The 144,179-nt window shown below is 38.2% G+C and overlaps 2 protein-coding genes across 6 annotated transcripts in view; one reads left to right on the top strand and one right to left on the bottom strand.

Moving 5' to 3' along the window:
• Positions 1–38,802, top strand: part of Snx14 (sorting nexin 14) — a 97,621-nt gene extending 58,819 nt beyond the window's left edge. For all 4 annotated transcript variants that reach the window (XM_027928106.3, XM_027928107.3, XM_027928108.3 and 1 more), the window contains 12 exons: positions 4,012–4,213; positions 7,576–7,659; positions 9,051–9,151; positions 10,854–10,965; positions 23,847–23,887; positions 24,021–24,140; positions 27,665–27,788; positions 28,064–28,228; positions 28,399–28,494; positions 36,703–36,794; positions 37,578–37,634; positions 38,572–38,802. In XM_027928106.3, coding sequence (XP_027783907.2) covers positions 4,012–4,213; positions 7,576–7,659; positions 9,051–9,151; positions 10,854–10,965; positions 23,847–23,887; positions 24,021–24,140; positions 27,665–27,788; positions 28,064–28,228; positions 28,399–28,494; positions 36,703–36,794; positions 37,578–37,634; positions 38,572–38,610 — 1,233 coding nt within the window. In that variant the 3' untranslated portion in view covers positions 38,611–38,802. The remainder of the gene's footprint in view (positions 1–4,011; positions 4,214–7,575; positions 7,660–9,050; positions 9,152–10,853; positions 10,966–23,846; positions 23,888–24,020; positions 24,141–27,664; positions 27,789–28,063; positions 28,229–28,398; positions 28,495–36,702; positions 36,795–37,577; positions 37,635–38,571) is intronic.
• Positions 38,803–47,294: 8,492 nt separating this feature from the next.
• Nt5e (5'-nucleotidase ecto) lies at positions 47,295–92,676 on the bottom strand. Of its 2 annotated transcripts, XM_027928280.3 has the most exons (9): positions 92,270–92,675; positions 72,884–73,106; positions 70,469–70,657; positions 55,687–55,884; positions 54,879–55,033; positions 53,260–53,365; positions 52,309–52,458; positions 50,799–50,999; positions 47,295–49,222 (listed from the first exon to the last, which is right to left on the bottom strand). In XM_027928280.3, the coding sequence occupies exons 1-9, from the start codon at positions 92,606–92,608 to the stop codon at positions 49,059–49,061; spliced, it is 1,725 nt and encodes a 574-aa protein (XP_027784081.1). In that variant the 5' UTR covers positions 92,609–92,675; the 3' UTR covers positions 47,295–49,058. The 2 variants fall into 2 exon arrangements, with proteins under 2 accessions (XP_027784081.1, XP_071469328.1); XM_071613227.1 differs by lacking the exons at positions 47,295–49,222; positions 50,799–50,999 and adding an exon at positions 51,009–51,962 and having other exon boundaries at positions 92,270–92,676.
• Between the last annotated feature and the right edge of the window lie 51,503 nt (positions 92,677–144,179).

A 144,179-nucleotide genomic window follows, 5' to 3' on the forward strand; every position in this document is an offset into this window, starting at 1 on the left:
CTTCTGTTAACATTTTGGTGATTTTCTTTTCTAAAAAATACCTACCTACCTACCTACCTTCCTACCCCTGTAGACTCGACTAACATATACCTATAACATATAAAGCATATATCTATAGAACCACACACACACACACACACACACACACCACACACATCTTGTAATCCTGCTTTATCCCCACTAATATTATGACAAAAGGATTTCCGTATGTTATTGTGAACTTTCAAAACAATTTTGTGGAAGTTGTACTTTTTATTCTTTGCCCTCCCAATTGCTTGAAATACAAGATATGATTTTGCTTTAGAAACAAATGTTGAATGTCTTCTCTGATATAAGGGGGGTGACTCAAAATGGGATAGGGAGGAAGAACATGAGAAGAAGATTACCACTAAATAGGGAAGAGAGGTGGGAGGGAAAAGGAGGGAGAAGGGGAATTGCACGGAAGATGGAAGGAGACCCTCATCGTTATACAGAATACATGTATGATGTTGTGAGGAGAGAAAAAAAAAAAGTGTGTCACATTAGATTGGGTAGAGAGATGTGATGGGAGGGGAGGGGAGGGGAAGGGGGAATAGGAAGGGCAGCAGAATAAAATAGACATTATTATTGCTGTATGTATATAGGTGAATGTATGACCAATGTGATTCTGCAACCTGTACAATCAGAAAAATGAGAAATTATACCCCATTTGATTCAAATGTACGAATTGTCAAGATCATTGTACTGTCATGTGTAATTAATAAAAAAAAAAAAGAAATAGTATATCTTTAAAAAACAGTGAATTTGTTATGTTTTGTAGTGATCTAAGGAAGAAGGAAAGTTTTGTTTTGTTTGGTACTGGGGATTGAACTCAGGGGCACTTGACCACTGAACCACATCCCCAGCCCACTTTGAATTTTATTTAGAGACAGGGTCTCACTTAGTTGCTTAGCACCTCGCTTTTTCTGAGGCTGTTTTTGAACTCATGATCCTCCTGCCTCAGCCTCCTGAGCCACTGGGATTACAGGCATGCGCCAACATGCCTGGCTGGAAAGTTTTGATTGGAAGTATAGTAATAACAGAAAATAGGAGAAGCAAACAAATTAGTCTCTAATACCATCAAAAGAAAACACGGGGGTGGAAGGAAGCTTACACAGATGGATATAGTGACGTTCAGGGTTTAGAAGACACTGTGGTAGTTTGAAGCTATGGGGCTTTGAGGAATTCTCTTTTCTTGTTTAGGAAGTAGAGAGGAAAGGGAAGTTGCCAGTCTTCCTGCCAGAGATAAAGTGGTTTGTGGTTTGTGATTTGAAATTGGGACCTGGGAGACATTATCTTTTAGAACTTGATGATCTGATCACTTGGCATTAATGCCTATCTGCTATTTGATCTTGGGCAAGTTGTGTAATTTTATTCTAATTTATTTCCTCATGTGTAAAAGGGAATAATTCTGTCTGTCTTATATAGGGGTATTGTGAGGAGAACCAAGCAAGTAATATATATGAAATACTGAGAATGGTGTCTTGCACATAGTAAGCACTGTTAAATACTATATAATATTATAATACTATCAATTCTCATAATTATATAGATGTTAATTATGGATTAAGTCATGTATATACTGGCCTGGGAACCACAGCTCAGTGTATAAGATTTTATCTTCCTGAAGATACATTTCTGTCCAATTTCAGAACTGATTTACAGATAAACTACTAGAAGTTAATATGCTCATTAATTAGTTGGTAGTTATGTTCAAAGAGGAAAAGATAAGGAATGTTAACATTTAAGGAAGTAGGGGGATGTCACCTAGCGTTTCATCTCTGCCTTCTTTATTCCCTGTCCTTTTAGTAGAGAGGATCTATTTGTAAACAAAAGTACTTGGTCTCCTTTTATTAACATTTTGGTTACAGAATACTTATTTCTATTGATTGATTCACTGATATATACTGGGGATTAACCCAGTGGTGCTCCACCACTAAGCTGCATTTTTATATTTTATTTTAAGAAAGTGTCTTGCTAAGGTGCCCAGGCTAGCCTTGAACTTGTGATCCTCCTGCCTCAGCCTCCTAAGTAATTGGAATTACAAGCAGGCCCCACCACACTTGGCTAATTATTTACTTTTAAATAAGATTAAGAGAAGTCTTGAAAATTCACAGAAATATTGCCCAAGGATTTTTCACTGGACTGTGTTGGTATAAACACCATTTAAATGTTAAAAGGAAATTGTAAAGCTTTGTCCTTTGTCATTCATTAATATTTGTATATTGATAAGAATTTTGCTTCCCCATCTTTTTTAGATTGATTTTGAGGAACGTTTTTTTTTTTTCATTTAAGAATATCCCATTTTTGGCTTTAATAAGTTTGTTAAACTTCTTATCATTCTGTGATCTTTTTTACCCTCTTTATTCAGATGCCAGGTTCATTAACAAACAAACAAAAAAAAGAATAACCATGCAAAATGTTCCTTTGAGCTCAGCTTCCAAGCAGGGAGGATGGGGGGCAGACATTTCCCTCACACATACTCTGTTTTTCTTTCAATATTATGAGAATATTATGAGGAAATTACCTTGTCCCCCAAAAGTCCTACCATTGGGTGTGGTGGCACATATCTGTAATCCCAGTGACTCAGGAGACTGAGGCAGAGTATCACAAGTTCAAGGCCCACCTCAGCAATTTACTGAGGTCTTAAGCAATTTAGCGAGACCCTTTCTCAAAAAGTAGAAGGGTCTGGGGATGTGGCTCAGTAATAAAGTATCCTCGGGTTTGATCTCCAATAAACTCCCCGACTCCACCAAAAAAAGAGTGTAATAGTTTTATTTGGTAATAGTAATAGTTTTATTAGGAATTTTTGAAAGACAGTTTAGTACAAGAACAGAAAAAAGAGAAGGGACTTTGTGAGGAAGGAAATAATTTTCTTAGAAGAGAGTAGGGTGTCAGGTATAGAAAGAAAGAATGAAAAGTGAAGGTGATATGCTAGAATTCTGGAAATAAAATTTTCCTTATTCCTAGTTTTCTCTGACTAGGTTGTTCAGAATTCTCTTAAGTACTACAACCTTTGATTTGGTGCCTTAAAAGGAGTGTGTTTAAGATGAATGTATTTTATCTGTAATAGTTTGCTCACTTAAACATGAGTAAAAGATTTCAAGGTAAACAGACTTATCATTTGTCAGATTCAAAGGGTCTCTTCCAAGTTAAAGAATTAGACAAGGTTTCTTTCCTTCTTTCTGTATGTGTATTTCTAGAACATGTGGTTTTCTTCTTTAAAAATAATTGCTATTTTAATTTTAGATATTCAAAAATATTATTTTAAACAGTTATACTATTAAAAGTTTAAAAATGAGATGAAAAACAATCAGTTTTATAGAGGTGTGTCCTTGCAGACCTTTTAATCTGATTATTTGTTACTTAATGATGCAGAGAATATATTTTTGCTTGTGCCCTTTCCACTGTTTTTTAACAAAAATATTTCAAGTAAATATTGTCATTAGAATACTCAGGAATAGGATTACTGTTTAGAACTGTTTTGTAGTTTTTTATGGAGACATCATTAAAACGCTTTCCAGGAGGGCGATGCTGTTATGCTTATAACCAGAAGTATTTCACATTTCCAATTCATCTGTAGTTTATCTGCGCTGTCTCCATCAGTTGCTATTTATAGAATTTTACATTTTAAGTGAAAAATACCAGTACATTAAATTTTTATTTCTTATCACCAGGGTTGAGCACTTTTTTACCCTCTTTACTCAGATGCTTTTTACATTTGTGTATTATTAGTATTTTCCCATAATCTCTGAAATGTCTATTCATTTTCTATAATATTTCATTAAAGGCAGTGTAACCAGACATGGAGTTGATGCTAATAACTTTTAACTTTTATTTTTACTTTTTCAGTAGAAAATTCTTTGTCACCTAATTTCCCAAGTATTACAATGTATCAATTTGTTATGGGCCTATTACTTTATAGTTATATCTAATATGCTGTGTAGTTCTAAAGGTAGTGGAAATATTAAATTCATGGTGATTTTTTTCCAGATTGAAGAGGGTATTGTTGTAATGGAAGATGATTCTCCAGTAGAAGCTGTGAGCACACCTAATACTCCCCGAAATCTTGCGGCTTGGAAAATTAGCATTCCATATGTAGACTTTTTTGAGGATCCCTCCTCTGAAAGGAAGGAGAAAAAGGAGAGAATTCCTGTGTTTTGTATTGATGTTGAAAGAAATGATAGAAGAGCAGGTAGGAAGGTTTATGAATACATTTCTTAAAGACATCTTTATCAGGTGTGAGAAACATTTCACAATATATGATAATTGAATATCGGGGCTGGGATTGTAGCTCAGTGGTAGAGCACTTGCTTAGTATGTGTGAGGCACTGGGTTTAATCCTCAGCACTACATAAAAATAAATAAAGAAAGATATTATATCCACCAATAACTAAAACAAATTTTAAAAAATAATTGAATATAATCACATATTTAAAAGATTACTGTCCAGAACAGAAACTTGAATGAAAGCTTAGTATTTCTTAGGTTATTAGGTTAATTAATTAATTCAACCAACATTGTTGAGTAGATCCTTTAGAGATACCTCACAATCCATCAGGGCATTTTATGGGATATTCCTTTAATGGTTTTGTTGCCATCATTAATTATTATTTATTTGTTTTAAAAATATTTTTTAGTTGTTGATGGACCTTTATTTTATTTGCTTATTCATATGTGGTGCTGGGAATCAAACCTACTGTCTCACATGTATGATGCAAACGCGCTACAACTCCAGGCCCCATCATTAGTTATTATACATATTTAATTGTTGTTAATGCATTCAAAACTGGATTAGTTATTATAACAGTTTAATTGAAAGAGCATTTCCCTTCCCCCATTGTTATGGGCTAATTAGAATCAATAACAATACAATCAAAACAGCTTAACAAATTGTCCTCATGTTTTTTGTTTTGGTTGTTTCATGTGTGGACTACAATAGAGACAGGGATTAAACAGCATCCATGGCAGGATAAACAGTACTCTGGCAGGGCAGTTAGTGTAAGAAAAAGCACAATCAAAGTCCTACATGTGTTGGAAATGATACACAGAAAAATAATGTTATCCTCAAGTGGAAGAAACTATCTGTGAGGAAGGAAGGGGGAAAAGGTGATAATGTTTGGAAATGTTTTTTAGAGTAGTAACTAAGTGGTAGTGTAAAGGTTAGTGCAAATTATTTCCTTTATTTATTTTTCAAAAAGCATTATGTTTTCTGATTTTTCTCAGAAACTAGTCCTACTTCAAGTACATAAGGCATAGGAATAGGGAAGAAGATTGCCCAGAGCAGTTAGCTGTGGTTTCTCCTGTTCTAACTGTGTACTAGACACGTCTTGTTCTATCCAGGTCTGAGGGTGCTTTATGATTGTGTTTCAGTAGCTCTGCAGCTTGCTAGTTGCTGCTCTCTTGACATATTAATAGTATATAGCCAAACCATTATCTATCCCAGTCTGATTTCAATTTTAAACTTAGTATTGTTTGGGAATATACTTTTGTTTTTGCCTGTTGGACAACCATCTTTAATTTTGGTGCTTTATTTTATTATTTTTAATAGAGTATTATAGTTATACATAATAGTTTGATTTATTTTGACAAATTCATGTATGCATGGAATTTGATTTTAATCCTTTCTTCCCTTCCTTTCCTTTCCCTGTCCTCCTCCCCCTATTCTCTTTACTCTATTGATCTTCCTTGTGCATGTTTATTTATTTATATTTGATTGGTACTTTCTACATATACAAAAAAGTGAAATTTCCCATGGCACATTTACATATGTATTTAACATGATTTTGTTAAATTCATTCCCTTTGTTCTCCCCTTCCTTCTTGATTTCCTTTTTCTATTCCACTGATTTTCCCCTGTATACTTATGATATTTGATAATCTCTTCTCCACCATCTTTTTTATTTTGTTCTAGCTTCTACATGGAAGAGAAAACATTGGTTGGTGATTTATTTTAAAAGGTCTAGCTTAAAAATTGAAACATGAAATTCAAACTAAAAGAATTTTTAATCTTATATTCTAAAGATAATTTTTGTCTGCACTGTAGAATTCTACTATTAATGTAATCTGCTCTTAGAAAACCATGGCTTGTAAGGGAGAAAAAAAGGATGTTGTTTACCACATGAACTTTATATGTGTAGTAAAATAGCATTGTTAGAATTTTAAAGACCAAAACTAAATGTACATAGATGTTTTAAGACCACTGTTAAAGACGAAAACCAGGATTTGCTTTATAGGTTGTGGCTAAATCAGATTTTTTTTTTTTTTAATGGAAATATTGTTTGGAGTTACTCTGCTTTTGGCTGATTTGATCCGTTGCATTCTCAGATGTGTGCTAGAATGACATAAGCTGCTGTTAACCATAGTAGTTAACATTTTGGGGATTGCTGATTTTGTGCTATGTATGTACAAAAGTGCTTTATATAGGTTATTTTTTTATATGATAGGCACAATTATTCTACATCTAAGCAAACTAAGGTACAGTGAGATTAAGTTATTAAAGGCCACATAGTAAATGGGGGACTGGATAAGAATATGTAATGTGACCTGCCCCCACCCCCCACTTTTTTGTACCAGGGATTAAACCAAGGGGTGCTTAGCCACTGAACCACATCCGCAGCCCTTTTTATTTTTAATTTGGAAACTGGATCTCGCCAAGATACTTAGGGCCTTGCAGCATTGCTGAGGTTGGCTTTGAAGTTGTGATACTTGTGCCTTAGCTTCCCAAGCCACCGGGATTACAGGAGTGTGCCCCTATGCCCAACATGGCTCTTTATTTAAACAATTACTTTGTGCCAGTTTGGTTGTCACTGGCCACATTTGACAATTAAAATTAAATTATGTTAAGTTTTTTGTCCCTTAGTTGCACTAGCTGCATGAACAATTGCTCAGTGGCAACAGTATTTAGTGCAGATATATAAAATGTCTACATAATTGCAATGTCCTGTTGGGTAGTGCTGCTCTATATTACATTATTAGGTCAGGACAATTTGGTAAATTTTGATAATTTTGAGAGACCCTAGATTGATACAAAATGAAATACATAGTTTTATGACATTTTAAAAATAATAATTACATGCCAGGCACAGTGGTGAACACCTGTAATCCCAGCGGCTTGGGAAGCTTGAGGCAGGAGGATCACGAGTTCAAAGCCAGCCTCAGCAATGATGAGGTATTAGGCAACTCAGTGAGACTCTATCTCTAAATAAAATACAAAATAGATCTGGGGATGTGGCTCAGTGGTTGAGTGCCCCTGAATTCAATCCTCAGTACACCCCCGAATAATAATTGCATAATTTTTTAAAGTTTCTACCAGCTCTGTGATTCTATTGTAGAAAAAGTATATTTGTTTGAAATAACTGCATAGATAAAATTTATCAGTATCTTCTAGGTTCTTGTGCAATTAAAATACAGGATTAAATATATTAATACAGTGCACAAGATAATAAATTATTAAGACCATGAAATAATGTCTTATGCTTTTAATGTTTTAAATTCTGCATCCTTTTAGTAGTAGGTTATAATATTATTTTTAATTTGGTATGTATTCATTTTACAGTTGGGCATGAGCCTGAACATTGGTCTGTCTACAGAAGATACCTTGAATTCTATGTACTTGAATCAAAGCTAACAGAATTTCATGGTTGGTTGATCTTTTTTTATGTAAAACTTTATAGCATTAGCTTTCTTAAAAGCTGTTGTACCAGATTATTTTTTCAAATTTATTTTAAGCAGTGATGCCAAAGAAACAGTAACAGTTGTATACACTTTTATTGGCAATAGGAATATACTGTTTTTATCTTTTTTTTGTTTATTTACATTTTTTTGCAATGCACATTGACTACATTTTTAATAACAAAATTAAATTTTAAAAAAGATTATTGTTATTCATACTTTAGGATAGATCCTCTATCCAGTATTTTTCTTTTGTTTCTCTTGATGTAGCAGAGAATTTCAGAGTTACTTTCCTTTTTACTACCATCTTCCTAGTAAACATATTTGCTATGAATTCTGGGAAATGTTCTGATTTATCTCTTAAATTTAGATGAGGAAACAAAGTTTATATATATATATTTTCCCCCCTTTTATGGTTAGATCAGTTGGAAAAGGCAACAAGCATTTTTCCTTTTTGGCCTTACTCTTACCTATTTATTTCAGTTAATATTAGGATATATTTAAGAATATTTCAATATTTCATTTTGTACATGGCTTGGTGAGTTTGTGTTCTTAAACTTTTTTTTTTATTTTAGAAAAGCTTTGGGAAGTGTGCCTTGATATATATCCTAATTCAGATTGGTTCTGAATTGAGAAGGGCAAGGGACCTTTTTTTAATCCTCCTAGAGGAACAAAGCCCATGGTTAGGTGATTATCATAGGAATATAAAGAATACAAAGTCCCACCCCATAGTTTTTGCGCAGATTTTGAGTTTGTTCCTGTCTTAAAATGGCTTTCTGTTTTCTCTCATTCTTGTCTATTCTTTCTCTGAGAACTTTTCTTTTTTGTTTAAGACTGTGAGAAGGTCATTAATCTCTGTACTTTAAGCTCCTGAATCATTCAAAACTGGCTGGATTCCCAACATAATTGTTACTTTTCGTTACTTAAATTTCTGAAGTTGTCTCTATTTAAGAAAGCACATCCATGGCTTTTAAATTTTGTTTTTAAGCTTATGTAACATTGGCAAAATGCCCCCAGTTTGTTTTTCCCCACGAGAGAGATTTCTTTTGTGAGATTTTGTCTACTAGAATTCTACCAATTTCCAAATAATCTCATGGTTACTTTTACCAGTATAGACTAAAAATTCATTGTCAATGAAAAGTGGTGGTTACTAGAAAGTGATATTCAAATATCCATAGACTCAAGTTCTTTGGTCTGGACTTCTCACTTGAAATTTTCTGATTTTGTGAAGATTATTTAAAAGACAGTGTCACACCTCTGCAAGGCAATGTTGTGAATCTAAATTTGCCCTAGTAAACTTTTTAAATTTTTTAAATAATAGTAGAACAGAATAAGAACTTTAATATGTACAAATTTCAGGCACATTTCCTGATGCCCAGCTTCCTTCCAAGAGGATCATTGGCCCCAAAAATTATGAATTCTTAAAGTCAAAGAGAGAAGAGTTTCAGGAATATCTCCAGGTATAGCACCAACTGTATTATTCAACTTAAGACATTGCTAATCATAACATTCTCTAATTGTCTCTTTTTTCCTTGTACATACATGTTTTGTTCAACAAATACCTGTCCATGTAAAGTTAAAAAATTCCTTTATTTAAAAATTTTTTCCATGTGGATTTTAAAATGAATTTTTGCCAAGAGTATATACTTTTTTTTTAATTGATTTTTTTAAATGAATGACCAATTAAATACCAGATATTTTCTTCAAGAGGACAAATCTTAAGTTTTAAACTAATTAAAACATGGTATGGAAAGTTTAAAAATAGAAAGAAAAAATTTTGTTTTAAAAGAGTAAGTGCATTCTAAGAATACTGAGTAGTTTTTTTTATTATATATTCTGTTTGAGTTTGTGTGTAGTGCTTTCTGAATTTTGTAATCTTCCTTGCCATTTTATTCCTTAGTCCCTTTGTTTTTGCAGCTTATACATGTTTATTCAATTTCCTCTGCCATTCACTACTTGAGTCCCTTTTTTCTTGTGTGTATATATTGTATGGCAGTGTACTTGGGATATTATTTTAGTGGGTGGTATGGTTAGCTTAAAAGTTTTTGATTTTGAGATATCTGGTTCTCCAAAATTAATTGTCATATTTCTTTGATCCAGATCGTAAAACCAATTTTTATTGGTTTAAAAAAGGTGTCTGTTATATGGGCATGGGATATCATTTATCATTTTTCTTAAGTACTAGATTAGTTAAATTGTCTTACCTTCTAACTAAAAGAAAATATTTTTAAGTAAAAAGTTTTCAATGGTATATTATCTTCATTTTATTTCTCGTATTTTAACTTCTTTCAACTCAAAGTATTTTCTGTATAATTTTTTGGTTGTGTTAATAGTGAAATATAAAATAGCTATTAATTGTTGCAAGGATGTTTGGATACAGCAGAATGTGTTTTTCCATTATTTGAACCATTTAAGTGCCTCATTCTAGAAGAAATATTTTCTGGTAAAAAGATCTGAGGTAAAGAGTTTGCTGTATTGGTATTTTGTTTATGTAGATTTCTGCTCATGAAGTTTTGTAGCTGTTTTATAGTTGCAAAACTGAATATTAGGTAAGACTGGGTTATTTCTGGCTTTAGAAAGTCAGTTTATCTTGATAGAAAATAATGCTGCAAGAACATACTACATATTTCCAAGTTTTTTTTTTTTTTTTTAACATTTCCACATATAGTTTTCTTGAAAACCCTTTATGCTGACTTCTTTTAATTACCAAGGAAGTTGTGTGAAATTGTAGCATTCACTGTATAGTTGAGAATCTGAGAAATAATATTAACTAATATTTAATCTTACTTCTTGTGTATCAGATACTGTGTTACATACTTTATGTAACAAGAATATAAAGTAAGTCATCTTGTTATTCCCATTTTACAATTAAGGAAGCTTGACTCTTGGACAACATCATAGGAACTTTTCTAGGGTCATCTAGATAGCAAATAGAAGAGTCTGTTATGTTTCTGACAATAGGGCTGAGATCTTATCTACTCTGCTATACTATTCCCTCTATAAATAGTTATTTTGTTACTATTTGAATATAAAATTGCTTTTAGTGATTTTAAAGTTGTTTTTTGTATTTTAAAAATCATTTCAATACACCTTTGATGCCCTTCTAGATTTCTCATCTGGTCTTTTCCTTTTTTTCTTTTTTGTTCATTTTGCTTATTTAAGAAACTTTTGCAGCATCCGGAACTGAGCAATAGTCAACTTCTGGCAGACTTTCTCTCCCCTAATGGTGGGGAAACACAATTTCTCGATAAGATACTACCAGATGTAAATCTTGGTAAGTCAGTTGAAAGAAACATAAACTGCAAAGAAAAGAATCAATATTTTTAGACTAATAGAAAAGAATCAATATTTTTAGATTAATTTTGCAAATTACTTTATATGGTATGACCTGTGAATTTCATTGTCTTTAATTTTGTAGTTAGAGGTGAATTTCTGATTAGGACTTTAATCTGTCCGTTTTGTTAGTTAGTATTGAAACAGTCTTTTTTTCTAACTATATGTTTCATCACAAAAAATTTTTATTAGCCAATGTATTTTTGCCTTTGTTTTCTAAGTTTAAATGAAGTCATATGCTGTATAACAATGTTTTACTCAGTGATAAGGCTGCACATATGATGTTGGTCCTGTAAGATGATATTGTCTAGTGACTTTATAGCTGTCTTAGTTTGTGGAAGTGCACTCTGAGATGTTCAACAACAACAAATCACCTACCAACACATTTCTCAGAATGCACCTGTTTTGTTAAGTGACACATGACTTTATGAAAAGTTGAGATGCTACTTTCAGCGTATATGAATGTGTCTTTAGTATATTTTCGGTGAATGGCTGTGGTATTTGAAACTTTTCATGAAATATCTTGAAAAAGACAATCTCTTGACATTTTACATAGTTTAAGACTTGGTGGCTTTTTCCTTTATCTTTTAAATTTTATCATGTCTTTCCTTATTATGTATTTTAAAGCATTATTAATATTCCTTAAAGCCTAATTTTCTGTGAGTAACTTGTAGTAGTAATTCAGATAAGTGTTGTATAAGTAAGTTAAATTTATTAATCTTAATGAATTCTAGCAAGTCTTATTATACAGAACTTCTATCCATTAATTTTTTTAAATTTATTTATTCTAATTTGTTATATATGACAGCAGAATGCGTTTCCATTCATAATACACATATAGAACACAATTTTTCATGTCTCTGTACACAAAGTAGAGTCACACCATTCATGTCTTCATTCATGTATTTGGGGGGTAATGATGTCCATTTCATTCTACCGTCTTTCCTACTCCTGTGCCCCCTCCTTTCCCTTCCCTCCCCTCTGCTCTATCTAAAGTTCCTCCATTCCTCCCATATTCCCCATCCCCATCCCCATTATGGATCAGCATCCTCATATCAGATAAAACGTTTGACATTTGTTTTTTTGGGATTGGCTTACTTCATTTAGCATTATATTCTCCAACTCCATCCATTTACCTGCGAATGCCATGATTTTATTCTCTTTTAATGCTGAGTAATATTCCATTGTGTATATACCATATTTTATTTATTATTTTATATGATTTAGATTAGCTCCACAGTTTAGCTATTATGAATTGTGCTGCTATAAACATTGATGTTGCTACGTCCCTGTAGTATGCTGTTTTTAAGTTCTTTGGGTATAAACTGAGGAGTGGGATAGCTGGGTCAAATGGTGGTTCCATTCCCAGTTTTCCAAGGAGTCTTCATACTGCTTTCCATATTGGCTGCACCAATTTGCAGTCCCACCAGCAATGTATGAGTGTGCCTTTCTCCCCACATCCTCACCAACACTTATTGTTGTTTGTATTCTTAATAGTTGCCATTCTGACTGGAGTGAGAGAAAATCTTAGAGTAGTTTTGATTTGCATTTCTCTAATTGCTAAAGATATTGAACATTTTTTCATATATTTGTTGATTGATTGTATATCCTGAGACATGTCTGTTCAGTTCCTTGGCCCATTTATTGATTGGGTTATTTGGGGGTTTTTTGGTGTTAAGATTTTTGAATTCTTTTTATATCCTAGAGATTAGTGCTCTATCTGATGTGCGTGTGGTAAAAATTTGTTCCCATTCTGTGTGCTCTCTATTCATCTCACTGATTGTTTCCTTTGCTGAAAAGAAGCTTTAAATCCATCCCATTTATTGATTCTTTATTTTTTGTACTATAGGAGACTATAAGGAAGTCAGGGCCTAATCCAACATGATAAAGATTTGGTCCTACTTTTTCCTCTGTTAGGCTCAGGGTCTCTGGTTTAATTCTAGGTCCTTGATCTACTTTGTTGGAACATGAAGTGTTTTGAACATGAAGGGGTATTGTATTTTGTCATATGCTTCTTCTGCATTTGAGTTTTGTGCATGGTGAAAGATAGGGGTTTAATTTCATTTTGTTGCATATGGATTTCCAGGTTTCCCAGCACCATTTGTTGACGAGGCTATCCTTTCTCCAGTATATGTTTTTGGCACCTTTGTCTAATATGAGATAACTGTATTTATATGGGTTTGTCTGTGTCCTCTAATCTGTACCAGTGGTCTACCAGTCTATTTTGGTGCCCATACCATGCTGTTTTTGGTACTGTTGCTCTGTAGTATAGTTTAAGGTTTGGTACAGTGATGACAGCTACTTCACTCTTCTTGCTAAGGATTGCTTTAGCTATTCTGGGTCTCTTATTTTTTCCGATGAATTTCATGAGTGCTTTTTCTATTTCTATGAGGAATGAGGATTTTGATTGGAATTGCATTAGATTTGTATAGTGCTTTTTGTAGTATGGTCATTTTGACAATATTAATTCTGCCTATCCAAGAACAAGAGCAATCTTTCCATCTTCTAAGGTCTTGTTTAATTTATTTCTTCAGTGTTCTGTAATTTTCATTGTAGAGGTCTTTCACCTCTTTCGTTAAATTGATTTCCAAGGTGTTTTTGTTTGTTTGTTTAATTTGAGATTCTTGTAAATGACTTAGTTTTCCTAGTTTCTATTTCAAAGGATTTGTCACTGATGTACAGAAATACCTTTGAATTTATAGGTGTTGATTTTTGTATCCTGTTACTTTGCCAAATTCATTTGTTAGTTCTAGAAATTTTCTGGTGGAATTTTTTGGATCTTCTAGATATAGAATCATATTGTTAGCAAATAGTGATAATTTGAATTCTCCCTTTCCTTTCTGTATCTCTTTAATTTCTTTTGTCTGTCTAATTGCTCTGGCTGGAGTTTCAAGAACTATGTTAAATAGAAGTGGTGAGAGAGGGCATCCGTGTCTTGTTCCAGTTTGTAGAGGGAATATTTTCAGTTTTTCTCCATTTAGAATGATGTTGGTCTGGGGCTTAGCATAGATAGCTTTTACAATGTTGAGATATGTTTCTGTTATCCCTAATTTTTCTAGTGTTTTGAACATGAAAATGTGCTGTATTTTGTCAAATGTTTTTTCTGCATCTATTGAAATGATCATATGATTCTTTAGGTCTGTTGATGTGATGAAATATTTATTGAATATTGTTGAACCAACCTTGCATCCCTGAGATGAATCCCACTTGATCATGCTGCAATATCTTTTTGATATGTTTTTGTATTCAGTTTGCCAGAATTATTGAGAATTTTTGCATCTATGTTTATTTAGAGGTATTGGTCTGAAGTTTTCTCTCTTTGATGTGTCTTTGTCTGGTTTTGGAATCAGGGTGATATTGGCCTCATCGAATGAGTTTGGAAGTTTTCCCTCTTTTTCTATTTCTTGAAATATTTTGAGAAGTATTGGTATTAGTTCTTCTTGGAAGGTTTTGTAGAACTCAGCTGTTTAAATCCATCCGGTCCTTGGCTTTTCTTGGTTGGCAGGCTTCTGATGGCATCTTCTGTTTCATTGCCTGAAATTGATCTATTTATCTTGTGTATATCATTCTGATCAGTGAGGGCAAATCATATGACTCTAGAAATTTGTTGGTGCCTTCAGTATTTTGTATTTTATTGGAGTACAAATTTTCAAAATGATTTCTAATTATCTTCTATATTTCTGTAGTGTCTATCATGATATTTCCTTTTTCATCACATATTTTAGTAACTTGAGCTTTCTTTCTCCTCTTCGTTAGCATCACTTAGGGTTTATCAGTTTTATTTATTTTTTCGAAGAACCAACTTTTTGTTCTGTCAGTTTTTTAAATTATTTCTTTTTTTTTCAATTTGTTATTTCAGTTATTTCCTGTCTTCTACTTTTGGTGTTAATTTTTTCTTCCTTTTCTTGGGCTTTGAGATGTAATGTTAGGTTATTTATATTTTGACTTTTTCTTCTTCTTAAGGAATGAACTTCATGCAATGAACTTTCCTCTTAGTACTGCATTTATAGTGTCCCAGAGATTTCGATATGTTGTATCAGTGTTTTCATTTATCTCTAAGAATTTTTTAATCATCTCTTTGATGTCTTTTGCAACCCATTGTTCATTCAATAGTATATTTAGTCTCCACTTGTTGGAGTAGCTTCTCTTTTTAATTTTATCATTGATTTCTAATTTCATTCTATTATGAGCTGATAGAATGCAGGGTAGTATCTCTATTTTTTTTTTTTTTTTTTTTTTTTGTATTTGCTAAGAGTTGCTTTGTGACATAATATGTGGTCTATTTTAGAAAAGGATCCATATGCTGCTGAGAAGAAAGTGTATTCACTCATTGATGGATGAAATATTCTATATGTTAAGTCTAAGTTATTGATTATGTTATTGATTTCTATAGTTTCTTTGTTCAGCTTTTTTTTTTTAAATAACTTTATTCCATTTATTCATTTGTATGTGGTGCTGAGGCTCGAACTCAGGGCCTCATATGTGCTAGGCAAGCGCTCTACTGCTGAGCTATCACCCCAGTCCCTCTTTGTTCAGCTTTTGTTTGGATATTTACTAAGTGGTGAAAGAAGTCTGTGATAGTCACCCAGAATTATTGTGTTGTGATCTATTGGACTACTGAACTTGAAAAGAGTTTGTTTGGTTTGATGAACATAGATGCTCCATTGTTTGGGGGATATATATTTATAAATGTTATAGCTTTTTATGTATGGTTCCATTAAGCAGTATCAAATGTCTTTCTTTATCCCTTTTATTAACTTTGGTTGAAGTCTGCTTTATTTGATATGAGGATGGAAACCCCTGCTTGTTTCTGCAGTCCATGTGAGTGGTATGTTTTTTCCCAATCTTTCACCTTCAGTCTGTGGACACCTTTTCCTATGAGATGAGTCTCTTGAATGCAGCATATTGTTGGGTTCTTTTAAAAAAAAAAAAAAAATCCAGTCTGCCAGTCTGTATCTTTTGATTGGTGAGTTTAGGCCATTAACATTCAAGGTTATTATTGAGACATGATTTGTATTCCCCGTCATATTTTTTTTTTATTTTTGGTAATTAACTTGACTTTGTTTCTCCTTTGGTTAGTATTTCCTTTAATTTAATACCTCCCTTTGCTGATTTTCATCCTTGTTTTTCATTTCCTTTTCTTGGAATATTTTGCCGAGGATGTTCTTTAGTGCAGACTTTCTAATTGTAAGTTCTTTTAAGTTTTGTTTATCATGGAAGGTTTTTATTTCACCATCAAATCTAAAGCTTAATTTTGCAGGACATAAGCTTCTTAGTTGGCATCCATTTTCTTTTAGAGCTTGGTATACGTTGTACCAGGATCTTCTAGCTTTCAGGGTCTGGGTTCAAAAATCTGCAGCTATCCTAATTGGTTTCCCACTATATGTAATCTGATTCCTTTCTTTTGTGTCTTTTAAAATTCTATTCTTGTTCTGTATGCTAGGCATTTCATTATAATGTGCCTTGGTGTGGATCTGTTGTAGTTTTGTACATTTGGTGCCTTGTAAGCCTTTTGTATTTGATTTTCCAATTTATTCTTTATGTTTGGAAATTTTCTGATATTATTTCATTGACTAGATTATTCATTCCTTTGGTTTAGAACTCTATGCATTTCTCTATCCCAATAATTTTTAAATATGGTCTTTTTATGTTATCCCATAATTCTTGAATACTCTGCTCATAGTTTCTTACCATCTTCTCTGTGTGGTCAACATTCTTTTCAAGATTATATATTTTGTCTTCATTGTCTGAGGTTCTGTCTTGCAAGTGATCTAATCTGTTGGTGATGCTTTCTATTGAGCTTTTAATTTGGTTTCTTATTTATTTCATTTCTTATTTATTTCATTTCCAGAAACTTTATCTCCTTATTGAAGTAATCTTTTGCTTTCTGTATTTGCTTATGTAACTCTTTATCGAAATGATCTTTTGTTGCCTTTACTCACTCTCTTATATCATCCTTTAATTCACAGAACATTTTAATTATGTACTTCTTGAATTCCTTCTCTGTAATTTCTTCTGTTGGCTGGCCATGGATTCTAATAATGTAGTATCTTGTTTTGTTGGGGGCACTTTCTTCCCTTGTTTTTTCATGTTGTTCGTGTGTCTGCCTTTCTAGCACTGCAGATCCGAGTTTTTACTGTATAGGCTTATGGTGTCCCTGTAGGATTCCAATACCTCTCCTTTAAGGGGGAAGACAATGTGAACAGATTACAAAACAAATAATATACAGCCTTAAACCAAATAGCTGCTATTAAGATGTTTACAGTTTTGTCACAATATACAGAATTGGCAAGTTCAGTTATTATCTCCAGTATAAACAGTAAGTTTGCAAAAGGGTCTACAGTTTCTGATGGTGGACAAAGAACTGGGTGTGAGGTGTAGAGATGTTGAGGGGACAGGAGGTGAGGATATAGAATTACTAGATCTTAGAAAGTATGAAAGAGGAATCTAAAGTAGTTGGTTAGTAGGCAGGAGAAGAGAGAGAAAGTGATTTTGAGTAGACAGGTAACTGGGAAAGACAGAGTACAAAAACATAAATATTAAGAAAAGTAAAAAATGTAAAAATAGGATATACAACACCACTGTAATATACTATTCAGACATCCCAGTTCTTAGTAGCCTAATTCATGAAAAGTGCTTCATTTCACAAATGTTGGGGATGTGAGGCCAGGAGAAAAGAGAGAGAATAAATAAATATATTAAAAATCTCGAAGAAAGATACAAGGATTGTTTTTGTTGGGGATCAGTATCTTTCCAGCTTCCTTTCTCATCCAATAGGTGGGGTTGTCTCTTGTTTGCTGGTATTTCCACACTCAGGATGGTGAAGGTTATTAGGGTGGAAGGGTTAGTTCAAGGATTTCCTTTGGGGCATGCTCCAGTGATGTGGGTACCTGGTCTTACCTCCTTATATCCTCTGTAGACCTTGCAATTCCTGGTCTCCAATTTAGTCACTAAACTGTATCTCACTCATCCCCTCCCTTTCTACTTCCCAATCAGGAATCTTTTTCTCAGGAGGTCTTGTGGGCTACGCTCTGGGGGCTGTGGACCTTTCAGGGAGAGCCGTTTTATCTTGGGCGGTTCTGGACTGGGTTTTGTGAACTGGGCAGCATAGCTACAGGCACTATGCCTGGTTAGCGGCTGCCAGGAGAGCAGGGAGTTGGGGACTTTTGGTACCTTGATATTGCTTCTAAACTCCAGCTGGTGTTCCAAGCTGGGAGTTTCCCCAACTAAAGATGGTGACAAATGTGTCTCAAGATGGAGGCAGCTGCTTTCAGTGATGGGATGTCTGGTGGGGTGAGGTCAGGCTATGATCTTGATTAGTGTGTTCAGAGTTCAGATCCAGCTCTGTGGCGTGTAGTATTGTGGCGTGCAGCTAACTCCGGACCCAGTGCATTGTCCTGAGGTGCAGGCTACCATGAGTTGAGGAGTGTTGCTGTGGTTGCAGTGTCCCAAGATGGAGGTGACTGGAGGACTACCTACTATGGTAGATGGGAGTACACATGGGAATGGCGGCAGGAATTCCTGCGCGTGGGCAGTGGCTGAGTGTCCTGCATGGGAGCAGTGGCTGGGATTCCTACTGGGGTAGGCAGCCAGGAGTCCTGTGCAGGTGCCAATAATGGTGGTCCTATTCAGGCACTCAGAGGACCTGTGTGTCTATTCATGTTTTTTTCTGTGTGTGTGTGCGTGTGTGTGTGTGTGTGGTGCTAGGGATCAAATCCAGGGCCTTGTGTGTGCGTGGCAAGCGTACTATCAAGTGAGCTATATCCCCAGCCTCTCTATACATTAATTTTATTTAAAGTTTAATTAGTCATTGACTAGATAACTCTGACATGAAAGGTACATAAGGAATCATCTATGTGGAAACATTGCTGTTTTGAATTTCAGATTTCAAATTTGCTTTGAGTTTTCATTAATAACTTAGGAAGACAATTTAAAGGATGAATACAATATTGACTCTTAGTTTCAAAATAATTTTTTAAATTTAATTTTATTTTTTTACACAAATGGAGCACAACTTTTCATTTCTCTAGAGTCTCACCATTCATGCAATCATACCCATTCATAGGGTAATAATGTTCATCTCATTTCAAAGTAACTTTTTTATTAGCAAAATTATTTTACAGTCTGTAGATTATTTTATTCCTAATTGCACTATTTTAAAGGAAATTGAAGATGTGTCAGAAAGCTTACATTTGTTGTATTTTTAAAAATATGTTTTTTTGGGGTGAGGGTGGTGCTGGGGCTGTGGCTCAGTGGAAGAGCGCTTGCCTAGCATGTGCGAGGCGCTGGGTTTGATCCTCAGTACCACATAAAAATAAATAAAATAAAGGCATGTGTTCAACAACAACTAAAAAAATATATTTTTTAAAATTATATGGTTTTTTTTAATGGCAGATCTAAAATTTATAATCAAAGCCTAGTCTGCTAAAGGGATATTATTATGACTGTTGAGATTGAAATTAGTGTTTTCTGAAGATAATGTTTCAGAAAAAAATTTTTTATGTATTTAATATTTGAGCATTTAATTGCAGCTATCATATTTGGTAAATTATTATTTTTGTCTAAATAGCAAAAAGGTCAACAGAAATCCATATATTTTATCTTTTTCTGACTATTAATATGTTATATGTGTTATAAATGTACACTCAAAAAATACAAATATATAAAAAAATTGAGCTGGGAATGTAGCTCATTGGTAGAGTATTTGCCTAGTATGCATGATGCTCTAGGTTTGATCCCCAGCACTGAAAAAAAAAAAAAAATTCCAAATGGAGTCTGACTTTTAGTTATACTTTTCTAATAGCTACTCAGACATCGCCTCATAATCTCCTATTCCCTTTTCAGAACCAAAACCTAATACTATTATTGGTACTGCAGTCATCTTAGACATGCTTGAAACTTAGTGTTACCGTGGATTGTCTCCCTTATGCTATTACTGTACACCTAGTTAGTTCCCCGTTTCTATCAGTTTTAACTCTTAAGTTTTTACTAAGTTCATGTCTTTCTCCTTATTCTTTATTCCATTTACTTAAATAGGTTTTTATCATTTCTTATTTGGACTGTATGTTTCCTGACCAGTCTTCTGGATTTTTGTCCTCTTTCTGCAAAGATCTTTATATATGACAACCAAATTAATCTTCCTAACTATAGCAATGATTATATCTAAAAACCTTTGGTTGTTCTCTCTTTGGTTACCATAGGTAATCATAATTCCTTAATCTTTAAGCTTCTGAAAAATCACTATATGACTTGATAACTAATATATCTTGCTAGTTTTGTTTCATAATATTTCTTTTCACATTTTAATGAAATTGAAACCCTTATATTCTTGTACTCCAGTGCCTGTTTTTACCATTTTTTTTCCTCCTTAAATACTTTCCCATTATATCTGTGTTTACATTTAACTCATCTTTGGTGAGCCACCTGAATGACTGGAACAGCTGGCTCTGCCTAAGGAATCAGGAAAGCCTTTCTTGGGTAATATTTTTTGTCTGAATCTTGAAAGATTAGTAGAAATCACTAGGAGGAGATTGTTGGAGGCACTGGCATACACAAGAGGCATGGAAGAGGGAGTCAAATGGAAATGTGTGGAGGTTCTAGAAAGTGTGGTACATATAAGAGAGTGAGGCTAAATTTGTAATGGTAAGGAATTTGAACTTGATCCTATTAGCAGGAAAGAAGAGACACTGGTAGACTTTAAACAGTCGTTATGCAGTCAGATTTAGGTTTCAGAATTATATATATTTGGCAGCAATTTAGAGGAGGTTGTTAGAATTAGCATCGGGGAATAAATCTAATAGATATGTATAAGACCATTCATTCTCAATCAAAATCAGACATGATTGTGTGTGTGTGTGCGTGCGTGTGTGTGTGTGTGTGTGTGTGTGTGTATGTGTATACACCTTGAGAAGCTTACTATAATTTCTGTGAACAAGAATAGGACACATGCTAACATACTTTAGATAAATCAGTTTGGAGAACTGTTATTTGTCTTGATTTATAATATCGTATTAATCAGTAGACCCATGGAACAGAACAGAGAGCCCCATGACAAATCTATACATCTGTGAACTCCTGATTTGTGATCGAGATTCTTCAGAATGGGAAAGAATGGATTTTTTAAAGAAATGCTTCTGGGGCACTGACTATACATTTGAACAGGGGAAAACAAAACCACCCAAATCAAACAAAAGCAAAAATTTAGGTGAAATAAAGTTCTACATGGACACCTGTAAAGATTTTAGACGGATATAAAGGAGAATAAATAGCTGTATGACCTTAAAGTAACAAAAGATTATTTTAATGCTGTCTCTTATTTACTCAAAATGCAAAAATAGTTTTTTGTATTTTTTAATAAAAATACTTTTAAGGAAAGGAGGTTATCATTAGTAATCTGAGTATCAGTTTTGCACTGAGATGACAGAATGAGCACATAGTTTACAAAACAAAATAAAGCAAAAACCAGGATATAAACTGTTCACATTCACAAACCAGATTTATTTATTTGTCTATTTATTTTGGTACCAGGATTTAACCCAGGGGTATTTAACCTCTGAGTTGTATCCCAGCCTTTTTATTTTGAGACAGGGTTTTACTCAGTTGCTGAGGACCTCCCTGAGTTCATGAGGCTGGCCTCAAACTTGAAGTTCTCCTGCCTCAGTCCTACCAGTTGTGGGGATTATAGGTGTGCACCACCATGCCCAGCCACAAAACAAATTTCTTAAGGCACTAACCAAGAAAAGAAAATATCAAATAATATTAACTTCATTAAAAACAAGAATATTTGTTCACAAAGATGACAAGGAGATGAAAAGACAGTTACAGAATGGAAAAATTTATTTTTACCACGTAAAACCAACAAAGAACTTGGGTCTAGAATATGTAAAGAGTTTACACAATACATTAAGAAGACATTGCAGTAGAAAAATGGAAGGAAGAAAGGGGGCTTCACCAAAGGTGGAATTTATATAGCAAATACATTTATATGGAAAGGTATGTTATTTCATTAATAACCAAGAAAGTGCAAATTAAAACCATATTGAGATAGCAACATGTTGATCTAAATTTAAAAATATCTAATAATACCAAGTGCCAAGTGTTGGTGCAGATATGAAGTAACAGGACCTCTTAGTAGAAATATAAATTGGAAAGCTTGGAAAAATAGTTTGTTATAAAAACTGAGTGGTGTGGCTGGGATATAGCTCAGGTGGTAGAGTGCTTGCCTCACATGCACAAGGCCCTGGGTTCATCCCCAGCACCACACACACACACAAAAGAAAAAAAACAAACACACACACACACAAAACCCTGAATGCTCCAGTAATTTCTGTGTGAGATATTTACTCCAGAGACTCTTGTATCCATGCTTAAAATGTTCATAGCAGTATTGTTTGTAGTAATCCAAACTAGAAACAGCATAAACGTTCATCAGCAGTAGAATAAATAGATGAACTGTGGTAGGTTTATAACATTGAATACCTATAGCTTGAAGCTACTTGCAGCAAAGTGGATAAATTAAAAACATAACATTGAATAAAAGAAGCAGGGCACAAAAGAATAAATACAGCATGATTGCTGTTATGTAAAGTTCAAACTGGACTGAACTATTGTAAGCTGTATGTTTGAATAAAACTGTTAAAATGAGATAAAAGCAATATTTCTTAATATATTCTATATAATGTAATTTTAATTATGTATATGGAACTAAATTATGAATTAAATACTACAAGTCAGTGCTTGGCTTCCATCTAATCCCTTTAAAATTAACACATTTAGTTGATCCAAACTATCTGGTATGTGTGATCTTATCAGGGGAAATTGTGTGGACATTTTATGTTATAATAGTTATTAATATGATGTTTAGAAAATAGAATTGAGTAAGACTTGATTACTGATTAGGTTTCACTGAAAGTGAAAAAAATGAACAAAGATTATCCAAGTTTCTATTTGAACAACTGGATGAATACTGTTATTTATTGACATAGGGGATAATTAAATGGTGTTTTGGATGTACCGAGTTTATAGAATCCAGTTGAAGAAGTTTTATAAGACAGGAAAGGCTAGGAGACAGGCAAGTATAAAAGATATAAATTTTACTTGATATCATATTGAGTAAATTATTCGACTTAATAATAATATGTACAAGAAGGAAACATGTAGAATAAAACCTATAATTTAAGAAATTTGGAAACAGTCTATGAGGTTTTTTAAGGGGTAGGTTTCTACATTTTTTAAAATTATAACTACTGCCTGCTGTTGCCATGCCTACTTTTTTCTAAATTGAGCTGAAGAAGTAATTTGGCAAACAGAATTTGAGTTGAAATTCTTAATCTGACTTTCTTAATCTGAAAATTTAGATTATGAGCTATTCAAATAGTTTAAATGTAGCGAATCTTAAAACTTTTTTGGCTTTTGACTAGCTTTTATATGTCTTTATAGATCATTATATATTAATTGTTTAAAATCTTTTGAAAAAACCTTTTTTATGGAAATTTCCAAATATACACAAAAGTTAATTGTATAATGAACTCTTCACTCTACTTCAGCAGTTATCAACACTGGGCTTGTTCTATCTCTTCTGTCACCTCCCACTTCACTTAGATTATTTTTAAGTAAATTCCAAGTGTATCTGTACATAGTTCAGAATACCATATTTATTATAAATTTTTGTTGAATCTGAAATGGTCAATCATAAATACTCTTTACAGTTTTACTTTTTTCTTGACTATTTGCTATTTGAAATTACTTAATGAAATATTCATTTAAGCAGTTGTAAAGTGTATTATGCCTTCATAAAATTTAATGCTTTACTTTTAATTACAGGGAAAATTATAAAGTCTGTTCCTGGAAAGCTGATGAAAGAGGTGAATAACTGATTTCTATGTATTTATAATATGATAGGCATAAACACATGTAAACATTAATGAATTTTAATGGTTTATTTGATACTAAAAATCATAATCTTTTCAATTTTCTGACAATGATCTGTCACCACAGAAAGGTCAGCATTTGGAACCTTTCATCTTGAATTTCATTAATTCTTGTGAATCTCCAAAACCTAAACCAAGTAGACCCGAACTGACCATTCTCAGCCCTACATCAGAAAACAACAAGAAGGTATTGTGTGTTGTGTTAAAGAACTGTTTAATCGTGTCGCCAAGTCCATAATTGATGCGGGAGGGGACTATACAGGAGTGTGGCTACACAGAAGGATGATCATGGGGTTGTTACTTTACTAGCCTTAGTTCTTTTATCAATTTTGAAAATTCTTAGCTATTATCTCCATAGATATTGCCTTTTCCATAAGAGTCCCTCTCTATTTCCTTTTGGAACACTGATTTAATTCTCATTCTATTTTCCATGTCTTTTAATTTCTTTCTCTCATATTTTCTGTCTCCCTTGTTTCCATGACTTTCTGGTTTATCTATATTTTCTGATCAGTCTCCAGCTATGTGTGTTCAGTGATGTCTGATACACTGTTTAAAACTATCCAAACTTAAAAAAAATTGTTATTATTATGCTTTTATGCTTTTTTTTTTTAATAATGAAAAAAATTTCCCCCAAGTCTACTATCTTTCTTTTTTCTTTTTTTGGAATTGAACATAGGAGCGCTCTACCACTGATCCATATCCCAGCCATTATATTTTTTTATTTCTTTTGGTGCCAGGGATTGAAAACCCAGGGGCACTCAACTGATGAGCCACATCCCCAGCTCTATTTTGTATTTTATTTAGAGACAGGGTCTCATTGAGTTGCTTAGCACCTCACTGTTGCTGAGGCTGGCTTTGAATTTACAGTCCTCCTTTCTCAGCCTCCCAAGCCTCTGGGAATACAGACATGTGCCACCATGCCTGGTCCATTTTATTTTTTATTTTGAGATAGGCTGTCACTAAGGTGGGCCTCAAACTTGAGATCCTCCTGCCTCAGCCTCCTGAGTAGCTGGGATTATAGAGGTATACCATCTCACTTGGATTCTACTATCTTTTAAAATAATGGTTTACTCTTATCTGCAGATAATTTCAGGCAAAACAGGAATTGGATCTAATCTCCTGCATTTTAAAACTCTGCTTAGTTTTAAAGGTTCTTGAGTAATAAGTGCATACATAGCACAGGACCACAGGGTGGGGAAGACCAGAGAAGGTAAACCTATTTAGTGACCTGGAAAATATATTGGCTAAAGACTTTTGGCCCATGTTAAGTTCATTTGTGGAGTTTGCTTTGTCTGTGTCAATGTACATTTTGCTTTCTTTAGTTGTTCCTTTGTATCTATCTTTATGGAACATAAAAACTGTACTAAACATCATTATAAAGTAAGTTTTCAGACCTACTGTATTATTACTGTTTTCTAATGAAGATGTTCAAGAGGAGAAATTTAGTTATAAGCCTTAGTATTTTCCTCCCCTTTCCTTAAGCATTGTAAGTGGCTCTCAGAGTAAGTCTGATTTCCTTAGTATTAGCTCTGTCTCCAAGAGACAGACACAAGTGCAGTTCATCTTAGTAGTATTTGTCTTCTGTCTCACAATTATTATGAATATACACTGATGTTAAAACCTTAAATTGCTCAAAAAGATAAAATAGAATCTTACGAAATCATTTTTTTTAGGTGACCTTCACTATATATGCAAAGTGGTGGAATATTAAAGATTAATGGTTAGGATTACAGAGATCTAATGGTTAGGATTACAGAGGACTACTCAGGGGAAATGCAAGGAAATAGGATTTATACTGGAGTGTGAATTTTAGTGCACTCAGGATATATCTGCATAACAGTTTTTTGAAAGTTTTGTCAAACTTGGAATTTACTTTGCCTGGTGGCTTGTAAATGGACCCAAACTTTAGGTAAAGGAATTTGGTACTGTGTAACAAATCATCATCTGGTATTTATACTCTTTGACCTCATGGCTCAAATGCTACTGATATGTCAAAAGAAAATTTTAATACAAGAGCCTTTAGTGTGTGAAGATGTTTATTAAAGTATTATTTATAGAAATTGGAAAATACATGAAAGTCTAACATTGCAGAAATGATTAATTATTTTGAGGAATTCAGGGAATATTTTGTAGCAGATAAATTAATACTGTGCGCAAAATAAAGCACCATAAATACACTTGAGGGGCTGTGGCTGTGGCTCACGCGCGAGACCCTGGGTTCGATCCTCAGCACCATATAAAAATAAATAAGTGAAATGAAGGTATTATGTCCAACTACAACTAAAAAATTTAAAAAAAAGACATTTGATATGGTACTAAATGAAAAAAAAATAGGAAATACAGTTTTTGAACCCCATTGATTACAACTGTATACATATAGGCTAGAAGGAAATATATAAAAGTTGTGGCATTAACTGAAGTGGTTTTTTTCCTCTTTTCCAGACTTACTATACTATTACTTTGTAATGTGTGTGTGTATATATATATATATACATATATATATATATATATAAATGTGTGTGAGTGTGTGTGTGTGTGTGTGTGTGTGTGTATGTATGACTGGGTGTGTATATGTTTACATATATTACTGTTTTCTAATTAAAAATTTTAAAAGTAGAAGAGTAAGGGGACTGAATCAGCAGGGTGAGCCTTTTCACATTTCTTGAGTTGGGGAAATATGTCTTAAGCTTAAGCTTCTGGGTTAAGAATATCTGACACAAAAGCCAATAGATCTCTATTCTCATAAAACTTTTCTTGGAAGCTTTTTGAAAATTCCATCTTCAGATAAAACTGAATATACTTTCCTCTACAGGCTCCTATACTATATTTCTCTTATATTCCCTGTTTTATGCTTCATTTATTTCTATTAAATGTTAAATTTTGGATCTATCTTTGAATTCCTAGTTCTTTGCAAGCTATCTAGTATGTAGAAAGTACATAATAAGTGTTTATTGAATAAATGTATGAATGACTAAATGCTTTTGTTAAAATTAGTTACCTCAGGTATATTGGATTATTATTATTGATAATGGACTTTTTGTATGTTTGGGGAGTAAGTAGGGCTGAGACTTAGTTTTATTTCATCATTTTTACTATTAGTATTTCTCCATATGTTGCTTTTTTTTTCACTGATTAGAAATTTCTTGGCAATGGATATTATTGTCTAAATAAACTTTGCTTAAAGCTAAATTTTCATTTCTACCCATTAATAAAAAATGATTTATAATTTTAAATCATACTATTATTAAAATTAACTATCAGTAATATATTTACTCATCTTTTTCCCTATAATTTTTATTGGTGCATTATAGTTGTACATTATAATGAGATTTGTTATTCCATATTCATACATGCACATAATACTCATATAACAATACAATTTAGCCAGTAACACTCCCCAACATGTTTCTCCTCTCTCCCCATACACATCTTTATTAGTTACTTGATTCCTTTTGATATATAAAGACAAAGGAGTTTTTTTGTTTTTATAGTTAGTGAATTATCTTTTGTGTCTCAAGTGCATGTAGAGTTTTATGTAATATTTTGGAAGGAATTTGTTTTTTGTTTTTATATTGGGCATAAATCTATCTGATATTATTTTGATTGGAAAAGGTTTAAATACCTTTGTTCTGTGTTACTTTAGCCTTAGTGATTATCATCAATAAATGTAATAAACTGAATCTCTCTTTATTATTTCAACTTTTTCTTTAGCTTTTCAATGATCTGTTTAAGAATAATGCAAACCGTGCCGAGAATACAGAAAGAAAGCAAAATCAGAATTATTTTATGGAGATGATGACTGTAGAAGGAGTGTATGATTACCTGATGTATGTAGGTAAGATCTAAGTGGTTTATGTTAAAACCATTTTCATTCATCTGTCTTGTTTTGTGATGTAAATTAATGCTTTTGAATAATGACCCCCGTTTTAACTTACATTTTTATTGAAAATACTTTTATGCAAATTCAGTGTAATTAATCTTGGCCATATTAAAGCTACTAGTGTTTACAAATAAAATAGTGATCATTGTTATTTGTATTTTCCATATTTAACAAAGTTCAGAATATCCATTTCTCTTGAACAACAAGATATTTCAATTGATTTTTCTCAGGACGGGTGGTTTTCCAAGTTCCTGACTGGCTTCATCATCTCTTAATGGGAACTCGAATCCTCTTTAAAAACACTCTGGAAGTGTATACTGATTACTATCTTCAGTGTAAACTAGAACAACTATTTCAGGAACACCGTTTAGTTTCACTCATAACACTTTTCAGAGGTTTGTATTTTATCATGTCTTTATTTTATGTTTGTTTGCTTGATGATTTTATTTGGATCTGAAAGAGTAAGAGGTCTTGTTTTTCTTTGATTTGTTGGCATTTCTATGAGGAAATGCTTTGTGTATAAATAGGTAAAAATTTCAGAAATATTTGTTTCTACTCTTTTTAGATGCTATATTCTGTGAAAACACTGAACCTCGCTCTCTCCAAGATAAGCAAAAAGGAGCAAAACAGACTTTTGAAGAAATGATGAATTACATTCCAGGTGTAATATTTAAGTAACTTAATTTCACACAGATTAGTACTCCTTTGAGGTCACCATGTATGGTAATTATTGAAGCTAACTTTTACTGTGAGTTTTTCTTTTAGAAATAGAAGGATCAATTAAAATTAACTCACTAAATGCAATGTTTTTCTGGTGATACTACTAAGAACTTTAAGACAAGGCTATTCCTACTCCTACAATATAGGCAGATTTTTTCAACAATAACTTACTGAACCGATCAAAGTGGTACATCGTGTGACTATTGGAGTCCAGCTGTACACTAATACAATGAGAAAAGCTGTAATAGTGTACATGACTAAAGGATCAGAATTCATTCATTCATTCCAAATTTACTGAGCACCTTCCATGTTCCAGGCACAATGCAGAGTACAAAAGATATAAAAAATGTACTTGAAGCTGGGTGGTGTGGTGTACACCTATAATCCCAGCAACTTGGGAGGTTGAGGCAGGAGGATCTTGTTCAAATCTAGCCTCAGCAACTTAGCAAGGCCTCAAGCAATTTAGTGAGACCGTCTCAAAATAAAACATAATAAGGGTTGGGGATATGGCTCAGTGGTTAAGTGCCCTTGGGTTCAATCCCTGGTACCAAAAAAAAAAAAAAGAAGAAGTACTTGAAAAGCTCAGTCTAGTAGGGAGATATTTAGGTAAAACACACAGGTAGGCACATTGAAGTTACAGAGGTATCACTAAGCAGGAAGATGGTCACCTCTCTTGTAAAGTTGGTAGATTTGGACTACTAAATAAATGAAGGAGAAAAGGGAGGAAGGGAGGCATGGAAGAAGGAAAGAAATATTTCAAGCAGTAATGACTGAGAATTTCCCAAAATTAATGTGTAATACCAAACCTTAGAATAAAGAAGTTCAGGAAAATACTACGTAGGATAAATACCAGAAACAAACAAACAAAATCAACACATTGGTTCATCATTTCTAAACTATAAAAAAATCACAGGATGAAAAAAGTCCTGACTCTCACATAGGGCCAAATGATAGTTTAGGGGTGGAAGACCTTCTGGGAATTGGACAAAAGGTGTGGAAAAAGCCTGTCCTAACAAACTCACATACCATGCTATATCTAGTTTCAGAGTGGGTCCCAGACACACCCTTGGCAGCTCCACCAGGACCTGAGGGAACACACACACACAAAAATAAGTCCTGAGTGAAGCCACAGAGATAAAAACACCTTACCTATAGAGAAGCAAATTTGAGTTTTCTTCAGAAACCACACAAACAAGGAGGGTGTAGTGTGAAATATTTAAAATGTTAAAAAATCAACCTATATGATGATTACACTACTAATAAAAATTATATATAATTATAATGCACCAATAAAAATAAAAAAGGAAATTATTCTAAAAAAGGCTCAGGAGTAACTAAATTAATTTCAGATAGAGCAAATTTATCATTGATAAGAAAGGTATTACATAATGATAAAGGGGTTAGTTTTCATACATAACATGTATGTACCTAACAACAGAGCATCAAACTGTAAAGCAAAAACTGATAGAATTATAGGAAGATACAGATGAATCCATTACTACAGTTAGTGACTTAAATACTCCTCCATCAAAAGTATGCATACACAGCCAGCAGAAAATCAGGATGGTGATGTTGAGTTCAACTAGTTGATGGGGATGGGGATATCCATCAACTGGATATTATCTTTTGACTGCTTCATTTAAGAATAGTAGCCAGGCATGGGGCACATGCCTGTAATTCCAGCGATTTGGGAGGCTGGGACAGGAAGATCACAAGTTGAAAGCCAGCCTCGGCAACTTATGAGCCTCCAGGCAACTTAGTGAGATCCTGTATCAAAAAATAAAAAGGGTTGGGATGTAGCTTAGTGGTTAAGCACTCCTGGGTTCAAGCCCCAGTACCAAAAAATGAATTGTAGAATAAATATTCTTCTCAAGTGTACTTTGAATAGTCATTAAGATAGATTACATTCTGAGGCATAAAACATACCTTAACAAAGAGAAAAGAATGGAAATTTTATGATGTCTGTCCATAGGCCACAATGGAATTAAATATAAATCAGTAACAGAAAGATAGCTGGAAAGTCCCAAAGTACCTAGAGATTAAGCCACACATGTTCTAGAAAACATAATAAATACTTTATACCAAATGAAAAAAAACACGGTGTATCAAAATTTTGTCAGATGACGCAAAAGTGCTGCATGTATATATTAGAAAAGAAGAAAGATCTAAATTTAATCATCCAAGTTTCTACCTTAGGATGCCAGAAGAGCACATTAAATCTAAGATAAGCAGAAGAAAAGAAATAATAAAAATTAGAGCACAAATTAAGAACATTGAAAGCAGGAAATCAGTAGAGAAAATTAATGAAACCAAAAGCTGGTTCTTTGAAAAAAATCAATAAAATTGATAAGCCTCTAGGCAGACTAAGAAAAAAAGAAAAGATATTAATTAGAAATGAAAGAAAGGATATCACTACAGATCCCATGGACATGAAAGGATAATAAAGGAATACTCTGAACAGCTCTGTACCCACAAATTTGATAATCCAGGGGAATGGAATAATACATTGAAAGACACCATATGCCAAAGAGCATAAGAAAAAACAGATAATCTGAATAAGTCTATATCTATTACAGAAATTTTCAGTAATCAATGAAATTTAAAACTGAAAGTACAGATCCACATGGGTTCACTCATGCATTCTATGAGAGAATTAAAGAAGAAATTGTATAAATTTTCTATAATGTTTAGTGAAAGAAACAGGAAAATTTTTCAGCTCATTCTATGAAGTAAACATATTACAGACCAATATCACTAATGAACATAGATGCAAAAATTCAATAAAATATTAGCAAATCAAATTCAAGAGTGTATTAAAATAACTACACCATGATGAAGTGAGATTTATCCCAAATATTTAAGACTTTCAACATTTGAAAATTGTTAATGTACTGGATATGGTGGTGCATGTGTGTAATCCCAATGACTCAGGATGCTGAGGCAGAAGGATTGCAAGTTTGAGGTCAGCCTCAGCAAATTAGCAAGGTCCCAAGCAACTAATTGAGACCCTGTCTCAAAATTAAAAATTAAAAGGACTTGGGGATGTAGCTTAGTGGTAAAGTGCTTCTGGGTTCAATCCCTAGTACAAAAAAAAAAGTCATTAATATAAATTATATAATTAATGGGCTAAAGAAGAACTACTTGCTGCTATCAGTAGATGCAGACAAAGTATTTGACAAAATCCAGCACCCATACATGATAAAAAACTCTCAGTAAACTAGGAATAGGGTGAACTTCCTTAACTTGATAAAGAATAGCTACAAAAAAAAAAAAACCCTACAGTTAACATCATACATAATAGTACAAAACATCAAAGATTTCTTGCTAAGACCAGGAATAAAGCAAAGATGTCCCCTCTTACCCCTGCTTTCCAACATCATTCTGGAAATCTTTGCTAATATAAAAAGAAAAGGAAGTTTGTGAAAGAAGAAACAAACTGCCAGTGTTCCCAGATGACATCATTTGTGAAGAAAATCTGAAAGAGTTGCCAAAAACCTTAATGGAGCTAATGACTAATCACAGCAGGGTTGCAGCATATAAAGTTAGTACATGAAAGTCAATCACTTTCCTGTATACCAGCAATGAACCAGTACAATTTGAAATTTAAAATAATTCCATTTACTTAGTAATCCCCCAAAACGAAATATTTAGGTATATATCTAATATATACATACAAGATCTATATCAGGAAAACTATAAAACTCTGATGAAACCAAGAATTTAAATACATGGAGAGATTTTTCATGTTAGGGTAGGAAGACTCAATATTGTGAACACATTAGTTCTTCTCCACTTGACCTTTAGATTAATTCTAGTAAAAACCCAGCAAGTTGTATTATTTTTAAAGTTTATATGAAGAGCAAAAGACCCAGAATGGCCAATTACGTTGACAGAGAAGAACAGAGGGTCGATATTACTTTACTTTAAGACATTCTATAAAGTGTAGTAATAAAGGTAGTGTTGTATTCTTGAAAGAATAGACAAATAGATCAATGAAACCAAATAGAGAGCCTAGAAATAAACCCACATAAAAATAATGTGAACTGATATTTGACAAAGGAGAAGAATACAATGGAGAAAAGATGGTTTTTACAACAAATGATGCTAGAACAACTGGGCATCCACATGCAAAATAAAACAACTAAAAAGAAAAACACAGACCAAATGTCCCTCACAAAAATTAACTCATGGTCAACACTCCAACATATAGGCCTATATAGAACCCCTAAAACTCAGAAAATAATGTCAAGAATTAATATGTGGGTGGCATCAAATTAAAAAGCTTCTGTACAGTAAAGGAAACAATTAAGAATGTGAAGAGAGAATTTAAAGAATGTGAGAAAATCTTTGGGTAGCTACTTTTATGACAGAGGATTAATATCTAGTATATATAAAGAACTCAAGAAAATGCCCCAAACACACACACACACACACAGAAAAACCCAACTAATAAATGGGCAAATGAACTAAACAAACACTTCTCAAAACAAGAAATACAGATGTCCAAAAACATATGAAAAAAAGTTCAACATCTCTAAATAGGGAAATGCAAATCAAAACTACACTGATATTTTTTCTCATTCCTATCAGAATGGCAGCTATCAAGAGTACAAACAATAATAAATACTGGAAAGGATGTGGAGAAAAAGGGACACTTACATTGTTGGTGGGATTGTAAATTAGTGCAATCACTATAGAATTCAGTATGGAGATTCTTCAAAAGACTAGGAATGAAACCACCATCTGACCCAGCTATTCCACTCCTTGGTATTTATCCTAATATTACTTTACTTTAAGACATTCTATAAAGTGTAGTAATAAAGGTAGTGTTTACCTTTATTCATTGTGCTATAGTGATACATGTATACCCATGTTTATAGCAGCACAATTCACAGTAGCCAAACTGGAACCAACCCAGGTGACCGTCAATGGATGAATAGATAAGAAAATGTGGTATATATACTCAATGGAGTTTTATTCAATTATAGAGAAAATGATACATCATTTGCAGGAAAATGGATAGAACCTGAGAACATTATGTCAAGTGAAATAATCCAAATGCAGAAGGTCAAGGGTCATATGTTTTCTCTCAAATGTGGGAGCTGTAGAGCAAGGTGGGGGGGGGTGGTTATTAGTAGAAGAAAGGGACCAAGGGGAGGGGGAAGGAGAGGGAGAAGGGAGATACTAGGGAATGATATTGTCCAAATTATATTGTATGAATGTGTGAATATGTAACAATAAATTCTACCATTATGTACAACTATAATACACCAATAAAAATATGGAAAGAAAGTAATCTATTATAGACTTAACTATAAAAATCAAAACTATTGACACTCATTGAAGATGAGAGGAGAAAAAAGGTAGATGACCTTGGGTTTGCAGATAACTTTTTAGTGGCAACACCAAAGGCATGAACCATGAATGAAAGAAACAATAAGCTACGTTGAAATAAAAAATTTTGCTCTGTGAAAAACTCTGTCAAGAGTTTATGAATAGACGTGCCACAGAGTGGGAGAAAATATTTGTCAAATATGAACTGTTACTCTCTCTATATATATATATCTCCTAAAACTCAGTAATAGGAACACAACCTGATTAAAAATTTGGCCAGATAATTTAACAGGTATCTCAACAAAGAAGATACACAAATGATTCATAGGTATATGAAAAGATGCTACATATTATATGTCATCAGCCAAATGCAGATTAAAACAACAATGAAATACCAGTACACACCTATTAAATTGCCCCAAATCCAGAACATTGACAACAATAAATGCTATTGAGAATATGGAGCAACAGGAATTCTCATTTATTGCTGGTGGGAATGCAAAATGGTATAAGACATTGTTGGAAGACAGTTTGGTAGTTTTGTTTCGATTCAGAAATTGTGTACCTCAGTGAGTTGAAAATTCTGTCCACACAAAAACCTGCACATAAATATTTATAACAATTTTATAAACAATTTGCGAAATTTAGAAGCAACAAAGATGTCCTTCAGTAAGTGAATGGATAAATAAACTGTGGTACATTCAGATAATGGAATATTATTCAGTGCTACAAAGAAATGAGTTATTAAGCTATGAAAAAACCTGGAGGAACCTAAATGCCTATCACTAAGTGAAAGAAGCCAATCTGAAAAGCTATATGCTATATGATTCCAACTATACAGCAATCTGCAAAAGGCAAAACTAAGGAGATAGTAAGAAGATAATGGTGGAGGGGAGGGGTGAATATGTACAATGTAGGTAATTATTAAGGCAATGGAACTACTCTGTATAATACTATAGTGGGGTTTATGTCATTATACATTTGTCTAAACTCATAGCATGTACAACACCAAAAGTAAATCCTGATGTGAATTATGAACTGTGGATGATAATGATTTGTCTGTATAGGTTCATTGATGGTGACAAATGTATCACTCTTTGGATGTTGATAAAGAGGGAGACAATGCATGTGTGGGAGCAGGAGGTATAGAGGATGTCCCTGTACCTTCAACTCAGTTTTGCTGTGAAACCAAAACTTCTAAAAAGTAAAGTCTATTAGAAAAGGGATGGGGAAGGAGAAAGTGAAGCCTTGGAATGGAACCTTAGAGAATTTTCAACATTGAAAAATTAGTCTTGGAATAGTTCTGCTGCTCCTTGTGAAGATCATTATGGGGTCTAAATGTAAAAGTGAATGTAAACTGGTTTAGAATAAGTAAATGAGATAATTTCTTACCTTTTTGATGTAATACAGTGACCTTTAGCCTTTATGCTTCTGGTAGTCTCAGTTTTGGTATTTAGGAAAGTGGAATGACAGTGAATATACTAATTTGTTGTTTGCTGAGGTACAGATTTAAATCACATCTACTTTATGAGTCTGTTTGGGAAAGAGTGACTTAGTTCATGAGTAAGCATGCCTTTTTGTCATCGTCTTTTACTCATCTCTTACTTAGTGACACCTGAAAGGTCTAATGGGGCCTCTTATATTTATCTTTTAGCTTCATGCATATTAATTGGGAAATTCTGTGTAGTATTGGTGAAGTTGAGGATTAACAAGAGATTCATATTGGGCCATTTATCTTCAAAATGTCAAGAATGTATTATATTCATTGTAAATTGAATTTGAACCTTTCTTTGCCTCTTAAGGTTTGATTTACCTCTTAAAACTGAGCGTAAATTGAGAGTTTCCCACCAAGAGTTTAGTTGCTATGTGGTAGAAGGGCAAATATTTGACCACCTTGTTTACCTAACAGTAATTTTCTTTTTCTCTTTGGGGAAAACATTCAGTGGATATTTTAAGAAGCAGTGACTCTTTTTGATAACAGCAATGATATGAGTAGTATATGACAGCAATCCATCCAGACACAAATCTGAACTTATTGTGCCATAAAATTAGTATGTAAACATTTGTAGCATTCCCCAAAATGATTGGTCTGTAAGATGGTCAATAGTAATATATGACAATGTACAGAAATAAGTTGGTCATATTTGATGATAAAAGTCTACCTTAAAAATTAAATTAGTCTGGGTATGGTGTTGCATGCCTGTAATCCAGGCACTTGGGACTCTGAGAAAGGAGGATCAAAAAGTTCAAGGCCAGCCTGAACTTGACCCTATCTCAAAATTAAATATTAAAAATGGCTGAGGGTATGTTTTAGTGGTAAAATGCTCCTAGTTTAATCCACAGTACTGAAAAAAAAATCTTTTTGATCTGATATTAAGAACACTGAAAATATATAGAACATAGAAGGCATCCTCTCCACTGTGTAAAAGTGGGCTTTTACTTCACTTAGGTTTAATCCTCACAAACATTCTTCTGTACACATACAGAAATACAAACACCATTTTAGAATTTAAATTTCTTGCTTTACCCTAGTGGGATAATACAACATACATTTTCCAGCTCCTCCTGTGATATTCCTCAGAGCTTGTAGTATGCTTTGTGCATTGGCAGTCTCCAAAGTGAGATGCAGGATACTGCATTTCTCAATTTGATCATAAAACTTTTTTCACGAGTCTCTTGCAGAAACACTGGTTTGGGAAATAGGATTTGTACTCTTTTCACAATATCTGGGGGAAAAGGGTAGGGATTCTGCTTTAGGATGAAGTTAATGATGAGTTGCTTATAAAATTGTTTTATATGTGACTTTCTTGTTTAGATCTGATAGTCAAGTGTATTGGTGAAGAAACCAAGTATGAGAGCATCAGGCTTCTGTTTGATGGTTTACAGCAGCCAGTACTCAACAAACAGGTAAAAGTCATTAAAGCCAGTTGAAAAGTGTTGGTTAGGTTTGCTGACTGACCCAATAGGGTGTCTGCTATATGATTAACTGTGTGACATTATACTAAATCAAGGCAATGTAATTTAATTATTCAGATAGAAAAGTAGTTTTTTGTTTGTTTTATGGATATTGGAGATTGAACTCAGGGGCACTTGACCACTTAGCCACATCCCCAGCATATTTTTAGTATTTTATTTAGAGACAGGGTCTCACTGAGTTGCTTAGTGCTTCACTTTTGCTGAGGCTGGCTTTGAACTCCCAGTCCTCCTGCCTCAGCCTCTCAAGCCACTGGGATTACAGGCATGCCCTATTGTGACTGGCAGAAAAGTGTTTTATTTGTATTAATCCTTCTTTGATGATTACCTTTTTTTTCCCTTGGTGACATAAATTTAAAATGTATATTCATTGTAGAAAATATGAAATACATAGAAAATTCATGAAATAAAAAATTTAAAATTAGTAATTCTAAAATTAGAGTCACATAGAGTAACCACACTTAACATTTTATGTGTGTAGTCTAATATATTTTATGGAGGTCTTCATACACTTACAGTTTAATGTTCCGTTTGTTTATTTAAAATTGACATAAATTTTTTAAAAAAATATTTAACATAAAAATGGGTCAGGCATAGTAATAAAACATTCACATTCAAATGTATACCTACCATGCATTTTAAGAATGGAACATTATTAGTACAGTCTAAGCTTTTGTGCCTGTTTTACATTGTCAATCCTATTTTTTTGTGCTTTAGCTTACTTATGTTTTATTGGACATTGTGATACAGGAACTGTTTCCAGAGCTCAATAAGGTAATTGAAAGCTATAATGTTATTTGTTATTCTCTTAATGGTGTATTCACATTTATTTTAGTTTGGGACACAAAAGTTATGGAAACCCTCATGACTGTGACATTTAAAAATTGAACAACCTCAAAAAAATGGCTCTTTATAGTTTCTTTATTCAACATGCCCAAGAATGGAGTGAATATGAGGTGACAGGGACTGAATAGCCAGACTACATCCCTTCTTAATTACAAGCAGAAAAGGGACCTTTTATGGTCTTCTCAAAGGAAGATGTGAGTTTAAGTCTTAGCATTAGAATCCATTCTAATGCTTCATCCAAGCTCTTTAAATTGTCATCTGCACATTTTATGCTGTGCAAGTTAAAGACTTAAATATTTTTTGAAGCAGTTGCATCTACAAAACCAAGAGCAAAAATGAATTGGAATTAGAGTGTGGTAATTTATTATTATATTTAGTCTTGAGTATTTCAATCTTAGAACAAAGGTTTAAGCCATTATTTTCTACTATTTTTTGACTACACCCTTTGGGTGAAAAGGTTATTATTTAAGGTGAGGATATTGTAATGAAATGTTACTTTTGTAGAGTAGGCAAAATGAAATTTGGACTATTTATTAATTATAAGCTTTCAAATTATAATAATATTAAATGTATTTTTAAAAAAAGAACAGCAATTATGAGCATTTTATGTTTGATTGCATTAGAATCACTACGAGGAAGCCATCACCTCTGAGATTTTGTCATGTTTGTTGCCACTTTCTCCTAAGACATAGATTTTTTGTGCTGCATATTTCAGCAGATTTCTTTTGGTTTTCTGTGTATGTGTGTTTTAGGTTAGAATTTTAATATACTGTTAGACAGTTGTTTAATTTAATGCATTGTTAGGAAATTCACAAATAAACCCTATCCTTTTGTGTTCTATTAAATGGACTTATTTTTACTGTAGGTACAAAAGGAAGTTACCTCCATGACGTCCTGGATGTAAATATTTGTATTTGGTGTAGAATATCCAGTTAAAATTTCTCCTATGCTAGTATAATAGCAATGTGCTTTTTGCTTTTACTTTTGTATATTTTTGTATATATCATGTACTTCAGTGTCTGAAATTTTGATTATTTTTTGTTTTAATAAAGACTAACACAGACTTAATAATGATTAAAAGTGATTGGTTTTCATAGCTTTTCATTTTGTGTCTGTTATCTAAATTTTTTAGAACAAGTCACTTACTGCCTTCCCTGTCCCTCCCCCTGCTGGGAATTGAACTCAAAGCCTTGCTCATGCTAGGGGAGCACTCTACCGACTGTGCTACATCTGCAGCCTCACTTATCATTTTTTAAGAGATAATTCATAATCTCTTTAGGGCAAATAGCAAAAACTGATAATCTTTTGTGTTGTATCACTTTGAAAATAATTATGTTTAGTTTGGAGAAACAGTTAAGATATGACTAGTTTCTAATTTATAGTGTTAATACATTTTAGTAGATTTGTTTTTTTTTTCTTCTCTCTGCCCCATATTCCACATAGTTAACTAAGTGTCTGTAAATAAAACTCCTGTATGAGTTTTTCATAACACAGAAGTTCTTCATGTTCTTGCTGGGTGACTGGCAAGTGATGGCCTTATATACTTGCAGCTGTTTGTGATTTTCCCCTGAAGTGTATGTTAACTATCTTCTAAAAGTTGTTGTATGATTTAGGCAAGTAGGTTTTAGGTTTATGTTGTTTATTATCACTTCAAAAGAAAAATATAAAATTAACTGTATTTCTTGAGCAAAGTTAGTCTAAAAGGTTATTCAATTTTATTTATTTATTTTTAATTCCAATTTGTTATATATGACAGCAGAATGCATTACAGATCATATTACACATATAGAGCACAATTTTTCATATTTCTGATTGTATACAATGTATAGTCACACCATTCGTGTATTCATACATATACTTAGGGTAATGATATCCATCTCATTCCACCATCTTTTCTAACCCCATGCCCCCTCCCTTCCCCTTCCACCCCTCTGCCCTATCTAGAGTTCATCTAACCTCCCTTGCTCCCCCTCCCAACCCCACTATGAATCAGCCTCCTTATATCAGAGAAAACATTCAGCATTTGGACTTTTTGGATTGGCTAACTTCACTTAGCATTATATTCTCCAACTCCATCTATTTACCTGCAAATGCCATGATTTAATTCTCTTTTATTGCTGAGTAATATTCCATTGTGTATATATATCACATTTTTTTAATCCATTCATTTACTGAAGGGCATCTAGGTTGGTTCCACAGTTTAGCTATTGTGAATTGTGCTGTAGTAAACATTGATGTGGCTGTGTCCCTCTAGTATGCTGTATGGGTATAGACCAAGAAAAAGCAGTCATGAAATTCATCTGGAAAAATTAAGAGACCCAAAATAGCTAAGGCAATGCTTAGCAAGAAGAGTGAAGCAGGTGACATCACTGTAGCAGACCTTAAACTATACTACAGAGCAATAGTAACAAAAACAGCATGGTATTGGCACCAAAATAGACTGGTAGACCAATGGGGACAGAATAGAGGACACAGAGACTAACCCACATAATTATAGTTATCTTATATTAGACAAAGGTGCCAAAAACATACATTGGAGAAAAGATAGCCTCTTCAACAAATCTTGCTGGGAAAACTGGAAATCCATAAGCAAAAAAATGAAATTAAACCCCTGTCTCTCACCATACACAAAACTCAACTCAAAATGGGTCAAAGACCTTGGAAATAAACCAGACACCCTGCGTCTAATAGAAGAAAAAGTAGGCCCAAATCTCCAGCATATAGTATTAGGCTCCTCCTTCCTTAAGAGATTATTTTAAAAGATGCAGTGTTTAGAATTCTATTTGGAATTCCTTGCCATGTTAATACTTTCTTTTCTTGAAACAAAGTTGTCAAGGTTGAATATTTTGCATGAGCTTCAATCATTTATTAGACACAAAATTGCATAATATGGGAACTCTTAATATAATTGGGAAATGGAAACATTTAGTTATACTATTTATTTTTTTCTTCTAAGGTTTCAAAAAATGCTTATGAGGTGCTATGAATATTTGGAAAGTTTTCTAATAGTTCTATTATCTTTGTAAATATTTGAAAATTTAAAAATATGTACAAGTTTTTTAGTGCTTTCTTAGTGCTTTAATATCAAGCTTAAGTTCTTACTAGTTTCTCAGGCACAGGAGAAAAATTAATCAGGCTAACTTCACATTTAGAGCATCACCCTTTATACCTTTTTTTTTTTTTTTAACTCAAATTACTTCCTGAAAGGTTCTTATCTCCAAATACAGTCACTTTTGGATTAAGATTTTACTGTATGAATTTGGGGAAGACATAGTTCAGTTCATAGCTCTATTTAAAGAAAATATGATGCATAAAAGTCTGTTTATACAAAATTAATAAATCACTCACATTAAAAAAGGGGAAAGGAGCTAAAATGCATTCCCTGTTATCTGCCAGGCTTTTAATATACAGTATCACATTGTCATGCTAACTGTGAAAGTGTTACTCCTATTTTGTAGGTGAGAATATTGGGGCCAGAGAGAACTGTGAAGATAACATTCAAACTTAGATTCCTCTAGTCTTCATGTTTCTTCCTGTTGCACTATTAAGAAACTTTGGTTTCCAAAACTAATTATTCTCTGGGTCCCTTTAATTGCAGAGAATCCCTGAGCAGGTTAGAAGTGTGCATCAACCAGGACTGGAAACAAGTTTTAAGAACTCTTCACAAGTGGAGAAGAGATAACCAAATTGTTTTATATGGATTTAATTTTTTAAAAAGTGGTACTGAAAAAATTAGTGACAATAAAATTTCAATTTTAAGGAAATGTGTTTTAGATAGCTTTCTGCAGGTCATCAGAGCCATTTTAATAGTACAAAATTAAAAACAATTTTAGCTAAAGGATTTTATTTATGTTACTTAAAATCATCTCGTTTACCTCCCCTTCTTCCTCATTCTCTACATATACCTGTGCCCAGAGAAACTTTATGACATTTTCTTCTAGTTTGGGATAGGTTAGTTTCTTGATTGCAAGTGACATATCTTGCTTTTAAAAAAAAGAAAGGGGGAAAAAAAGTACAAACTACAGAAAAAAGCAGTAATGGAGTTGGCTTCAGTATGACTTACTCAGCACTTAAATAGTATAGTATCAGGTTTCCCTGAGGACATATGCCTAGTACTTGTTTCAGCTTTGTTTTGTTGGCTGTCATTCATATGCCTTCATGTGGGAAGGACAGTTACACACAGTGGTAGAATCACACAATGATACACAGGGGGGAAAAAGAGTTTGTGTCTCTCTGCATTTATAAACATATAAAAGCTTGTTGAAGGATTCTTACTGTCTTGACAGGTCACCTGCCTATCCTTGGGCCAATAACTTGGACCAAGAGGACTGAACACTATAATCCTTAGGGCTTGGTCAGATTGTAATTAGTCAATCTGCCAGAACTATGTGGGCTAGGAGAGGCATAGTATCTCCTAAAGTAAGAGTGGGACTCTTCCCAGAGTGAGGGGAGAGAGTGGAGACTATTCATTTTTTCTTCCAAGGTTTCAAAAAATACTTGTGAGGTGCTATGCATTTTTGGAAAGTTTTCTAATAGTTCTCTTATCTTTTAAAATATTTGAAAATTAAAAATATGTACAAGTTTCATAGTGGTTTCTTAGTGCTTTAATATAGACAAATAGTCGCGTGGATTTGTACTTGGGGAGAATATTAATTTAGTTATCTGTCTCTTCTACTCAGTTGTGAACACTCTTAAGTGAAGGGATGTGTCTTATTCATCCTTGTATCTTCTGTTTATGGCTTAGCAGTACCTGGCAAAAGAAAGTGATAGACACAATAAGACTGTCTTGGGGATGTTAGCTAAGGGAAAATGTACAAGAAGATATTAGGAGGCAGGGGTGTGGTCTGTAATGGAGGTCTCTCACCTTTTGTATAGCTATTACCAAAATGAAAGAAATGAAGAGACCATGGCACTCACCTCTAGCCATGGTCCTGAACCATTCTACACGTAAGGTGATCAGTCAGTTCACCCTGGGATACCACTCACTCACCTTGTGATACCACTCGCTCGTGCTTGTCCTTCCAGATACCAAAACCAGAGGAATAAAGATGCATATCAGGAAAATAAGAGAGCAGCAGAAATGGATGATGGGAGAGAGAAAGGAAAAGGGACTCTTATGTATAACCACTGAGAAATTATGAGGGGGCTTAAAGACTGGTTGGAGGTTTGACTTATTTGTTTTACAGTGTAAAACATCATGTTTTATACTATTAATATATACATTTTAAAATTTATAATTAAAATAAAAGTATGTTTTTATTTTATTTTACTTTTTTGGGGGGTACCAGGGATTGAATTCAGGGGCACTCTACCACTGAGCCACATCCCCAGCACTATTTTATATTTTATTTAGAGACAATGTCTCAGTTGCTTAGTGCCTCGCATTTGCTGAGGCTGGCTTTGAACTTGCAATCCTCCTGCCTCCACCTCCATTTGCTGGAATTACAGGCTTGTGCCATTGCACCTGGCCAAAAGTATATTTTTAGATAGAACAAGAAAAAGTGTACGATACGTCAAGCTCATTTCAAAACAATAGAGTACATGAAAGTGAGGGAAAAAAATTAAACACTTAAAAATGTCTAAAAAATAAAAGGTGGGTATTGATCATTTTTGTTTGTTTGTTTTTTAACTCTATTTAATAATGCAAGGAAGGCAAGTGTAAAAGAGATGTGGCTGTGTGGACCCTGACAAATATAAATTAGGTTAGGGTGGTCAGGGAAGCTGAACCTTAGGAGGGAATGGCATTTCTAAAGCAATGGAGTTTGTCAAATTACACTAAGTGCTCATTGGTACTCTTTGTCTTCATTTTCTGTATTAGAAGTTGAAAATATGCATATAGTCTTAATAATGATCTTTCACAAATGTGTATTCATGTCATTTTTACAGTGTATTAATACTTCTAATAAGCATTTTTCTCCCTCAAGTAGGTACGCCTGGCATTAAGCTTATGGCTAGTACCTGATGGACGTTAGCAGTTGTTTCAGCTTTAATATTGACTCATATCTTGATTTATTTCAAACTGGGTGACAATATATTACAGGTGATAAAATTTAAGTATGGAAGTGTCTGTGTGATTCATTTTTCTATCCAAGAAATTATTTTCTAACATATTTAAAATGTGAATATTATTGGCTTCCACATGAGCTCTGTAACACCAGCCTCACTTACCTGCATTGTTATGGGCTTACCTTAATGGGACAGGGAGGCGTAGAGTTAAGTGTTGATAAGCTATTCAAGAAAGCAGTGGCCTGTATTCTCCATGCTGCAGTTCCAGAGAAACAGTGACAGGTTACATTGCTAGTTCCTTCATTATGACTTTATTCTACAATAATGCCTGGGATCTCAGATTTTTTAACCTCATGTTTTCAGTTTTATCCAGAGATAGATTTTCAATGAGGAATAACATAAGGCTAGATGAAGAAAAGTTGAGCAGAGTAATAATATTATCTGTGTTGTAGAAGAGCAGGAATGAGTATAAATATTGCTTTATTATGACACAAAAGTTGCAATCGTGCAATCAAAATTTAACAGTGTGATGTTATGTGAGGTTTTTCAGGAACATTATTTGTATTTATGCTAATATGTAGATAATGATATTTAAAAATTTTTTTAGTTGTAGTTGAACACAATACCTTCATTTTATTTATTTATTTTTATGTGGTGCTGAGGATTGAACCCAGCACCTTGCATGTGCTAGGCAAGCACTTTATCATTGAGCCACAATTCCAACCCCAAGATTACAGTTTTATCAGTAAAATAAAATGTTTATTATTCTTCAAATTATTAAGTTTATTTACTTAATCTGTATGGCTTAGGTTTTAGAAATCCAATTAAAAACAAGCTCAATTAAATTTTTTATTTTTATTACAAAATAATAATTTAAATATCCTAGAGGATAATTTTATTACTCAAACACAAATTATAGTTATTTTTCTTTTAACCAGGAAAAAAAAGGCATTTTTGGCATTCATGAAAATCTGGATGTCACATATATGAATATTTACATAGTTGGGGAGAAAGTTAAGAACTCAATAGTGTTTTCAAGGCAGAAGTTAATGTTTTTTGTTTTTATATCATTTTATACATATTTTTGTACATGAAAATTCTTAGAGTATTCACAGGGGGCATTTCACCTTTTTTTTTTTTTTTTTTTTGGTGATTGAACTTGGGAGCACTTAACCACTGAGTCACATCCCCAGCTCTTTTTTGTATTTTATTTAGAGACAGGGTGTCACTGAGTTGCTTAGGGCCTTGCTAAGTTGCTGAGGCTGGCTTTGATCCTCCTGCCTCAGCCTCCCGAGCCGCTGGGATTATAGGCGTGCGCTACCATGCCTGACCCAAGTTCACATTCCAATTTTGATTGTCTAGAATTAGAACAGCAGAAGCCCATGGTACTTGGAAGAGGGGCTGTTAGTTTCCACTATGGAAGCTAAAAGGCCAGAGTTAATTTGTCAGGTGTCTATCCTTATGAAAGGCATCCTGGGCCTGAATCAGGTTCAACTAGATTAAATGTTTCCATCTGGATGGAAACAAGATAGCAAGGCACAAGGGCAGTCAAGGCCCCTCCTAGGTGTTCCTGCATTGGAGGTGAGCCCTGCAGCACTGTAACCTTGGTCCAGGACTTTCAGTGCAGGGGTGTGTGTATACCAGGACCACACCTGTGCCAGGATTTTAGCTATAACTCACTTCCTTTCTTGTTGGCCATTTTTTAGGCTGGCTGTCTATGCTTTTTGACGATTTTTGAAAACTAGCTAATATCCTGTCTCTGCTTACAGAGATTTGTGTTTGTTTTTGCATCTACCTGTCCTAATGAATAATAATTTTCATTGTTGTTTGCTGTTTTCAGTATGCCAGGCATCTTTGTCACAGGTGAATTCGTTGTTTACATGCCCTAGCTAACTTATTTGTTAACTGAATGTTTTTTTTGTGAATTGTTTAGGTTCTTAGATTCTCAGAAACATGACTCACTAGATATTTGAATTCCTCCAGTTTGTTATTAAAGTTGAAAGCTCCTCTTCTTGACTGCATTAAATAAGAAATCTAGTTCCTTTTGGTTTTGCCGGAGTGGAGCCAAAGGAACCTAAAATGTATCCTGTTTTGCCAGTACACACACAAAAATTAAATATAACCTTTCATTTGCAAAATATTTAGGACATAGAATCCGTTGGTTGGTTCAGGAGTGTTGCAGCTGATCATTCTGGAGAGGATTATGGATTGAGTTGTGTTTATCCAAATGATGTGGAAAGTTCTGTGTCAGGAGTTCAGTCTAACCCCAGCTACTGTGAATGTAACCTTAATTGGAAATAGGTTTATGCAGATAATGAAGATGAAATCATTAGAGTGGGCCCTCATCCAGTCTGACTGATGACCTTATAAAAAGAGGAAGTTTGGACAGAGACAGACATGAGGGAGGAGGATTTAAAGACATGGAGACAATAGGATCTATAAACCAAGGGTTCTTGGGACTTCCAGATGCTGAGGGAGAGCCATGGAACAGATTCTGTCTGAGAGCTCTCAGGAGGAACCAACACCGCCAACTTGATCTCAGACTTCTAGGCTCCAGAAATGTGAGAGAAACTATTTGTCATTTAAACCATCCAGTTGTGGTCCTTTGTTGTAGCAGCCCAGGAAAATAATACTAATAAAGGAACATTTTCCTAATTTGGGCCAATAGATATGGTTGCTTGCCAAGCCATACATCCATCAAAAGTCATACTCTCCGAAGGAGCAACTTTTTCTAATTTAACAATCTAAACTTCCTTCTGAGACACCCACCTTACTTTTTTGTGGCAAACTGCTGTGAAAGTTTTTTATCTGCTGTCAGAATGTTTGCATCACCACAAGATTCACTATTACTAATAACATTGTGGCATTAGGTGGTTGGGCCTTTGGGAGGTGGGATAAATACCCACAAAAAGGACCCTGGAGTTGGCTTGCCTCTTCTATTATGTGAGAACACTGTGAGTGAGTGCCATCTGTAAGCAGTAAATGAGCCCCTCACCAGACACCAAATCTGCCAGCACCTTGATCTTGGACTTCCCTGCCTCTAGAACTGTGAGAAATAAATTTCTGTTGTTGTTAAACTATCCATTCTATGGTATTTGTTATAGCAGTGCAAACAGATTCAGATAGCTACCAAATGTTTGTTTTTTAATTTTTATTAACTCTAAGTTGTTTTAATATGGCTGATAGAGGTGTTAACAAAGTCAGTCTACTGCATTACTGGAATTTTTGAGAAAGATTCTTAGGCATATGACCAGTTCATATAAGTTAACTAAAATCTACACCACTAGCTCAGACATTTTATTTTTAGGAAATCATGTACAGGCCTCAAAACCATTTCTTTATTAGATTCTGTAAACAAAACCAGAAAACAGTAGTCTTCCTTTAAAAATTACTTTTCTCTCTTAGAAATGGCATGCATTTTTCTTCTCATTTTTGGAGTGGAAGCGGGGAAAGAAGGGTTATCAGATGGCGAAGAGCTTATGATAAGAAAAATGATACCAGTGAAAAATTGTCAAGAGTTTTTCTTCAATCTGTTGTCTTGGGTTACAGGTATCTGAGAAGAAATAACCACCAAAGACAAAGGAGCATATTTCAATTTTATTGTTTGGAATCTACAATTACAAAGTGGTCCAAGGTCATTTCTCATACCCCACTGCACAATACATATACACATATTTAGAAAACTTACAAAAATGTTCTTTACAAAAATGTGCTCTAAGACTTATTGTAGTTTACTGGCCAAGCATAAAAAATATACCCCAAATGCACCTTTCTCTATTTTTTTTTTGTACATTCTTATTGATATTTATTGATTTATAGCTAATCTTATATGCATAGAACTAAGGGCATTATTTTACTGCAACAACCTTTATAAAAAGGTTATAAAGTTTAAAAGTACTTAATATTTGTAAACACCGAGAAACAAACATACTCCCTCTCCAAATGTCCAGCTGTCCTGTGCTCGCTATTTTTAAGGTGAAGGTTCCCATTGCTTGTTGAATTAATGATGCCATGCTAAGCAGGCTCACCTGCCCACTACCACCTTAAGGAAGTATTTGTTCTTTCATCAGTATGGGTATTTGCTGAGCATCCAGTCTGGGGCCCCCTAACTGCAGATGTTCTCATATCTGGACTTGAGAGTGACTTACAGTGATTGTTTATTTTTTGAGGCAGAGTGACTTCAAATATCTTGTGTACACAATTTTTAAAATCAGTTGTCTTCCAGAACTCTGGATTTTCCATAATGTGTGTAGTGTGACTACAGTAAGTACAGTGCTGGTATCTTGGGGAGGGACAGGTGCAGGTTTAGAATTAGTTTATTTTACAAAGTTCTCTTCTCATGACACTCATGTTAAGAAGAAAGAAGGAAAGAGCACAGAGGCAGAGCTGATGGAATCTCATAAAATTAATAACAGCCAATACTGTTTGTCAAGCACCATGCTGATCCTCTCTGGCAAATACTTATCTAACATCTAAACGCCCTTTATAAAGCTCTTTCTTTTCTGTAATCTAAGTCAGTCTTGGCATCCTGTTCTTTCCTCCCCTTTATCTCCTGTCCCTTGACTGCCTTTTGAAACCTCTGGTCTTTCCCATTACCTGCTTCACAGTTTGTTTGCTGACTCATCAAAAGTACATAGTGATGAGACAGAGAGTGCTATCCTGTGTTTACTCATTGAACTTGCTACTACAGCAGGAGGCAAAATGGGCTTGGGCTGGGGCCAGTTGAGACCAGAAGTAAAGACTTCTCATCCATGAACTTGGGGCCATTGATAGTCAGAAAGAGGAGACTATTGAGTATCAGACTGTACAGCAACTTGAAATAGCATTGGATTTTAGGGCAAAAGACGTAGGTCCGGTCTTGAATGTGTCCCTTAGCCTCCATCAAGTCAACCCTTTTCTGAACTTCTGTTTCCTCATGTGTCAAATGGGGAAAACCCCCCAAAGAAAGTAATGGGTATTAAATGAGACGATGTATTTAAAACTTCCTTATAACTATGTAAACATAAGTTGTTGGATGGATTAGAAATGGATATAAAGGAAAAAATAATTTTTATGGGTTTATGGGTTTAAAGTTCTATAGTTTAAATTTTTATTAATATTTGGATATGTAACTAAATATGGTTAGGTTTTTCCTGATAAAGCCCTATTTATTTTCTTTCTCTATCTGTTCACTAAGTTGCTGATCCTGAGTGATGATATCAGTCTCTTGTGTTCACAATGCTCTAAGCTTCAGCTTCTAGGAGCCCACAGGTAGGTCTGTGCTATCACAAAGCCAGGTCCTAAGAGGCAGGTCTGAAAATCTCTCAGAAAAAAAGTTTCACATTAATGGCAAGGAGATTTTTTTGACTATTGGTATAAAACAAGGATCACTGCCAAAAATGAAAGAAATATTAAAGAAGAACTTCCATGGCAATGACTTCCTGCAGAAAACTTGATCCGACCTTCAACTGCTGGATAAATTACTTTCATTTTTAAGATGTATTCAGAAACCACGTTGATATCTTGGTCACCTGGAAAAATACATATTTTTTTTATCTGTAGAGAAAGTAATTACCAATTTACAGAGAAAAGGGATATAAAAATATATTTCTTTAAAGCCCTTTGTAATTATAAAAGGGAAGTTAATTCCAGCAATAATATGTCGTAGAAAAGAACACTGATGATTATAAATGCAAAGGATTTGGTGTTGATGTTCCAGATGTGAAATGTGCCTGTTGGTCAATGTTGGGTAACTGGGAGAAGTAGAGCTATCTCAGATCTAAGATGTCTCAAGAGAGATCATGACATATCCTTTGAACAAAGGGCATTAGGGAACTGGGTCAAGAGCAAATAGTTGAGAAATAAAAGTGGTTTCCTTTTGCTTGCCTACTCAAAATTATTTTCACAGAATTGATGGGATGGTGGAGGTTTCATTTCCAAAAGAGGGAAGAAATAATAAAGAAATACTACTTTATAGCTATAACATACCCATGGAAACCCAAATTTATCTAGAAATGAGCACTCCCAAACATAAAGAACTCTCTGAGTGGTTCTCACCCCTGGGTCATTACATTACAATTGCTGGAAATTGTAATTTAACCTAGTTAAATTTGAATCTCTTAAGAGCTGGGTCTAGGGCATTGGTATTTAATTTAAAATGCTCCTCAAGCTATTCTAATGTGTAGAAAACCCTTAGGAGCCAGAGCTTCCTGGCCTTCTGTAATTCTTCCAACAGCCATCAGTGTGGAGCCCAGTGATGCACAGCCACCATCCTCTTTGTGTCATGTGAGGCTTTTAAGCCTGCCTTTCAATCTTCTATCAAGGAACAGATAGAAGGGGACACACCTTTTCTCCCACAAAGGCTGCCTCCTTTGGCCTGCCTCTGCTTTTACCCTCCATTTCCTACTCTCCTCAGAATAAACAACTAAAATGGCAAGCCCACCATAGTAAAGCTAAGGAGAAACCTGGGTGAACTTCCCAGAGAGGTAAAGAAGCTGTATGTGTGTCATGAGTGTGCTGCTCTCTGCCCTAGGAAAAGGAAGGGGAAATGTGTTTTATGTCAGTGGACTTCAGGAACGTGGGATGGCTCTCAACTGGATTTCCAAGAATGGGGTTGGTGTATAAAGATACTCAATGAGAAAAATATCATCTAACATCAGGTATGGGTTGTTCTTATAATTTCCTTTAATCCACTGTGCTGAAGAGAGGGACTTACCCATCCTCTCCTACTTGACCTGTTCACAGTGAAAGCTAATTAAAGAAAGAAAATTTAGATTATTTAATATGATGGTCTTCTATGTCAAATCTAAAGTTCCAGAGATGTGATTTTTCTATAAATGTAAGACTTATTTATATTTCACACTTTAAATAGTGGCTTAGAGGTAGTTAAAAGTTTTAAGCATTTCTGTTTTAAAAGTAGGTTTTCCCTGGGTTTGGATGGATATGTTTGCCTTCCTCGATGCAGTGATGCTGTTTTCCAACAAACAAAGCAAACCAAGAGGGAGTCAGCAACATAGCAAAGCACCACAAGTAGCTCCCCTTCCCAGCCCAGTTCTGTAGTTCCTGAGTACCTCTGGGATAAGGAGAGGAAGAGACAGGTCTACTTACCAGAGTCATGTTTCAATAATTCATCCTTTATCATCTGGAATCCATCTCCACCACTGGCCAAGTAGCTTGGGAGGGTCACCTTATATACCTCATCCATTTTAAGAGGCTCGTAACTGGGTACTCGACACTTAGTGCAAAGGACATCTAATTGGACCACTCTGTCCCCAGGTTTTCGGGAAAGATCATATACCACATGGATTCCTAGAAAATAAATGAATCTATATGTTTTCACGGGATCCAACCAGAGACTTCTATTAACTAAGAAGGGGATTTTGGCCTACATCTGGAATTTGGAACTAGGCTTGGTTCTCCATTAGTTCAAACTTAAGTGAAATTTCATCAAGGGAATGGAAGTGACACTGCCGCTGCCCTTTCTTGGTTAGCTTCATCCTTGATACCCTCTAGGAGACGTGAGAACCACTGGAAGGGAAAATGGCTCTAGATTAGAATGGGCAAGGTTGATTCTGCAGGGGGAAACCACAACTCTTTCCTTACCCCCAGTTTTTAAATATTGAGTAATTGTTCCAGTAACTTGTGGCTTGGAAAATCAGAAACATGAGAGGCACAGAGTATTCATAATAATTTTGAAGACTAAAACGTAATAAATAGGGATTAGGTGATTTTCACAAAAGACTGTAGCTACCCAGCACTTTGCCAAAACTATCAGACCTGCTGTTTCCTTAGCTCCCTCCTGGGAAAATGCCTGGATGTCAGGTTACCCTATAGACAGCGGGCCAGGACCCCATACTGCAGCTGCTCAATCCTGCAGCAATGTGTTCTGCAAAGGGAAGACTCGCCAAAGCAAGTCAAGTGGGGCCACTGTGACCTAAAGGCAAAAACTGGGTGCAAAATATGGTCTTGGAGTAAAATAAGATGATTAAGGATTAATTCACTGCTCTGTGAAATTCATTATTGGAGAAATCATTTCAGAAACCCTTAATGATATGACAAGCATTTATTTCTGTTCAATATTCAGTGTAATCCAAGAGAATAGTGAGACAGTTTTTCTCATTGCACTTGATACTTGAGGACTTGCCAGGTCATAGTAGGATTAGAGTCAGGTTCCAGTGCCTGTGCAGGCTTCCCCTCCCAGAAATCATCCTTATTAACACTGATTGACACTTCATTCCTATGAGCCTCCGCATGGTTCCAGGCAATTAATGACTAGAATAGAGGAGAGTATTTTTTTTAACAAAGAATATTGAATGCTTAAACAACTAAGATTTTAATAGACTTTAAGGCAGCAGACCTGCTTCATGTTTAGAGGGTCATCTCCTGTGGAGGGCCCATCTAAGATCCAATTCAGATTTGGCAAATATTGCCTATTGTTTGGGGGCTTTGATCCTAGCCTAATCTCAGTGGTCTAAGAGTCCATAACCATTGAAAAATGAGGTAAAGGTGTTGGGTGGGGAAACCCCAAACAAGCCTGGTCACAGAGGTCCTGTCTTGGTGAGCACAAAACGGAGCCAACCATCAAGAAATCCTGTATCACCTTGGATGGGTGACTTACCGCCCACCTGTAGGAACTCTCCTGTGTACTGGCCGTAGCGATACACGCTGTGCTCAAAAGCCTTCTTCAGGGTGGAGCCTTTTAATTGGACCAAGTCAAATGTACCTCCAAAGGGCAACACAGCAGCCAGGTTCTCCCAGGTAATCGTGCCTGAAGGCAATCCCAGATGAGGAAAGAAGGAAAGTAGCTTGAGAAAACTCTTTACCCTTAGACAAATTTCTCAGGGTCAGCAGAGGAGGTTAGGGGGATATGAGGCTGTTAGAGCAACAACTATGGAGGGAATGGACTGAAAAGCCTTCATTCTACCGTCCACACTGAGCAGGGGTGGAGCTCACTAACAGCTGTGGCTCAGCCTTGGATATCCTGGTTTAGGGCTGTATCTCTAGTAGGTTGTTATCCTTTGCTCAGTTTCTCTGGACAGGCAGTATGTCCCTGCCACCTGTCTCTGTTTGACAATGAAATGAGCTCTGGGTCTTACACTGATAATGATTGGATTTGACAGTATATCAAGAGTGTCATGGATATATCTGTCTTGTCAATTTGTTTTACCATATGATATAATCTTGGATATCTGTAAATATGCTAAAATACCAACTTAAACCAATTGTATATCTTTTCTAGCACAAGAGACTGGTAGTTATATCTTTCTCTTTCCAGATGCCAAGGTGGAGGCTGTCAATAATTTGCATAAATCAGCAGCAATTAGTATTTAGCTTTGCAAGTCAGAAATGTAGACCAAGCTTGGGTTCTGCTAACCCTCACTGCTGTATCTATGTGTGAATACATATGAGAATGCATGTGTGTATCTTTTGGACTCACAGCTAACCCAAACCAAGACACTGACATTTTGGTACATGGCCGACTGCACAGGTGAGCAGAGGAGTATCAGTGCAGGGACCTCAGAGGGGAAGTGGGTCAGAAAGCCAGGGATGCTGGGCCTGGAGAGCATACCATTGTTCTGTTCATCAATGGGTGACCGGATACCACCTCCATTTAAAATGCACATGGACACATGATTCCAGAACATTTCATCCGGGTGTCTAAGGTTGTTGTTAATCTGCAATAATAGCAAAAATATACATTAGTTGTTTTGAGTCTTCCTCAGGATCAGTTCCAGGAATCTGGTTAGTTCTCCTGAGAAAATAAAACTGTTCTTTCCCTGCTTCTCTGTTCCCAGAGATTCCTCAACTGTCATTAGTCAGAACTAGTTTTATGCGCTATTAGTCATAAAACAATTATTAAACTACTTATCTTCAACTAGTTTATCTATCCTCTGTTAATCAGAAGCAAAAATATGATGTTGTGACCAGTCCCATTTTAGACTCTTAGGAATGGGAAGCTCTTGGCCCCATCTCCTAAAACCCCTGTCCTTTCAGGCTGGTGGGCCTTAGCAAAATGGTCTCTCAAGGTGTAGCCCTGGTGTTGAGATGGCTCTAGTGTGGACTGGCCTGCAGTGCTGCTCCTCATAGTCTCTTTCAGGACAGGCAGGGACCTCAAGCCCGCTCGGTACAAGACTTCATGCCTATCAGAAACCAGCCTCCATGTGTATGTCCCCAGCCAGGTCCCAACCTGGCAATTTTGGAGACACAGAGAAAGTGTTCTAAAAAAGGAAAATCAGATCCATTCTGACTTTTATTTTATAAAATGTATGTTTAATTTTATAAAATATGTTTAGTTACAAGAAATAAAATGATTTTAAAAAAATACAGCCCAGAAAGTAAAAGTTCTCTTATATTTGCCCCTGCCTTTTTAACAGAGAGGTAAGCACGGCTAACAGACTGGGGTGCTTCTTTAGATTTTTCTCTAAACATGTACAAACTGGCTTCCCTCACACTAACTGCAGGATGCTGAGGAGCCAGTATGGTTCTCATCTTTAAAAGCATGAATGTTGTCATTTACCTGGCAAACCTTTATTGGGTGTGATTGTATTCTAGGCACAGGGCAGTGGGCACTACATGCTGATCCCTAACAAAGGAACAGCCTCCTGGGTGCCCCTGTAAGCCTGTGGGAGTGGTGTATCTGACCTGGGAGACCTCAGTTCAGCATGACTCCCAGGAAGCTACCAAGGCCAGTCTGCCCCCACACAAATGCTCCTCAAGGGTAATCTTGCTCCACTCTTGGTAAAGGACTTATTATTATGATAATAATTGTGCTGTCATTTGGGGAAAGAGGTTTCAGAGACACAAGGTCAGGTTCTCTGGAGCCAAGTGAACAGATCAGAGAAAACCAGTCTTGCCAAGTTAGGGCCAAACAGATGTGTTTTATCTCTCTTCAGGTTGGCTGAGTTTATCTGTGTCTTTGGCTCATCTTACAGAAAGAAAATACCCCAAATTCAGACATTCAAGAAGGATACCTTAAAATAGAGGTTTTAATTTTTGTAAAGTAATTGTCACCCAATGTGGTCCAGGCACCTTGCCACCTTATTCAGTGCAATATCAGCCAAGCTTTTGTCTTTTTTTTTTTTGTAAAAGAAAACCCCAATTCTGCAACTATCAGTTTGGCCCTAATTGCATCTTCCTTCCTCTCCCCATCGTCCTTCCCTCCCTTCTCTGCCCCTGCAGTGGACTCACCATAGCATCACAGATCAAGTTGCCCATGTTACACTCTTTAGAGCGGCATGATTGAGTAGAGCCATCCAGATAGACAATCGTTTTCCCCAGTTCTTGGGTAGAATAATTATCCAATTTTATTCTCCATTTGTTAATGTCTGCTTTGATGCTTGCATCTAGAATAATAGAAAAGAAGGATTGAAGGAGGGAGGGGGGCGAGGGAGGAAGCCTGTAGTTAAAGCAGATCTCACAATGGGGAAATTCTGGAGGAGGAATCAGATTTTATCCAGTTTACCTACTGTGAGTACACATTTCTTAACCATATGTGTGTACGTTTTGGGTTGGCCATGAAATTTCCTTAGGAACATCTATTTTGTTTCTGAGTCCCAGACCAAAAAAAAAATAAGAAATACACGACTTCATCTGATGAATAAAGAAACTGAGGACCACTGGACCTGGGCATCTTGCCCATGGCACACAGTCCCTTACTGGATGGGGTGCCAGGATTTGAGCCCTGCTCTTCACCAGTTGAAGCCCTTTGCTTTAATAATTAGCTCTTCTCTGAGCTGAGAGTAGCTTTTGCTTGTCAGAATCAAGCTTTTTAAAAGGCAGAAGAAGCCATGAAGTACAAAGTCTGATGTTGAAAGGACTTGAATAAGCAAATGGGGATTTTGGCCTTTGGGAGTTTTAAATTTCCTTATCTATAAAGGGTAAACTCAAGGAAGAAGCTAGATTTTTCTATTCTCCTGAAAACATTAAACAAAGGAAGGGTAAAATCTAGCCACCTATTTTTTTGAACTGGTGGAATATTCCCCCGAATTTCACATACCTTCAGGAATGCTGCTATTCAGAAGAATGGGATTTCCATGTGAAGTGACGACATCTCCCTTTTCATCAAACTCAACCTTCAAATAGCCTAGGTATTTGCCAAAAGCATAGGCCTGGACCACAGGAACCTTCCGCCCATCATCGGAGGTGACTATAAATGGGTACTTCCCAACAGGCACCTCTGTACAAGGTGCAGTGCCTGAAATAAAAGAGCCAAAGCTGATCAAGTTAGTCCTTGTATGCGGCTGGCTGAAGGCCAGCAGGCCCCTGGCAGATGACAGTGAGTTTTAAATTGATGATTCACCAGCTGCTGTTCCACATAGCTGTTCTTTCAGAGCCCTGCCTGGGTATTTGCCCATTTCTGAATGCCCATTTTGGCACATGAATTTTTCCATTCTCAACTCACCAGGCATTTACTAAGTTCTTCCTAAGTCTAGGGCATTGTGCTGGGTGCTCTGGGGCCCCAAAGATGGAATATTGCTAAAATGATCCTACCTTCTTTCTGGCTCTGGCTCCATTCCCCCTAGCTAGATAGATGAGCCACACCACCTCATTTTACTGCACTTCACTTTCTTTGCCTGTAAAGTGGGCGAAATAACAATTCTTATTTCAAGAATCATTGAGGGCTGTTGAGACTCAAAATATCAAAGCTTTCTAGCATGGTGCCTGGCAGGCATAGTGGGTACACAACACAGTTCTTTCCCTTAGAAAGTGATGGCAATCTCTAGAAACTCTGGGCATACAATCAAGAGCTTAGCTCATGGAAGATGAGCAGAAATGGCAAAGACCATCTTGGGTTTTGTTAAATTCTCCATCCCCTCAGATGCTGTTTAGAAGAGCCGTGTTCAGTAAGTGCTGCACTCTTTCTTTCCCAGCTAAACCCTCACATCTATCATATTTTATAGGTGTCTTGTCTCAAAGGGGACACCAAGGAGAGCTTGGAAGCTGTCAATCACCAGAGGCTTCCTACACATGGGCTTGCAGGAGGGTAAGTGTGGCCATGTAGGGAGCTTGGGGTGCCCAGTGTCTCATTGCTTGGCACATTTAAATTCTTTAACTACACCCCTCCTAAATTCACATGGTAGTTCATATCTTACCTCCACAGAAGTAATGACATAGCTGGATCTTCTTGGAAACTATAAAGATACCCTTGACCCCACTGCTGTTTCTGTTACCTTCCTTATCACACCCACAACTAGTCTTTCCTACTAGATGTTTACAGAGGGTCTAGAGAACTTCAGCATATGTTGGTTACACACATGCCCCAGTTCTGAGAATGGGCCATGTGCCAAGCACTGCGCTATATCTCATTTAGTCCTCCAACTTTCCCATGAAGCAGGTCCTATAATAAGCAGGTCACAGACGAGAAAACTGTCATAGGTGAAGAGCTCAGTGTCACACAACTGGTATGTGATAGGAAGCTGATTGAAAACCAGAGCTATCAGACACTATATCTTATGTTTTCTCCATAACCCAAAACAGCCTACCATGTGTTATTTGTATAAAGTCTGCAAGTTGATTGCCAAATGTCACTTACAAAATCACAAGCAAGCCCAGCTTTGCACCTTCGTGTCCCCAGCTCTTTTTCTTCACCTAAGACACACTGGGGTGGCAGCCCCCTTCCAGGGTAATAACCATGGGGCACATGGTTATACTCTGTCTACACAGAGCCACATCTTTGTCTTTGGAAACCTGACTCATCTTCTGGGCAGGAGTGAAACTGTCCACCAGATCCTGTTCCAGTCATCTAGCTAATAACTCCTTCAGGAACCAAACAGAGAAGTGGTGGAGCTGTGGACTGACATCTGGAGTTGGGAAAACAGGCGTATGGTAGCAAAGTGCAGTGTTTGAAGGTACCTCAAGGCATCCTGCCCTGGGAGCCTGTGATCTGCACAACTGTCCTGGTATCACATGGTAACAGACAGAGGTACCAAGGGACAGACAATTGCAAATTACCAGCACCTCACTAACAAGAAACAGCTGTTGCTAACTTCGAAGTCCTGTTATCTTGCTTCCTCTGTGAAGAAAAAATGAATCAAGAAAAGTCTTGGAACTTTACTTTTAAAAAAAGGCGCCCAACTGGAGATAGTGAGAACCTTGTTCCATTTCCTTAAAGCGGACAGGAATATGTTGGCTGTGACAGTAGCAGGTGACCTGATGTATGGTAGAGGAGAAGGGAAGATGAAAATTTTAATTGTCCTCATTCTGTTTTTCCTTTAGGTCAAAGCTGGGGTCTGCTCTGTATTTCAGGGGGTCAGGGGGTTGGTCTTTCCTTTTCTGAAGGCAGGTATTTAGAAAGGTGTAGTTCCCCAAACTTCCACAAGGTGGCGGAGAACGCCCCTTTCAAGAGGGAAAAAGTGTAGTTGTTAAAATCAGTCTGGCAGTTTCCTGGAAACCCCAAAGAATGGCAAGCCTGACTATTTTTTAGTCTTTATTTTTCTGTCTTCCATAGAAATATCTGAACTTAAACAGAATGTAAAAGTTATGAATCTGAAATTTGGTCAAGTACCTCATCAGCTCATCATGCAAACAGGAGTTAGCAAACCCAGCTCCCATCGGACTGGCAACATTCTCCAGTTACAAAAGACCCTGATGTTCCTCTTATTAAAAAAAAAATATGTTTCCTCAGTATCTTAAAAAGACCTAATCAGGAATAAGGAGGATGCTTCCTGTGTGGCTGAGGCAATAGCTGGTCTAGTTTGGCTAATCTCAGACTCCTCCATAGCAGAGCCCTGTCTGCTTCGTACATTTGACAATCTCAGAAAACTACTGGCAGAGAAAACAATCCAGGGCTTCACATTTTCCACACCATTCCATGCCATTCTGCCAAGGATTTTTACATCCAAAATACTCTGTCTACACAGAGCCACATCTTTGTCTTTGGAAACCTGACTCATCTTCTGGGCAGGAGTGAAACTGTCCACCAGATCCTGTTCCAGTCATCTAGCTAATAACTCCTTCAGGAACCAAACAGAGAAGTGGTGGAGCAGTGGACTGATATCTGGAGTTGGGAAAACAGGCGTATGGTAGCAAAGTGCAGTGTTTGAGGGAACCTCAAGGCATCCTGCCCTGGGAACCTGTGATCTGCACAACTGTCCTAGTATCATGTGGTAACAGACAGAGGTACCAAGGGGCAGACCTTTGATGTGGTTTTCAACTGCCTGAATTATAAGATGATTTAAGGAAGTCTGTGCTATTGTAGCAGAATGATTTGGGGAGACATTTTAAAACAAAATTATTTCCTCTAATTCCCTTGGAAAGATATTTTTCTTACATTGATTTTCTCCTCTCACAACCTTTCCCTAATCTATTCCCTCATCTTTAATATTCCTTACTTATGGTACTCTAAATTCTTAAAAAAAAAAAAAAAAAAAAAGCCCTCTCCTGTCTTCAGGTCAAGAGGTAACATCAAAAAAGAAAATGCAGATGCTGATTTCAGGAGGTCAAGATTCCCTTTGATGTGTTAAGGAGGCAGTGGAGACTCTCACTGAGAGGCTGAGGGGTTCTTGGGAAGAGGATGAATTCTACGAATTTCCCATCTTTTTTTTTTTTTAAAAAAATTTAAGTTGTTGATAGACCTTTATTTATTTAATGCGGTGCTGAGAATCGAACCCAGTGCCTCATACATGCCAGGCAAGTGCGCTACTGCTGAGCCCCAGCCCCAGTCCAAATTTCCAGCCTTTTGTCCACTTTTCCCCTCTCCTCAAAGTTGTCCATTCCCTTGAGCCCATGAAGATGGAGATTTGAGACAGGGAGGTCTCCTCTGTCCTCCTCCAGGCTGGCTTTGAGTCAAACCTGTTTCTCATAAGCACTCACCCCCTGGGTTGTAGGGGAGCATGACTAGTGTGAGCTGTGTGATCTGTGATGAAGCCTTCCTCCTGCACACTGTGGCTTTGACACATGTGAGAACCAACTTGATGGCTTCTGAATTGGGGCCCTCATAAAAAGGACTGGATAAAAACAATGGTAATCAACCTATTTCAAATCATTGTTTCTAAGAGCCTCAAGCTTCTCTTTCACACACCTCAGAAGGGCTCACTCCCATCACACACTGCTTTCCCATCACACACCGCTTTCATCAGTCTCCTTGCCACCATCTCCCCACTTAAGCCAGAGACTTGGCCACTCTTATCTCCTGACAGGGCTACTGCCAGAGCTTCCTCACTGGCCTCTTCTTTGCTTCTTTCTAATCCAGTCCCCACACAGTAGCCTGAGTGATCCTCCTAAAACACACATATGATCATGTACAACCTGGTTCAGATATTCCCTACTGGCCACAGGGAAAACACTGACCATAATATGAATACCATAAACTGTAAGGCCTAGACAGGGTGGCCTTTTCTTATTTCACAGCTTCTTCTAGAACATCGACTCTGCCCTTCAGCAATCTTGTCCTCTTCCTATTCCTGGACCATACCCAACTGCCCAAGAGCCTTCACACAGGAAGTAGGACTGGAGCCAGAGGCCCATGGGTGAATTAGTCACATCTTTTCCCTTCAACTTATTAATCATGGGGAAGATGGAAAAAAGTAACAATACCCAACCTTACAGGGTTATTTGGTGGATTAAAGAAGATAATGCAGCAGGAGAAGCCTGACTCAAGGTAAGTGCTCAATAAAGACTAATGATGATTACTCACCCTTGGGGTTTGTCTTTCTGATCATGGTCCTAATGTCAGTTTCTCAGGGAAACACTCACTGGTAATTCTCTTGGTCAGATTCTCCTAAGGCAGGCTCTCACAGCATTTCTTTTTTTGTCATCCCGGGGATTGAACCCATGCCAGGTAAGCGCTCTACCACTGAGCCACACCCCTAGCATCTTGTACTTCTCTCTTCACAGCTTACTTTGTAATCACATATACCACAATTTATTTAATTATTTGCATAATTATGCATTAAAAATATGGGATATTCTCTTACTGATGAACAGTTACCAATTCCCATCCACAAATGTTTCTGGGCTGGGGAGAAATTAATAGCCTAAAAGCAAGTAAATGAGAGAAGCATCATTAGGTTGCTTGGTTTAAACAAGTATACCCCCAGTTTCTTATCTTTTAAAAGGAAGAAGATTCATTTAGAAAATTCGGGTCAGATTCTCAAATTCGGGAGAACTTTTTTTTTTTTTTTAATTTAATAACAATATAGTAGTTCAGGTTTGGGATTAATGGTTAAATTTATAGGTTTTAGAGAGTTCTTTTAAATTTTTATTATAAAAAATAAAACTAGCATTACAAAACATTTGGTAAATGAAGCAAAAAATTATTCATAGGCTTATTCCCCTTAAAATTTCACAATCTTAAAAATACATGAGTAGCAAAAAGAGGGAAATTGGTGGCAGAATATATTTTAGGGAGAAATCATTCATTTAGTAAAATACTTAGAACATGTGTATTAGTCAGGCTTCTCTTACTTAGTTCCTATAACAATTCTCAGAAGTAGCTACATAGCTGTTTCCATCTTTTGAAGTATGGCCCTATGTATAAACGTGGCTGTATAACCAATGTGATCCTGCAATCTGTACATGTGGAAAAATAAGATTATGTACCCCATTTGAATCAAATGTATGATATGTCAAGATCATTGTAATGTTTTGAGCAACTAATAAAAAAAGTAAAAAAAAAAAAAAAAGAAAGAAAGCTCAAGCTCAGGGTATTTAACAAGTTCAAGGTCAGATGACTAGCAGTGAGGAGCCAAGGAGGGAACTGTCTGCAGAGGTCAAAGTCCCCAAGTTGTTTTCCTACGAAGTCAAAGGAATGCTAACTTTTGCAGAAAATCACCAGGCAGCAAAACTAAGGAAGCACCAACTCCCATCTTCTGGATATCCAGTGTCTGTCCCATGGTCCCAGGATTTCACAATGGTTGTCATCAACTTTCCTCATACCTCAGCCCTGCCAGTGGGTCTTGACTATCATTTGTTTTACAGTCAATCTTTTGAGATTTTGGCTTTGAATAGTCTCATTTCATCTGAGAAAGCAAGATTGGTGTTAATGTGCTACAAAAATCTCTAATAAGAAGCCTCTGGCTTTGCTCTGTAAAGGAAGCAAATACTGAGGCTGGGCTATGACGACTGCAGGTCTACTGAATGCCCTGAATGGGTGACCAATGGAACAAGGAAGTCCCAGTGCTTATCTCATTCAAAAAGACTGAGGGAAATCATCTTTGAAGCTTTAGCCACACCTCTGCTCTTTGCTGATACTCCAGCTTACTTAATAAACCACAGATGTCAGCAGTCCCTATCAAATGCCCAAAGGAAACAGTTCTTTGTTGGACAATATTTCCTTGTCCTGTGAATATGGTTTTCTAATAATAATATGTTTTCTAATTTTGTTGTTTGCAAGCATTGTTTATCTGCCTGTGAATTTCCACCGCTGGAGTTTCGATAATCATGCTTTTTATAACAAAAGTCTTTTGCCCTCCCCACTTATCCTAATGCAGCAGGGAAGCATCTGCTCCTTGTAGAGTCAAGAGCATGCAGCAGGTTCTTCTAGTCTGTCTTCTTTATAATTACAACGTCAACTCCTTTTGTTTAAAGAACAAAATTCTGTAGTTATCAATGTAATTTCTGCTCTTTAAATGAAAAAAATTGAGTTTCATATTCAACAAATGTGCTTCTGAATCCAGAAGTGATGAATATTAGATAATTAATTTTAAAAGCCTAACAATCAAATTTTTAAAAATTAAACTTTGAAAGGCTCTCTGTTAACATTCATTTGGCAACAATACTGGACACCTGCCTCCCGTGTGTCCATCATGGCATGATTAAAAATATAATGATTCTACTGTCATGTATAACTAATTATAACAAATAAAAATAAATTTAAAAAATTTTTCCTGTGGAATACCAAAAAAAAAAAAAAAAGAATATAATGAATGCTTCCAGGCTAGGAAGGAGAGATGAGAAGGCTGCTGGATTGACAGGAAAAGAGGAGTTCAAGACTGGAGGATTTGCAAAGCCCAGCTCTGGAGAACTCTAGAAATAGGAGGGCAAAAGAGTTGGAGAGTGGAGTTTTGGAGCAACATTGGCAATGACCAATTTTCAGTCCTTTGCTTCAGAAGTGAAATTTTTACAATGGAGTGTAGGGAACAGTCACTGGGGAAGGGAATCAAGGAAACATGAATCTCATTTACTGCATCAGTCATCTACATGGACACCCCACCAGAAGGAAGGCAGGAGCTGGAAAGGAGAAGACAGAAAAGCCAGTGCTCAGTTGTTGGTAATGTGAGAGTGTGCTTAGAGGCCATTAGCTGATAGTGATAAGAAGGGGACAGGGTATGAGCCTCAGAGGGGTTAGAGGAGAATTAAGTTCATTGAAGTAGCCTAAGGAAGTTACAAATTGTTCTACCAAAAATTTTATTTCCTCAAATCTTGAAAAGTAAACAATCAAGTTCTATGCATGGATGAGTTTCTAGAGGGGAAGCCATTAACAGCACTAACAATTCTAACCATCTCTGTAGATACAGAAACTGACCCTAGGCCACAGTTCACCAGATTGACTAGTTGAACCTAAACTTTAGTTAAAATATTGGTGGCAATCAGGAAGACAGCATCTTATGAGTTCTTTGAAGAGTCTCCAGGGGAACAGATTCCCTTGGTGTACCTGCTGCAGGTTTCAACTTGCACTCCCTTTACTACTTTTTTCTCCAAAGGCCTCTGGGGTCCACTGAAGGACTCCAAGATTTAAGCTCCTTTAGAGAAAGCATTTGCATTCTGGCCTTGTCATTGCAGCCTTAACATTATGTAAGCTTGGCGGGGGGCGGGGGGGTCGGGAGTCCTCTTCTCTCTGATGTGAGATGGTCAGGCAATGGCCAGGTGATTTTAGCAGAGGAGGACAGTTGAAGGAACCTTGAATGACTTTCAGCATTTGAAGAGAAGCAGGTCATGAGCTGTATTAGTCATGCATCGTTGAGAGCTGAGATTTTAAAAAATAGGGCTAGCTACAATACAATAAAACTAGTAGGTGGTGATGGATATTTAAAAATTAAATAATAGAACAAAAAATAGTGGAGTGCCATCTAGGTACTTGGGAAAATTTTCTTTCAGGTTTGTGTGTGCGCGTGTGTACACGCACGTGTATACTGAGATGGTTCTTAACAAGAATTAAATTTCCAAGGGATGTATTATTTTAGCTATATTAACTAAACATGATTAAGAGATTCATTATCTTAACTTCCTGTGAATTCCATAAAATGATTTGGAGGTTTGTTTTTTTTTTTTTTTTTTAAGGCTGGGAAAATGTATTTAAATGGACAAAAATGCCCTAGCATTGCCTTTCATTGTTAGGTTCCATCCTCAAAACCAGTGTTGAATAGAAGAGTTTCAGAACAAGTTTAATCTTGGTAAGCCATTAAGAAATGTGAAATCAGTGACTAAAACTCAGTCACACCAGTTTTCTCAGAAACTGTAATTATTTACTTCAAGATTTAGAGATAAACCAAGTATAATTTTCATCCTCAAATCTCTCTTTCATCCTCTGTTGTAGGATTTCATTGGCTGGAATAACAGTGACAAGAGCAGGAGGGTAGGCTGCAGGATTCATGGGAGGCAGGAGCTCGATATAAACTGCCGCTTGCCTTAGGCTGTCCCATTGGTGCTCTAAATGGCATTAAATAAGATTGCATGGAGATAAGACAGGGACCCAGAGATGACTTCAGCATATGAAGGAGGCGTGAGACTCCTTGGATGGTTCATGGTCTGCTTCATGCTTCATTTAAAGCTGAGGCTTTTTCTTTTTTTAAAGCTGAGTTTTTCAAAAATATTCATTAGCTACAATCCAAGGAAATTAATTTAATGAGTAGTAATTAGTATTTTTAAAAAACTGAAACCAGAGAACAGAAAATCAGATTGCATTCTGTGAAAGTTTCATATCACTTATGTGTGTGAATGTGTGTCTTTGTATGTGAATGCACATGCACAATATGTACATGTGTGTGTTGGGTCTTTCTGTAAAATGTCATTCTTTTTATGGATCACAGACAAAAATGTTTTAGAATACTTCTCTAATGTGAAGGGACAGGAGACATAACCAGCTCCTGCATGTCCTAGGGTTCTGACAGTGTCTCAGAAAAACTGAGAAAAGCCTTGGGGAAGGGTGTTTCAAACAAAATGTTATTAGTGGTGCATATTAATTGCACAAGATAATTATTTCATTTTGAAATCTCCAAACGTGTATAACATGCTTTGATGGTATCCATCCTGTTACTCTCTCTGCCAACCCCTTCCCTACTAGCCCTCCTAATACTTTTATCTTTCCCCATCCCTTAGCTTCCATAAAAGAGAGAAAATGTGCAATACTTGTCTTTTTGTGTCTTGCTTTTGCTTTACATGAGCATCTCCAGTTCCATCAGTTTTCCTGCAAATGACATGATTTTATTCTTCATAGCTGAATAACACTCAATTGTGTATATAGGCCACATTCTATTTATCCATTCATCTGCTGATGGACATCTAGGCTAGTTTCATAGCTTGGCTATTGTGAATAGTGCTGCAATAGTGTGGGTATGCTGACTTTGAGTGCCTCAGGTATATACCCAGGTTTGGTATAGCTGGATCATATGGTAGTTCTATATTTGTTTGCAGGGGGTGGGGGGACCCCTAACCTGTTTTCCATAGTGGCTGTACTAAGTTACAGTCCTACCCACAGTGTGTAAGTATTCCTTTCTTCCCCTCTCCTACTCCTCCAGCTTCACCAGCATTTGTTATTTTTTTTTCTTGCTAGTTTTTCTTTTCTTTTTTTTTTTGCTAATTGCAATCCTGATGGGGGTGAGATAGAATTGCAGTATAGTTTTGATGTGCATTTCCTTGACAGCTGAAGATGTTATACATTTTTTCATATATTTATTGTCCACTTGTACTTCTTCTCAGAAGTGTCTGTTCAGATTGTTTACTCATTTATTGATTGGATTACTTGTTTTTTTTGGTGTTGAATTTTTTTAGTTCTTTACATATTCTGGATATTAATCTTCTGTCAGATGAATAGCTTGCAAATATTTTCTCCCATCATGTAGGCTGTCTCTTCACTGTTGATTTCCTTCACTGTGCAGAAGCTTTTTAATTTGAAGTGGTCTTATTTGTCAATTCTTGCTCTTATTTACTCTTATTACATGGGAGTCTTATTCAGGGAATCATTGTCTATACCAGTCTACTGAATTATTTCCTCTGTGTTTTCCTATAGCAGTTTTCAAGGTTTCAGGTCTTACATTAAGGTCTTTGATCCATTTGAGTTGATTTTTGTATAGAGTGAGAGATAGGGATTTAGTTTCAATCTCTACATATGGCTATCCAGTTCTCCTGGCACCATTTGTTGAAGAGGCTGTCTGTCCTTTCTCTAATGTATGTTTTTGGCTCTTTGTTAAGAATCAGATAGCTGTAGATGCATGGATTTATTCTCGGATCTTCTATTCTATCTCATTGGTCTATATGTCTATTTTTTGTCAATACCATGCTGTTTGTGCTATATTTTGAAATCAGGCATTGTGATGCCTCCAGTATTGTTGTTTTTGCTAAGGATTATTTGGCTATTCTGGATCTTTTTGGTTTAAATATGAATTTTAGAATTTTTTTTCTAGTTATATGAAGAATGTTTTGGGCATTTTGATGAGGGTTATGCTGAATCTGTATATCACTTTGGATAGTAGGGTCATTTTAACAATATTAATTCTCCCAATTTGTGAACGTAGGCAATCTTTCCATATTCTAGTGTCTTCTCCAATCTCTTTCTTTAGAGTTTTATAATTGTCATTGTAGATGTCTTTCACTATCTTAGTCGGGTTTATTCCTAATTTTTTTAAAGGCTATTGTGAATGGGATTATTTTGCTGATTTCTTTCTCAGAAAGTTCATTATTGCTGTGTAGGAAAGTTATATATTTGCATATTGATTTTTTATCCTGCTACTTTGTTGAATTTATCAGTTTTAAGAGATGTTTAGTGTACTCTAGAGTTTTCTAGAAACAGAATAATATCATCTGCAAACAGAGATAATTTTACTTCTTGTTTTTCTACTTTTCTACTTTTTATTTTTTATTTATATTTATTTATTTATTTTTCTTTCTTGATTTCTCTGGCTAAAGCTTTCAGTGCTATACTGAATAAGAGTGATAAAAGTGGACATCTTGTTTCATTTCTGATTTTAGAGTAAATGCTTTCAGTTTTTCCCTCATTCAGTGTGATTTTGGCTGTAGGTTTGCTATAGATAGGATTTTTTAGGTTTAAATATGATCCTTCTTTACCTACTTTATTCAGGGCTTCCATTATGAAAGGATGTTGAATTTTATTAAAGGCTTTTTCTGCATCTGTTGAGATGATCATGTGATTTTTATCCTTCATTCTAATTATGTGCTGTGTTGTATGCATTGAATTGTGTATGGTGAACCAAACTTGCATCCCTGAAATGAAGCCAACTTGATTATGGTATATGATCTTTTTAATATGATACTAATTGCAACTTAAAGTATTTCATTGAGGATGTTTGGATCTGTGTTTATCAAGAATATTGGTCCATAGTTTTCTTTTTTGTTGTTGCTATGTCCTTACCAGGTTTTGGTAGCGGAGTAATACTAGTTTCATAGAATGAGTTTGTAAGAGCTCTGTGGAAGTATTAGCCCTGTTCTGAGGCTTCTGTGGTTTAGATGTGGATTGTCCCCTCATGGTTCATGTGCTAGAAGCTTGGTCCCTAGTGCAGCAATGCTGAAATGCTGAAATGTGGTGAAACCTTTAAGAAGTGGAGCCTAAGCCAAGTGTGGTGGCTCATTCCTGTAATCCCAGCTATTCAAGATGTTGAAGCAGGAGTATCACAAATTCAAGGACAGTGGTGGCAACTTAGCGAGACTCTATTCTCAAACATCTGGAGATGTAGCTCAGTGGTAAAGTGCCCCTGGGCTAAATCTCCAATACTGGAAGAGGAGGAGAAGGAGAGGATGGAGAGGATGAAGAGGAAGGAGAATGGGAAGAGGAAGAGAAAGAGAAAGGGGAAGAAGAAAGAGAAGGGGAAGAAGAAGTAGAGCCTAGTGAGAGGGAATGAAGTCATTGGGGCATCATTTTTGGAAGAGATTAATGCAGTTGTTGCAAGGCACCAGATAGTTCTGGAGAAGTGGGTTCTTAGAAAGTGAGGCCACCCCACTGCTTGGCCTCTTCTGCATAGGGCCATTTCCCTTTTTCCTTCTCTGCCATGTTATGATACAACCAAAAGGACCTTGTCAGAGGCCAAACTGATAAGGTTGGCTGATCTTGGATTTTGAGCCTCCAAAACTGTGCATAAAATAAATTTCTTTTTTTATAAAGTTTCCAGCTTGAGGTATTTCATGATACAAGTGAAAAAAGACTAAGACAGATGCTATTTACCTACATCCATTCATTACATGTATTAAAATCACAACGAGCCTTTATATGGGTACTCTTTTTACCACCCTTATTCTACAGATAAGGGAAAAGAGGATTCCACCATTAGATAGTAGTGGGGTTAGTAGGACTTCAGAGTCGTAACTTCTGCCCAGGGACCTGCTGGGATTTTCCCTGATCCTGAATCTCTTAGTCTATGTAATACTTCTGGAGCTACTAAAGTGACTCTTAGATGGTATAATGGTACCTACCCCAAGAAGTTCCTATCACTGCCAGGTTCAGTGGCACATGACTATAATATCAGCAACTCAGCAGACTGAGGCAGGAGGATTGCAAGTTCAAGGCCAGCCTGGACAACTTAGTGAGATCCTCTCTCAAAATAAAAAGAGCCAGGAATGTAGCTCAGTAGTAGAGTAGCCCTGGGTTCAATCTCCAACACCAGGAAAAAAAAAAAGAAAGAAAAAAGTTCACAGCACTGTCTATCACCATCTTTGTCACACTTACTGATTGCCTGCCATATGCCTGGGGCTAGTCTCACTATTTAATACACTTCTTTTCCTGTGTAACAATATTTATCCTTCTTATAAACATTGTAAGTGCCCAGTCTATTTTAGTCCAGTCTATTTTTAAAAAAGCTACAAGTCATAAGCTATCAAATTGCTTTTAAAACCACTAATGGGTAAAGCTCAGTTTGAAATTATTCTTTAACTGCAACTACAAAAAGATAAAATAATACATGTGAAGGGGTTGACTCAGCACAACATGAATATTGGCATTATGTTCTTAAGTGAAGGCCAGCCCTAGTTTGTGAGTCCTAATTTTAATTGACATATTTTTACTGGTAAGCAAAAAATCACATCCATTTCACTGCATCCAGGGCATAGCTACATACAGTTTAAAAAGCACTCTCATATCCCACCTCACATGATTTTCACCACAATGCTGCACCTCAAAAGTTATCATCCCCATTTTGAAGCTAAGGTAATCAGGAATGAGGATTTCTGACTCAATATTGTCTGTCTGTCCCTCCCTTGACTCCCTCCCCTCCTCTCCCCTCCCCTCTCCTCCCCTCCTCTCCCTCATTTTCTGATTGCAAAAGTAACATATCCAGTATCTGAAAAAACTTACAAGTACTATAAAAAATAAAAATTATTGTCTTGATGATAACCACATTTAACAGTTTTTGATATTTCCTATTATTTGAATATTTTGAGTTTTGCAAAATTATAAAAGCAGGATGCCTTTATATAGTCCACCTAAGTCTCTCCAAGGGGAGACCAGCTGCTGATGAACATGCTGTTTACTAGCCAGACCTCCTCTTCCTCCTTTTCTTGTGTGCTCTTCAAAGATCAATGTAGTTCAAGGTACAGGTGGGAAAGACAGAACCAGCAGATTCAAACATTTTGGGAGACCATAGGTTCAAAATGGAAAAAAAAAAAAAAAAAAACAACAAAAGTTTTTATAACTAGAATTTCTGAGTAAAAAGCTGGGACAGTTAGGTCAGTGGTGAGAACACATCTCCCTCTGAGCACCAGGAGCCACACAGGGTTTCCAATTTTAACATGGCAGTTGATAACTTGGTCTGTTCATTTGAGGATGATGTCAGCACTAGAGCAGTATTGATATATGCACTGAATAGAGACCTCAGTCCTGGCATTCAGGAGAGTAAGAACCCAAACCCAGAGTTTCAGTCTCTGCTACCTGTGCAACCTACAAATCCAATTCTGTCACCGTCAGCAATACAAGCCCTACTTACATTATTTTGTTTATGCTTAACATTTAAAAAAAATTTTTTTTTAGTTGTTAATACACCTTTATTTATTTTATGTGGTGCTAAGAATCGAACCCAGTGCCTCATACATGCCAGGCAAGTGCGCTACCACTGAGCCCCAGCCCCAGCCCCTAACATTTTTTAATAAGGATAAAAGTGGAGAAATCCCATGAAAATAGAAGGGAGACCAGTAGAGTAGAGGAAGGGGATGGAAGAGAGGGAAAGAGGAGATACTAGGGAACAAAAATGACCAAGTGATATTGTTCTACATGTTCACGTATGAATATGTAAAACTGAATCCCATTGTATTAATTATAATGTACCAATAAAAAATTTTAAAAAATTTATATGACATATTGACTTTAGATATAAGTCTATCCATAAACTGACTTTTGCATGGGGTTTGGTAATCTTTTTATATGTGTGTTTTGTATGTATTTATACATAAATAAGTGGAATTAATAATCATAAAACCAATAAATTCTTGGAATGCCTCTGAGTAAAAATGCCTACATTCCTATTCCATATCTACTGCATATATACAATGTATTATATATTATAAAATACATATTGCATATTGGATAACAATAGAAATAAAAAATATCAGTTATGAAGGCCAAAAAGACAAAGTACCTTATCTGGACATCCTGGCCTATGCAAGTCTTTTGAAACAGTTACCTGTGTAGAGAAAAGTATTGGAGTGTCCTCCTACCACGACATCCACACCCTTCACTTTCTGAGCAATGAGTTTATCCATTTCAAAACCAGAGTGCCCCAGTGCAATAATTTTGTTCACATTTAGAGTTTTTAGCTTATCTACTTCAGGTTGCAATGCAGCGATTTCATCTTCAAATACTAAATTCGTTCCTAAGAGACAAAATAGTTTTGATTATATTCTTATTTTACATACTAACATGCTAAGTATATACATCTTAATTAATTTTATTGTTTTATTTCTCTGTTTAGTGGTACTGAGGGATTGAACTCAGGGCTTGCTCTACTATTGAGCTATAATCCCAGCCCTTTTTATATTTTCATTTTGAGACAGGGTCTCATTCAATTAACTAGATTGGCTTCAAACTGGTGATCCTCCTGTCTCAGCCTCCCAAATTGCTGGAATTACAGGTGTGTACCACTGTGCCTAGTGGACAACTTAATTTGTTAAATCTCTTCAATTAAGACTAAAATGTATTTATATATTACTGACAAATCCCGTAGGAAGCTAATAAAACTTCAAATCCACATTCCCAGTTACTTTTACTTAATGTTGCATTAGTTTAAAATTGAGCTCAATCCCAAACTATGAGGAGAGCACAGACATGGTTTGTTTATCTCTTTTTATATGTAAACTTCCATAATGTCAATGCAGAAATGTCTGAGCATATAAACCTGATGTATATAGAAGCAGCTCCATGGCTGTGTTTGGAAACTTGGGATAATTAGCCTTCAAACATAAATCTATCAGCAAGTAGTCCTTGGATGCTAATTTTAACATGGCAGTTGATAACTTGGTCTATTCATTTAAGGATGACGTCAGCACTAGAGCATTACTGACATCTGCACTGAACAGGGATCTCATCTAAACATTGCTGGCACTGGAAGTGTGTACATTCTTCACTTGCTGCTTATGCCTACACTCGGTGGTAATAAACAATCTCTTGTTGGTAAGCATGGATCTGGCTGCTCAGCCTGGTGCACTTTGGCTTCAAGATGACCAGTTCCTTAGTCTCTATAGCTGAACCTCAGCAAGTTCTGAGTTATTTGGCTCTGACTAGCATGAAGGTCACTGAAAATACTGACACACTGCTCTAAAGTTGAACCCAGTTCTCTGCTGCAAGGCAGTCCCTCTAGTTGATCCAGACTCCTTACCCTAATTTCTAAGAACCAGCACTAAAATTAAAATGCCAAATTGAAAAAATAAAAAGATTATGAAGTAAAAGAACATCCCATAAGGAAGTTTCAAAATGAAAGTCTGCAAATTCCAGCTTGAAAAATGTTTTTCTCCAAAGAGCAACAAGACTATTAAAAATGCATCCCTTGTTACATTTCCTTACACTGTGATGTTCAGGAGTTTCCATATGCTTCTGTGGAGTCCTAACTGCATGTCAATTCCACATGTGCAAATTATCATTGAAGATAAACAACACTGCTGACATCATAACCAGACAATCTGAAAATTAGCCACTCACAGTTGGTTTGGACTTGCTGTGTTGTCATAACTTATAAGCTACATTTAAAAATCAAGAGTTGCAGCTGGGTGTGGTGGTGCACACCTGAAATCTCAGTAGCTCAGTGGGGAGGGGGGGTTGCTGAGGCAGGAGGATTGCGAGTTCAAAGCCGGCCTCAGCAAAATCTAGGTAATAAGCAACTCAGTGAGGTCCATCTCTAAATAAAATACAAAATAGGGCTGGGGATGTGACTCAGTGGTTTAGTGCCCCTTAGTTCAAACCTCAGTACCCACCTACCCCCCGCCAAAAAAATCAAGAGTTGCAACAGCTTTGCCACCATAGTCTAACATGAGAAGCCTGTTTCTTGTTGATTACCCCAAGAAGCCCAAGGCTCTTTGGTCAGCCCTCTCTTAAGTCTTTCTCTGGGAGTCCCTTTAAAATGACAAGGTATATGCTCCTGCCCACACCTGCCCTCTCCTTCCTGCTCAATTTTCTCCACTGCCTTACCAATTTATGACACATTAAACATCTTACTTATTATCTCACAGGCAGAATTACATTGCAGGAATTCCATTGCCTAATTAAAATAATTAAATGTGCTAGAAATACAAGTTATATATCTGTAGATGCGTGGGTCATTTGGCTTGATTAGGGGCCAGAGATCTTTAGGAACAGCCCCTGCCAGACTTCACTTGTAGTTTTGAATGCACTGAATTAAACAAAGATACTTTCTATGTCAACAAAGAGTTCACTGAGCAGAAGGCATTATGTCTTTAAGAAGTAACTTAGAACACAGACTCAATGTCATCCTAAGTACATCATTTGCCCAGTTGTTCTTATTTTTCCTACAATCCATAAAAATACTACCAAGGTCTGATTTAACCCAGCTATTTTTAAATCACATGTGCATAAAAGTAGAAAGTACCTGGATTTGAAAGAAAAGGGGTTTCTTTTGAAGTGTATCCAACAATTCCCACGGATTCACCACCAACAGAAAGTATTTTATATGGCAAATAAAGTCCTGATATTTGAGATGCCAATGGGCCCTTCGCCTTAATGTTTGCACTAAGAATTGGAAAGTTGACCTCCTTGAGGAGTGGATTCATTAGTCCTTCTACACCATTATCAAATTCGTGATTTCCCAGCGCCTAGATAAAAGGGGGGAAAAAACAAAAAGAATTAGGTATTCTGGAATTTCCAATAAAAACATACTTTAAAAATATTATAGCCTAGTGGTTCCCCAAACTAGCTAGGTTCTATGAGACAAACCCAGCAGCCAGATACTTCCAAGATTTCACTCAGGGATCCTGGAATGGACCAGGGACACTCAGATCATGAGCAGGTCTATCATTGCTCCCCCAGGTCTCAGCCCATCAATGAAGGTGCCATCAAAATGCCCAAGGGTCACTGGAGAGCTAGTTGAAGCTGTCTCGCCAGTGCCTGATCTGAGGGGGCTTCAGAGTCTGCCTATGCCTGACTCTGCCCTGCCTTTTCGTGTTCTGTTTTCTCTCATAGAACCACATTTCAGACCTAGCCCTTAACACGAACAGGACTCGTCAAGAGGCAACTCAAAAGAATTGTCAGCAGAGACCAGTAGCCTCCTTCCTGGTCACATCTCCCAGGCCTTCATTCCCCCAGGTTCCCACAGCTGCTTCTTCCCAGGGATTCCCATGGTCCTCTAGTTCTGGGAAGGAAGCAGGATCCAGCATCCCCACACTTTACTGTGTGGCACTGGCTTCTTCCTTCCATCAGCTCCAGGCCACCCTTTCTTCCGTTCTCAGCAGCTTCACCTTGAGAATGAACTTCATGCTGAAATGACCATGTGACCTTCAGCAGGTTCTGGACCCACGCTGAGCACAAGGCTTCACAGGGAGCAGGGATGATTTCAAGCACCCTCTCCATACAGGATCGCACTTATGAAACATGGCATGCCATCTGCCTTTCCCAGAGCACTCAACACTCTCCTCCACTGCCTGCTGGATACACCCATCTCCCCTGGGCACTCACACGCTTGCTTAGACGATTCTGCTGACTTAGTACTCAAACCAGACAATCTCAAACGTAAATATCACATCCAGTTTTGCTTGTCTTTGTGGGTCAGCTGGGCAAAGCCTGGAGGCACTGGCTGGCTAGCAATCCCTTATGCTAACAAGGGCCAGAGTATATTCTTTTCAGCCTCACCCATTTCTTCTTAGCAAATTTCACACCCCACAATGATATGTTTGTAGAGTTATTCTTTTACATCTGTCTCCTGGCTGGACCGGGTGCTGAGCCACCGTGGTCCACCCTCTCTGTCCTGCTCAGCACTATAGTCCCCTCTTGTGGCATGCAGGCATCCAATGACTACCGGTGACTTAAAGGGTTGTGCAGATATTCCCATGGGTGTATGTTTCTGCAGAGAAAGCAACACAACATCTGTACATTCCCACACAGCTGCCTCCCCTAGTAAATTCTGAATTTCTGAACTTGCCTTTTCCCTCATCTCTGATGACCTACTGATTTTTATCTCTTCCTCTTACCTAATTAAGTTCCTTCCTAAAAACTGATCTAGACTTAAGGTTCTCCTAGCATTAGGAAATTGGTTTCGGGGGGTTGTTTATTTTTTTCTTCTGGTGCTCTCTTTGCACAGAAAATTTTCTCCCCATGGTGGAATAAATCTTCTTTGTTATAGTATAGTAATTATGTTGCTTAACTGTATGGTTGTTCTGTTTGCAGTGAATGTTTCTACTGTTCTTCATAAAAGATTATCCAACCTGTGAGTAACATTATATTCCTAGCATTTGAAATGGCTGAAGTTACACTTTTCACTTATTTGTTACTTATTTAATGACTTCTCCTCACCACCCTACTAGAGTACAAGTCTCCTGGAAATAATGACTTTGATTGTCTTTTTCCTCCTAAACTCGTGGGGAGAAGAGCCCTGATCCATGGTGCTCCATGCTGTGGACAGAAAGACTAAATGATCTCATTCACATTCATACCTTCAACCCCAAAAGTAAATTCTCCAGTCAGACTTTTCTCCCAATTTCTGGATCTGTATGTCAACTGACTATTTCCCCTCAGTGGCTCCAAAGTACCCCAAGCTCGCCAAGCTCAAAGCCCCTTCCTAGGAGATTTGCCTTCTGGGTCCAAGGTGCCATTGTGTACCCAGTCAACAAAGCCATAAAGCCTGGAGCAACTCATCTCTCCTTCTCCCTCCTCTTTCCCCTCCTATCTGCTTCCTTCCCCTGCCCTAAATGCTCCTGTTTCTGTCCATCCCATTGCTCCTGCCTCACTGTAGTCAGTGCCTTTTCCCCCTGGTCTAAGGCAATGAATTCCTCGCTGGACTTTCAGCCATCTCCATTCCCTTCTCTAAACCACTCTTTATATTGCTGCCAGAATAGTCTTTCTAAACTGCAAATCTGAGTTTGTCGCTCTTTATCTGAAGGTCCCACAGAGGCACCTATTGTATGAAATCCAACATCCAGAGGCTCAGAGGCTCTCTGAGCTCTGATCTCGCCTTCCCCTGCAGGCTATCTCTAACACCTGCCTCCTAATGTGTGAGGCAACCAGGCAGAGCTGCTTTACCACTTATGAACAGTGAGTGGCCTGGGGCACATTCTGGCAGTTTCTTCTGAAAGGGTAATGAATGAATAAAATGAAAGTGGTAATTAAAGTGAACTAGCATTCACTAGACACTTGCTGCATGCCAGAATAATGAAAAGTGATCTGGGCTGGGGGTGTGTCTCAGTGGTAGAGCACTTGCCTAGTAGGCAGGAGGACCTAGGTTCAATCTTCAGCACTAAAACAACAACAATAACAAAAGGTTTTCTACAGAAAGGCTGATTTTGTGTGAGGTTGGTACTGCTATTGCCAGGCTCATTTTACAGATGAAGAAATTGAGACTTAGAGAAGTTAAAGGAACTGTTGGAGGTCACACAAGTGTAAGTGGTGGAGCTGGGGCTAGAACCACTTCTGTTCCATTCCATTTCTGAACCTCCATGCTTGGCCAGAAAGGGCTTTGCCTAAGGCCCGGCACACAGCAATAGCAAAGTTTGATGTCTTTCCTCTCTTCAACCCCATCCCTCTGCAGCCCAGCAGACTTCTTACCTGCCCACTTGGGTAGTCTGACACCCACCAGTCCCTGGAGCACAGGAGAGTGCATTGTTCAATGGCCAATGAACAGAACAGTCTATATATCTTTTCTTTCTCCTACAATTTTATAATTTTTGTACAAAGATTAATGCAGCAGAAAATTCCCTCTATAAATATTTATTTTCTTTAGACACTTGTATTTTCATATCCTCATCTTGACTTCCTCCTACCTATGTTTCCTCTCTTGCACTTATTAGAACTTAATGATTCATAAGGTCTTCAGAAGGAGGATCATGCCACTCACCTAGTTATATCAAGTCCCCCCAAAGTGCAGGCACACAGCAGGCACTCAAGAAAAGGATTAAATAGATGGATCTACTTATTCATTGATATTATTTTATTAATAACACGAAAATATACCAGAAAAAGACCACCTAAAAGAAGAACATAAAGCAATAAAAACCCTACATACACAGAGTAGATATAGTCAATATGCACTGAGGATTAGTTCAAAGACCCTAAAGGATATCAAAATCCCTCATAGAAAAGTCCCTTCTATAAAATGGCTTTGTATTTGCACATAAACTATGCACATCCTCCCATAAATCATCTCTGAATTACTTATATTACCTATTAGAGGCCAAATGTTATTCAATAGTTGTTATCATTTAGAGAACAATGGCCAGATAAATATCTGTACATATTCAGACACAATTTTTTCCCAAATATTTTTAATAGGCTGTTGACTGAATCTATGAATTTGGAACCCACAGCTAGAAAGGGCTGACTGTACTCTTGTTCCTCCTTTTTTGGTCTTCTCTAAAAAATGCTCACCCAACTTTATTCATGTGTGCTTGTAAATTTTTTATAGCTAAATTGTACTTGCTATTTATTGTTTAACTATCATGTTAGGCAATGGATTTCCATGATCTTAAATCATATTCTCTTTCTCCTCACCCTTGTCTTTTGCTTTCCAAACATTGCATTTCTAATACTGACTCATTCATTCATTAACCCTATTTTATCCGTATAACAACCTTGTATATTTTTAACTACCAACATTAAATTTCACCAAATGCACTTTCCTGAAATTTAAGAGTGGAGCCTAGCAAAATGGCCTTCAATATCTCCAACACCAGAATCACAGAGATACAACATGAGCATCTGCTCCAGGCCTGGCTTTTTGCCCCCACCACTTTCTTATTACAGGACAAAGCCTAAAACACTATAGAAAAAGAAAAACAAACAAACAAAAAAACCCCTGGTGCTCTTACATGAAAGAAACTTTCCCTACTCTCCATTGAGCCCAGCTGAACACTATCTTGCCATGTAAAGTCAAAGGGGAGGGGAGGGGAGGGGAGGGGGGATAGGAAGGGGATAGGAGGGGCAGCAGAATACAACAGACACTAGTGTAGCAGTATGTATAAACGTGGCTGTATAATTAACGTGATCCTGCAATCTGTACATGGGGGAATAATAAGAATTCATACCACATTTGAAACAAATGTATGATATATGATATGTCAAGATCAATGTAATGTTTTGAGCAACCAATAAATTTCTGATGTTTAAAAAAATAAAATAAAATACAGATATTAAAGTAACATTATAATACAAAGTAACATAATTAATGAAATACTGTTAAGTTACCCTAGAATTCATGAATTAAAACCAATGTATTTTTCTTCATAAAAAAAAAAATGTAAGCTAGGTGCATTGGCCCATGCCTGTAATCCCAGCAGTTTGGAGGCTGAGGCAGGAGGATGGTGAGTTCACAGCCAGCCTCAGCAACTTAATGAGGCCCTAAATAATGCAGGGAGACCCTGTCTCTAAACAAAATATAAAAAGGGCTGGAGATGTGGCTCTGTAGTTAAGCACCCCCAGATTCAATCCCTAGTATCAAAAAAAAAAAAAAAAGAAAGAAAAAATGTAAATGTGAAGAACAAAATATTTGATACTTTTGTGACTCAAAATCCTCTTGTTAAATGAATAGTCTGATGTTTCTAACACCTTCTGCAGATATTTGTTAAAATTTACACTGAATATAGATAATTTATGAAAGTTCTTCAGCTTTGGAAAAAACTTCTGTTGACCAAGAGTAAGACCTAGCAGGTCATATGATTCACCAACAGAGGAATGAGGCTATTTTAAGACTTCTGATGCCAAGTTTCTTGTTTTGGTTATTAAAAAAAAAACCCTGCAATTAGGAATAAAGGACAACTCGTGTTTAAAGTTTGGCTTTTAATCCACATGAGTTCTGTTACAGGCAAAAATCTACTTTCCTTTTAGGAGTAACCCATGTCCTTACTTGGAAAAAAAACCCAGGTAATTATGAGGTGATCACATCTCCATTTGTTTGTTTCCAATACACTATATACTAAAAATAATTCAAAATAGAATTCAAAGCTGGGCCTGAAATCCCAGCTGAGACAGGAGAATTGCAAGTTTGAGGCCAATCTTAACAACTTGGCAATACCTTCAGCACCTTAGTCAAAGTGCCCTTGGGTTCAGTTCAGTTCCCATTAACCCCCATCCCCCAAAGCATTCCATTATCTTATGGATGCCAAATTAAATGAGAGATACCTGACTCTCTGAACTTTTTTCCTGTCCATGGCAGATACCAATTGATTGAGCTGGTCTTTCCCATGGAGTTTAGAAGGAGCCTCACAATCCTTTCCTATCTAGACAATGCAGGGGAGCAAATATCAACCAACTAGAAATGGCACTTGAGGTAAAATTATTTTCTATCCATTCACTAAGAAAATAATTGTTATCTATTTCCTGGCTTTTAATAACAGTAAAATAGATCTTTAGCAAGTAAAAAAAAAATACTAGAGGCAACACTTTTAAACAAGAAAAAAAAAAGTCCTTCTGACTTGATACCATGGATGGGATGTACAACCAAAGGCAGCAGTCATGTTGAAACTCTGCTGCCTGACCACATTGTCCTCTGATTCAGTGGGTCAGACATCTATGTTTTTTCTTTCCCACGGTCTGCTCAGGTGGAGCTGCCATTTATCCATCTATTCTTTTCACCTACAAATAAAGTCTCACATTGTTACCGAGTAAATGGACAGGAAGAAATGGTGAGAACCAGCTCAGGGTGTGAATAAGAGAAACAAACACACTTAAGGTGAGAATAGGTCAGAGCTGGTGGCTGATGCAGGATGAGGATCAAGGCCTGAGCCCTGACGCTGGTTGGAATGGCCTGCAAAAGGGGACACAGGCCGGTGGCCACTGGATTGCTTTCCATGAAAGTCATTTATTATTCTGGAATATTTTAGAGAAATCTTCTGACTTCATCAGTTACAGGTGTTGATCCCAAAACCTCTCTATTATTAAATAATTAAACAATGCATTAATTCATCCCCCAAGCCCATTTAAAATGTATCTAAAAGAAAATCCACAGTGAATATTCATTGAATGAATGAAGAAGTAAATAAGTAACTGGTAGGGAGAAAAAACAAGTAAAAAGAAACAATTCTGGAGTTATTAGTTTTTAAGCCTCTGGTCTAGGTGGCCAAAATTCTACACAATATCATTTTCTATGTGTGTTGTAATGAGAAAAAAGGGTTACAAAACATAGTCATTCTTGTCTCAGGTACCATGCAGGGTTCTACTTTGAAAGCCTTTGATAAGGAAGCATAATAACCACAGAAAAATGAAAAATAATTTTAGCAGGAAACTGAACCATAAAAGGCAAGCAAGCCACAAAGCCCCTAAAGCTGAGCAAACCTCAAAGGCCGAGAAGCAGTTAGACTGTCTCAGACAGAGCCTGCTTTCTCAGCTGGGCAACGTATGTCCCCAAACAAATATAGGTGTGAGGAGGGCTCAGCGAACTATCTCTGAGGAGTTCCTGATATAGCCCCGTTGGTCTGTTTGCCTGGATCTGTAGCAAAACTTTCATTCCAAGTGATATCAGAAATCTTAAATTTTTTTCCAAATGTTGGGAAGACTCCCCTCTTCACGTTTGGCCTCCCAGCTTGAAACAAAGCAAAGTGGGTCACAGACATTATGAAAACATGCAGGCCTGGGAGGGGACATGGGAATAGACACCTGATACCCTCTCTCTTTTCTTGTTTCAGGAGATCCTTTATGGAGTTGACTGCAGCAACTTTGTAGTCACTGCTCCTTTCCTCCATTGTCATCATAGCTCCCCACCCCACTCTGTGCGCTGGCCAGAGTCCCCTGTCAGGTCAACCACTGGCAGAGAATGCTTATCACAGTGATCCCACGGGGGAGACACTCAAGACTCATATCATTCCAGGTGTTGGAAACATGGAGAAAGAGAGAAGTATTGAGAAGCCCTATCCTTTAATATCCTCCCACCCCACAGCCAAAAAGGCCAGATGCCTCTCATCCTGCCTCACCCCTCAGTGGTCTCCCTCTCTATCACATTCCTACTGCCTGCTCTGCTGTGTCACCCCTCCCCTGGGACACTCTTGAGTCATCTAGCCAGTCCGTCAGCCACAGATCCATCCAGCTCCAATCCCATCACCACAGGACAACAGAATGAGTTTCTCAAAACACAGCCCTGCCTGCCTCTAACTCCTGCTTTAAGTCTCCCCAGGGCTGCCTGCTTCCCGCCAAAATAAGTCCCAACTCCTTGGATAACACACAGACACTCCCTGATTTCCCAGAAATGTTCTGAGCTGCATCATTTTTTTCTGCCTAAACTTCAGGTGCCCTCAGTTCCAGAAACACTAAATCCTTCAGATGCACTGAGCTGCTTCCTGGAGATCTCCACGGTACATCCATGGCACATCTCTTGGGTGCATCCATCGTGCCTTGCACACTCATCCCTAATAGAACCTGTCCGGGCTGTAGCCATCTGTTTACACATCAACTGTCCCTGGACCCCTGGTGACACCAGACAAACAGCTGGCACCAGTCGCCAGCAGATGTTTACTGAATGAGTAACAAAACCACTCACTCCACCGGCTCTATTTTACTCTATGATTTGCTGTGTGAGGCATTAAACCTTTTCAGATGGCAGGATATGAAATAAACTTGGTAAATGGCCATATCTCTGTGGTAAAATGAGAGAAACCAAGTTGCTAGGAAACAGGTGAAAAGCTTAGCCGACTACATCCCAATTCGCAGCTTGACCTCCCAGCAACCCTCTCTGGACAGTTGCCCGGGTTCTCTTGTTTTCATTCCCCATGTTTAAACTTGCAACTTACCTTCATATTTCTACTAATATCTTGCTAGCACTTTCTAGTGAATGGAGAACATTTTTTTTGGGGGGGGGATAGTTTGTTGAACTGTTCTGTGTGCACTGCTGGTGTGTGTGTATGTGAACATCATTTTGATTTCACAGAGGAAGTTAGCAAGAAGATGAAACTTTGTCAAAGTCTTTTTTTTTTTTTAAGAAATCTGGTAAGGTGACCAATTAATTGTTCTATCAAAGGACACCCATATCTGAATCAGAAAGGGGACATTTCATAGCCTTGGTCTTTTGTTCCCAGAGGACTATAAAATTTTTAAATAAAGGAATTTCAAAAAATAAATTTTTTTTCAAAGGCAAAAAGAAATATTAGCAGTTCAGACTGCTACCACAAGGTGAGTTCCGTCTAGTTCGTGTATTAACTCGTTCAATCCTTATAAGCTGTAAGGTGCATGCTATTAGTTCCTCTTTTTATAGATGGGGAATTGAGGTACGGAGCTCCTACAACTGGCAAGTGGCAGAGCTAAAATTTGAGCAAAGGTAAGTGAGGTTTTAGCAGCTAGTATCTTAACTACTCTGCTAAATTTGCTGCTAATGTATGTGCATGGAAGAGATGGGAATCACTTAACTTCTCGCTAGTTTCTCACAAGGTTCTAAGAAGGCAAGTAACAATGCCACAGCACTTGTCCTCAGGAAGCTAGAAGGGCAGACAGGGAGTGAGCATAACTTTAGCACAACCCCCGCCCCCTCCACCCACGTATACATAATCCATGGGAACTGTTGGAAGAAATATGTGTGAGGATGAAGGCACGTGCTGCTCATCAAGCTCAGAGGACAAGCTTCAACTACATGTGGTTGCTCAGGGAAGGTTCACAGGCAAATCACATCAATGGTAGAAACAACTGAGGGAAAGAAAATGAATGAGGGAATGAAGATAAGAAGATTAAGCATGTCAGGAAACAAAGAAGACTTGATTTAAGAGCTGTGGAGTATGCATGATTTGGAGAAGAAGAAATTTTTTTTTTTAATCTACAGAAATCAATTGTAATAATGTCAAAAAGCTATATGTGAGAAACCTGAGGCACATTTATTTGGCTAGTCACTTATACACCAGCTCATCTGTTCAGGACTGGAGGCTGCACAGTCAGCCCTATAATGTAAGGCTTAAGGAGAGAGCCTAGACTGTTACACAATGGGGCTCACTTGCCAATCACTCAGGGGCACTCAACAGCATCTTTAAGATGGAAGGATTCCAAATTATGTTTGTTTGATTGATGTATTACTTGCACTGTGGACCATTTCTTTCTTTTTTATGGGTGCGGGACGTGCTGGGGATTGAACTCAGGGGCACTCAACCACTGAGCCACATCCCCTATTTTGTATTTTATTTAGACAGGGTCTCACTGAGTTGCTTAGTGCCTCACTTTTGCTGAGGCTGGCTTTGAACTCGCAATCCTCCTGCCTTTGCCTCCCAAGCTGCTGGGATTACAGGTGTGTGCTACTGTGCCCATCCACTGTGGGCTATTTCTGATGCTGGGCTGCCCTCATGCCCACAGTTCTGGGTCAGGGCGTGTTGCCTTGGAATGGCAGAAAAGATCTTGGGCTCAACCTAGTTTACCTGCTCACCAATACATGCTGTAAAATTGAACCAACAAATACTGAACAGAAAGCATTTCATGTTTTCTGTATCTATTGAAAAGAACCGATATAGAATATACAAAATGTGCACGTCATTGTTACATTTAGAAATTCTGCTCAACTAAATTAGGTCCCCACAGGTTTAACTACCTTTCTGAGGGATTAGAGGATTCCCGCTAATGTTCAGATGACATATTGAATCAATTATTCAAGTGAGAGAAAAGAAGTGTTAAGATAATTTTCAAATTCTAGTTATGTAGCTGAAGGAAATAAAACACTAAAGGAATTTACACAGCATTCAGATGTATTTGTGAGTGAAGTACAGAAAGTTCCCAGTACAATATTTATTTGGTTCTTTCCCATTTTTAGTTAATAAAACACAGATGCTAGGACAAGGACAAGATGAACTGAGAAGGTGCCTTTGCTCTCCCACCCCACCCCAACCCACCCACCTGAGCCCAGTCTCATCCAACCCCAGAGTCTGGGACTCAGACGGGAACAAAAGAAGCAGAGGCCTGTGGTCACAGCCCCTGTTGGGATCTGTTCCCATCTCTGAGGCGTGAAACCACAAACTTCTAGACACTGGCAACTTCTAAAGTTTGAGCTTTGGGGGAATAATTACTTCCCATTCTTGAAAAAAAAATCCCATTACATGGGTTTGATTCTTAACACTGAGGAAAACCAAAACAAAATTGAAAACCAAAAGCCAATCAAACAAAAAATGATTGCCACAAATAACTGTTTGTCAAGCTTCCCAAACAAGCGTTGCTAATTTGCTTTCCCCCAAACAGGACTTTGTTATTGAAGTAATTCTAAGAGTTTCCTTCATATGAGAGACCTTGCAACACTTGAATGTAAAGTGACTTCTTTTGTAGGGATTAGTTATTTGAGAAGAAGAAACTTGCTCCCTGATGATTTGGGCACAGATGGTAAAAATGAGGCCCCCATGTTTATCTTCTATGGACCAGACTTTTACCTCGAGCATTCCCATGTGTGTTAGAATTCAATAATTTATGCTATGATGTTTCCCTGTCTCCTTCAAAGTTTTTACCCAGCCTCCGTGTAGTTATCAAGGATTCAAATGGGTGTTGCAGCATCTACTATAATTTGAACAGTAGGTTTCACCCTAGCAGGTCTTATTCACCATCCTTAGCACTTAGCACAAAGCCTGGCACATGGTAGTGCTGAATGAAGATCTGTGACTGAATGAATAAATGAGTCTCAAAGACCACAGGCTGGAAACTGGGCTGCTTCTCCTCCTGTTCCTTATGCCATCATTTTTGCTATTAACACTGCATAGAGAGCATTCTGGGACGCCTCATTTGGAAACAGGGAACAACTGGAGGTACCTGGGAAAAGACCCAAACACTCTCTCCACAAGAAAATAGCTGTATCCCCACCTTCTACAAATAGAAAAAGAAAAAGAAAGAAAGAGAGAGAGATTGAGAGAGAGAGAGAGAGAGAGAGAGAGAGAGAGAGAGAGAAGAGAAGAGAAGAGAAGAGAAGAGAAGAGAAGAGAGAGAAACAGTCCAGCACAGTGGTCCATGCCTATAATCCCAGTGGCGTGAGAATTGAGAGTTCAAAGCCAGCAAGGCACTAAACTGCTCAGCGAGACCATGTCTCTAATTAAAACACAGAATAGGGCTGGGGATGTGGCTTAGTGGTAGAGTGCCCCTGAGTTCAATCCCTGGTACCCCCCCCAAAAAAAAGAACATATTAAAAGTAGCTGTGAAGAGAAATAGGAAAGTTGTCAAACAAACTTAGATTTGTGTGTAAGTGAAGTTCCGAGACAAGCTGAGCTATGTTGGCAGTTAGAGACAAGAGAAAGGGCTAGACAGGGACAGAGGTGCTGAGAAGTAACATCAAAAGACTACCTTCTCCAACCCTCCCATCTTATAGATGAGGTATTCAACAGCGATTCACACAGATGATGAGTAGAAGTGCTGAAAAGTAAACCCTTGTGTCCTGACACCCATTCAAACCCCTCTACACTGTTTCTGTTTGTCCCAGCTCCACAAGGACCAGGCACGTCCAGTAAGTCCAAGGAAAAGCCTTTATATTATATTTAAGTGCTTGAAATAGTAGTCCTCAGTTATTGGAGGGTGCAACGACTTCCATGCCCCACAAAAACTCCCAGTGAAATTTAATTTTCATTGTGAGGTATTAAGAGGTGGGGGGAAAAAAAAGAGGTGGGACCTTTATGAGGTGATTAGGTCATGAGGGTGCTGTCTTCATGAATGGATTGATCCATTCATGGGTTCATGGGTTAACTTGAGGGTGGATCTGTTACAAAAGCCAGTTTGGTTCTGTCTCTAACATGAGCCCTTTTTGCCATGGGGATGCCCTGCATGGCCTCAGGACCCTGCAGACAGCCTTACCCAGCAAGAAGAACTTCCCCAGATGCAGTCAGCCTGATCTTGAACTTCCCAGCCTTCAGAACTGTGAATCAAAATAAATCCTTTTCCCCCACCTTATAGTGTTGGGTATTGTTATAGCAACAGAAAACAGATCAGGATGAGGTTGAGCATGAGTAGTGGAAGCACACCCCTGTATGGTAATATCAAAGCCTGCTGACTTTCCCAGAGCCCCATGCTTGAACCCCCTTAGGTATCTGTCAAAGACATACTTCCTGGGCCACCTCTGCCAACAGCAGGTGAGAATAGCCAGCACTCCTGACATCTGACTGTGGGCTGGTATTGTGCCAAGAACTTTGCATGCATTATCAGCTCTATTAAATCCCACGGCAAACTATGGGTTGCAACCCGCCATCACTTAACGTTTTACATGTGGAACAGAGGTGTCATGCCATTAAATAACCCGCTCACTATCCATAGTTTCCACATGGCAGAGAGAAGATGTGATCCAGACAGTCTTACCCACAAGGCACCCGGTAGCTCAGTGCCATGCTACCTGCCTATTGAAGCCAGTTTAGTGGATTCAGGCTTGTGCCATCACCACAATGTGGTCCTTGTCACCTCACCCACAGATTGCTTCTCAGTCTCTTTCCAGTTTCTGGTGTCTTCCCCTTCCCATTAATTTCTGTTCATTTTCTCAAACTGATTTCTAAATAGCTGAAGTTTTTTTCTCACGTGGACCAATCCTCCAATACTCTGTAAACATTGCTGGTTGTTGAACAACTCAGGTCAATGCTGACACTATCTGGATTTGGCATTTCCCACAAGTTACAGGGTTCAGTCACACAAGACTGCCCCTACTTCAGATATCAGGAGAGAGGCCTGCCTGGGCCACCCATATTTCTAACTGACCAGCTATAAATCCCATGACCCCAACCTCAGGGTTGATAATCAGCTAGAGCAATGCACAAAACTCCAAAACTTCCTATTAAGAGTTTATTATAAAAGAATACAACTCAGGAATAGCCCAATGGAAAAGATGAACAGGGCAAGATATGGGGAGTGGATTGCAGAGATCCCATGCCCTCACAGGGCATGCCTCCCCTCCAGGAACCTCTGTATGGTCAGCGACTTATCATACTTCTTCGTCAAGAGTTTTTACAGAGCTTGGTTTCTAGCTCTTCTCTTCCTGGAGGCTGATGCATGAGGTTGGAAGTTCCAACTCTCTAATTCTCTAATCATTTGGTCTTTCTAGTGACTGGCCCCATCTTGAGGGTCTCCATGGCTCTACCCTAAGTAACCTCATTAGCTTAAACTCTGGTATTATCAAAGGAGCTCACTGTGAACACCAAGAACTCTTAGGAAATTTCTTAGGTGTTATGAGCTCTGTGACAGGAACAAATAGTCATATTTTATTACATCAGTCACCTTCTACTCAGAAACCCCACAGTTTACCATAACAAGAGAGGTCTAACTTCTCAGGTGGCCTGTAAGACTTAGACAACCTCACCTCCCTTGATTTCTGCCACACCACTCTGGTCTAGGCTGGTTCATCTTGCAGACTCCTGCCTGGACACCTGTGGCTCATACTGCTGCCCCTTCAGGAATGGAAACATCTCACTGAAACAAAGTTCCTTAGGATTCCAGGTGTTCAGACATGTACAGAGCCTCTGAGACAAGCAGATTCAACATATGTGAAAAACTGCTGGCCTCCAGAGGGGACTGGCATAGCTAAAGATCATAGATTTCCTTCCTCCCTCCCTCCCTCCCTCCCTCCCTTTCTTCCTTCCTTCCTTCCGGAACTGGGATTAAGCCTAGAAGGACTTTACCATTGAGCTACATCCCCAACCTTATTTATTTATTTATTTATTATTGATTTATTTATCTGAATTTTGAGACACAGTCTCATCAAGTTGCTTGAGGCCTTGCTTATTTGCTGAGGCTGGCCTTGAACTTTAGACCATCTTGTCTCAGTCTCCTGAGTTGCTGTGATACAGGTGTAAGCCACTGTAATCAGCATAGATTTATTTCTTAAAAGGCCAAGAGAACAGTAACAATCTCTGAATTTCCAGTGAGTAGTGCTGGAGGTGCAAACTTCAAATTAGCAAACTACTACACAAACTTTCAAACGCACCAACCAGAAGGAAAAAAAGATGAATTAGACTACACCAAATGAAGGATTTTCTGTTTAGTGGAAGACATCATGATAGATATGGCATAATTGGAAGATAATTACAATGTCTAATACTGATCATAAATAATAACTAGAACTGCTAAAAATTAAGAAAAATAAAGCAAACATCATTTTTTTCTTTTGCAATACAGGCAATTGAATGCAGGGCCTCACTCATGGTTGGAAAGCAATGAGCTACGTCCTCAGCCCATCCCCAGCTCCAAAGTCCTGCTAAATTGCAGAGGCTGGCCTTGAACTTGTGATCCTCTTGCCTTAGCCTTCCAAGTAGCTAGGATTACAGGTGAGCACCACCATGTCTGGCTAAGCAAGACTTATCTAAAGAAAAAGACTAGAAGATGTGAACAATTAGGGAAGAGAAAACCTAAAAAGTCAAGCAACATATCTAAAGTTGTCCCAGTTCATTAGTTATTAGAAAAAAACAGATAAAACAATGTGAAACAGGAAAGCTAAATTATGCTATGAAAAATAGGTAAAGATATAGGGATTTACATGTTTTGCTTGGATTGCAGGGTGGGCAGGGACTCCAGTCATCCAGAAAGGAAATGTGATAGTCCCGAATCAAGTACTATATACATGTGCTCTGTGACCAGCAACTTTGCTTTTGGGTACAGTTCTCAAAGAAATCAAAGAAATCCTGCAGGAAGATATTTGAAGCAGCCTAATTTGTGAGTCAGGTAAGGTAGGATAGAAGATATTTTAAAATAGGTAGAAAAGAGACATAGAGCAAGGAAAGGAAAAATATTTTTTGATTTAAAGTTCCACATACTACTTTCCCAGGTCTATCTCTCCCCAGTCCTGTCACTCCCAAATTTTGGGGAAATCTGTAAATCTCAAGGTTAGCATAAATTTACCAATTTATGATAATTACCTTGTTCACTGTTAATTAGCCCCCCCCCAAAAAAAAAGACGAAGAGAAATATGCTATTTTGAGGAACTGCTAATTTAGGTGCCTTTCCAGTGTTATTATTGATCAGATAATGGAGACTATATCAGCCTAAGGATCCGCACAGTGAACAGACTGTCAGAAACTGTCTTGTGATCAGACTGATGTCATCCTTAAATACCTTTTCATGCCCACCCATCATCCAGTTGCCTTTAAAAAAAGAGCTGGAGACCCCCAAAACCCATTTCTCACTCTCAAGATGACCTGCATTCTCTCTTGAATGTGTATTCTTGGCTTTCCTAAATAGATCTCTGTGTCTCTAGGGACACATGCTGAAATTCTTTTCTATCATGTGTGTCAAGGACCCTCTGGTCCTGAGTCAAATACTCCTCACTCTCCAAGGAACTCCTTGCTACTCTCTCCTGGGGATAATCTTTTCTCTGGTGATACAGGGAAACTATCTCTAGACTGGCATTGGCTGCAGTGGCTGGGTAAAATGCATGACCACCATGGAGCACTGCACACAGTGTTATATAGGTACTGGCAAATGCAAAGTGATGTGTGTGAATCACAGAAACAAGTTAGAAGAAAAGAAACAGAATAAAACAAGAGAACTGTTTATTTACATAATTTTAAAATATAAGCACATAAAGGTTCTACAAGTACACACAGAAACAAAGCCATATAAATCAAACACATTTAGGAAGTGGGAATTGCAGCCAAAGACCTATTCAGTCTAACTGTTCCCCGAGTGTGTTAAAGGCAGGGGACATGGTCCCCAAACTGGATGCAGGGTCAAGCAGTTGGGAGCAGAAAATGGGTTCAGCAGCCAGAGCCTCAGAAGCAGGAACTAGGTAAATAAAAAGCCACCCTTCTGGGAAGCCATGGAGACCCACGGATAGTTATCTTCCTTATAGACCATGGGCAAGAATCTCACCTCTGTGAGTCCCTTCAGTTTTGTGCTTTGAGGAGATTTCATAAGGCACTCAATGAGTAAATATTAAGAATAGTTAGACAATGGGATTTAGGAAAGATGGTGGAGGGGAGGCAGGTGGTGGTTTGTGCCAGACTGTCAGAACCAGATAAACTGACAGATCCAAATTCAAACCTTCTCTTCCTCACAACTTTGTCCCCCAGGGCATATGCAACTAACCTTTAGAGAGTGCTTACTGTGAGCCACAGGAGGATAGGGCCCTTGACATTTATTCTCAGGTATTTCTCACAGAAATCTTACATGGTAGGGATTATCATTTCTGTTTTAACAGTTGAGGAACACAGAGGCTCAGTGAATTAACTAGGCTAATATATACCACTGGTGCATCCTCTGTCTTCCACATTCCTCATGGATCTGCTAAGATAGCCACACCAACTAGCAAAGTCTGTCACCCTTCCCCTAGTGTTCGGCCAAGTAGCTGAGTGCATGGGATCCCCAGGCTTGCCCTGAGGCCTCCACAGCTATCAGAACTATACCAGCTGCTCTCACAGGGCCTTGGCAGATCCAGAAAGCCTACATCACCCTGGAGGATCTTGCTCTAGGGCACTTCAGGGACTAAGCTAGATTCCAGGGGCTTTATCTTCCACAACCTCCAGTCCTTAGATGGCTTCTCTAAACCAGATCCCACGTACAGGAAACTGAAAATGCCCTTCATAGCCGTTTTCCACCCTGATCCGAAACTCCAGTCTCTTGATAATTGAGACATGGCAGGTGGCTACAATGGAGAAATGTTTGTAGCAAAATACAACAAATTCCCTGAAGGTTATTATAATATAGCAAGATAACAGTAAAAACAAAACAAAACAAACAACTCAAAGATGGAATACAGCAGAGCTGTATCACATGATGTAGCAATACAAGAACTGGGATTTTGCTGGGTGTGGTGGTGAATGCCTGTAATCTTGGAGGCTCAGGAAAGTGAGGCAGGAATATTGCAAAGTTCAAAGCCAGCCTCAGCAACTGAGTGAGGACCTAAGCAATTTATCGGGACCCCTGGGTCTCAAAACAAAAAGGGCTGGGGTTGTGGCTCAGTGGCTAAACACCCCTGGGTTCAATCTCTAGTATAAAAAAGAAAAAGAAAAGAACTGGGATTTTATGCCGGTCAAATCATGTTTATCAAACATCCATAAACTGTGCAGAGTAAGTCCTGATGGAAAGCTATCAAAAACATGGCCATGAACCTTGCCATTCAACCTCCTCCCCACTTTACTCCCTGCCAATGTTGTATAAGGAGTCTGTTTTCCTCAGGCCCCAGTCCAATTACTTTGAACAATATTGAAAGAAAGTAATTTCATTCCACAAAAAGTATTTTAAACATTCACAAAGAAGATGGGATGCATCTTGTAGCAGATCACTCTAGATTCACCTGTCTTGTCATCAACATTTGATATGATGATCAACATCATGAGCTCAATATGGTTTAAAGAGTGAAATATTATTATTAGGAAAACTAGGAAGCCTTCAATTTTTTTTTTCACCAAAGGGAGCTTACACAACTGAGGAAGAAAAAGTTGTTTTCTGTGATTGATGTGTGAAATCAAAATAAACTCATTTAAGGTTTATTCTACTCCTCTGGAAGGAAGTGGAGACTTAAACTAGTAACAATTCAATTATATAAACATTTAAGTTGGCATTATTGTTTGCAAAGCATCTGGAAGATCTAGCTGTGGAAATAGCAAGACAAAGAGACCAGAGAGTTCTTGACAAAGATGCTGGTGAGCACCCCGCTCCCAACTCTGGAAATTTAGGGACCTGTTTGAATGGCTGCAGCTTTGGATATCCCTGATAATCTCTAAACCAACAATCAGAACAAAGGGAACTCTTTCCCCTTCCCTCATCTCTCCAAAATAAGCTTTCTTCTTGGGGTGGGGGTATGACTAAACAACTATGCCCTCTATCATCTTTTCCTGTCCTCCCTTTTCCAAGTATCCAGAGGTTCTCCTGACCTCTGAGCTTTTCTTGTGTAAAGTGTACTTACTGTCAGCCTTCTGTGTCCCAGCCTGGGACACCTTCCCTTCCCTTCCACACATGACTTCACAAATTCCTGGGAATTTTGCTCTATTCTTCCTCTTCCAAAACTCTTAAGTTGTCTTGTTCCTAGCTTGTTGTTTGTTTTTAACAGTGTGGTGGAATTCTTTCATTGTAGACTAACATGAGGTTAAACTTGGCCCATGGCTTGATTTAAAACAGCCATCACCATATATACTTCTCAGTTACCCCTATCTATTACTGTGTAACCCCCTTCCTGTCCTTTTTCTAGAATTTGGCCCAACAAACAAAGCATCACATTTTAAAAAATATTTGGGAGGGTGGACTAAACTCTTTAAATGTTTTGAGAGCCACTTGTCTCTTAAGTTGGGCTCTCTTCCTAAATCTCTGCTGTCAAACTGATTTTATTAAAATCTCAAGAGTTTCAGTATTTTGGTCCTCTCTTAAGTTTCTTTCTTTTGAACCTACACTGCAGTAAATAACAAACATTCCTAGACCATACTCTGTACAGACAATGCTTTGAGGCTGTAGGCTGAGACACAGGGAGTAAATAACGTGCCTTAGGTCACAGAGAAAGTAGCTGAGCCGGAAATCTACTCAAGGCTGTGAGTTTATTATGCTCAAGCTTCAGGGTCAAAGGACCGGGTGTCCATTCTTATTATTTTCCTCTTGGTGCTGGTGACCTGCTTTGACTCTCAGCTTCCCTTTCAATTAAATTGAGATAAGGCATTATTTGAAAAATTCAGCAGTAAATGAGAGAAATGCGTGAGGGCCCTATTCAGCCCTTAGTCCTCAACAACTGTCAAAGCCCTACAGGCAGAGAGGGATCCCGCTCCTGTAAATAACCCCATCTCATACTGAGGGCCCAAACATCAGTTTAAGACTTTTAAGTCTGAAATCTTATACCCAATCTACACACTGGTCAGAGTCTAGCTCTTGCCACGCAGTGCCACCGGCTCCTTGTCCATCTGGCAACTCTCTGGGTCTGGGACTTCTAACCTGGGAGCTCTTGGCTTACCATGGCATCGTAGCGCAGAGCGTTCATAAAGTGCGCCACTTCGGAGCCCTTGTACACAGTAAACCAGATGGTGCCCTGGTACTGGTCGCCGGCGTCCAGCAATAGCACGTTGGGTTCGGTTTGGCGGATCTGCTGCACCTTGGTGAAGAGCCTCGCCACACCGCCCACACAAAGGCTGGCGTTGCGGCACTTGCCGGAGTCCTTGCTGGTCTGCTCCAGCCGGCTGTGCACATCGTTGGTGTGCAGGATGGTGAGCTCCCAGGCGCCAGCTACGGGCCACAGCAGTGCGTCCAGCGCGAGGAGCAGCAGCACAGGCGCTGGCGCAGCCGCGGGACCCATGGCTGCGACGCGTAGAGCCGACGCGACTGCGTGCGGGCCGGGCGAGTGCCGGCGAGTGCAGGCCAGCAGCCGGGGCCCGGCTAGGCGCCCTGGCTGAAGGGGCGGGGCCGGGGCGGGTCCTCCTAATGCTCTGAGGCCCACCGCGAGGGCTAGGAGCACGCCCGCGCAGTCACCCGATCCGACCCTGGCACCTGGAGCCCGGGGCGCCGCTAGGGGCTGGCAAGAGTTGCCTAAAGGAACAGTGAGGAAGTTGTTCCGGGCGGTGAGCGGGCACCGGCAGCGATCCCGGGAGTCTGGGCACCGTCAACCCCACTGCTGGTGGTTTTCGTTTCCCCGGTGCGCGGAAGGAATTGGAACGGTTCGCCAAGTGTGGGGTTCCTCACTGATCCTCGCCTCTTGGGGGTTTCTCTACGAGAATGTATGATTTCTGTTGGACTTGTGGTTGCGAGAGCTTTCACTTTGAAGAGCAAAAAGAGAGAAAAGAAGGGGCGGAAAGCAAGATGAGCAAGTCGGTGCGCGTGCGGTGGGGGCGCAGAGTAAGAAGCGAGGCAGGAAAGAGGAGCGCTTTGCAATTTGGGCTGCGGAAGCCAAAAGCTCCTTTTAAGATGTGACGCCCTGTGTAGTTTTGAGAGCTCAGCAAGTGTAGTTTTGAGAGCTCAGCAAGTCTAAAGTGCTTAGATTTGCAGTCTCTCAGAAGTTAAGAAATCACTAGGATGCAGTCCCTCGTTTATTTGCGATTAAAATCTCAGTGATAAGACAGCACAGCAATGCTTGGACAGCTCCGGAAAGCTAATCGGATCCTGCGGGCATGGGGCTTGGGGTTGGGGTAGTGAAGGAGTTCTCGGACAGCTCTTTGGGCACTCTGCTGTCCTCTGTTGCTTTTCCGATAATCTCTTTTTTCTGTTCTATTTTTGAGGTTTTAAGGATGGTGTGTGTGTGTGTGTGTGTGTGTGTGTGTGACGGAAGGCAATAATAGGAATACATATAACAAACATTTCATTATTATTGAATTAAAATTGCTGCAGAATGTCCCTCTGGATGTCTCTGGATTGATTCCAGGGCTCGAATTAAATATAACCAACACTCTAGCAGCTTTGGGAAGAAATGGGAATGAGAATTAGTTTGGGTCCCCATTAGGTATTCTTCACACTCCTCCAAAATGCATCAAGCTAGTCCTGTTATTTAAAAGATTTTTTAAATAGTGTGAAAATGCACATAATATAAAATTTGCTATTTAACCATTTTAAGTGTACAGTTAAGTGGCATTAAGTATATATCACGGCCACTGATCTTCAAAACTTTTTCGTCTTCCCAGAATGAGATTTTATAGCCATTAAACAATGATTCCTCATTTCCTCTTCCCTAACACCTGGCAACCGGTGTTCTAATTTCTGTCTCTGTGCATTTGACTATTCTAAGTACCTCCTGTAAATGCGAGTATATACTATTTGTCCTTTCGTGACTGGCTTGTTTCACTGAGCCGAATGTTTTCAAGGTTCATCCATATTGTACACAGTAAGTAATAATTGCCTTTTTTTTAACAGCTGAATAATGTTTCATTCTATGTAATACCACGTTTTGTTTGTCCATTCGTCAGTTGATGGATACCTTTGGCTCTTGTGAATAAAGCTGCTATGAAAATAATGTACAAATATCTACTCAAGTTCCTTCCTTTACTTCTTTTGGTTATACACTCAGAAGTGAATTGTTGGATCACAGGATAATTCTTAAGTTTAATTTTTGAGGAAGCAGCACATTTTCTTCTAGAGTGTCTGCGCCGTTTTACATTTTTGCCATCAATACACAAAAGTTCTCCTTTCTCCACTTACTTTCATCTGGTTATCTTAAATGATAGCCATCCTGAGGGATATGGAGTAGCATCACATTGTGATTTTGATTGGCATTTCTCTAATGATTACACACACTTCTCCAAAATGCATCAAGCTAGGGTTGAGCATCTTTTCATGTGCTTATTGTTCTTTCGTATGTTTTCTTTGTGGAACTGTCTATTCATGTCCTTTGCCTATGTTTTAATTGGGTTGTAGAAATTCTTTATATGCTCTGGATAATAGCAGATACATGATTTGAAAATATTTTCTCCCATTTAATGGGTTTTTTTTTTTTTTACTCTGTTGATAATGTCATTTGATAACAAAGATTTTTTTTTTGGTAGTTCTGGGAATTGGACCCAGGTCCTTCTGCATGCCAAGCATGTGCTCTATGACCAAGCTACATCCTGGCCCCAACATTTAATTTTAATGAAGTCTGATTTATCATTTTTTTCCCTTTTGTTGCTTATGCTTTTAGTGTTACATCCAAAAACTCATAGCAAATATGATATCATAAAACGTTCCTCCTATATTTTCTCCTATGAGTTTTATAGTTTAAACTCTTAAACATTTTTATTTCATTCTACTTTTTTAATGGTGTAAAATAAAATTCCAAGTTTATTTTTTTGCATGTGGGTTTCCAGATTTCCCAGTACTATTTGTAGAAAAGATGTCTCTTGCAAGTTGGTTTTAAGACATGGGGTTTGAAGCTCAGAGAATGTGAATATTTGCTCTGGAAAAGCCATATAGATTGGGAGCAGCAGAGTCTGCTCAAGATCCTTCCTTCTGAAACACCCTATAAAGCCACGCTTTGCAAGTTTTGCTCTGCTCTCCCCCGCCTCCTTCAAATTTACTAGAATGGGAGTATGAAAACTGGAAAAAAATTATAACCTCAAAATATTTTTTACTTATATGAGAGTTGCAAAGAAGTATAAAGAGTTCCTATTTTAGTCAGCGTTTTCACTGCTATGACTAAAAGACTGACCAGCCCAATTGTAGTGGAGAAAAGGTTTATTAGAGGGCTCATGGTTTCAGAGATCTTAGTCCATAGAAGGCCTGCTCAGGTCCTCTGGGCTTGAAGTGAGGCTGAACATCATGGCGGAAGCATGTGGCAGAGGGAAACAGCTCACAAGAGATCAGGAAGCAGAGAGAGATACTCACTCCATTCTCCAGATACATACACCAAAGCCACGCCCCAATTCCCACTTCTTCCAGCCACACCCTACCATTTTAGTTAATCCCACCTGGGATTAACTCACTAATTAGGCTAAGGCTATAACCCAATCATTTCTCCTCCAAACCTTCTTACATTTTTTTCACATGTGAGCTTTCAGGGGATACCATATCTAAACCCTAACAGTTCCCACACATTTTTCATCCATATTCCCTTATGTTAATTCACATAACTACTGAAACAAACAAAATTAACGTCAATATACAGAGCTAGCAACTTCACTCCTGATTTAATTTGGATCCACTAGCCTTTCCTTTAATGTCCCTTTTCTGTTTCAGGACACAATCCAGAATACCACTTTGCATTGAGTTTTTATGTATTCTGAGTCTTTAATCTATGATACTTTCGCAGTGTTTCTTTTGTCTTCTGTGACCCTGACACTTTTGAAGGGTACTAAATTTTGTGGACTGTCCCTTAGTTGAAGTTTATTTGATGTTTTCTCATGATTACATAGCAGCTGTGGATTTTTAGCAAAACTAGACATGCATGAAGTGCCTTCCCATCTTGCATTATATCAAAATGACATCACTGACCTTTTTTTTTTTTTAATCCAAGCACTACAATAAATTCTGAAATCCTGTGTGGGGATGCTACCAGATTTCTGCTTCAAAATCATTCCTAAAGGGGCTGGGGCTATAGCTCAGTGGTAGAGCGCCTGCCCCGAACGTGTGAGGCACTGGGTTCAGTCCTCAGTACCACATAAAAATAAATAAAGATATTGAGTCCAAAATCATTCCTAAAGCCATTTGTTTGCATGCAGAGCTAAGATGGCCTTTGATTATTCATTGGTCAAAGTTTGCGCTTCACACCCCGGCCTTTTATAGATTCTCTGTTTAGTCAACTCTACCTTCTACTGTTCCTCCCACAATTATTCCTCTTTACTTCCCTTTATGCCACTATCCCAGCCACCTCAGGCCAAAGCCCAGCCTTCCTTTATGTTCTAGTTCAGGTCAACATGAAATGTCTTTGACTCCTCCAGACAATAGTGAGTTTTCTCTGGTTTAAATCCCTGGTCTAGTCCTACAATCTTAACATTATTGTGGCTTTTACTTTTCCCCCAGTTGTTTAATGTATGTGCTTAGTCTTGCCTCTAAATTATGGAAACGGAGTAGCTGCTTCAGTAGTGCAAGTCAAGTGGTACTATCTTAAAATCTGCTTGAAAGAAGATGAGTAATAATAAAAAAACAGGAACCTTCTTGGACTCCAGCTATCTCAGAGCTGATAGTGCTGCAGATAATGCCAGGCTGTGTATGTGAAACACTCACAGGGTCACAGGAGATTCCCCAAGTAAAGTAGAATCCTTGTCTAGCAGGAGGCCCTAGATTTAATCTCCCAGACTGAAAAGGAAATAGAAAGGTATAGTGTCAATAGTCATTACATTGGGGATAACACAAAAACTTTGAGGACACAGCCTTTCAGTATTTAAATATTATTACTTGATTCAGCAAAGATTTTGTTCACATCAATAATAAATTGCATATGTAGTGCTAAAGCTAAAAGAGGTTTTAATTAATTAATTTAATTTTTGTTATTTTTATTATTTGTGGAACTGGGGATTGAACCCAAGGGCACTCTACCACTAAGCCACATCTCCAGCCTTTTAACTAATTAAGTTTTTTAAATAATTTAGAGACAGGGTCTTGATAAGTTTCCCAGGCTGTCCAAATCTTGGGATTCTTCTGCCTTCGTCTCCCAAGTAGCAGAGATTACAAGTGTGTGCCATTGTGCCCAGCAAGAAGTATTAATTTAATTTATATTATTTGTGGTGGAATGGCAAATACTTTAACAACAACAACAAAAATATCAAGTTGATTAAAATGAATTTTTAATTTACCAGAAAACAGGTGGGTTTATAAATATATTTGTCAAATTATAGTTGAATTGAACCAGAGATTGGCTATGGATACAATAGTTCTTCAAAAATTAATGAAGTATTCTATGAGAACAAATCAGTTATATGGAATGCAAATAAAGATTATTTTATATTTCATTATTATTTGTAAATTATGTGCAATAGTTCTATCAGTAAAACTCATAATAAATATGTGACTGTGTGTAAATGCATGCATTTTTTCTTGAAAGTCAGTTGTTAAATATTTACCAGTATACTACTGGAGCTATCTAACGGGTAATATGTTTGAGTGAGAGGTGTGTGTGTGTGTGTGTGTGTGTGTGTGATGAGAACCCATTTTAAATCTTATCACAAAGTCTTAAATAAAAATCAAATTCTCTTTAAATATGCTGAGATAATGGATTCATTTAGGTGAACTGAATTAAAAATCTGAGGTCAGTCTTTTTTTTTTTTTTTTTTTTTTTTAGAAAAAGGCAAAAGAAGTTTTATTGTGTTGCTAGCAAATGAGAAACTTAGGGGTCTCCTATCCCAAAGGCTGTGATTCTGCCCATCAGCAGGACTAGGGGGCTTTTAATGAGGTGATTCAAAGGTTATATTCCACAGGTTCTCTGTTGGAGTTGTAATTCACCTGTTAATTTGGGAGATGGTCATTTCTGAGATCTTCTGGTACCATCCCCAAAGTCTGGATTACCTCATTCCTATGGGGTGTGTGTGTGTACTCAAAGATTGATAAATCTGCCTAAAATGCAGAAGAAAGTAATCCTGATTCCTCTGAGATTAGTGAGGGAGAAAGATTAGGGAGAAACAGGGAGAGAGGCAGAGAAAGAACATGTCCATTTAAAAAATAAATTGGCAGTGGCAGAGCAGCAAGAGTTATATCCAAAGCATAAAGTGGACCACTGTTGCATTTCCCCATTGTCAATTTCTATATTCCATTTCTAAGGAAAAATGGACAAAGACATCTCCAATCTTCTTCCTGCTGAAAGAAGGCAAAATTGGGGGACAGTTAAGGGCATTCTGCATCAGAGCAGTTCAGAGGTCCACAGTGGCAGATGGCAGGTGACTGGACAAGGCATCCATAGAACAGTGATCACGCTAAGACAACAATAAACAAGACAGCAAAGCATTATTTTTTTGTAAACAATTAGTAAAAAAGTGATTAATATTGCAGCCAGTCTCTGAAAAACATGAAGACAATAATTCATAATCATATCAGTGAAAAACAGATCAAGTTTATCAATGTAGGAGATTAGGAATATTTATGGGTCTATGAGATCAGGCTCAAATCAACTCAAGACAAACTTGCAACTGTAGAGTCCTTTGTGATTATTATTATTAGGCACTCCCATACAAAAACCCTTCCTTTGCTAGGTGTGGTGGTGCATGCCTATAATCCCAGTGGCTTGGGAGTCTGAGGCAGGAGGATTGTGAGTTCAAATCTAGCCTCAGCAACTTAGTGAGGCCCTGAGCAACTTAGTGAGACCCTGTCTCTAAATAAAATGTAAAAAAGGGTTGAGAATATGGCTCAGTGATAGGGCTGACACACAAATACATCTTAAGTTACATTTAAAAAACCATTGTTTTTCCTTCCAAATGTCCATGTAGGACTGTGCTTAGGCTATACTCTTCTGCCAGACGTTTAAGACCAAGTTGGTTAAAACTGACCTTGTTCCTATATACTCTTAAGAGTAAGCTGAGATTTTTCAGAGATCACTCTTGAGAGCGTGAATAAAGCCTCTTGACTCCTTTACCAGTGGTGCCATCTGCCAGGATGGATCCAGGTCTTTTTGATCATACATGGCTTCTTTTGGAAGCATCAGGAACATTTCACACCTTGATGATGGCTCTCCTCTTTGCAGAATGTGTACTGGTTGGCTTCTTGTTCTCTAGGGTCCACTCCTTCTCCCTGTTTAGCAGATCAGGTGACTCACCAGAGTTGCAGGGCCCCAGGAGCAGTTCCATTGACTGAGACCAGTTTTGAGATAAATACATGGTGGAACTCTTTGCCACAGGCATCCTGGCACACTGGGGTTACTTGCTAAAGGGATGATATTTATATGATTTTTGTTTATTTGTGAAAAAGCTTAATGTAACATTTAATCTGGCTATAATTGGCTCAGGATCATTCAGTACTACAGACAAGTTTTGTACACAGTTGAATTCTAACACTTACGATATACTGTTAAGGTCTTTGCAAAAACATGAGGGAGAGATATTACCATTCTTCCCCCACCTTTTTTTTTTTTTTTTTTTTGTAGTAAGAGCTCTTTAAATCTACTCTTGGTGATTTTCAAGCATGCAGCACATTGTTATCAACTATAGTTACCATTTTGTACACTAGATCTCTTGATTTGTTTCTACTATCTAACTGAAATTTTGTATCCTTTGATCAACATGTCTACAATCTCTCCATCCCCAGCCCTTGGTAACCACGATTCTCTCCGCTTCTGAGTTCCTTCCTTCTTTCCTTCCCTTCTTTTTTTCAGATTCCACAGATAAGTGAGATCATATGATATTTATCTTTCTGTGCCTGGCTTATTTAAATTAACGTAATATTTATTCCCCAGTTCTTCCACATTGTCAAAAGTGACATTACTTTCTTCTTTTATAAGGCAGACACATGTTCCATTATGTAATTTCATTTGTTGATGGATGCTTAGGTTAATTTCTTATCTTGATTATTGTGAATAATGATGTGATATCATTCCCTTTTTGTAGGAATGAAACCGAGGTTCAACATGTTAAATAATTTGCCCAAGATGGATAGTTTTTTAATATACATATTTGCAACTCTATTTCACAAAAATGTACTCTGACCACTAAAAATATTTAGGTCCTGTTGTCTGTTTCACTGCTACCCAACAAGCATCTATTCACCTGGGATTTTTTGGGTAGCTACAGAAGCTCAGAGTTCTCTTTTCTAGCTTATTTTTCATGGTCTCTTTGTGTCCATAGATGGTTGTTAGATATATTAACCTCTTACATAACTTAAAAGTAATAGAGTGGGTTGGGCCAAGTCAATCCAGGACATACCAAATGTACACATTCAAGGTCTGGAGAATGTGCCCAGAGGAGGCAGCCCCAGCAAACTTTTACCTGAAGGCAGATAAAACTATCATGAAACTGTGTCGATGTGACATATGGTCATGGGTGAGCCATGCCTTATAGGGCCTTTGGGTCAATGTTAGGAGCTGAAACTTGCTGTATCAAAGGAGTGAAAAGAGCAGAGAGGAAGGCAGAAGGGCATGCCAGCTGGCAGAGAAGGATATATATATATATGATGGTTACCAAGGGCTGGGGATGCAAGGATTGTAGACATGTTGATCAAAGGATACAAAATTTTAGTTAGATAGTAGAAACAAATCAAGAGATCTAGTGTACAAAATGGTAACTATAGTTGATAACAATGTACTGCATGTTTGAAAATCACCATGAGTAGATTTAAAGAGCTCTTACTACAAAAAAAAATGTGAGGAAAGAATGGTAATATCTCTCCCTCATGTTTTTGCAAAGACCTTACAGTATATCATAAGTGTTAGAATTCAACTGTGTATAATATATATATTAAACCACGGAAGAGGATGTATTTTCTCTTCTCCAACAGCCCAGAGATGGACAAAGTCCCCAAGTCCTTGGCAGCAGAGGAAAGATAAAGAGGAGGGCAAAAAAGTGATCCCTCAGGAGGGTCTGCAGGCAGCTTCCCTCCAATTTGTGTTGTTCCTGATGCAACCGGGTCACGCCGGTTATGGACAGAGATCATAGAATGTCTCGATTCATATACTTGATGATTTTTAGCCAGCATATCTGTGATTGAAATTATAAAAATAAAAATAATATGAATTAAACTGTTTTAAGCCAATGATTTTACCCCCAGTAGAGTTTTAAGTACAAGAAGAAAATTTACGTGTGGCCTGATAAGAAGATATACCAGCCAAGGAAGTGATAAGAAGTTTGGGCCTGTAGACTGACCCTTTCTTTGGTGATATGCTCATTTTTCCATTTTTGAGTGCGGTTGCTTTTTTTAAAATTCAGGTTGTGGAACAAAGTAAGTAATTTTTATCCTAATTTTGTAAGGAAAAAATCAGCATGAGATATTCAATTTAGAAGAAATCAATACATGTAGTTGGGATGACATGTTGTAACTAGATAGGAATTTTCAATATGCAATCATTTTTTTAATTATATGTTTTTTTATTGGTTGTTCAAAACATTACATAACTCATGACATATCATCTTTCATACATTTGATTCAAGTGGGTTATGAACTCCCATTTTTACCCCAAATACAAGTTGCAGAATCACATCAGTTACACATCCACATTTTTCCATAATGCCATATTAGTGACTGTTGTATTCTGCTACCTTTCCTATCCCCTACTATCCCCCCTACCCTTCCCTCCCCTCTTCCCTCTCTACCCCATCAGCTGTTGTTCAATTCTCTCCCTTGTTTTTTTTTCCCCCTTTCCCCTCACCATCTCTTATATGTAATTATGTGTAACAATGAGGGTCTCCTTCCATTTCCATACAGTTTCCCTTCTCTCTCCCTTTCCCTCCCACCACTTGTCTCTGTTTAATGTTAGTCTTTTCCTCATGCTCTTCCTCCCTGCTCTGTTCTTAGTTGCTCTCCTTATATCAAAGAAGACATTTGGCATTTGTTTTTTAAGGATTGGCTAGCTTCACTTAGCATAATCTGCTCTAATGCCATCCATTTCCCTGCAAATTCCATGATTTTGTCATTTTTTACATGACAATTCTGTTCAGTTCTTCCACTAAAATAGCTCAGGAACAACGTGACTCCATGACACACCTCAGTGTTCCTAACTGTGGCAATACTATTTTCCACTAAAAGAAGCTAAGGATACTTGGAGAAATGGCCAATTCTGTCTTGAGGCTGTATTCCATCAGGGTAACAAGCAAGAATGTAGGCAATTTCCTGACTTAAATCACTGCTAGTGGATTAGGTATTTTGTATTAAAACAATCAACTAATGGTCTTGCAATTACTATCCTGAGAAATTCAGATCATAATCAGTTTCATGATTGTCCATAATGATTCCAGCACTGGGAGGGCACATTGTGGTCATGATTAAAAACTCAAGTTTTTATTCTAATTTCCTTTTCAAAAAAACGCTGAGCTGTCAAGGATACAAGGTTAATGTGTAATTCCATTTACCAGCAATGAGCAAGTAAAATTTGAAATTAGAAACACAATGCTTTTTACATTAGGACTTCCCAGAAATGAAATTCCTAGATATAATCCTAACAAAAACGTATGAGACTTACATAGGGAAAGCTACAAAACTGAGGAAAGAAATCAAAAAGGGAGGCTCAACATAGCAGATTAAAGATCCTCAGCATTTGCTTGCTTTTTCCACAAGTGAGAATCAAAACAACAGGAGTGTAGTTGCTTGTTGAGGTGGGTGAACTGGAGAGAACTGGAAGGCAATAGTTGAGAGACAAAGACTTGGAGATACCTAGAAATTTCTGATAGTGGAAGAGTGGGAGCAGTGGAGTGCTCCAGCCCTGACCATGGAGCAGCTTGGTGGGTGAGGTAGCTGGGGGTCTAGGTGAGGGAGGAAGAGCCCTAGTGAGCTCCACTAGCACAGGATTCAGCATCCTATAGAGCATGGTCTAAACTGCAAAGAGTCCTGAAATCTGCACAGTGAACTGGTTCTGGAGTTCTCCGCATGTTTCAGTGTGTTCCCCTGGAACCATTCTGAGAAGGGCCTTATTGTCCAAGCTTACTGCTCTTCGAGTCACAGTCCCCTGCCCTTTCCTATTTCTGGGACCCCTGAGACCATGTAATTGTACTGGGTTAGCAGTGGTTGCATGGAGGGTCAATTTTCCTCAGGGGAGAGACTGTGGAATGACCCACTGAAGATTCTAAGGGGTAGGAAAACAGATGCAGAGGGTCATGGAAAGAACTTCCCTTCAAAACTTGTTGTTCAGGAATAAAGCTGAAAAAACTGGAGGGTGTGAAAGTTGTGTGATTTTTTTGGTGGGACCCATGTCTGGTAGCACTAGAATTGTGCAGGTCCCCTGGCCCCCGATGTTGTTTTGCGACACCATGGCCATTCTCTGCCTGAAGGTTGGCTGGAAATACAGTGTAGAGCCAGCATTAGCCTCAAACTTGGAAATCACAGCCCCCAAATCTCCAGAGAATCTTTGGGGGGGGGGCGGGTTCTGAATTCTGCACTAACTTGCTGACAGTCTGCAGCACAGGTCCTCTGGTGTTAGGCTGGCCCTGGAAGTGTGCAGCCCTCAAAACTCCAGAGGGAATCTTTGCTAGGCCAGTTGAGCATTCCACACTAAGTTGTTGACATGCTGAAGCTCTGGCATTTTCCCTGCCCTAAGAGAGCACAGTCCCAAAAGCTCCAGGGAGAATCTGTCCTTGGGAACTCTGCTTTCTGTACTTTTTCCTTCTGATGAGTAAAGCAGCTGACAGGAATTCCAACTGACTCACTGCCACAGCACTCCCAATAGTTTCTAGGTAAACACCACAAAAGAAAAGGGTTGGGGGAACCCAGGCTTTGCTCTTTCCATGAAATTCACAGCTTAAGATTCAGAGAGAAGCTTTGATTGGTGTAGATATCCGCTCAAGTACCTGGGACAGGAGAACTTTTTATTTTCTATTAATACTTTTCTTGTTGATGTTGTTTTTCTTTTTCCTCTCTCCTATTTTTATTTTTTCTTCCTTTTTTTGTTTCTAATTTTTTTGCCTGCTTTCCCTTTTTCCTTTTCTCCTCTTAATTTAAATTTTTAGTTATTTTTCTTCTTTATTTTTTCCTTAAAAATTCATTTCTATCATCTTTTTAACTTTTAAATTTTTCTTATATTATTTCCCCTTATCTTTTTGGTAGTTGCTGATGTTACTGTTTTTATTTTTTATCTGTTTTTTCCCTTTCCTGTGTGGATCCTGGAGGTTGATCCTGGGACTTTGTGCACAGTGGACAGGTGCTTTGTTGCTGATCTACACCCCCAGCACAACTGAGAGGAATTGTGTCTTGTTTTGTCCTGTTCAAACCTTGGTAAATACTTCAACTTAAAGAAAACTGGGGACAAAAGTCCCCATCTGATGACCCATCCCCAAGGTGTATGGCTAGTGGGGATTTGATGGCCTGTTTCTGGACATTCATCACCATAGTATCCACAGAAAGAAATAACACAACTGGTATGGACACTGTACCTATGAAGGTCCTCAATACTGTTCATTCTACACCCCATCAGATCGCACATTGATGACAAAACTGAAAGTGAGTGTCATGGAGGGAAGACTGTGACCCTGGTATTGCATCCCTCTGTGGAACACTAGGATCTGTACCATTGCCTAAACAGAAGATAAAAGATTCATGTCCTCCACAATGGTTGAAACAGCTAGTACCAGAATTGCTTTTAAGTAACAAAGCAATTACCAATAACATCTGAAAATCCCCTATCATCTCATAGGGGCTTCCATTCCCATTATATGGGCTTCCATCCACAAAGGGTGTAACCCATTTACCCTGCTGTCTATGCCATACCTGCTTGAAATACCAGAGGGACCTCAATCTTATGAGACTTAATGAGAAAGTGGGCCCCTCAGGCTCTGATGTGATATGCACTGTATTAAAAACCCAGTACTGGGGTGAGGGGGCTGGGGTTGTGGCTCAGTGGTAGAGCGCTTGCCTAGCACATGTGAGTCCCTGGGTTCGATCCTTAGCACCACATAAAAATAAATCAATAAAATAAAGGTATTGACAACTACAACTAAAAAAAATAATATCAAAAAACAAAACAACAACAACAAAAAAACAAACCCAGTACTCACAGTGAGAGAAGCCACAGAGAGACCACACTATGAAGTCCATTTGGAATTAAACTCAACTAAACAACAAACTAGGGTTAGGTGAAGGCTGCTTGCTAAGAAAGACCTTATATAAAACTGGAAGAGATACTCATCCTAACACATTCATAAATCTTAACACAGAAAGACAAGAAATATGAAAAAACAAGGCAATATGATACCCTCTAAAATTCATAACTTCACAGTAGCAGATGCCAAAAATATCAAAGTAGACAAAATACTGGATAAAGAAGCTAAAAAAGTATTTTTAAAGCAATCGTTTAAATCCAAGAGAACACAAATAGGGATAGAATGGATTAAGGAAGATAACACAAGATGTGAGTAAGCATTTTGAAAAAGAACCAAATATAAATTTTGGAAATGAAAAGTTCAATAAATCATACCAAAAAAGGACTCTTTGTACTCCATTGGTGGAAATTAGAACTGCCACTATGGAAAACAGTATGGAGGTTCCTCAAAAAATTAAAAACAGAACTACAACATGATCCATCTATACCATCCCTTGTATGTATCTGAAGGAAATGAAGTCAGCATACAAAAGCATGTGTACCTATGTTTATTGTGACACTATTCACAATAGCCAATACCTTGTTATTGTGAGCATATCCTTCAGTGTATGAATGGATTAAAAAATTATACACACACACACATATACATACAATGGAGTATAATTCAGCCATAGAGAAGAATGAAATTGTGTCATTTTCAGAAAAATGGATGAAATGAAACTGGGAAATATTAGGAAAAAATACTAAAAAGATGACATGAAATTATAAGGGGGACTATTAGTAATGGGGAAGAGGATGGGCTGAGAGGGAGAGGGAATGGAAAGAGACAGAAGAAGGGAGGGTGGACATGATAGATGCATGTCTGGAAATGTCATAGTGAAACCCTTTTATTTGTATAATTAATATGAGTTAATGATAAAAAATAAATCAAGGAAGAAGTAGATTAATAAATATTTCATGTTTATGGATAGGAAGACAAAACATTTTCAAGATGTCTGTTCTTTTTACTTGATGTATAAGATTAAGTGTGATTCTAATTAAAATTCCCATAAAATTATTTTGTGGATCTGGATAAACTGATTCCAAAGCTTACGTGGACACGTAAAAGCCTAGAATATACAATATTGAAGGAGAAGAACAAAGTCAGAAGGCCAACAACACCTGATTTGAAGACTTACTGTAAAGCTACTGCTGTGGTTTAGTTGTGGTTTATCTACCAAAGTTCATGTGCTGAAGCTTGGGTCCTACTGTGGCAGGGTTGAGTGGTGAAACATTCAATGGATGGGGCCTTATGTAGGGTAATAGGTCATGGGGGCTCCACCTTTATAAATGGGTGGATGCTTTCTGGTGGGATTATATCTGATCTGGGGGGACTGAATTAGTTCCAATGAAAGAGGAGAAGCCTGGCATTTTATTTACATCTATCCTCTGCATTCACTCCTACCATTGTGAGGTCATCTATGAAGCTTTCGCCAGACCCAAGCAGATGACAGCACCATGCTCTTAAATCTCCAGAATTGTGGTCTAAACAAACCTCTTTTTTTTTAAATAAAGTACACAGCTTCAGGTTTTTTATGATATAGCTACACAAAGTGGTCTAAGGCAGCTGCAATAATCAAGAAAGCATGATATTGTCAAAAGAATAGCAAATGGGTCAATGGAACAGAATAGAGAGCCCAGAAATAGATGCAGATAAATATAGATGGTCTTTGTTTACAATAATTTTATTTACAACTTTTCAACTTAACAGTGGTACAAAGGAAATACACATTTAGCAGGCACTGTATTTTACTGCCACAGTCTGGCTGGGCACAAATGCCGCAGTCTGGCTGGGCACACAATCACGAGCCACCACACAGCTTGTAGATTCAAACAGCAACTCTTTATTCCCGAACTCACACCAGCCGTCTACAATCACGTTCTGGGGAAATCCACGTTCTCTGCCCAACTCCACGTTCTCTGCCCAAATCCACCTCCACTGGGCTTCTATCTCCAAAATATACTGTCTGAATCACGTGAGAACTCAAGGGGAACTCAGGCAGCAGGATACGCCCTATTCCCAGGAGGAATAATCTTAAACCTTAAACCTGGAACCTAAACTGGGAACGCCCTAAACACGATTTATCTTAAAACCGGGAACACCCTAATCTGCCTTGGTCCTTGAGCAAGGTCACCTACATTCAATGTCGCTGCAACATGTCAGCAACATGGGGTACGCTGGCAAGGAGGGGTACGCTGGCAAGGAAATTGTCATACCTACTTGGCTAATGGCTCCCAGCATTTTACATTTTGACTTTTTCCATATTAGTGAGATGTGTGTGGTATGACACCTTCTGAAGGTGCTGGACAGCAGCAGCAAGTTGCAGCTCCCCGTCAGTTGCATGACCCTGAGATTAACTCTATGAAGTCCTGCTGCTAAGCTATGATGTTCGGTAGGCTAAGTATATTAAATCCATTTTTGACTTCTATGGTTTATTGGTAACCTTATTGTAAGCTGAGGAACATCTGCATGGTTAATTGATCCTTGGCAAAAGAGCAAACAATACAATGCATAAAAGGTAGTCTTCAACAAATGGTGTTGGAACTGGCTATCCACAGGAAAACAGTGACCTGTATCTTCCCTCTTTACTCAAATTAACACAAAATGGAAGAGAGACCTAAGTGTAAACAAACAAACAAACAAACAAAACCAAAAAAACTAAACCTGGGCATGGTGGTAACTTGCTGGTAATCCCAGCAAGTCAGGAGGACTGCAAGTTTGAGTACAGCCTTAGCAACTGAGTGAGAACCTGTCTCAATATAGAAAGGAAAAACAAGAAGGACTGGGGATGTAGCTCAGTTGTAGAGGACCCCCGACTTCAATCCCTAGTATCAGGGGTGGGGGAGGGGAAGAGAAAGAAGAGGGAGGGAGAAAAGAAAAACTATAAAACCCAGAGGATAATGTAGAAGAAAAGCTAATAACCTACTTGTGTTGATGATACAATTCGAAAGACACGATCCGTGAAAGAATCAATAAGCTGGATTTCATTAAAATTAAAACCTGTGAAATACATTATCAAGAGAATGAGTAGACAAGCCACAGCCCCTGTAAAAGACTCACTTTGTGTGTGTGTGGTCCTGGAGATTGAACCCAGGGTGTTGTGCATGCTAGGCAAGTGCTCTACTACTGAGCTACATTCCCAGCCCTGTTTATTTATGTATGTATTGGTACCAGGGATTGACCTCAGGGGCACTCAGCCCCTGAGCCACACCTTCAGCCCTATTTTGTATTTTATTTAGAGACAGGGTCTCACTGAGTTGCTTAGTGCCTTTCTTTTTGCTGAGGCTGGCTTTGAACTTGCAATCCTCCTGCCTTTGCTTCCTAAGCAGCTGGGATTACAGGTGTGCACTACTGTGTCTGGCTATCCCTTTTTATTTTATTTTGAGATAAAGCCTCACTAAGTTCCCCAGGCTGGCCTCCAATTCATGATTCTCCTGTCCTAGTTTCCCAAGTAGCTGGGATTGTACCACTGTGCCTAGCTTAGAAAGACATTTTGATAAAGAACTGTTATCCAGAACATATGAAGAGCCATTAAAACAACTCAACAATAATAATACAACATTATTGAAAAGTGGTCAAAAGATCCAAGAGATATTTCATCAAATAAGATATATAAATAGCAAATAACCACAAAATATGCTCCACATCATTCATCATCAGGGAAATGCAAATGTAAACAGCAAAGAGATATCACTAGACACCTGTTAGAATGGTCCAGATCCAGAATAAGGGCAACATCAGTGCTAGTGAGGATGTAGAACTGCAGGAGTTGCCCTTCATTGATGGTAGAAATGTCAAATGGCTTAGCCACTTTGGAAGACAGTTTGGCATTTCTTATAAAACTGAACATATTCTCATCATAAGACCTAAAATTGCACTCCTTGTTATTTACTCAAATGAATTAAAACCGTATTTCTACACAAAAACCTGCATATGGATGTTTATAGCATTTTTATTAACATTGTCAAAATTGGAAGAAACCCAGAGGCCCTTTAGCAGGTGAATAGATAAAGAAACTGTGGCTCATTCAGATGATAGAGTATTATTCAGTGTGAAAAAGAAGCGAACTATCAAGTTGTGAAAAGACATGGGGAAACCTTAAGTGTGTTTTACTAAGTGAAAGAAACTAGTCTGAAAAGGGTGAAATTTGTTTGATTCCAAACAGATGACATTCTGGAAATGGCAAAACCATGGAGATAATGAAAGGACCAGTGGTTGCCAGGGGTTGGGAGGGAGGGAAGGATGAATTGAATATGCAGAGCTCTGAGGATTTTTAGGGCAATGAAACTACTCTGTATATTTTAGTGGTGGATATATGTCATTGTCCATTTGTCCAGACCCATAGTATGTACAACACTAAGAATAAACCCTAATTTATATTATGGACTTTAGGTGACCATAATGTGAAAGTATATGTTCCTCAGCTGTTACTGGGTCAGGGATGGGGCTCAGATGAAGAGTTCCAGTTTAGCATGCATGAGGCCCTGGTTTCCACCTCCAGCACTGGAAATGGAGGAAACACTGTTACAAGTTACCATTCTGGCAGTGGATATTGATAATAGGAGAAGCTGTGTGTGTGTGTGTGTGTGTGTGTGTGTGTGTGTGTGTGTTTGCAAGGGGACAAATACACCTATGGGAAACCTCTGCACTTTCTGCTCAATTTTGCTGTGATTCTAAAATGGCTCTTACAAATAGTTTTATTTATTTATTTTTTAAGTTACAAGGATGCCAATCCCTGTGTTCTCTCTCTCCCTCCCCCCCCCCGCCTCCCTCTCTTTCTCTCTTAAACCCTTCTTCTTCATATTGTCAGTTTTTCCAAGAAAACATGTTGTTTTTTTAGTAGCATCCATAATGGTGACTCCAGGATTTTTAATAGATTCATTTTATCCATATAACTACAAATCACTAGCAGGTAATACAACTCAAAAAAATAAACCTTTATTTATTATTTTTTTTTTCAAAGTAAAAAACGAGTTTTCTTCTTTTTCTTAGAAAAAGCAAATAGTTCCAAGTGCTTATCAGGCTTTCAAGTTTCTGAGTGGCAGAGAAGTGCTCTCCTTGAAGTTCTTATCTCTTGACAAAATCTTTTATATATGCAGTGATTCAGAGATCTGAGTCTGATAAGTGCTTTGCCTCTCTGGTTGTGGGAAAACCTTAAGTAATGAGGAGCCACTGCTGTGCTGCAAGCAGTGAGTGACAGTGGGGAGGTTCCTTTATCATAAAGTAGTAAAACAAGACACACAGCCTAGCACCATGGGAGGCCCTTCTGTACAAAGAGCACACCCTGTTTCTTTTCAAGTTCTTGTTTGGCAATCTTCTTCTTTCTTCTCTCCTCTTTCTTTCCCTTTCTCCCTTTCTTCTCCCTCTCTCTCCCTTTCTTCTCCTTCTCTCTCCCTTTCTTCTCCCTCTCTCTCTTCCTTTTTTCTCTCTCTCTTCCTTTCTTTCAAAAACATTTCTAAAACATTAACAGTCTTTTAATTTCTTAAAAAAAAACTACAAAAAAAAAAAAAAGAATTTTTCTTTGTTGGAAGCAGGAAACAGAAAACAAGACAAGAAGATGGGTATTTTAAGGAGTTTCAACCAGTTATATACTAAAGGAAGAAACTCGAGCTCCCAATTCTTCAACGATATGCTTCAAAATGATCACACAATTGACCAAGAACCATTCTTAGTCTTTTCCCCAGTAAATATCAGGCGATTTCAGAAGCCTTACGCCTCGGAGCTGGGACACTGTATGAATGGTTTAGAAGTCAAAGAATCATAGGTGGGTCACACTGCCTAGCAAATTTATAACTTTTTGCAACAGACTTATTATTTAAAAATAAATTTACAGGTTACAGGCTGCTGTTGCAGAAAAATGAGGATTCCACCTGCTCTGGAAGTATCAGTTCAGTGCCCAGGTCCAGGCTATATTTCCAACAATGCCTGTGGATCCCTTTGCCAATGTTTACAGAGTGTTTGCATTTTTGCTTTCACCTTTGGGCCACTCCCTTGCTTTCTACAAAGATGTGTTTCTGGAAATTTTGTCAGGCAGTAGGCTGTCCTCTTCACAACAACTCTGGAGTTTTTTCCTCAGGTTATTATATTAATTGTTCATATTCCATTTCTTGTCTCTAAGCAGAGCTGCTTTTTACTATGAACCACCATTTTATTTTCTATCAGAAAACTAGAAATTTGGAACAGGGTAAACATTTGTGGAAAAACCATAGTTACATATTTCTTTCTATGTTTTAAAGAAAAGAACATATATGACACATATTTTTTAAACTAGGAAATATGAGAAAAGGCAAGTCTTGGGGTCAACACTTTGCTGTTATTTTTTAAATTCTCATAGTGTCCTTTTCAAAGCTGAGGTTAATAAAGCACAGAGATGAAACACTTCACTTAGTTTGGCATATCCTGATCTGTCTCACTCTCTCGTCTCTGTCAACTCAAAACTGAATAAATTTTTGTCTCTTTTGAATGGGAAGCAATAGGGATTGGAAAGAGCATACTCTAAGATCTTGGATAAGGCTCTTTATTCCCCTATGGCACAATTTCTCATTCTGTGCAGAAAGAAATGGTGTAGTAATTCACTCTCCCAAACTGCAGAACAGGTTCCCATGAGATTGCCCTATGATATGGTGATGCAGGATGATGGCTGGGAGCTGGCTTTTTTTTCAGAGCTGTGTAGGTTGACACTATGGTCTCTAGAATGATAGGTCAGTTAGTGGTGGAAATAATGGCAGATAGTCATTGAGGCCAAGGAACATTCCTGTGGGCAGCTGAGCAGCTGCGGAAGCCTAATATTAGCATGCCTGAGTTCCCCTCTTCCCTTAGTAGAATTATTTACATAGATCCTCATAGAAAATCAACAGTCACCAAATTCTTTACATGTGCCCAACACTGTGTACCTATTAAGCTTCATTTATAACCTCAACCCCTTGTGAAGCAGGCACACAGGTTATTTGTCTTTGAGAAGGAGTAAGTGAAGACTTGATAGTTCATGTGTCTTGCTCAAGATCACTCTGCTTGAAGTACTAACCCACTTGTACCATTTCCACAGACTTCTGTGTGTTTTTACAAAATTGTAAAGTCCTGGATTTTCCTTAGCTGAGAGGTTTTCAGGTTAACAAGCTTTAAAATAGGTAAGCAATGTAATCCCATTTTCATGAGACGATTAACCTGATTTTATTGTCTTAGCCTTATAACTCCCAACCTGACCCAGAACCAGTCTCCAGGGTAATGTTTCCACCATGCCTTCAAAAGAGACAGAAATGTTACCCAACACTCACCAGTAAATACATTTGTTTTTCCCCAGTACTGAGGACTGATCTCAGGGTCTTATGCATTCTGTTATTGACCTACATCCCCATCCCTATTTACGTTTTTAAATTTGAGATGGGGTCTAACTAAGTTGCTAGAGCCTTGCTAAGTTGTTAAGGCTGCCCCTTGAACTTAGTGTCCTCCTGCCTTAGCTTCCTGAGCCCTGGGATTACAGGCATGGGCCACCATGCCCAATTTTGTAAGTCCATTTTTTAAGTAACAACTTTACTGAGATAAAATTTACATACCATAAAATTCTCCTTTTAAAAGTGTCCTATTCAATTGCTTTTAGTATATCTAGAAAGTTGAACGACTATCACCAAGTCAATCTTATAAGATTTTCCTCACTTCTAGAAGAAAAACCTCCATTAGCAGTCTTCCTCCATTTGGATTATTTCCTCCTTTTGTCTGTTATAATTCTGCTATTCACATTCTAGGAGAGAGTTTTGTGGGGATATGTTTTCGATTCTCTCTAGGAGTGAAATTACTGAGTCATGTGGGAACTCTATTTTTTTTATGAGTTGTTCAAAACATTACATAGCTCTTGACATATCATATTTCATACATTTGATTCAAGTGGGTTATGAACTCCCATTTTTACCCCGTATACAGATTGCAGAATCACGTCGATTACACATCCACGTTTTTACATAATGCCATACTAGTGTCTGTTGTATTCTGCTGCCTTTCCTATCCCCCCTCCCCTCCCCTCCCCTCCCATCTTCTCTCTCTATCCCATCTACTGTAATTCATTTCTCTCCCTTGTTTTTTTCCCTTTCCCCTCACTTCCTCTTATATGTAATTTTGTTCATATGAAAAGCTAGCATTATGAGACTAAAATTTTAAGATTTATACTGACGTAATGATGTTTGTTACCACTATTATTATTTAATGTTCTGGATGTATTGAATAATTAAACAAAATGATTACCAATATTACTAAATATCATTTATACTGGAAAGGAAGATACAGTTTGGTATTTCCAGATATTTTATATAGGAAAGCCAAAAAAAATTCTAGAAATAAAACATTAGAAACACTAAAAGAAATAAATCATTAAAATTGTCAGTAAAAGAGGGTGGGGTTGTTGCTTAGTGGTAGGGCACTTGCCTCACATGTGTGAAGCATTGGGTTTGAGCCTCAGCACCATGTATAAATAAATGAATAAAACAAAGCTCCATCAACAACCAAAAATTTTTTTTTAAAAATTGTCAGTACAAAATTAAATTTTTTCCTCCAGTTCCATTCATTTTTACTGCTAATGACAAGTTTTCATTCTTCTTTATGGCTGAAAAATACTCCATTACCACACCTGGCTCTTGATGTTGGATTTTACAGATATTTTTATATCATATTTTAAGGAAATTAACTGTTTTTTTTCTTTTTCCTTTTGATCTTCCTTTGATCAAGATGATTTGATGATATTGAATAAATTTTGCATTCTCAGATTGAACTCCTTTAGTCATGAAGTGTAGCCTTTAAAAATATTATTTGTTTTTATTTTCTAATATTCTAATTAAAAATCAACATTTATGAGTGAAGTTAGGATATATAGTTTTCTATCATGTTTTTTGTTAAGTTTTGGAATCTGTGTTACATGACTTTGTACAAATAATTAGAAAGCTTTCCTTCTGGGAAATTTAACAAACATTTAAATATTTATTCTTTGAAGAATTGAAAGACTTCTTCTGTAAAATTTTCTATTCTTTATATTTTGGGGGATATTTAATCTTAGGCAACTTTAAAAATAGTCTCCAGTAATGAGTCTATTTATTCTTGAGTTATTTTTGGTAAGTTTAAATCCTTCTCAAAAGTCATGAATTTTTTTTCCTGGAGTTTTAAATTTATTAACAAGGATTTTAAATCACCCGATTATGGGTCATGATATTCAATTTCTCATTCTTAATTTTGTGGATTTGTGCTTTTATTTTGCAATTTTTAAAATAAGTATAGCAAAGTTTATTGGAGGAAAAAGGAAAGCATCCTCAAGAGAGAATGCATGGGTTGTGTCAGAGAGGAGAGTGACCTTTATTTACAATCAATTTTATACTAATATCAGATAATATTATCTACGTTATTTCTCCTTTTGGAATTTATTAAGCTTTATTTTTTTTAATCTATGGCCCATATAGGAAAGATTTTTGTGAATATTTCAGAAGTGAGTGATTTGAACTACTTGCTGTAGGATCTTCCTGTTTGGCATTAAATTATCTGAATGCTTTCTGGAGCAGGCTATGCAAGGCTCACAGTCTACACTCTCTTAACCCATGCTTCTAGAGTCTTGCTCACAAGGTGTGATCGCAAGACCAGCAGTACTCACCTGGTAAGGGAGCTGGCCTGAAATGCAGAATCTCAGGCCCTGCCCCAGACTTATTGAATCACAATTCGCATATTTAACAAGATCTACTGATAATCCATGTTGCATGTTAAAATCCTACTGAATTTTGTTCTTTAAATCATAACATTTACTTTAGTGGCAAATGTCCTACAAATCATCTGCTATTTATTAATGTTGCCCCTCTTAAATGAATTGACTCTTTTATTGAAATCTAACAAAAAGTAAGTTTTTGGAGGCACTGACTATAGTATAAATTTGCCACCACTTTTCTGAGGACATAATTACGGTTAGAACTGACTCCTGAACAGACTTCAATGTCATCCTTTCCTCCATGTCTCCCTCCCTCCTAAAGCTAGGGAAGTGATTAGGACCCGCGGAGTTTGACTGCATATGGTCACTCCCTCAAAGGACTGCAAAATCAAATGCAAGAACAATGGTTTTGTCTGTGTGTTTTCTATGAGGCTCAAACTTGGACTCATAACCATCAGGCAGTGATGCCAGTAGCTGTGCTGAGCATCAACTGAAAGAAACAGTGTATTCTTTTCTCCCCTCATCACAGTGTTTCCAGGCTAACAGGAAAAGGGAAAGGCAAGAACCACCAGCAACCTGGTAGCCACGAGGAACTTAACAAATCAGGACTGGGCACAAGTCAAGCCTGTGGTACTGTGCACCTCTGGAATCAGGGCTTTTCTGATTCATGAGAAACACATTCTGTTCTCAGTATGCCAGGCCAGGGACCTTTCCCAAGGGAATTGTCTTACATCTACAAACCTGTCAAATATTCTAGATTTCCTAGGTGGTTGTAATCTACTTATGTGCAACTAAAAACTCAGGATATCTCTGGCAGGAGAGAATTTCAGACCAAAAAGGAGTAGATGGACCCAGCAGTCCCTTCTTTGAGGGTCTGTCTTATTCACCAACAGGACCAGAAGCATCTTCAGCAAAGAGGCATAATTCTTGTTATCCAGGATGATGGCTTCTTATCTCAGAGATGCTGATTCTTGATTCATTAACACCTCAGTTGTGCCTGGACCCCCATACTAGTGAAACAATGTGAAAAGCACTCAATGACCATGTGTGTGGTAAACTTACAATGCCTTGCTCACAAACATCTGAAAAATTCTGAGAGCAGATTTTGACTAATTTAACTTCTTTGAATTTTTACCAATTGGGTATTTCTTTGGTTACTTTATAGTCAGAAATTCCTAGAGTCAGGAGATTGCTTTGGTCTGGTTTGGCCTCCAGTTCCACTCATGCCACTCAATGTATACTTGAAGCAGCATTTCAGATATTACCTGGGGCCCAGCACAGAGCCTACCTCACTCTTTCTCCCCGTCTCCTGCCTTCCCTCTCTTGTCTCTCTTTCCATTTTATTTCCACTGGCCCAAGTCTGGAAGCCCTGGTAGCAAGCATACGATGCTGTAAATATTCAGAACACAGAGAAATCACCATTATTGTGGCTAGTCAGGGAAAAAAGATGTCCCAGGGCAGGTGGGATGAGAAGAATAACTAGAAATCAATAGCTAAGATATTGGTATCTCTTGAAACAAAGCAAATGCTGTTGCTAAGCCCTGGACCAGTTCTTCCTGGGCTTATACTTTCATACTTTATTTCCAGTTCAAAGCAAAATATTAGATATATGGGACACATTTTGATTATGTTGAGAAATTTTCTCATCATGTTATCTATAAAATATTTATTAAAATGCTTTATATAGATATTAATAATTTTTACTATAAATCAGGTACATGAAGCTTACATTTCTAAGCATACATTGATTCACTCAAATGTTTCACATTGGCACATTAGAAACATCTTCTCTAAAGTCCTAGTTACTTGTGTAAATTTACTCTCTTGTTCTTTTCTCATCTAAACAAAATGTGTTGGAGCTGGTGATACTTTGCTATATTAAAATATTGGTGGAAATGGCCGTGTGTTAGCTGAATATTTTTTTATGAAGACTTGGAACTAGTGTAAAATCAGAGCTATTATGTTCTTCCCTAGTGACCTTTGAGAAACAAAGGTAAATATTGTAGGGGTATTTCAGGGCAAAACTGATCAATGATCTCATTATAAATGGAGGCTATGAGGTATGTTTCTAAAAGCCAATTATCTGCTCTTGCTTCTCTGTGTAAGTCTTAGCACCACCTTGGTATCCTAGAAGTTGGGGTCAACTTTCAAGGTCTTCCTTCTTCTCCTTGCTGCTTCCGACTCAGGCTTCTTTGGCTTACTCTTTGTCTTTTGGTTTGCTTCTGCTTGTACAGATCTCACTTTACTTTCCTGAGAAGAGAAGGTGCCAGAGTTTTAAGGACTCTGCTATCTTCCTAGGTTCATAGCTGTTTTTCCTATATTTGTCCTCTGTTCAGGTTGTCTGGCTACTGACACACGCAACTACGGGCCCAGTTGAATTTGGTTGTTTTGGTTCCTCTCCACTTACTTCATCACCCTAAATCTTGTCTGCATTTACTATTATTCCTGTCTCTGAGGTCATCAAGAAGAGCAAAAAAATTTTTTGTAACAGTCATTTGATTTCCCTTATTATACTAGTATCATAATTAAGTCAGGAAAATTCTTTCTGCCGACAAGTTCTGTTAGAGATAGAGTGTGATGGAAGATCACTGAGAAGGTCTGAGCATTTATGTCCACTCATCCATGTAGTACATCTAATCTCCAAAGCAATAATATATTAAGAGGTAGGGCCTTTTGGAAGTGATTAGGTCATGAGGGTTCCTCTAACACTGAAGGCATTAGTACCTTTATGGAAGAGGGCCCAGGAGCTCTCACAAAACAGTGAACCTGCCGGCATCTTGCTATTGGACTACCCAGCCTCAGAACTGTAAGCAATACATTTCTGTGGTTTATTGGCATCCAGTCCAAGGCATTTTGTTATACAAGTCCAAATGGACGAAGGCAATTACAAAGATTAACTTTTCACTCACATAGTTTTACAATTTCCTACTTGTGTGGCTTTCTTTGTATTCTATGTTCACCTGGAGGCCAAAAATCCCTGCCTAGAATTTGCAGCAACATTTCTTCCTCAAGGAGGGATAGTCATTCTCTGTTTAGTTAACTTAATCTCTCACTATGCTTGGGTCTTAAATGGCCCATCGTGAGTAATACAGTAAAACTCCTTGTTAATCCTCATTGGGAAACAGGGCTAAATATTTCTCCCAGAATCAACCATCTCTTCCTTTTGGTAGTGACGCTTGTGCTTTGTTCTTGGCAGCTGCTGACCCAGGGGAAGGAGATGGTGCTGGTCATTGCGGGCTTTGCTGACCAAGGACGATTTTCGGTCCCAAAGACTTAGAAACTTCTAGATATCCCAGAAGGGAAAGCTATGTTCTCCTGGGACCTTTGTTCCTCCATCCTTATCTTGCCCAGTGTGGCTTCCCTTGGGGAGTTCTCCTGAATAATATTATTGTTTGTTTTTGGTGCTCTCCTCCCTCCTTTGACCAGTTTCCTCCCTGTTCACTGAATAATGTTTCACATTTTCCTGATGTCAGCTCCTGGCTGACTGGCCAGCAACCTCAACAGCAGGAAGCACCCAAAGAGCCTTTTCATTAAAAGTCCTTAAAATATAGCCTTAGGGGGACTGAAGTTTCAAAGCCCAGCACAAACAGAGGTTGACCGCAAATTCTTATTGCCATGGATGCAGAGCTTGCTTCTCTCTCTCTCTCTCTCTCTCTCTGTGAAAATTTATGTCTGTGTGTAGAATCTGTCTTTTATGCTTTCTTTGTTTTAGTTCGTTCATTCTCATACTCTCTCTTACATGTTTCAAAATATTTTTTTCTATTATTTCTGTCATTAAAACACTACCAGAACTGATGGTCAGGTGGCCCACAGCAGGACAGTGGTGATGATTGCCAAATATGGAAAGACTTCTGTACTGTTGCCACAAGCCCTACCTCTGTGCTCCTCTGCTGTCATAGAATTCCCTGGACCTCCCCACAATCCAGCTACCAAAGGGTTCACAACTGGCCTAGCAAGGGGGTTTCCTTCAGGATGCTACTTCAGTCTACCTCTGCCTGTACCCACTCACTGTCTAGTTGGTGCCCCTTGTTATTACGTGTTTTGATGATCACCTCCTGAAAATGATACTACTTGATCCAGAGTATATGACTATTCAGCCAATTTTAGCTTTCTGTAATTCAGCTGTGGTTTGAGAGGGAATTACAAGAAATTCCCAAACAGTAAGAGTAGGTTCCATTTGTTCAGGCACTATGATGACACACATTTCTCACAAGGAAGAACTTTGGGACAGCTTAGGTGGTCACAGTGCAGACCTAGTTATCTTGCTGATGCATGAGTTTCCTGTCAGTAGAATGGACAATCTCCAATGTTCCTTCCATTCAAATGATATTTTAAAAATAGTAAACATTGTGAATTCTTCTACAAAATACATACCTACCATGCTACATGAGCTACATAGCGCTAAATAAATAAGGAATTGGTACTACCACAAGGCTTCTGTTGGCCTGTTTTGGTTTTAGACATGTAGCAACTGTAAGAGTCACTTGACTCCATTATGTCATTGACTCCAAACTGTCATTATGAGACTTTTTCCTGGAGCACAGCTCATCCTCGGCAACGTGGGACGAAATGACAAGCACGTTTGCGAGACCCCTCGAAAATTAGCTAACTTGAATGTGTTTCAGTTTTTTCCTCTGCAAAATGAGGAACAAAATATTACCTTTCCATAATATCAGGATATTTAGGAGGCAAGTGGTTTGATTTGGGGAATTAGCAGTGGAACTTCAAAAGTATAGTGCCAACAATGAGGGGAGGATTTATTTTACGGAACTGAACTAAAATAGAAGGAATTCTTGGCTTCTTGATGCTGATTTGGTAGCAATCGCTATGGGTCATTCTGGGATTAACTCCCTAGCACCCCAGCTCTCTTGAATTTGGAATCTGGGTGAAGTGGCTCCTGTAGTCCAAGGTTAGTCTTCAGAAGAGGGTTGCAGGTTAGACCCATTGAGAATTAAGGCTATAGACGCTGGAAGGTGGGCAAAGAGGGTTGGTCAGAGGAACTCTAGAGGATCTGGGGTGAACATGAACCTGGAATATCAATGTGACACCTGCAGGGGCCCATCGAAAATTAGCTAACTTGAGTGTGTTTCACTTTTTTCCTCTGCAAAATGAGGAACAAAATATTACCTTTCCATAATTTTTCTTAGCAATTAAATTATGTGATTGGCTTTGACAATTGTCAGTCATGATTTTTCCTTGGAGAACTAGAAACAAAATGACTTCTGGGGAAAGAAAATATCCTAGAGGCCTGCAGCCATGGGACCCCTGGGAATCTTCATGTTCTCCGACACTATTTGGGTTGCATATCTTTGTTAAATTCTTTAAAAATTTTCAAATGTTAAGGAAATTAAAAAAAAACTTAGAATAATTAAAACACATTCTACTGCCCTCCTAGATATTGGCATCTTGCCAAACCCACACACACATACACACACACTCTCACACTTACAGCACTTTCCTAAGTCACCTGAGCATTATGTAGGCATCATGACATTGGACTCCTACGATATTCTAAGAAATTCATTTTTCATTTCCTTATTTAATAAGTACAATATCATTCCCACATTCAAGGCACATTGATTCAGTAGTATTTACCATGTAGGTTGATTGATAGTCAAATTTCCTAGATAGTTTCTAGAATGTCACTGGAGGCAAGGTGGGCCCCTGCCTGCTATGCTTCTTCAGCAACCTTCAGTGGTTCCCTTTCTTCCTCTGTTGTTTCTCATTGAATCTTTGAATTTCCAGGCCAGATGTCTTACAAAGCATTGCACTGATTCCTGTCACTCTGTTCTTGTTGGATTGTGACCCTGAACCCGCTAATCTATCCTTGGTTTTGTGAGTCATGGAGTTGGCTTTGAGGACATGGACTTGGGACCTTGCTACAATTAGAGAATAAGATAAAACACTTGAGAACAAGATGAAATCTTTGTACACATTTAAAGGTGCAATCTCATGAATATGTCTTTGAAGGACTCCAGTTCATCTAATCCCTCTTCCTTACCACCTAAACTATGTTTATTGAAAATTCAGTCATACTTACTCTATCACAGCCTCTGGGATCATCTCTGAAATGCAAGCAAAAAAGGAATAAAGGTGTTATGATTCATTTTCCCTGACACTGATGATGTAGATTCACTCTCAGTTCACCAAAAGGGAAATGAAGGTTGATCACAGATTTGGAAGAAAATGATTTGTTCTTTCTGTGTTGGGTATTTGTGAGAAAACCTCTTTGTCCTCCAGTCTCCCCTTAACAGATGGACATAATGTCGGCTATAAATTGGGCTAAGGCTTTGAGTTGTGAAATATTCAGTGGGTTGGGTGGATGAAAACAGCGTGTTATCATTGCCACAAACCACCCTGGAATTCAGACAGCTCCTCTCAGTTCCCCAAGACCCTATAATCATGAAGACAGAAGGAACAAGGAAATGGAGATCCAGAGAGAGAAGTGATTTTCTTAATGCTTGTTTGTGGGCAGACCAGGGATTTAGGCCTATCTCCTAAATCCAGCTCCGTGTTTTGTCTATTATCTACAATGATAGAATCATTCGATTTTGTATTTAGATGCTCAAGGAAACAGTTTAGAAACGGCAAGTTCTAGGGAAAAGAGAACATGATCAATTCAGGAGACATAAGAAGGAGACCATAGTCACAATCAAAGCAAAGACTGTTCTGTGGCTTGTCTATCCTTGAATCTTGAGGAATGGCAAACGTGCCTTTTTTTTTCTTTGTGAAAGGGCAGAATGCTTTGTTTCTTGAAAATTCTTTTCTTTCTGGTATGATTTGTGATAAAATCATACTTTTTTGACCTTCAGAGTTTGAGTTAAGATACTATGTGTTGTGTTAAGTAACATTTCTTGGTTTGTCATAATGGATTGTTTGTCTTTTAAGTCGCAGACTGAATCACTTTTGGAACTATATCCCTTTTTACAGGCGTTTTCCTTCTAATTTTGCAAGAATCTTTCTCTTCCTCCTCCACAGGCATATAAATACCCTCCCAATTGCCAGGTGTCTGACTTCACCTGTTTATTATAGAAGGAGTTTTCAGAAGTTTCAATTATATATCGAATTCATGGCCTAGATTGTGCGTTGATCTTAAAAATAGAATCGGGTGATTTTTCTCAACTCAGTTGCAAATGTCACTACGGTCTTGCACACAAAGTGTATTTCCTCTATTTTTTTGCACACAAAGTGTATCATCTCCTCCTCCTCCTCCTTCTTCTTTTGTTCCAGGGATTGAACTCAGGGGCACTTAACCATTGAGCCACATCCCCAGCCCGTTTTATATTTTATTTTGAGGCGGGGTCTTGCTAAGTTGCTTAGGGCCTCACTAAATTGCTGAGGCTGGCTTTGAACTCATGATCCTCCTGCTTTACCCTCCTCAGTCACTGGGATTACAGGTGTGCACCACCATGGTTGGCTCTCTTCTTTTGCTTCTCCTTCTCCTCTTCCATCTTCGTTTTCTTGTGTCATCAATACTCTTAAGAAAGAGAGAAAAGAAAAATAAGGAAGGAAGGAAGAAAAAAAAAAGAAGAAAAAGAAAATTTACCATTAACTACCTATACTGTTGTAGTTCAATTTTTTTGTTAAATGTCTAGGTTGTGAATTCCTCAAACTCTTCAGTGTTTATGAAAATCTACTCCAGAAACAGCATAGGAAGGGAGAGTCAGTAAGGAATACATCTATATCAGTTAGACATTTTGGCTGCAAATAGCAGAAACAAACAAAGAAGAAAGCATCAAGCTGCTCGAAATTGTAAAAAAAAAAAAAAGTACTGGCTCATCTAAAGAGGGGTCTGAAAATGAGGTGCCCTTCAGAATATGTTGATCTGGTGACTCACTCTCATCAGGACCAGGTTCTTTTCATCTCAGACTTCTAATCACAGTATAAACTTTTCTCTAAGGCTGGTTGTTCTTGGGGTCAAAATATGTCACCAGAGACTGGAGTGATAGGAATCCTTATTTAGGTCTAGTTCACAGAGAGACCATCTTTTCTATGGTTCTCTCTAGTGCCAGAAAAAAATTCCCAGAAGATCCCAGAACAAGTTTTCCCATTCTTATTCACCTGAGTTATTTCCTATCACAAAGAGGATACCAGGCTTAGATCAAGTATTATAGCTGGTTCCTGGGAAGCAAACTCTAAGACAATTTGCTTGCAGTAGGTACTCTGGGGATCATCCTCCATTCAAAATTTGTAGGGGAGCAAAGAAAATAGGATTGGGTAAAGACTGAGTCTTCTCCATGGGGAACTGAGGGAGGGGGAAGCTGAGATGACTCTTCAGAATTGTCCTTCCTTGCCTTAATACTGCCTCAGCTTGATGTTTCTACCTTGATCAGCCACTGGGCATGGCTAACTTAGGACATGGTGTGGCCTTGGGCAACGTGGTGGCTTTATTTGGCTTGTCTCTTCAGAGCAATGCCTTCAGAGGAACCCAGCTGATATCCCCCAGAGAGCAGCTCTCCCAGCAGAGGAGAGTGTTTCAGTCCTGGAGTGGGGGAGTCTGGGCAGCACACCACAGCATATATTGCTTTTCACCTCTTGGACCCTTTGAATCCTCTTTCTTTGTAGATGTTCTGGAAATAGTTCCTCAAGGATTTCGACTGGTCTGTTTTTTTGTAATTTGCAAAGGGAAGGTTAGCAATCCAACCGAACGGCCACCCCTTTGAGGACTGATGGGGTTAAATAAAGTCAACCTGCCACAAAGAGGGCAGTTGATCTCTTCAGATGATGGTGCTGCTGCCTCTCTACCTGTAGCAGTAGCCAGACTGGAAAGACTAACAGACCTGAAGCACTAGCAACTAGCAATAGGCTACAATACTTTTCTTCTTCTAGAATCTCCAGCCAGATTTCAGGTCAGTCAAAATCTAGAAGCAAGCACTGTGGAGCAGAAAGAGTGAGTCAAGGAAATCCCTCTGGTTCAAATGTAAAGAACAGAAAACAGAATTTACAGCTCAGAGTGAGTAAGAGTATCACCTGTTGGCCTGTATTTTCTTCACTTTTTTTCTTTCATCTCAGCCCCAGCCAGAGTGATGGGGGAAGAAGTGGTAGCAGCAGTAAAAAAAGGGTCAGCTTTAACTTGTAGGAACCAAAGCTTGAAGGCAGGGGAGCCTTCATTTTTTGTTTAATGGAGTTGCAATTCCAGGAGGCCCTCTCCCACCGCATCTTAAAGCCTTTCCTCCCTCTTTTCATTTGGGTCCCAGATGTGGCTCAATTGTAGAAGTGGTGATTTTTTGCTGATGAACTGAAGAAAGGAAAAAAGACCTGGGGAACCAGAAAGAATGGGAGAGATGGAAGAGCTCAGGATATAGACCCCCATAAGTCTGTTTATACATATCTGCCCTGAAACTCAAACCTGAGCATGGGTGGATCTGCTTAGCATTCCAAAGATTATGAGAACTGAGTTAGCAGAGATTCCTTCCCAGCTAACAGACTGATAACTGGGAAACATGCTCACAAGGCACATACGAATAACACTGAAAGCCTTTGAAACCTGAACTGACACAATAGCCACAGCCCACAGAAAGTAAGTTGGAACTTTGACTTTGACTTATCTTAGCAAGTAGCCACTAAAACAAAAGTATAAACATTCTCTCAAGGGAGTTAAATAAGACCCAGATCTTCATAAAGTAATATTCAAAATATCAAGAATTACTTGGCATGCAAAGAACTATGAAAATTTCAGTTTGTATGGGAAAAATACCATCAATGGATGGCAATGATATGACGACACAGATGTTGGAATTATTTGACAATGACTTTGTAGTGGTTGGCATGAAAATGTTCAAAGGAATGAGCATGAACACTTTTGGAACCAAGTCAAAATAGAAATAGAAGCTATGAAGAAGGATAAATGGAAATTTTAGAACTGATAAGTAAAATAACCAAAATTAAAAATTTGGAAAGACTCAGTAGAATTAGTCTACTTGCTAAGACAAGTCAAAGTCAAAGTTCCAACTTACTTTCTCAGGGTTGTGGCTATTGTGTCAGTTCAGGTTTCAAAGGCTTTCAGTACTATTCATATGTGCCTTGTGAGCATGTCTCCCAGTTATCAGTCCGTTAGCTGGGAAGACATCTCTGCTAACTCAGTTCTCACAATCTTTGGAATGCTAAGTAGGAGCAGATCAACCCATGCACAGGTTGGAGTTTGGGGAAGATATGCATAAACAGGATGCAGAATGAAAGTAACAGAGCAAAGAAATAGTGAACTTGATGATAGATCAGTGGAATTTATTCAACTTGGACAACTCAAAAAGGACTTTGGGGTCCTGTGGAACAAGAAAAAAGTTCTAACATCTGTGTCCTGGGATTTCCAGAAGGAGAGAAGAAAGAATGTAGTGCTGAAAAAATGATTTGGAGAAATAGTGACTTAAAACTTCACAGATTATGAGGAAGACATATACCAATATAATTCAAGAAATGGAGCATAAATTAAATGGAAAAAGTCAAAGAAATGCATGACAAAACACATAAAACACCAAAACATATTCTGGAAATGTCCAGAAACATTGCATAATCTACAGAAGAAAAGGGCTTTGATCACAGCAGTTCTCTCATCTGAAAATATGAAGGCTGAAGGGAAGTAGCAGAGCTTTTCCAAGTGCTAAAATACAAGAGCTGTCAACCCAGAATTCCATATTTGGCTAAAATAGCTTTCAGGAATGGAAGCAGAACAAAGACATTATCATTTTTTTTTAAGACCAGTAGCAATTCTTTCTCTAAAAGAATTGCTAAAGGGAGTTTTTCAGATAGAAGAGAAACAATGGCAGAAAGCAAGTTGGAGCTTTGAGGATGCAGAAGGAGCAACAGAACTGGTGAATATTTGGGTACATATAATAGATTATTTTTCTCGAGTTTTTTAAAAAACATATTGTAACATTGTTGAAGTTTTCAGGGTATATAGATATTATATCTAACATAAAGAGAGGAAGGGAAATGGAACTTTATGATGCTAGGGTTCCTGATCCTAAATAAATTAAAATTTTGAGTATGTGTTTTAAAATTCCTAGAGCAACCACTAAAAAAATTCACTAATAGATACTGTTAAAAAATCATGGGGGCTGCGGTTGTAGCTCGGTGGAAGAGCACTTGCCTTGCGTGCTTGAGGTCCTGGGTTCAATCTTCAGCACCACATAAATAAATAAAAAATAAAGATATTGTGTCCATCTACAACTAAAAAATTTAAAAAAAAATCATGATAGAGGGTTCGGGTTGTGGCTCAGCGGTGGAATGCTCACCAAGCATGTGCAGGGCGCTGGGTTAGATCCTCAGCACCACATAAAAATAAAATAAAGATATTGTGTCCAACTACAACTAAAACAAAATATAAAAAAGAAAAGAAAAAATCACAATAGAAAAGTTAGAATAGGAGAATAAAAGATGCTCAACCCCCCTTGTCTCCCCCAAAAAGGAGAGGGGGAACAAAAATGAAAAACTGAGAGAACAAACAAAAACAATAATAAAGTGGTAAACACAGTTGTAAACATCAATAGTTTCACTAAATGTAACTCATTTTAATATACTAATAAGCAGATTGTTAAAATGAATAAGACACATCTTAACTATATGCTGTTTGCAAATATAATAGGTAGGCATACAAGTTATAAGATGTGAAAAGATATACCATGTAAAGACATGTTAAAGGAAAAGTGGAGTCGTTTATGTTAATACCAATGTATATTTCAGAGAAAATAAAATCACCAAGGATGAAAAAAACATTACATATGTATCAGACAAGGATTAAAAGGGCAATCTATCATGAAGACATAAAGGTTTTAAATGTGTATTTGCCTTCTAGCAGAGCTTCAAAATACAGGAAACAAAAACTGATGGAACTAGAAAGAGAAACAAAACAACCAGAAATTATATCTTGTGAGTTCAACACTCCTCTCTCAGTAGTAGATAGAATCTATAAAACAAATAGAGGGAAAATCAGCAAAGCTATAGAACTGAACATCATTAGCCAACTGAATCTAATTGACATTTATAGAACACTCACTCTATTCAACAGCAGAATACACATTCTTTTAAAGTGCACATAGAATATTTTCCAAGAGAGACCATATTCCCTGCCATAAATCAAACCTTACCAATTTTAAAATTAAAATCATACTAAGAGAATACTTTAAAAAGTGGTGCGATATAATGTGTTTGTGGATTGAAATACTCAACACAGTGAAGATTTCAGTTCTCTCCAAATTGAGCTACAGATACTTCATAAAAGAGAACGCAAGGTTAGAAATAACCACATGAAAGGATGCACACTCTCATTAGCCATTAGGAAATGCAAATCAAGCATGATAGCTATCACTACATACCTATTAGAATGGCTAAAATTAAAAATATTGGCAATACCTAGTACTGACAAGAATGTGGACAAATTGAGGTTCTTACATATTGTGGTCAGAAAACATGTTTGGCAATTTCTTAAGAGTTAAACATATATTTGTGATTCAATAATTTCTCTCTTGTGTATTTGTACTCAAGAGAAGAAACTGCACACAAATTTGTATGACAACTCTATTTATAATTTTCAAAGTCTGGAAACAACTCATATGTCCTTCAGTGGGTGAATGGATGAATTGTAGTACAGTCATACAATGGAAACAACTTTGCAATAAGGAACACACTATTGATATAGGCAACAATTTGGATAGATCACAAAGGGCAGTAGCTGAGTCTAAGATGTTGGTCTCAAAATGCTACATACCAGAGATTTCATGTATATGACACTCTTTAAAAGACAAAACTGCAGTGTTAGAGAATAGATCCATGATTGTTAGGGGCGATGGATGGTTGAGGGAGGACCTGAAAGATAAAATGAAGCATGAGGGAGTTTTGTGGGTGAAGGAACTGTCCTGTACCCTGACCAAAATGGTGGCCACTGAATCTGTTTGGTCTGGGGAAGAGTAGGGCAGGGGACTGTTTTTGTTGCTATTGTCATCCTTTTTATCTTCAGCTTCCTGGGGCAAAGATTCATCTATCCTCCTGTGGACTCCAGTATCCTCCAAGAATGGATATTAGATGTTTCCAGATTATAATCCACTTTACATGGCTATTGTGTCCCACTAATTTGTATTCTCCTACTTGATCTCCTTTTTTATTTGTTTCTCTGTAATTTTCAGAAGTTTTTTTTTTTTTTGAGAGAGAGAGAGAGAGAGAGAGAGAGAGAGAGAGAATTTTTAAATATTTATTTTTTAGTATTCAGTGGACACAACATCTTTATTTTATTTTTATGTGGTGCTGAGGATCGAACCCAACACCTGGCGCATGCCAGGCGAGCGCATTACTGCTTGAGCCACATCCCCAGCCCCAGGAGTTTTATATCAAGCTTTGCCTTCTGACATAAGAAATTCTCTATTGTTATAGAACAGCCACAGATCAATTGCTATTGGGGTTTTTTCCTTCAGTCTTCCCTTCCTGTCTTCTGTCCCATCCCAGCCTCTCCCTTCCCTCCTGATCTCTTTACTTCCTCCCTTAAAGTTAGAAAAACAATAAAAAAGTTTATGTTTTTGTTTTAGTTGTAGATGGACACAATACCTTTGTTTTGTTTATTTATTTTTAATGTGGTGCTGTGTCCAGCGCCTCACACATGCTAGGCAAGTGTTCTACCCCTGAGCTACAACCCCAGCTTCTTAAAATTTTTATTTGTTCTACCAATTCATTTAATTTTTCTTGCACATCTGAGACTTAAGTGAAGATCATTATTGTAACAGTTTTCCCCTACTTGTAACATCAGTAATTTTTAAACGTTTGGGAAATCTTATTACTTTTTCAGAAATATTACCTCATACACGGGAAATCTTTAGTTCACGCAAACTTGCGAGCACTTTGGATACTGTCATTTTTCCTGGCCTTAGATGTTACCGAATGGTAAAGCTGGTTGGTTCTCCGGACAACATCTAGCAGGGTACTGCCAAGCGAGCAACCACTGAAGGATGTGTAAAATCACACTAGTCCATTTATATTTTGGGAGGCTAGTTGTCAGAAGGGATGGATCACTGTGGAGATGAAGTATAAATGTGTCAGGCTAGATGGACTCCAGAGTTTCTAGCTATCGTACTCACTGTTCCTGCTGTGAGTTATTATCACGGCCATTTCCAGGGCCCATCACTCACTCAGACATGGACTTTGAGAACTGGAGCCAGGATGTGGCTGCATTGTGCTTTAAGTCCTCAGTCCTGCTTGTGATTTTTAATTTTTTGTAGGTAGTACTCTGACAATATTTTTAGAGATTCCACATAAAAATCACTTCAGCATTTTCCTGGGCTTTTTTATAACTTGTTGAAAGATAGGTAAGGAAGTACCATTCTAACTACCTTTCTACCATCATGAACACTCTGGATATACCTAATGTCACTTCAGAAGTAACAATAGTTGGCACATATTGGGACTGACCTTTTATAATCTTGCCATGCAAGTTTTATTTATTTGCAGTTGCTGATATGTTAGTTTGCCAACATGTTTTTACCTTGCTTTCAGAACGTGATCTGGCTGACAATTAGACTAGTTGATGGAGACATAAGCTATGCCTGCCATGTTCAGTATCATGTTTGATAAATATGACATGTCAAACAGTTGCAGAGATTTGGGTATCATTGCTCTGTCTAGTCCCTGTCCCAGTAGCCCTCTAGTCTCTTTGGTAAGGCTCTGCCTACCCCAGGATAGGGTGAGGGATTGGAAAAAGGTGGGAAGTGTGGTGCTTTAAGGGATTCAATCTCAGTGGCTCAGGTAAAGCAAACCAATTATCTGTGGATTTAATGACATTAAAGAATCATGTAGCAGTATCAGGAGGGAAGGCTAGTTTGGGTGAGCTCAAGAAAAATGAAGGGGTAGAGTCCCTGCAGTTGGAGTTCTGTCTTTCGACTCAGAAGATCCCCAAACCAGATTTTCGGTGGATTCAAACTTGACCTGATCAAATATAGGAGAGATTATCTACAAATCAGAAAGCTTTCTTATCTATTTACAGTGGAGTATAATTCTTTATTTGAATCCTACATCCGTGATCCAAGCTTTCCCCAAAGGCCCAGTGCCTTCTGAATCAGCAATAATTAAAGGGTTGCTTGATGATTTTGGAGCTCAAAGCAAAGTGAGGTTCCTGGTCTTCAGGAGCAAGACCATCCTTTGGTCCCACTGACTGTCATGCCCAAGATGACTTTCTCTGTGACTGAAGGCCATTGTGCAGGAAGCTACTAACACTAAACAGCCTTGGCTAAATACTTGGCTTTGGAGCCAGACAGCGATTCTACCACTTTTTGCTGAAAGATCTTGAGGGGGTTATGAAACTTGAATTTCAAAACTTCTCTGTGGTTTTGTTTCCTCATCTATAAAATGAAAACCACAGTAGTCCTACCACATTGCATTATGTGATGATTAAGTTAATTCCAATGTGTAAAGCATTTTGTGGAAAAAAAGTCCTATACCTGCTAAATAAATGTTAACCAGGAAGAGGAAGCCAACTCTGCTGCCAGGACTTCTTTGATGCTGGCCCTGGGATTCCACTTTTCCACAGTCATGAATGCTACCTTCCTCCTCCTCCTCCTCCTCCTCCTCCTCCTCCTCCTCCTCCTCCTCCTTTCTTCTTCTTCTTTCTTCTTCTCCTTCTCCTCCTTCTCCTCCTTCTCCTCCTTCTCCTTCTCCTTCTCCTTCTCCTTCTCTTTCTCCTTCTCCTTCTCCTTCTCCTTCTCCTTCTCTTTCTCCTTCTCCTTCTCCTTCTCCTTCCCTCTTCTTCTTCTTCTTCTTCTTCTTCATTTTTTTTTAGTTGTAGATGGACACAATACCTTTATTTTATTTATTTATTTTTATGTGGTGCTGAGGATTGAACCCAGTGCCCCGCACATGCTAGGTAAGCACTGTACCACTGAGCCACAACCCCAGTCCGCTACCTTGCTTCTTATACCTGCATTTCTGCCTTTACAGCCTGCCTGACTATTCAAGTTCCCCATAGTTTCCCCCAAGACCTGGAACTCATTTTCAAAACTGATGGGGATGGAGGTGAGAAGGGTGAATTTATAGAAGAGACAGGAGTTGAACAAGTGCTCAAAAAGTGAGTAGATCTGAGAGAGATGAAAGGTACAGGGAAGGGTGTACAGGAGCTGTATGGAGGGAGGGAGGTGGGGTATGTGGGAAGTAATAGCTCCCATTGCCTGGGCGAGGTGGAGGGATAAAATGTGAACCCAGGTGAGAGATGAGACCCTCAGGGCAGGCAGGGGCCAGATCAAGAACACACTCCTCTTGCCATGATAAAAGGTTTGCGTTTTACAGCATTTATACCAGTCAGAAGCCCAGGAGCATCTGGGACTTCTGAGCATCAGAGATATGGTCAGATTTGAACTTAAATGTCCCTGGCCTCTCCAGCTTGGATCATAGATGACTTGGTGATTGGGTGAAGGGCTAAAATGAACCCTTCAAGCAATCTGTAAATATTCAGGCAATATTTATAGCACTTCTAGGTTCCTGGAAATGTTCTAGTGCCATACTTAAATAATGATAGGTGGGGAAAGCAGACACCAAACAAACAAATCCATGAGGGGCAAAGGGCTGCCCTAGGACATGAAAAGTAGTTCTGGCTTGTGAACCAGATGATGTAAGCAGGGATACAGCAGAGCAAGCCAGTTGCTTGAACTGGGTGGAGGCAGAACCCCACACCCATCACAGGCATTTCCAGAGAATCCATGCCCCCAAAGCAGTGTTGGGCCACGTAGGCACTCTGTGAGAGAGGGCTTCCTTGATGAACCTACTGCAGAGATGTAAAATCCCCTCTAAATACTTTGTTTCTTTTGGATTCTTTCTCAGCCTCACCCACCAAAGTGAGAAGGGAAGTGACAGACGGGAAATCTATGTTATTTAGGAGATTCCCAAGATAAGGGGAGAAGAGGACATCCCAGAGAGGAAGATACACAGGAGCCAAGGTGTCTGAGGCCCCAGAGGTTAGGTCAAGTTTAAGAAAGGTGAAAGAGTCCAGGATAGTTATGTTTTGCTAAAATTTGGGGGAGTGGCATATGAGGACATAACTTCAGATACATCCCAAAGGCAAGAAGGAGAATGATTTGTATGTAGGAGACACTGAATGCAGGGAGACCTGCTAGGAAAGTGGGGCCTCAGCAAGGAAGGAAGGGGAGTCCTGGCAGGGCAAATGAATGGAAATAAAAGGGGATTAAAGTCTTATATGTCTCTAGGAGGTAGGAGGAAGGCAGTATGGGAGTGAGGAAATGAGGAAGGTGGTATGGGAGCGAGGGAATGAGAAAGCTGGAAGTGAGGGGCCTGTCAAAGATTAGGAATCTGAGGTCTCTTATGTAAAATTTATAAGAAGGAAAGGTCCTGGGTGATGGAAGATGGGGGATGTGGCTGAAGGTGAGGCACCAAGTTGAGGGGCAGGTAAGAGATGGTGGTGGTGGTGATAATGATAAGTGTGTGCTTGTGTAAGTGTGTGGGTGTGTCTGTCTTGCCTTTAGTCTCATGACTGAGATAAAAAGCATGATGGGAAGTGAGATACTTAGAACAGAGCCTGCCACATAGATGTTTTTGATAAGCATTCACTAAATATTTACCTAATGAATGAATGAAGCTCTGAGTTGTTTTGTTGCCCAAACAGGATGCTGGTTGAAGGCAGTGTGTGGTCTAATTTAATGTGGGCAGGAGGCACTCTGATCTGGGTAAGGGCTTTCTCACTCCATTGAAATCTCCCCCGCCCCCTGCCCCCCAGGTGATCTCTGAAACCTGTAGCTGGCCCCACCCCTTTTTGTGTACACACAGGCCTGCCATAATTAAAAGAGTGTTCATATTTGCATACTCCTGCTGTATTTTCAGGGCTGCAGAAGGAAACAGAATAAGATAACTTTAGAAGGGTTTCATCAAGGGATGGTTTACAAAGTGGTGGGCAGGGTTTGGGAACCTCTGGGGAATATAGTGTGGGGCTAGAAACAGCCTGGGTACAAAGGGAACAGGGAGAGAGGTTAACAGCACAGAGAAACATACGCAGAAGCTGCCGTGAGAGAAGCTGGGATGGAAGGAACTGTGCCTTTTGGAAGGGCCCACCCCACAGAAAGGAAGTCAGAGAACAATTACCTATCTGTCCTTTCTCCTTCTGATGTCCTTCAGCTCTACATTTACCAAGCTCTCTGGAAGGCAAAGGGACCCTTTGATGTGGTCCATCACTCAGCTTCCTGCACAGAGGAGCAGAGAAGGGGTGATGGGACCTGGGAGTGCTCTGGACATACTACCTCCTCCTTGGTGTATCAGGGCAAGTGATGCTTCCCAACTCACTTGGAAGATTTAGTCATCTTCAAAAGAGCATGTTAAACTATGTCCATGGATGCAGAATGGGTGGCCTCAGTTTATTTGTTTACATACCCTTTGCCATATCCCAGACACAGATAATGCTTAAGTGAACCTATCACAATCAGACGGAGTGAGTTGCTTAGGTACTTCCATATATGGGCATATTATACAAACTTTGCAATGTTTCAAAATTGATTTTAATGTCATGGGAAAATAAACACATTTTATTGCACAAATGCCGCAGTCTGGCTGGGCACAATTCAGGAGCCACTTGTCAAAAGAAATGACCTTTATTTTTAGAACCACACATGCCAAACAAAACAGCTCCTCAGGAAAAACCTTCAGAGCCCAATTGCCACCAGCGGCTTCCCACAAGCCTCTCAACCTCCCCCACTCCTCCTGCTCTTGAGGCTGATTGGCTGGTTTCATGTGGGCGGAGCCAAAAAAGTCCCCCAATGAGCAGCTCCCTAGTCTGAAAGGGCAGGGAAACAGCCCAATGAGCATCACCGCAGAGGAGCCAATCAGCTAGAAGTTGCTGGGGCCTCTGTGAGCCAATCATCAGCTGGCAGCTGGAAGTTTGCTGGGGCCCCTTCGGCTGTGGCTCTCAACATCTCCCTCTCTCTGTTTAAACAACAAGCATGTGGCTTAGGGACCGTGCCTGCCTTAGGTTGTCCAATAGTACATATGGTCCTTACCCGTTATCGGATGAGCTGACCTCAAGGCGTCAGCCTCCTGTCTTAGGGGAGATGTTGAGAGCCACAGCAGAAGGGGCCCCAGCACACAAACAGCCCAAATCTATTCAATTTTGATTAAAAATTCAGGGGAAAAGAGGTAGGACAGGCACTTTAAAAAATAAACAGGTTATTTGAAATTATCAACAGATGACATGACTAAGAAATCCCTGGTTAGGGCTTTCCTCTTAGTTCTTTCTCATTGACAGTCTAACAAGGATAAAATTAGAAAAATTGTCACCCAAGGCTCTTTGTAAGTGAAGAAGCTCCAGATGATTTGGGACATGCTTACAGTGTTCCCTGGTTGGACTGTGAATTAGAGTTGAGGAGGAGAATAAGGACAAGGCCATGGGGCATATATTGGTGTCAGCCTGGGACCCTCCAAGATGAAGGGAGCCCTGTATGGCTTGCCGAAGGCTGCTCCCTGCCTCTCAGAGGCGCCATCAGCCACCATGCTCTGAGGTGTGTTTTTATGTTTTCCATAAAGGGGCTGAGTGGCTGGTGGCTTCCCTGTAAGAGAGGTTCTTAGGGAAGGAAACAGGTGTCTAAAGGTGCGATAGAGTGGATGGTTCAAGTAGAGAAAGACTAGACAGCAGGAGGGATGCAGGGGCTGTCTCCAAAGGGCTGGGATCTCCAGATTCCAGATTTCCCCATGACAGAATCAAGGCTGGGCTGGAGAAGAAGCATGTCTGCCTGGAGTTGGGGCAGCCTTCCACCTAGTCTCTGCAAGGGCTTATCAAACATTAAAATATTAAGACCAACCTGGGCAAGAGAAAGTTTTGAATGTTAAACCACTTGGGTTTCAGATCCACCTTTTCTCAGATTTGAGTCAAAGATGTGTGCAACTTTTCCCTTAATAATAACTACTGGTTTTTGTTTTTCTCTGTAAAGCACTGTGGCTCTCCAAACCAGTTTTTTTTATTTTGAATTCATGGCCACATGCTTGAGTTGGACTGGAAGGACATGAATTGGAATGAAACTTTAGGGACTGTGGTCTGGAGGGATTGTTTTAGTTTTAGAGAAGCAAATGAAACGTTCTCTGGTGACTGGCATGGGGTTTTTCTGAGTCCAATCAAGACTGACACTTGTCTTTTCTGTCTACCTGGAAGCACCCGGAGCTCCTACTCATGTTCTGGTGTCTGAGAGCTCTTCACCAGGCGAACTGATTTGTTGCCAGATCTCTTTTGACTGATGCAAACAGAAGGCAAAGGGAAGGAATTGATTTATGGGATCTGCCTCAGATTCTATTGTACTTGCCTGTTGCCTACAAAAACCTGGGCACCAACATTGCCCATCTTGAATTAGTCACAGGGCGTACCTCTCTCAAGGCTTTAAATGCGTGGTTTCCAGATGGTGATGGAGTGTCTACTGAACTCAATTCATTTCTCAGGACTTTTCAGAATGCTGGTTTATGCAGTCAGTTTTATTTCCTGAGAATATGATTCCTTCATATCCAGCAGAGGGATAGGTGTTCCCTGAATCTGAGGATTCATAGCCAAAGCCACATCTCTGTGCTCTGCTCCAAGGCTGGCCATGGTATATAATGATGCAGGCAAGGAGACCTGCTCTGGTGACAGGAATCCAGTCCCCTGGTTGTCTCCCTTCTCATCAGAGGCACTGCACTCCTATCTGCTTTTCTAAGGAAGCTTCGCTAACTCCTGGCTTCAGCTTCACATGGTATCTATATTTATTTGTTTAGAAAATATTCCAGCTTACAGGCCACCTCTGTGGGACATTGGTTTTTATTTCCTCTTATCAGGCAGTTTGTTGGGAGCCAGATTCCTTGTGCCTTCTTGTCCATTTTGATGTATCCTGTGAGAATACTTGATTTCACTTCATCCTAGGGTCAACTGCTTTGATAATACCCACAGCTGAGTTCCGTTCATTCATGTATTCATTTGTTCCCTTTCATATTCCACCAATAGACACTAAGTGCAGTTATGTGCCAAATTCTCATTCAATTATTTATTTATGTGAAGAGATTTTTATTCACTAAAATTCTGGAAGGGACTGGAAATGACAGAGGCTGGTCCTCAGGACAGAAGTAGCAGAGGAAGACAGGACCCTGCTGAAGGTGTTATACGCAGTGTGCAGTGTGGTGGCTGGAACTGGGGTATCTGGAAACGGGGCCTAGACATGGGGTTCCGTGTGTGTGTGTGTATGTGTGATATTATGAAAATGTGATACATATGTGCGCATACTCACCTTCCACTCAACCATTATCACTATATTCCCATATGAGTAGGTGTCTTGTGAAAAATGAGAGAGGAGTATTTTGCTTTAAGTTGCCATCAGGAGGATGCTGGCTAGTTTCTTCATGCAAAGAAAACTGAGGCTGCAGGGCAGTCTCAGAACCAGGGACTTGGCTTACGGCATTATGAAGTCTGGATTTTCACCTGTCCCCTTCACTGGGTGGGTAGCTTTGATCTGAACACACATTGCTTGTCTCATCAGTCTGTTTCTTATCATCTTCTGGTGGACACTGGTAATAAAGGAGATGGCTCCAGTGTTTTCTGTTCATCTGCCAACCGTCTGTAAGGTTGACCTTTTTGGGAATTCAGGTTCCACATTCTCCAAGAACATTATTCATGGCTATGGTGGCCTGATGGCAAATGACAAACATTTAATTCATAAAGTATTACGTTCCGGAGTACTGTTTATTATGGAAGGAAAGTGCATTTCAATTCTAGGTGGGATTCATGGAGCATTGCCCAACCCACCAAAAAGTTCTTATGGGAAGATATTATGAAGGAAGGAAGCAAATAATAGTAATAAAAATGAACAAAAGCAGCTGCTAAGCACTTTCACTGCCCTATCAATTTTATTAAATAAAACTCTAATGACTCACTAGGGTTCTTCCGGATGAGGACAGAGGAGGCAATGATCAATAAGGAGTCATCTTTCCCAGAGGTTGGGAAGAGACTCTGTGAGTAACCAGTCACCTCCTCCTCCAGACTGTGTTCAGTCTGTAAGCCCCACAGGCTGGCATTGCTTTGAGGGGCTCATTTTCTTTCTGAAAAATCAAGAAAATTCTCAGCTGGGCTTAGCCCTTTGAGCCAGGATAAAAACGACTTTTTTGCATCAGAGGGAGAAGAAAATGACCACCATGGTACAATTCTGCATGTAAAAGGGTCTGAGAATTCAGTGTAATCTTTGCTGTTTTCTTCCCACAGCAGCTGAGAACACATTGCTTCTTAGTGACCAAAGCTTCTATTATCTTTGTTTTTTCCTGTGCTGAGGATTGAACCCGGAGCTAAGCATATGCTCTACCACTGAGCTACACCCCAGGCCACATGACTCCTATTTTTAAGCACTCCCAAAGATATTCACCATGGCTGAGGGTTATTCTCAACTTCCACCTAGAGAGTGTTCAGGCCTTGCTGAGTCTGTGTCTGGGACAGACATTTTTGTTTTTATTTTTCCCATTTCCGTTCTCTTGGGTTCTACTCCCTTTTACTTTTGCTTCTTAAAAATAGAGTCAAGAAAAAGATGTAGTTTGTGAGTGTTCAGCCTGAGGCTTCCTGGTTGTCATGGGGCTTCAAGAATTCTGTCCTTTGAAGGTAGCTGTAAAAGTTGGGAACTGAGAATATTTGGCAGTACTTAGGTGGTTTTATGTTTGTGAATAAAACTGGTGGGAAAATCACAGCCTACCTGAATAAAATGACTTTCTTTTCAGCTTAGCCCCATAATCTAATTAAAGAAATGAAGGAAGAAAAGAAGAAAAGAAGGAAGAAAGGAAGGAAGGAAGGGAGGGAGAGGAGGTGGGTGAGAAAAAAGGAAAGAAAGAGGGAGTTCTGGCAGGAATAATTTTAGAAAGTTCATCTGCCCCCAACCCCAAGGAAGTTCAGACATTCTTAGTCACTGTGTGTGGCTACCTTCTTTTTAATTTAAATTTTTTTTTTTTAGTTATACATGACAGTAGAATGTATTTTGGCAGAACATACTTACATAAAGTATGACATATTAGGTTCCCACTCTTGTGGTTTTACAGGATGTGTAGTTTGCCCTGGTTGTGTACATAAATACAAGGCTAGGAAAGATACGACCAATTAAGTCTACTGTCTTTCCCAGTCCCTTCCCCAAAAAGGTTAATCCTGAGCAGAGTTTTTCACATTTCCTTTTGCCTCAGCACACTTACTCATGAAGGCTGTCATTTTGGTTGAGACATCAGTTTTAAGAGTATATATGATTTCCCAGAATTGCTTATTTTCATTAAAGGCTGCCTTCTAAATAGAGGTGTGTGTGCTAATGATCCGGTCAAATTTTAATGCATCCTTAAGGACTGTGAGCCTGATCTGAGAATCTTAGCTCTAATTTAAGATATTAGGGGATATTACGTAACAACAGGACTACAATGGACAAGAATTACTAAGGAACTCTGGGTTTTATTACTGTTTTCACGTTTACTAGCTGATTTCAGACTAATCTTATTATTAATGTAGAGAAATGTAAGATGTAAAGCTTGACGTCCTCCCAAGAAATTCCTTTGTGAATTGTGTTAGCCTGATTAGAAGTATTACATGTTGGCACTCAAATTATGTTCCTCTATTTGTTACCACCCACTGTGTTTAGGAAGAGTAATGACGGATAGGAGTGAGTTAGAATCACACAGTTGTTTGTTCTGCTCGGAGGTCTTCCTGGAATAACGGTGTATGAAAACATAAAGTCATGGTCCTCGTAGGACTAAGGAAAACATGATGGGAGCTGGCAGAAATGGCTCATTAGGTGGAACCACCAGGATGTGGGCTACTTGAGCAGTTAGTCACAAGTCTCTCTCTATTGGACCTTTGGAAAACTTGAGAAATTCTAAGTTGTTTTTCCAACCTGAGAGCTGACTTACCATTTGAACCTGTACATCTTGTAAGAAATATTTGAGAAAGGTTCTTTTTTTTTTTTTTAAACCCTGGGGTGCTTCACCACTGAGCCACATTCCCAGCCATCCCTCTTTTTTACATATACATTTTATTTAGAAATATTCATAAAAACAGTGCCTTGCTGAATTGCTAAGGCTGGCTTTAAACTTGCAATCCTTCTGCTTGGCCTCCTAGCAGCCAGGATTACAAGCATATGCCACTGAGTCTGGCGAGAGAGAGAGGTACATGATAGCCATTAGCTCCCACATTCCCCTTCATCTCTTACTGCAATAGGCAGAAACCAGAAAACAGAACCAGAAAACAAAATGTCCTTGATCTCTATTTTGAAACATTTCAGAACTGGGCCCCCAAACACTATAAAAGGGTTACATAGAATAGCGGTATAAAAAGAAATAGGTGGAATGTTGTTAGGAAAGTGATTTTGCATTGAGATGTAGGCAGCCTTTCTGCAATATTTACTTTTCCATTCATTCACTTCTAACTAGGCTTTTAATTGAACACTATAGCAGAAGGTGTGGATGCTCCAATGCTGAGTTCACCCACAGTAGAGAGCTCTAGCACACACACTTTCAGCTTCCCATTATATGTGTCTCTGGCTCTGTTTTCCCCTCTGCAGCAAAAAGAGCTTACTCAGCCACTCAGGACTGCCAGAAGTGCTGGCTGGATGCTCCAAGGAAAGCCCTTAGCAATGGGGACGAGAGGCCATGAATAAATATTCCAAGCTCCTCCATTTCTTAGTAGGACAGTTCTGAAAGGTGCTTCTCAGAGGGTCCTCTGTGGGGCTGAGCTCTAGAGGCCTCAGTAACAATCAGCTCATTGATGTACCCTTTTATTAGTATTCCTCCCCTTCCTGACTTGATTTCTCCACTTGTCTTCCTGGGATCATCTTTCCAGTAAACTACCTGAACCCGGGTTGCTTCAGGGTTTGCTTTCAGAGGAATCTAGAGGCAGACAAGTGTGGCTAAGGCACCAGTGCTGACCAAAGAAGCTCTCAAGGATGGAATATGGAGACAGAGATGGGACTAAGAAAAAATGGACCACCCGCAGAACATGCCCACATGCTACGAATGGTGTAAAAATACCAGCTCTAGGGGGTTCCAGAGCAAGGAGAGATGGTTTCAGTATGGAATGGCAGGATAATGGAGGAAGCAGGATAAAGTGAAGACTGGGAAGAGGGGTTGGAATTAGATTAGTTGCCTGTGGGGTTCATAAGATAGCACTGAATGTGCTGTAGTCTGGAGATGACAATATATCCTTTGACTAGTAGGTCATGTAGTCCTAAAGTGGACACAGTGTTTGGGAACAAATTTACACACACTGTCACGTTTATTCCCCAAGTAAACATAGAAGAAAGTTATCACTATTCATTACTTAAAGAACAGAAATTTGAAGCCTAGAGAGTTTAATTGGTTGCCTCAAAGTGGCATAGCTAGTAAATGACAGATTTAGGATGCAAATCTGTATAAGGTCAATCCTGGAAAGGGGACACATGCTCCGCTGGTTGAAAAGGGAAAGACTGAACAGTGTTCCATTGGGCTGAGGCACCAAAGATGATGTTATTATCTACCTGCTGCACTTCTCACCCTCTGCTATGCCTGGCTTATGATTTGACCAGATAAAACCTGGAGACAATTTTAACCATAGTTCCCGAACAGTTGAACAGCTGAGATCTGGGAGTCAATATCATCAGTTCTAGGATGTTGCTTTATTTTTGAGATCCACAGTTTATTTCAGTCTCAGTAGACACTACAAAAGAACTTTATTTTAAATTTAATTTAAATGATAATAAATAGGTTGCAGTTGATTAATTAATACAGATGTTTTGAAATATTCTTCATCTAATATGCTATTTTATCAGCTGTTAGAGTGAACTTGATTACAGTGATTTATGTGCTAAACTTTGCCCCCAGATCCAATCTTGTCCTAGTAACAGAAAAGAATGTGACTGTTATATATTTGGAGAACAATTACAGCAATTCTCTAGCTGGGGGTATAATTGGTGCTGTTACAAGTGAAGTAAATTGTTAAATAAGTATTAACTAGACCTGAATGGCTAAGCTTTTCTCTTTAAAATCAGAAGTTGTCAAATAAAGGAAAAAAAAATCAAGAAGGAAAAGGCAGTGAGTTTTAAATGCATGCCAGAGGCCTTCTCTCTACTGAGATTTGGAATTTTATGCTTCTTTAGGTTTTCAAATTATTTCCACTTGCTTTTAAATCGGCTTAATCCTGATAATAATTTGTCCAGAGACTTTGCAATTCCAAAGATTCTACCTAATTAGAAATGAAAGAAACAATTTGACAGAATTAGACTATACCTCTAACACTGTCCAATTCTCATCCATATAAAAGAGGCGGGATGGGGGACTGGCTAAGATGGGAGGTTCATGGAGCATCTTGGAAACACTAATGAAAATAAAAACATAATAGCCAACATTGAATTTTTTCATGGTATAGCAGCTCTTTCAAGCACTTTACCCATGAGGAAACTTTAGGAATGGGATAGTGCTTTTGCCTAAAGTGGATGAAAGCAGGCATTCGGACTCAGTGTGTGCTCAAAACCTTCACACACTCTTGCTTCAATAGCAGTAATAAGAGCTGTCAATAACCCTTCTATGTGCTCTCTGTAGAAGGTATTAGTATCTTCATTTTATAGACAAAAACAGTATTGGAAAAATTGATTGTTCTATTAGTTCATAGTGAAGTATGAATTTAAGCACAGGCCTGTCTAATTTCAAAATCTGTGCCATGCTGCTGAATGTTCAAGGTTAAAGCAGCTACAGTGTTGCTTTTCAGAAGGAGGTTTCACTTTTTTGTCCTAGAGTTGGCTTCAGAATACAATGCCAGGGCTAGAAAACCTGATGTGTCAGTGAGTTTTCTGTTACTGTAACAAAACACCTGGGATAACCAACTTGAAAAGAGGAATGGTTTATTTTGGTTCAAAGTTTTGGAAATTTCAGTCTATGGTCAGTCAGTCTGTTGCTTTTGGTCCTGTGGTGGGGTAATATATCTTTTTGGGAGCTTGTGGAAGAGGAATATGCTCACTCCACTGCAGTCAGGAAGCAAAGAGGGAAAGAAGGGACTCGGGTACTGGCATCCCCTTCAAGGACATGTCCCCAGTAACTTAACCTAATTTTCTCCAACGAGGCTCCACCTCTTAGATATTCTCCCACCTTCTAATGGTGCCACAGACTGGGGACCAAGCCTTTTACACATGGGCTTTGGGGGACATTTAATATCCAAACAATAGTCTCGGTGGACAGAACACCCGAGTCCCTGTGTACTCACGTTCGAGCCAGTCCTATGGAGACTCTGATGATCATGGGGTTCCAGGAGGACGGAGCTGCCTTGCTGGTACAAGGCCAAATGCTAAATAAACCTATTGCCAGTCTCATAACTCAGGAATAACTGTTTCCTCATGGACCTGGTAGCCCATCTCTTTGAAGTGTAATAATCAGAGAAAGGAAGACTCCATCTTCCAACCTCCTGGCTATTTCAACTGTATCTGGACTTCAAACGTCAAATCCTGTCTCTGATCATAAAGATACAATAAATTGAGCAACTTCATCTTGAAAACATAAGTGAATTGTGTCCACTGATCTCTATAAACGGTTTCTTTCTATCATTGCAATCTTTTTAGTGAATTGTTTATGATGAGCATAACATTCTGGTTTAAAACTGATTCAGTAATGAACTTGTTTTCTTTCTTTTTTACCTTTCTGGACTGAGAGCAATTCCCATGCCCACCGCCCCCACCCCCATAATGGAGATTGAACCTGGACACTTAACCACTTAGCAACACCCACAACACTTATTTATTTATTTAAATTTTGAGACAGTGTCTCACTAAATTGCTTAGGGCCTTGTTAAGTTACTGAGTCTAGCCTTGAACTTGTGATCCTCCTGCCTCAGCCTCCCAAGTTGCTGGGATTATAGGTGTGCACCAGTGTGCCCAGTCAGCTTTTGTTTTTAATTGCTTCCCCACACTGCTTATGTGGCTCCTTCTGGGAGAATTCATTAAGGCAAACTGTGTCTAGAAAGGTTCCAGGGAGCAGGGGAGAGGGAAGGTATGCCAGACTTGCTAGGAGGGGTCCTAAGGCTGAGAAAGTTGATTCAGCTATTAATTAGTCCAATAAATATTTGTTGAGAACAGTCTGTGTTCCTGGCCCTGCGCTAGAGTCAGGATATAGGAAAAGTATTGCTCTTACATCACAACCCAAAGGAGGCACAGTCATTGAAAACACACCCATCCCCTTGTTCTTGGGGTAGGACAGCTGTGGATTTCCTACCTGGGAACCTGGGAGCTCTACCAAGAGGTAGAGAACCAAAGAACTGAAGATGTCTTGAAGAAGGTTTAAGTGTGCTTTTTTGGGATTGGACCTTTAGGCAGGTCTAGAACTCTGTTTTCTACACTAGCATTCTTAGACCACATGACTCCTGTATTAATCATCTTTGTATAACTAGACTATAGTGAGTGTCCAAGTCCTAGGAAGTAGCCTAAAAATAGGTATTAACTACATGAATGAAACAAAATGTTTCCTTCTGGGGAGGGAAGGCTGAGACAAATCTCTGAAGGTTTTCCTGGGCATTACTTTTCATTGTTTTTCTGCTGGGAATGCTGTTTCCTATTGATGTCATTGTATTACAGCTCATTCTTTTAGGACTATGGTTTGAATGGTCCTGAATGTTGTTTATCCTGTCTGATCGGCTCTTGGTTAACCTTCATCATTTTTGGAATCTGTTCTCTTTCTCTTCTTCCTTAGCAACTTCTCCTCCCATTGAAGTTGAACAGAACTTAGCAGCCATTTCAATGGGGACTGTTTTCCATGGGAAATATAATGTCTCTTTCATTACACAAAATACCCTTTAAAATGTCTTCTTGGAATAGGAAAGTACATTTATTAATCTGTTTGGAATGCCATAACATATCACAGACTGAAACAACTGAAATTTATTTTCTCACAGATCTAGAGGCTGGAGGCCCACGATCAAGGTGCCAGCAGGGTTAGTTTCTTCTGCAGTCTCTCTGCTTGGCTTGTAATGGCCGCCATCTCCCTGTTTCCTCACATGATCTTCCTTCTGCCTCTCTCTGCCCTAATTTCCTCTTTTTAGAAGGACATGGGACATATTGGATTAGGGTCACTCTAATGACCTCATTTTAACTGGACTAACTTTTTCAAGAACCTCTCTCCAATTTCTAAGTATTGGGGGTTAAGAG

The sequence above is a fragment of the Marmota flaviventris genome, chromosome 6 (genome assembly GCF_047511675.1).
Source record: "Marmota flaviventris isolate mMarFla1 chromosome 6, mMarFla1.hap1, whole genome shotgun sequence".
NCBI classification, from domain to species: Eukaryota; Metazoa; Chordata; class Mammalia; order Rodentia; family Sciuridae; genus Marmota; species Marmota flaviventris.

What these genes read in the sequence shown, in the direction of transcription:
- Nt5e (XM_027928280.3), bottom strand. Translation starts at nt 92,608, where the DNA reads ATGGGTCCCGCGGCTGCGCCAGCGCCTGTGCTGCTGCTCCTCGCGCTG. An exon ending in CCCTTTTCTTTCAAATCCAG is followed by an intron (nt 70,658 to 72,883) that starts GTACTTTCTACT and finishes TTTGTCTCTTAG; the next exon opens with GAACGAATTTAGTATTTGAA. An exon ending in AGAGTTCCTACAGGTGGGCG is followed by an intron (nt 51,000 to 52,308) that starts GTAAGTCACCCA and finishes TTTATTTTCTAG; the next exon opens with GAATCCATGTGGTATATGAT.